Source organism: Ranitomeya variabilis, chromosome 2, assembly GCF_051348905.1.
Source record: "Ranitomeya variabilis isolate aRanVar5 chromosome 2, aRanVar5.hap1, whole genome shotgun sequence".
NCBI lineage: Eukaryota > Metazoa > Chordata > Amphibia > Anura > Dendrobatidae > Ranitomeya > Ranitomeya variabilis.
The window spans coordinates 532,057,943-532,202,121 of NC_135233.1; the positions used below are offsets into that span (position 1 = coordinate 532,057,943).

Here is a 144,179-nt window from a genome sequence, read left to right on the forward strand (position 1 = left end):
TGGACTAGAAACAGTTAATAGTTTTTTTTCTCCAAGCAATTTTCACAGCGAACAGCCCAAAATAACTCCACGTTCCCATCATCTCCTTTGTTTTTAGTAATCATAGTTACGGGCACGAACTTCACGACTTCGGTACACATGGTGCCAGCGCTCAGACAGGATGCCGGATCACACAGCACTGACTGTGACCGGGAGCCCAGGAATCCGCGCACGTGCTCTGGGCATACAGTATTGACATGGTGATGTCACCGGCCCCGCCCCCAGGTGGTAGAAGAGCCGCGGACGCTCCGCCTCTCCTCTAGTCTGGCTGCTCTACTGGGTCGGGATGGCCACGGTCCGGGAGAAAGCGCTGTCTCTGAACCTGTGTACGTCCTACAGCCCGGCACAGAGACCGCCAGGTACGGCTGTGTGAGGAGCAGCTGTGTGAGGAGCAGCTGTGTGAGGAGCAGCTGTGTGAGGAGCAGCTGTGTGAGGAGCAGCTGTGTGAGGAGCAGCTGTGTGAGGAGCAGCTGTGTGAGGAGCAGCTGTGTGAGGAGCAGCTGTGTGTGCGGCGCCTATGTACTGTGTGAGGAGCTGCTGTGTGTGCGGAGCCTATGTACTGTGTGAGGAGCAGCTGTGTGTGCGGCGCCTATATACTGTGTGAGGAGCGAGCAGCTGTGCGTGTGGTGCATATATACTGTGTGAGGAGCCTATATACTGTGAGGAGCTGCTGTGTGTGCGGTGCCTATATACTGTGTGAGGAGCTGCTGTGTGTGCGGCGCCTATGTACTGTGTGAGGAGCAGCTGTGCGTGTGGTGCCTATATACTGTGTGAGGAGCCTATATACTGTGTGAGGAGCTGCTGTGTGTGCGGTGCATATATACTGTGTGAGGAGCAGCTGTGTGTGGGCGGCGCCTATATACTGTGTGAGGAGCTGGTGTGTGTGTGTGTGTGTGTGTGTGTGGCACCTATATACTGTGTGTGTGGCACCTATATACTGTGTGAGGAGCTGCTGTGTGTCGCCTATATACTGTGTGAGGAGCTGCTGTGTGTCTGGCACCTATATACGGTGTGAGGAGCTGCTGTGTGAGGAGCTGCTGTGTGAGGAGCTGCTGTGTGAGGAGCTGCTGTGTGAGGAGCTGCTGTGTGAGGAGCTGCTGTGTGTGTGTGTGGAGCCTATATACTGTGTGAGGAGCAGCTGTGTGCATCGCCTACATACTGTATGAGGAGCCTATATACTGTGTGGCGCCTATATACTGTGTGAGGAGCTGCTGTTTGAGGAGCCTATATACTGTGTGAGGAGCTGCTGTGTGTGTGTGGAGCCTATATACTGTGTGAGGAGCAGCTGTGCGTGCGGTGCCTATATACTGTGAGGAGCAGCTGTGCGTGCGGTGCCTATATACTGTGAGGAGCAGCTGTGTGTGCGGTGCCTATATACTGTGTGAGGAGCTGCTGTTTGAGGAGCCTACATACTGTGTGAGGAGCTGCTGTGTGTGTGTGTGTGTGTGTGTGTGTGTGTGTGTGTGTGTGTCTAGCCTATATACTGTGTGAGGAGCTGCTGTGTGTGTGTGTGTGTGTAGCCTATATACTGTGTGAGGAGCTGCTGTGTCTGGTACCTATATACGGTGTGAGGAGCCTACATACTGTGTGAGGAGCAGCTGTGTGTGTGTGTGTGTGTGAGGAGCCTATACACTGTGTGAGGAGCTGGTGTGTGTGTGGAGCCTATATACTGTGTGAGGAGCTGCTGTGTGTGAGGCGCCTATATACTGTGTGAGGAGCAGCTGTGCGTGTGGAGCCTATATACTGTGTGAGGAGCTGCTGTGTGTGCGGCGCCTATGTACTGTGTGAGGAGCAGCTGTGCGGGCGGCGCCTATATACTGTGTGAGGAGCAGCTGTGCGTGCGGTGCCTATATACTGTGTGAGGAGCAGCTGTGTGTGTCTGGCACCTATGTACTGTATGTATAAAGGAGGACAACGGGAGTATATATAGCAAAGTAACAAACTTTATTAGAAACACAATTAAAAACACACATTTAAAAGACACCAAATGAAAATACCAGGAATCCATGTTATATCACAAATTAGCAGCCAACCATTGGCATATGGTAATATACAAAGAGAAGGTGTGCAATAACTCCATGTCATCCTACTAAGTGGACCCAGTTACCATGAACCACCCCATAACCGCCTTAATATATCTTAGCCAGTGCTACTCTGATGTTTAGAAAAGGTGCCGGTCAGAGAACCTGATCCACAGTGAGGACTAGCATGGAGAGTGCCCGGAGGAGCAATATGAGTACCAAGCCATCCAGCGTCAAAGGATCCCCCTCCCAGAGCACAAGCACAATTATACCCACATGGAGATCCCAGGATTGAGCGTCACCCCCGACGCGCGTTTTCGCTGCTATCCTCGCTGCTTTATCAAGGGGAAGTGTCGTTTCCTAAATCACATGTGACGTGGGACTTACAGGATATAAGGTGTGGTGATTTAGGAAACGACACTTCCCCTTGATAAAGCAGCGAAACGCGCGTCGGGGTGAGGCTCAATCCTTTGGGGGCTGTCCTGCGTAGGTGCCTATATATTGGGGGCTGTACTGCTGTCTAGGCGCCTATATATTGGGGGGCTGTACTGCTGTCTAGGCGCCTATATATTGGGGGCTGTCCTGCGTAGGTGCCTATATATTGGGGGCTCTCCTGCTGTCTAGGCGCCTATATATTGGGGGGCTGTCCTGCGTAGGCGCCTATATATTGGGGGGCTGTCCTGCTGTCTAGGCGCCTATATATTGGGGGGCTGTCCTGCTGTCTAGGCGCCTATATATTGGGGGCTGTCCTGCGTAGGTGCCTATATATTGGGGGCTGTCCTGCTGTCTAGGTGCCTATATATTGGGGGGCTGTACTGCTGTCTAGGTGCCTATATATTGGGGGCTGTCCTGCGTAGGTGCCTATATATTGGGGGCTGTACTGCTGTCTAGGTGCCTATATATTGGGGGCTGTCCTGCGTAGGTGCCTATATATTGGGGGGCTGTACTGCTGTCTAGGTGCCTATATATTGGGGGCGGTCCTGCGTAGGTGCCTATATATTGGGGGCTCTCCTGCTGTCTAGGCGCCTATATATTGGGGGCTGTCCTGCTGTATAGGCGCCTATATATTGGGGGCTGTATAGGCGCCTATATATTGGGGGGCTGTACTGCTGTCTAGGTGCCTATATATTGGGGGCTGTCCTGCGTAGGTGCCTATATATTGGGGGCTGTACTGCTGTCTAGGCGCCTATATATTGGGGGCTGTCCTGCGTAGGTGCCTATATATTGGGGGCTCTCCTGCTGTCTAGGCGCCTATATATTGGGGGCTGTCCTGCTGTATAGGCGCCTATATATTGGGGGCTGTATAGGCGCCTATATATTTGGGGGCTGTACTGCTGTCTAGGTGCCTATATATTGGGGGCTGTCCTGCATAGGTGCCTATATATTGGGGCTGTCCTGCTGTCTAGGTGCCTATATATTGGGGGGCTGTACTGCTGTCTAGGTGCCTATATATTGGGGGCTGTCCTGCGTAGGTGCCTATATATTGGGGGCTGTCCTGCTGTCTAGGCGCCTATATATTGGGGGCTGTACTGCTGTCTAGGCGCCTATATATTGGGGGCTGTCCTGCGTAGGTGCCTATATATTGGGGGCTGTCCTGTCTAGGTGCCTATATATTGGGGGCTGTACTGCTGTCTAGGCGCCTATATATTGGGGGCTGTCCTGCGTAGGTGCCTATATATTGGGGGCTGTACTGCTGTCTAGGCGCCTATATATTGGGGGGCTGTACTGCTGTCTAGGCGCCTATATATTGGGGGCTGTCCTGCGTAGGTGCCTATATATTGGGGGCTCTCCTGCTGTCTAGGCGCCTATATATTGGGGGGCTGTCCTGCTGTCTAGGCACCTATATATTGGGGGCTGTCCTGCTGTCTAGGCACCTATATATTGGGGGCTGTATAGGTGGCTATATATTGCGGGGGGGGGGGCTGTACTGCTGTCTAGGCGCCTATATATTGGGGAGCTGTCCCGCTTCCTCTATGGACAGGATTGTATCCAGTGTGATTTGCTGAGAGCCACCTGGTAACTGTAATCTTCCGCTCCACTAACCCCGTGGGCAGCGTCCTTCCCGGCAGCCGTACTGTGCGCCCCGCACCGTCTCTGCACTGTGTCCCGCCGCCGTTTGTGCTGTCGGAGGACAGTGTCCGGCCCCGTGCAGTGAGCTGTGCTGGCTCCAGGTATGTGATGCCTCAGCCCTGGAATGTGACTGGAGCCGGTTACAGTCGGCGCTCACTTCCTCTGTGCTGCTGTGCCGTTCTGTGCTCTTCTCCGGACAGGACGTTCTCTACACGGTGTCGCTGAGATTCTTTCCATATGGTGCAAATCGCTGCTCTACCAGCAGGACGGACCGGACTGATCGTCCATCAGCCCTTCTCTCTGGGATTCCCGGTCTGTTCCTATATTAGCAATTTGCGCAAAGAATTGGTGACTGATATTTATACACTAAATGCAGATAAATCCTCGCTATAATCAGAGGCTCACGGTGTCCCAGAGTGACCTCTAATATTGGGGAGCGTGGTGGAGGGTGGTTGGTCCTTCGGTAAACCTCTGTAATGCCATACAGGGTATGTTCATACTTGGTGGCCTCTGCAGTTATTTCTGCACTCCTGTTGTGGTAAGACTTATTCTGATATTCACCGAACACTTCCCATTATAATATGGCGCTGTTCACATGTCCATAGCTTTTTGCAGAAAATTTGTTAATGTAAAATGGATCTTTTGAAACCCTGCCTAGGTGCTGGTAATTGTAGTGTTCCTCTTAGTCCCGCTGTCTGGTCTGTAAAAAAACAAAACAAAACACTCAGTAGTGGGCTCTGCGACTCCCATATGTACTGAACAAAGGCTTTATGGATGAGACAATTATCTGCAAGATGTGAATCTGCACTGAATGGCTTGGAAATTGAGGTCTGCAGCCGGCTGACTTCTAACGGTTCTGGCACACAATGCACCGGATAGTCAGTGACATCTTTAAAACTTGTGCTCCTTTCAAGTGTTCTGTCCTACAAGAACATGGTGGCAAAAGCCCACAAGTGCCTTCTAGTCTGCCTCTCTCCCTCCTTTATGTTGGTGGAGAATACTTTAAAGCTATGTGCACACGTTGCGGATTTTGATGCGTTTCCGCAGTGTTTTAGGATGCCCGGAATTGCATCAAATCCGCAGTGTAGTGCACCACCAAAGTTAGTCAATGGGAAATTGAGAATTGTTGTCCACATGCTGTGGAAAAATGCACGCAGATTTGCAGAGTTTTATTTTCCACAGCAAGTCAATTCTTTTTGCGGATCTGCAGCGTTTCTGCACCCATTAACTATCATTAAACCTGCAGATTTGCCTGACTCAAAAATCTGCGGATTTGCTGTTGACTTGCCTGCAAGAAATGCTGCAGATAGGGAGGAGGAAGAGACTGTGGGCGGAGGTGTGCGGGTCTGTATGTAGGCAGACATTGCCCGATGGGACTACAAGTCCCATCCGGCTATGCTTGCTACAGTGACAACTAGCTGATGATGGGACAGTAGTAGTACCATCGTCTGGCTACTGTGTTCCTGTGTATAAAAACAAAAAACAAGAAAAACACACACATACAGTACATACTCATCATACAGCTAATCCCTGACTCCCTCAATCACCTGTAAAAATAATAAACAAACAGCATATTCCCTGTTCTGATGTAATCCATTTAATAACAAGTGTCCCATGTCAATCTCCTGTGTAGAGCTGTCACATCAGCAGATGTGACCGCTGTGCAGGGGCTCCGGTGATACAATGACTGCAGGTATCCTCCTGCAGTGGATCACTCCGCCGTCAGAGGTCATTGGAGTTCAAGCTGTCACTTGTGGCAGGACTGCGTGGGAAAATTCTCACTCAGCAGTGCCATAAAGTGAGAGCATGAACTCCAGTGAACCCTCAGTGAAAGCACTGCTGGAGCCATTGTCTCCTGTCAGTGTCACTGGAGGCCATGTAGGGCAATAGCATCTCCCGATGTGGCTGCTCTATAGGGGAGATCGTCGTGGGACCCTCATTATTAAATGGATTACGTTGGAACAGAGTATACTGTTGGCTTATCTTTTTTATTTATTTATTTATTTTTTTACAGGAGTTTGAGGGCGTCGCATGGATTGAGTAACCATAAAGAAGGGAAACTGTTTAGTGTTTTATTTCATTAAAATATTTTATTCTGGCTGTCTTTATATTCTGGCTGTCTTTATTTAACCCCTTAACAACTATAGGATTAGTAATGGATAGGTGTTTTGTTGGCACCTCTCCATTAAGCTGGGCTTAATACAAAGGTGACCTCAACCCCACAAATATTACCCCATATGCCACCACTACAAGGCAGTGGGAAGGGAGAGGCTAAGTGCCAGAATTGAAGCATCTTAGAGATGCATCATTTCCAGGGCAGCTGTGAGCTGTTTTGTAGCCTGGGGGGGGGTAGCAATATTCATGGCCCCTTCCTAGGCTATTATCAGCCTGCAGCTGTCTGCATAGCCTTTTCTGGCTATTAATTATAGGGGACCCCACGTTGTTGTTTTGGGGGGATCCCCCTATTTTAATAGCAAGTAAAGGCTAAATATACAGCTGTGGACTGATATTCATAGCCTGGGGGATCCATGGGTATTGACCCCTTCCTAGGCTGTAAACATCAGTCCCCAGTTGCTGGCTTTCCCTCTCTGGCGCAAAAAATTGTGCTGGAGCCCACGCCTTTTTTTTTTTTTTCAAACAGGTATTGCATTTAAGGCTACTTTCACACTTGGCCAACGTCGGTACGGGCCCGTCGCAATGCTTCGGGCCGACGTACCGACGGAACCTGTGAAATTTACTGCAAGACGTGGGCAGCGGATGCAGTTTTACAATGCATCCGCTGCCCATTCTGCAGTCTGGGGAGGAGGGGGCAGACTTTTGGCCACGCATACGCGGTAGAAAATGGTGGACACGACGCACAAAAAAGTTGCATGGAACTTTTTTGTGCCGACGGTCCGCCAAAACACGACGCATCTGTCGCACGACGGATGCGACGTGTGGCAATCAGTCGCAATGCGTCGCTAATGCAAGTGTATGGAGAAAAAACGCATCCTGCGGGCAACTTTGCAGGATGCATTTTTTTCCAAAACGACACATTGCAATGTGCGTCACACAACGCAAGTGTGAAAGTAGCCTTAAAGGAACCTGTAACCCCCCTCAGGCGGGTAACTAAAGAGCCACCTTGTGCAGCACTAATGCTGCATTATGACAAGGTGGCTTTTTAGTTACGAATGCCTGCACACACTGAAATAAACACTTATAAAATGTGCCCCCACATACCCTGAAATCGTCCCAGGGGCGGGACTTTCCTTCCGTCACTCTGGGCCTGTGCGCGCCGCCTCCTCTTGCTGCATTTTCGTCTCTAGCGCCTGCGCTGTAATTTTTTTTTTTTTTTTTTTTTCCCAGGCATGCGCAGTTGCGCTGCCCTTCGTACTTACAGCACAGGTGCCGGGACGACAATGCAGCAAGAGGTGGCGGTGCACAGCTCCGGAGTGACGGCTGTGCTGCGTCTAATTAGGAAGGAAAGTCCCACCCTGGGACTATTTCAGGGTATGTGGGGGCACATTTTATAAGTGTTTATTTCAGTGTGTGCAGGCGTTTGTAACTAAAAAGCCACCTTGTCAGAATGCAGCATTAGTGCTGCACAAGTTGGCTCTTTTAGTTACAAACGCCTGAGGGGGGAGACAGGTTCCCTTTAAGGCCGGGGTCACACTTGCAAAAAACTCGCACGAGTCTCTCGCATCCATACCTGGCACTCTAGACCAGAGTGTGCGGCTGCGTGTATTTCTGTGCGGCTGTGTATTGATCCTTGTGCCGGGTATTGAGGTGCGAGACTCGTGCGGGTTTCTCGCAAGTTTGACCCCGGCCTAACGCAGACTTTGTCTTTAACTCTTTATGTACCGTACCATTTTATGTTTATTACTAAACATCGGGCTTGGTATTTATCTAGATCAATCATCGTGTAAACATTATTCTTCAATGGAGTGTGTAATTGAAGAGTTTGGAAAAGAAATGACATCAATTTTTTTTTTTTTTTCTTTTTCTTCTGCTAAATAGATCTTTATTTAGCATACAAATCCGCATCAAATCCGTGCAGATTTTTACCTGCGTTTTCTGCCAAGAGATGCAGAAAATTCCACAGGCAAACCTGCAACGTGTGCACATACCCTAAGAGGGGCTTCTGCAGGCAACTAAAGAGACATCTGGAGGGGAGGGGGGCATATTTAGTTCTGTTCTTGGTGTTTAGAGCATTTTTTTTTTTATCCCACTTCTGCTGATACCAGAGCCCTTTTTTATTAATGTTGGCTATTTATCGATACTGTAGAGTAATAGAATGGGTGTTGTGTGCTAGGATTTCACAGCACAATCTGACAGGAAGCTGGGGCTGTTACATTGTGTCCCCTCCAATACAGTGTGGCTAATCAGAGACCCAGGAACTACCGGTATTTTAGTTTCTAAAGAAATGTGTAAGTTGTGCTTATTGTCACATGTAAAGTAAAGTAATGTAACCTGTTCCTTTATGCCTGAAGAATTCACTAATATAGTTTAATTGCGGAGGTGCATAGATAAAAGGATACTGCAAACGCAAGGTATTTATTGAATGATCTGAATGTGACCTTTCTGTGAAAGTCCAATGTCCTGTGTTTTGTGTTTTTTCATAATGTATCCACAGTTTACTGCAACAGCCAAGCACTCAGTCCTCTAATTTCTGACCTGCAGTGAGGAAACACAATGGGGCATTATTAAAGGGACACAAAGACTAAGTTCACACTGGGTGTTTTTGCTGCTTTTTTTTTTTTTTTTTCTGCAGCAAGCCCTGATTTCTTGGCAGGAAAGTAGCTGCAGCAAAAACGCATGTTTTGGTGCAGTTATTTCATGCGTTTTTTGGGCTAACTCTTGTATCTTTTGGCATGCTAATAAAGTTTAATGCCCCCAGAGGATTAAAAAACTACTTGCTGTAGAACCTTGCATGAAGATCATGATCTGACTGGAAAAAATCACATGAAAGATAGATGAACAGCCGGCAATTCGGCAGCCGTGTACAGTAAAATCACAGCAGGACAGGATAGAATAGGTGAATTACATACAGTATATACATAGAATAGATAAATGGCTGTCAGTGACATATACTATTAGTACAGTGTGTGTAGCTTGCTGTACATGTATTTAATTATTAAAATATTATTTTCTTCAAAAAATGACATGGGCTCCCATGTAAAACATTTTTTTTTCTTTTTTAACCAGTATCTGCTACTGCTGCTTGGTGTCTCACGTGTCTGAGGTCACATCCTGTTCAGGTTACATCGGGGGCTTATCTACAGCATTACAGAATGCTGTAGGTAAGCCCCTGATGGCGGTGGCCTTAGCTTATATGTGAAAAATGGGGTGACAGATTCCCTTTTAAAAGAGACCCACATTTTTCCCTTCCCCCATGACGGCACACTTGAGAGAGGGGATCTGCCCAGCCAGGACAGGAAACCCTACTGAAAATAAAAGGGCGGTACCTCTGTCGCTTCAGTTGGGTTTCCTGTCCTGACAGGGACCCTCGTGCTGAACACGGCGGTGATTCCACTCACCCAGGTCCCGTCCCGGCGTGGAAGAGCAGGCGGCGCCTGTGCGTCGGTGTTCGGGAGCCTGGAAGCGCCGTCCGCAGGTCCCCCGGGGTCTCTGCATCCGAGCGGGCGTTGGTGCAGCACGGTCGGACCCAGCTCCTTCCGTGGCTGCCACGCTGCCCTCCTCCCTCTGCCGACATCCAGGTGTGCTGGCCGCTTCCGGGTCGCCCGTTTGACGTCACGCGCAAGGCACGCTGGGAATGGGCGTGACGTCGGGGGTGGGCGCCGGATCCAAGATGGCGGCGCCCATGAAGAAACGCCGGCCGGTGGAAAATGACTCCGGCAGGAGGGGAGGGGCCACTATTGGACACCGGAGGAGGCGGGGAGTGCAGTGGTCCCCCATAAATGGGTGTCTGACCACAGAAGACGCGCTCATGTCCAAAAACTTCAGCATGGAAGTGGGACAACCAGAGCAGCAGCAGCCGCCGCCATCGCAGCAGCAGCGTCAGGAGCTCTCGCCAGATGCCTTGCCAAGCAACCAGCACAGGAGCAGTCGCTCAAGTGGTAGGAGCAGCAGCCATCCTGTCCGGCAAGACTCTTCAGCGTCCAGAAGGGACACTGCACATGCATCTGTCCAGCCTCCAAAACCGGTACCCTTGACTGACGCGGTGGTGAGTGATCTTCGTGAATGTCACCCTTATGGTAACAGGGTCCATTTTTTCTGTTTGATCACTAGGGGCCGAGGAAATCTAGCGGCAAAACAAAGAACCGCGAATGTGCCCTTTGTAAAGCCCCGCTTGCAGTTCAGTGGCAGAAGGACCTCTGCTCTGACTGCATTCAAAAAACCATACAAGATGAGACTCCTAATTTCGCCACTAGCCTCAAGGCCATAATTCAGGCAGAAATTAAAAACTCCCTAAAACTGGCCCTTAAAGGGCACCTGTCACCCCGTTTTTTCAGTATGAGATAAAAATACTGTTAAATAGGGCCTGAGCTGTGCATTACAACAGTGTATTTTGTGGACCCCGATTCCCCACCTATGCTGCCAAAATACGTTACCAAAGTAGCAGTTTTCGCCTGTCAATCAGGCTGGTCTGGTCAAAAGGAAGGGCGTGGTGTCTTCCCCCAGATCTTGCTTAGTTTTCCGTTGGTGGCGTAGTGGTTTGCGCATGCCCAAGGTCCCGAATCCACTGCACAGGGGAGTTAAAAGAGCGTGATGTGCACTATTTCATTGGTGATCGGTGGGGGTGGCCATCTTCCTTTGGCCGTGCGTGCGCAGAAGCGGCGCTCTGCTGGCCGCGGCTTCAGGAAAATGGCCGCGGGATGCCGCGCGTGCGCAGATGGAGATCGCGGCGGCCATTTTCCTGAAGCAGAGTTCGCATCTCGGCTTCAGGAAAATGGCCGCCGCGATCTCCATCTGCGCACGCGTGGCATCCCGTGGCCATTTTCCTGAAGCCGCGGCCAGCAGAGCGCCACTTCTGCGCACGCGCGGCCAAAGGAAGACGGCCGCCCCCACCGATCACCAATGAAATAGTGCACATCGCGCTCTTTTAACTCCCCTGTGCAGTGGATTCGGGACCTTGGGCATGCGCAAACCACTACGCCACCAACGGAAAACTAAGCAAGATCTGGGGGAAGACACCACGCCCTTTTGACCAGACCAGCCTGATTGACAGGTGAAAACTGCTACTTTGGTAACGTATTTTGGCAGCATAGGTGGGGAATCGGGGTCCACAAAATACACTGTTGTAATGCACAGCTCAGGCCCTATTTAACAGTATTTTTATCTCATACTGAAAAAATGGGGTGACAGGTGCCCTTTAAAAAATCAGGGAGGAAGAGCCGTAAAGTGTCTACGGATTCGGAGGCCTCTCAGAAACACAAGAGTCAAAAATCATCCCGTTCTCCCTCTACCTCCTCCGCCTCTATCCAGTCCTCAGATTCCTCCTCAGATAGTGATACAGGGGGTCGCCCGTGTTTCCCAACTGAGGATGTAGAAAAGTTAGTCAAAGCAGTCAGGACTGCAATGGGACTTAAAGAGGAAAAGACACGTAGGTCACTTGAGGATGTCATGTTTGGTGGTTTAGAGGAAAAAAGAAAACGGACATTTCCGGTCAATGCAAAAATTAAAGCATTGATCGTAAAAGAATGGAAAAAACCCGAAAAAATGGGTACTTTACCTTCATCAAAAAGGAGATATCCTTTTGAAGAAAAAGACTCCGAATCCTGGGAGAAAATCCCTAAGATTGATGGTGCGGTAGCCAAATCTCTGAAAAAATCATCCCTTCCTTTAGAAGACTCAGGGGTCCTAAAAGATCCACTGGACAAAAAAGCAGATGGGTTTTTGAGGCACATCTGGGAAGCAGCGGCAGGGGGCTTGAAGCCGGCTATAGCTGGGACATGTACAGCTCGCGCTCTTATGGTCTGGTTACAGCAGATAGAAGATCAGCTAAGGAATAAAGTCCCTAGGAATGACATTCTTGCAAATATATCCCTAGTTCAAGGGGCAGCAGCATTTCTGGCGGGTTCCTCTGTGGACTCCGCGAGATTAACAGCCAGAGCAGCGGGCCTGTCCAATGCGGCCAGAAGAGCCCTATGGCTTAAAGGTTGTCCGGGAGATTTGCCATCCAAACATAGGCTATGTTCCATCCCATGTGACGGTCAACTCCTGTTTGGGAAAAAGTTAGAGGCGATTTTGGAACAGGCAGGAGATAAAAAGAAAGCCTTTCCAACCTTCCCGAAAGATCCGAAAAAAACCTTTTTTCGGAGAAGATTTAACAGAGGCCGACCTCCAGGAGATAGGAGAAATTGGGACTTCAAAGATAAAAGGAAATCAGGCTATATGTTCAAAGGGCCCTCTACATCTGCCAAAAAGTCCCCCCCAATGACATTACATCAGAGGTTGGAGGAAGGCTCTCCCTCTTCTATCCAGCCTGGATAAACATCTCCCCGAGCATCTGGGTTTTAAATATCATAAAAGAAGGCCTAAAAAATAAAATTTATCTGTCCACCCAGGCACAATTTCGTAATAACTCCCCGGAGGAAAGCCTGGCAGGAACAATTAGTTCTAGAAACGGAAGTCCTCGGACTGATTCAAAAGAATGTCTTGCAAGAAGTCCCGGTTCAGGAGTTGGGATGGGGGTTTTACTCCCCCCTCTTTCTAATACAAAAACCCGATGGCTCTTGGAGGACCATAATCAACCTAAGAAAGCTCAACCTTTCAATAGACAATCACTCCTTCAAGATGGAGTCCATCAACACAACCATAAAACTTCTGTTTCCTCACTGCTTCATGGCAGTAATAGACTTAAAGGAGGCATATTACCATATTCCAATACATCGCAAATACTGGAGATACTTGAGTGGCACTCTACATACAGAACCAAGTGAAACATTACCAATACACAGCCCTTCCATTCGGCCTATCTACTGCTCCCAGGGTCTTTACCAAGGTGATGGCAGAGGTAATGTCATATCTCCGTTCCCGGAATATTGTAATTGTCCCATACTTGGACGATTTTCTTGTGATAGGGAAAACAGAGGCCGATTGCTCCCATCAGATAACGGTAGTGATATCAACTCTAATAGAGCTCGGTTGGTTGATAAATGTCCCCAAATCGAAGTTAGTTCCTGTAAAGGTACAGTCCTTCCTGGGTCTGATACTAGATTCAGAACGTCAACTCTGCCTCCTCCCGGAGAACAAAGTAACCAAAATCAATTTGACCACTGCAGCGATGCCTCAACCAGCGATGACCCTAAGGAAAGCGATGTCTCTACTAGGCTCGTTAACGTCCTGCATTCCGGCGGTAGGATGGGCACAATTCCACCTGAGACAACTGCAGTGGGAAGTTCTGTCAGCCCAAACACTGTTAAGAGGGCATTTGGAAGGAAGTCTTTGTCTTCCTCAGGATGTAAGAAATTCCTTAAAATGGTGGACCATAGAGGAACATCTCACTATGGGAGTCCAATGGCAGAAACCGGTCGAGGACATCATCACGACTGACGCAAGCAGCATAGGTTGGGGAGCTCACTTAAGATCCCATTCAATTCAAGGAACTTGGTCCCCCCCCAAAGAAAAGAACTATTGGCAGTAGTAAAGTCCTTGAAACCTTTTCTTTCCCGGCTCCAGGGCCACCATGCTCGAGTCATGACGGACAATCGAGCAGTAGTGGCCTATATCAATCACCAGGGGGGGACGAGGTCTTGGAACCTCATGGAGGTGTCAAATTTACTATTTCATTGGACAGAACAACACCTGTCTTCCCTAACCGCTCTACACATAAGGCCGGGGACACACTTAACGTATAAAAAAACGGTCCGTTTTTCACGGCCGAGAATCGCACAAATGTTTCAAAAACAGTGATCCGTGTGCAGTGCGAGGATGCGATTTCCTCGCATCAAATGATCCGTGTGACATCCGTATGGCATCCGTATGCCGAGATTCTCGCAAGCTTGCAAAACCGACATCTAATGGATTTGTACTCAAATGTTCGGGAAAACATATATACAGTGTGTATATATATGTGTGTGTGTGTGTATGTATGTGTATATATATATATATATATATATATATATATATATATATATATATATATATATATATATATATATATATATATATATATATATATATATATTCTGTATTTATATTTCATTCAGCGTGATCTGTGAAAAGCCGGTAATTCAATTGCCGGCTTTGCATTTCTCCTTCACAAACCCGACAGGATATGAGACATGGTTTTCATACAGTAAACCATCTCATATCCCCCTTTTTCTTTGCATATTCCACACTACTAATGTTAGTAGTGTGTGTGTGCAAAATTTGGCCGCTGTAGCTGCTAAAATAAAGGGTTAAATGGCGGAAAAAATTGGCGTGGGCTCCCGCGCAATTTTCTCCGCCAGAATGGTAAAGCCAGTGACTGAGGGCAGATATTAATAGCCAGGAGAGGGTCCATGGTTATGGGCCCCCCCCCCCCCCCCCCCCCCCCGTGGCTAAAAACATCTGCCCCCAGCCACCCCAGAAAAGGCACATCTGGAAGATGCGCCTATTCTGGCACTTGGCCACTCTCTTCCCACTCCCTGTAGCGGTGGGCTATGGGGTAATGAAGGGTTAATGCCACCTTGCTATTGTAAGGTGACATTAAGCCAGATTAATAATGGAGAGGCGTCAATTGTCACCTATCCATTATTAATCCAATTGTTTGAAAGGGTTAAACACACATATGATTTAAAAGTATTTTAATGAAATAAACACAGCGGTTGTTTTAATAATTTATTGCTCTCTCAATCCATTTTCAGACCCTCGCTTGGCAAAACAATAAACACACAATATACATACCCTCTCTGATGTCCTATCACGTCCCACGAGGTAATCCATCTGGAGGGGTTAACTAATATTACAGGCACGAGCTGCGATAAACCACTCGCTCGTGTCTGTAATCCCCCGGCGAATGAATGAAATGTAGGTCATTGACCTACATTTCCTTCAGTCGCGGTGATGCGCCCCCTGGTGGATGTCCTCATATGACCTGGAGCGTGGGAAAAAGTTCCCAGGCTGCAGTTCATGAGAACATCCAGCAGGGGCGCATCACCGCGACTGAATGTAAGTATAGATCACTGCTTTCCTTTCAGCACCCGGGGATTACCGGCACGAGCGAGTGGTTTATCACAGCTCGTGCCTGTAATATTAGTTAACCCCTTCAGATGGATTACCTCGTGGGACGTGACAGTTCATCAGAGAGGGTATGTATATTGTGTGTTTATTGTTTTGCCAAGCGAGGGTCTGAAAATGGATTGAGAGAGCAATAAATTATTAAAACAACCGCTGTTTATTTCATTAAAATACTTTTAAATCGTGTGTGTGTGTGTGTGTGTTTTTTAACCCTTTCAAACAATTGGATTAATAATGGATAGGTGACATAATTGACGCCTCTCCATTATTAATCTGGCTTAATGTCACCTTCCAATAGCAAGGTGGCATTAACCCTTCATTACCCCATAGCCCACCGCTACAGGGAGTGGGAAGAGTGGCCAAGTGCCAGAATAGGCGCATCTTCCAGATGTGCCTTTTCTGGGGTGGCTGGGGGCAGATGGTTTTTAGCCACGGGGGGGCCAATAACCATGGACCCTCTCCTGGCTATTAATATCTGCCCTCAGTCACTGGCTTTACCATTCTGGCGGAGAAAATTGCGCGGGAGCCCACGCCAATTTTTTCCGCCATTTAACCCTTTATTTTAGCAGCTACAGCGGCCAAATTTTGCACATACACACTACTAACATTAGTAGTGTGGAATATGCAAAAAAAAAAGGGGGATATGAGATGGTTTACTGTATGTAAACCATGTCTCATATCATGTCTCATATCATGTCGGGTTTGTGAAGGAGAAATGCAAAGCCGGCAATTGAATTACCGGCTTTTCTAGAGAACACCGCTGCGTATTTCTCGCAATGCACACGCATGGTCCGTGTGTAATCCGATTTTTTTCTCGCACCCATAGACTTGCATTGGCGAGTCTCGGCCGAGATACGCTGACAATCGCAGCATGCTGCGAGTTCCCTCGGATCCGAAATACGGTGGAGAAAATATCGGATGATGGGAGCTGAACCATAGATTAACATTGGGCCGAGTGCTATGCGATCTTTTTTTTATCGCATAGCACTCGTCCGTATTACGGTCTAGTGTGACCCCGGCCTAAGAGGGGTAGAAAACTCACAGGCAGACTTTCTAAGTCGCAGAGTTCTGAGACAAGGGGAATGGTCCCTGAATCCCGAGATAATACAGGCCTGGGGTACACCAGAGATTGACTTGTTTGCCACCTCACGCAACAAAAAAGTGAAGAAATTTTGCTCACTGAACCCAAACAAACATCCTTTCGCAGTAGATGCCCTACTAATACCGTGGAAATTCTCTCTGGTGTACGCATTTCCCCCGATAGTGATGATTCCAACAGTGTTCCGGAAAATCAGAGCAGACCGAGCGAAAATAATACTCATAGCTCCATTCTGGCCAAGAAGACCATGGTTCTCCCTTCTAAGGCAGATGTCGATAACAGACCCATGGATTCTGCCAGATGTGCCGGACTTGTTAACCCAGGGACCAGTGACCCACTCTCAGGTGAAGGGCTTCCATCTGGCAGCCTGGCTTTTGAGAGGGCGCTACTAAGTCGCCAAGGATTCTCACCAGGGTTAGTCTCCACCCTATTAAAGTAGAAAGCCTATAACGTCTAGAATCTACGGTAGGACCTGGAAGAAATTTTTAGGTTTCTTAGGTGAACCGTTAGGGGATGTAGCTCCAGTGGGTCCCATCCTAGAATTTCTACAAGCAGGCTTGCAACTAGGGTTAGCAACTAGCACCCTTAAGGTTCAAGTTTCAGCCTTAGGGGCCCTATATAATTGCAACCTAGCATCTAATAGATGGGTTTCACGGTTTATAAAATCCTGTGGCTGGTCTAGACCAGTTATTCCCAAAATCCCTCCTTGGGATCTAAATCTAGTCTTGGAGGCTTTAACCAAAGATCCTTTTGAGCCTTTGCAGGAATTATCACCTAAATTCCTCACCCTGAAAACGGTCCTACTAGTAGCCCTAACATCGGCCCGTAGAGTAGGTGATTTACAAGCTCTATCAATATGCCCTCCTTACACTCAGGTTTTTGATGACCGGATAATCTTAAGACCAGATCCAGCGTATCTCCCCAAAGTAGTCCAAAAACTTCATATGAGTCAGGAGATTACGTTGCCATCATTTTGTAATCCTAAAAATCCGGGGGAACAATCCATATGCTAGATGCAAGGAGATCCATGTTACAATATATAACCATGACTAGTCAGTGGAGGAAAGATCAAACCCTATTTGTAGCCTTTCAAGGTAGTAAAAAGGGATGTGGGGTAGCTAACAGTACCATTGCTAGATGGATCAGGGAGGCCATTAGTCTGTCCTATTCTGCAAGTGGCACTCCGGTTCCTGACGGCATCAAGGCTCACTCCACCAGAGCTGTGGCTACCTCCTGGGCAGAGAAAGCTGAGGTATCGATTGACCAAATTTGCAAGGCCGCTACCTGGTCCTCACCCTCAACTTTTTTCAAACACTACCGGCTAGACCTTTCCTCCTCTGCTGACCTAACCTTTGGTAGAAGGGTACTCCAAGCGGTGGTCCCTCCCTAAGGGTTTTTCTTTCTACAAAAGTCTCTCAGGTGTGCCGTCATGGGGGAAGGGAAAACACCAAGGTTACTTACTGGTAGCCGGTTTTTCCGGAACCCATGACGGCACCCGTATATTCCCCCCCTTTATCACCCTTTCAGTGTGCACTATTGTTTTGGGTGTTTTTAGTTAATATAATGTGGTGTTGGATTGCCATGTGTACTAACCAGGGGGGCCTCTCATGCTCTGAAAACCAACTGAAGCGACAGAGGTACCGCCCTTTTATTTTCAGTAGGGTTTCCTGTCCTGGCTGGGCGGATCCCCTCTCTCAGGTGTGCCGTCATGGGTTCCGGAAAAACCGGCTACCAGTAAGTAACCTTGGTGTTTCCAGGACGTCCCCCTGACAGCACCCTGGAGGACGACGTTCTCCTCCTTGCAGGGACAGGAAAAGAACACGAGAGGTTAAAAGGTCCTACTCCGCCCCCTTTCCCTCAGTGTTTTTTTTTTTTTTTTCCTGTCTCTGCATGGACAGACACACGAGAGAAGCGCTGCGCAACTTACCGGAGGGCTCAGGGGGATCGTGCGGCTGGTCCAATATCCTTCCCCCCCCCCCCCTGTCAAGTGGCCAAGGGCCGAAACTCCCCGGTGGGGTGCCCCAGAGACCAGTGAGCGGACGGGCTCCTGGGTAGAGCCCGCTCATCCTGCGGGAGGCTCTCTGCTCAGGTGCCAAGTCCTAGGATCGGAAGAGGTTCCCGGGAGCGTGCGTTCCACTTGGTGAAACGCGGAAGACCAGCAGACTGCACAGCAGGTCGGGCATCACTTCTGGTGACGTCAGCGCCCCAAATCAGCGTGCGTTCCACATTTTGGTGCGTGGAAGAGGCTGCAGGGGCGACCGTCACTTCGGGTGACGTCTGAGTCGGTGTGGAACGCGGAAGCAACGCCTCACTTGGGATAAAGGCAGTGTGTGTCCCAGTTCAGGGAGCGCAGACACTGTGCAGAAGCAAGCAGCTTGCAGGCTCCCTGATGCCCTAAAAGGAGTGTGGTGACATGGACAATAGGAGTGAGGACGCAGGGGTAAGTGCGCATAACGCAGAACCCGGGCACGCACTTAGACACACAGCTCCTAGTCCTGACTATCCCCATTCTTGGATCATCTAGGATAAGGATACCCCACAAGGGAATAAACACCGTGTGCACTGCTATAGTTTGGTGCAGAGACTAGGTACCCAAACCATATAGTAAAATGTGAAAGAGTCTCGCACTCAACTTAAGTATTTTTGATTGTAGATTTATTAGTACTAGAGGTGGACTCTGCGTCTGAGAGGACAACTCACATACCACAGCGGCTTCCCTCCAACCCCTGTTCCATATCTGGCCGTCTGAGGTGATCACCTCAAGCCCAATATACGCTATTCTGAGTCTGTGCATACTCCTCTCATCTACTATTCCACTCCTATATAAGGCGGTTACTACCTGCACCACGCATGATTTGCATCCTAATATAGGAATTATCGCCACACACTAGTTGGCACAGCACGTGACTGATGAAAGTCCGCTTGGGCTGAAACGTTTCCAGTGCTACCTCTAGTACTAAATCTACAATTAAAAATACTTAAGTTGAGTGCGAGACTCTTTCACATTTTAAGGATACCCCACAGGCACCCCTGCCCATGGCTAAAAAGTCAGGCAAGGCTTTGACAAAGTGTAATCGCTGCCCCATATGCCATGTAAAGCTGCCAGATACCTACAATAAAGCCCTCTGTGGCTCTTGCACTTCCAGAGTCATAAGGGAGGAACAGCCATCCTTCCTGTCTGAAATGAGGAGCTTGATCCGTGAAGAGGTGCAGGCTTCCCTGTCCAACATCGCACAGCAGTAGCCCTCCAGTCCAGGCCCGAGCCATAAGAGGCCTAGATGGGAGCTGAAGCAGAGAGAATTTGGGCTATCCTCGGATGAGGAATCAGACATGCAGGGCTCAGACCAGGAGGAGGGTGAGCTACCGCTAGAAGATCAGGAACAGGGCAGAAAGTACCTTTTCCCAGTTGAGGATACCAAGAACCTGGTACAGGCGGTGAGAAATACCATGCAAATTAAAGATGTCCCACGGCCGCAATCCAGGCAGAACCTAATGTTTGGAGGTCTCGCATCCCAGAGGTAGACTCTGTTCCCAGTAAGTGAACATATTCAAGTCATATTACCAGAATTGAAGGAGGCAGAATGTAGACTAGTGATGTCCCGAGACTTCAAAGGTCGCCTACCATTTGACCCAGACGACAACAGGACATGGGAAGAAATTCCTAAGGTCGATGTACCAGTGGCTAAAGTCACAAAGAAGACGTCTATTCTGTTTGAAGACTCATCAAGCCTGAGATCCCATGGACCGGAAGGCGGACATTCTCCTGCGACAGGCTTGGGAAGCATCAGCAGCCCTGATACAGACAAATATAGCAGCCACCTCTGTGGCTACGTCCATGTTCCTGTGGATGGGACAATTGGAGGAACATTTAGCTAACAAGTCCCCTCGGGCTGAGATAATAGCCTCTCTACCGATTTATAAAATCCACCACTGCCTTCCTGGCTGATACTTCAGCCAAATCAGTGAGGTTCGCTGCCAGAAACAGCTTTGTCCAATGCGACCCTTAGAGCCATCTGGCTAAAGTCCTGGTTGGGGGATAATGCCTCCAAAAATAAGTTATGTGCCATCCCTTTCTCTGGGTCCAGAGTATTTGGGCAGGCTCTAGACGACATCTTAGAGTTTGCGTCTGATGGCAAAAAAGGGTTCCCACAGGACAAACCCCAAAAATTTCAGCCCTTTTGGAAAAGGCCGGCCCTTCGCAAACAACCCCATTATAGAGATCCGGAGAGCTCTAACAGAGGAACCTATAGAAGTTCCTATAACCAGAGCCGAAGGGGCAAGAATTCCCCTCTTGGATCTAGCTATAGATTTTAGAAGGCAGACACCATCTTTATCTGGGGCAGGCTCAGTCTCTTTGCGGAAAACTTGGGGCAGATCACCAAAAACAAATGGATCTTAAGGACCATAACAGAAGGCTACAGAATAGAGCTTGCCTCTTCCCAGCCCCAGAGATATATTACACCTACTAGTGTAGCAGCAGACTCTGCAATGCTTGCGGACCTTCGGGAGTTGGTCAACTCGGAAGTCATAGCTCCGGTCCCCCCCCCATCAGAAATGGGCAGAGGCCACTACTCCTCCCTATTTTCAATTTTAAAGCCTTCAGGAGAAGCATGCACAATCATAAACCTGAAACCGTTAAATATTTTTGGGTCAGATGCAAGAGGTTCATGATGGAGTCGATAAGGTTAACCGTCCACCTCATAGACAAGGACTCTGTGATATGCACTCTCGACCTGAAGAGTGCTTATTACCAGGTCCCGATCCATCCGGCCTCACAGGAACTTCTGAGATTCGCTGTAAGTCTACCAGACCGTACCTGCCACCTACAGTTTCAATGCCTCCTGTTCAGCTTGGCCTCGACTCCCAGAATATTTACGAAGTTGGTCTCAGAAGTAGTTGCCTACCTAAGAAGCCAGGGAATTACAATTGTACCTTACTTGGATGACTCTCTCTCCTGGTGGCATGGTCTGCAGAGATCTTAGCCCTACAGAGATCGGACTATTTTGGTGATGGAGTACCTCGGCTGGGTGGTAAACTGAAAGTTACATCTAACACCCGAGTCCCGGAAGGTATTTCTAGGAGTGCTTCTGGATTCTACTTGCAGCGCATCCTTCCTGCCAAGGGAGAAGCAGGAGTCGATAAGAAGCAAGGTCACAGAGTTTCTAAATCATTGAGTTACCATAAGGTCAGCCATGAAGATCCTAGGGGTAATGACAGCATGCACCCCTTGCATCAGGTGGGCTCAGGTCCACTCAAGACCATTGCAGAGGCAAGTACTCTAAGCATGGGATCGCCGCCTGGCATCTCTAGACAAGACTATACACCTGTCAGCAGGAGTGAGAAAGATCATTATGGTGGTGGACTCAGCACAGAAACCTAAGGACAGGTGTTTCGTGGATCCCCTCTTTGCGTGGTAACCATGGACGCCAGCCGGTGGGGATGGGGAACTCTCCTAGAAAGATTCCTTCAGGGCAGATGGCCCAAAGACATCAGCTGCAAGTCATCAAACTTCAGGGAGCTCTATACAGTATGGGAGGCCTTAAGAAGGAATTAAGATTTTTCACATGCTGGTTCCATAAATGTGAACAGACAACGTGACAGCAGGGTCATTCCTTAGGCACCAGGGAGGTCCCAGACACAGAGCGCTACAGGATCTAGCATGGAAAATATTCTCCTGGGCATAGAACACTGTCCTTTTCAATAACCGCAGTACACCTGGAAGGGTCACAAAATGTTGAGGCAGACTACCTGAGCAGGCAAAGAATCTGTCCAACAGAATGGGAATTGAGCTAGGAGGTATTTCAGCTGCTGTGCCACCGCTGGGGAGCTCCTAGAATAGATTTGTTTGCCACAAGAAAAAATTCAAAGGTGCCCAGACTCTATTCCCTGAACCCTTCAGACATGCCGGAAGCGATCAACACTCTAAGTCATGCATGGGATGAACCATTCTCCTACGCCACCCCACCGTTGGCACTCATTCCTGTGGTGCTGAGGAAGATCAGGCAAGGGTTCTGCTGATCGTCCTGTTCTAGCCGAAGAGGAGCTGGTTCCTGCCGCTGGGGTCCATGTCTATAGAGAACCCAATCGAGCTTCCTCTGTGGAGAGACATCCATCAGGGTCCAGTCTTACACCAGAACCCAAGAAGGCTTCACCTTTCAGCATGGGTCCTGAACAGGACATTCTGAAAGCCTGGGGCTTATCGGATCAAGTCATATCCACTATATAAGCTAGTAGTTTTCTACTAACTAGTTTTCTACCAGTAACCTCGGCTATCTACTACAAGGTCTGGAGAAGATTCAGTCTGGAAGGTGGCAGGTACGTCGTCGTAGCAGGGGTCCCTGATGTCCCTCTGGTCCTGGATTTTCTCCAGACAGGGTTTAACATGGGCCTTAGACCTAGCACCCTTAAGGTCCAGATTTTGGCACTCAGTACTCGCATGGACTACCCCCTGGCCTCTCATCTATGGGTAGTTGGATTTGCAAGAGCTACCCAGAGACTGCCCGACTATCAGGCAGGTAACCCCCCCCCCCCCCACCTAAACCTGGTCCTCGGGGCTCTTTGTAAAGAACCTTATATCCTGGATGGAAATATGCCTATTTCAGCACACACCTGGAAGACAGCTTTCCTGGTGGCTATTACTACAGCTATGAGTGGGGGAGATTCAGGCCCTGTCCACTAGAGACGCGTATCTACAGATTCAGGAGGACCACTTAGTTTTAAAGCTGGAGCTTTCATACCCAAAGTAGCTTTTGGCCAGAATCAAAATCAAGAAATATTTTTACCCTCTTTTTGTGAGAAACCCCCTCAAACGCAAGGGAGCAGGCTTTACACTATCTGGACGTTAGATGGGCGGTAATCTACTAACTGGAGGCCACTAGTACCTGGAGAAGGGACCCTAACCTGTTTATTCTATTTGGGGGTAAAAACGGGTAACACAAAAGCATGCATTGCAAGGTGGATTACAACAGTAATCTCTAAAGCCTATACATCAGAAGGGGTAGACTGCCCAGTAGGGATAAAAGCCCATTCTACAGGGCCATTTCAGCATCATGGGCTGAACAAGCAGGAGCATCTCTAGAAGCAGATGTGCAGGGCCACGAATTGGGCCAGGGTAAACCCCTTCTGTAAGCACTATAGCTTGGTGTTATCAGGCCAGCAGATGACATTTGGGAGAAAAGTTCTCCAGGCAGTAATCCCACCCTAGCGGAGTTTTTTTTTGGTATTCTCCAGGGTTCTGTCAGAAGGACGTCATGGAAAATGGGTATTGTACCTACCGGTAATTCGGTTTCCAGTAGTCCATCCTGACTGCACCGTTGGTCCCCCCCCCATGTATTCTATTTCATATGCTGTAATGACTTGGTTAATAGATTGTCAATTGCATCTATCCATGGTGCGGTACTTGTCAAAACACTGAGGGAAAGGGACCGAGTGGGACCTGTTAACCTCTCATGTGCTTTTCCTGTCCATGCAAGGAGGAGGATGTCCTCCAGGGTGCTGTCAGAATGGATTCTTGGAAACCGAGTTACCGGTAGGTCTAATACCCTTTTTTGTTTCACCACCCATTCTAGTCAGTTGGTGAAAAATGCTGAAAGTGACCTGCTCTATCCAAAAAAAACACATCAAAGCGCAAAATGCTGATGAGAAAAACCAACTGTGTGCATGACTTCTGAAATCTCATACATGGCTGGTACTGTCAAATGTAGCTGAAAATTATTATAAAAAAAAAAAAAACCCACAGCATTAACACCCAGTGCAAACTTTGCCTAAATGAAGACACTTTGCATCACTCCATCAGAAGGAAAGTCCTCCTAGTTAGAGATAGAAGGGGGAGGTCAATCTGAGCAATGAACCCATGCAGACATGACCGGTTTATGATCTAGTAAGCTGCATCTTGGCCTTTAACATTGTAACCCAAGATCATGCTTGTTTTTAATCCTAAACTGTGCATACAAGTGATTTCTACAAAAGCCTTTTTTTTTTTTTTTTTTTTTTTTACGATTTTTAAATCAAGCGATGTGGCGATTGTCAAATGGTTACGGAGTGGTCTTTCTCCTGCCTCTCCCCCCACAAACTTTGAAGAAAAGTGTCACTTGAGACAAGTACTCAACTTCATGTCACTTCTGTTTCATAGTCTTTAATGTTTATGGTATGTTATAGGTAGAACTTGAACTTCTTCTAACATTTCTGGTGCATGGTGGCTAGAAGCACCAAATTTTATTACTGGACTCATGCCTCTATGGTTATGTTCACCTTGTAGTTCTTGGCAGAGACCACTTTATCAGGGGAACCGTTAGGGTTGCCATCAAAATAGTCTTTCAAGGATTCTGACATGCCCCAATTGAGCAATTCATGTTAATGAAGTTGGATACACTGGACAGGGTCTGGCCTCCATTCTTTTTTTTTTTTTTTTTATTTTTTTTTTATTATTATTATTTCTATTCCAAACTGGTGCAAAAATAGTTTGTGCTTGTTTGGAAAATAAATATTTCCAGGGAGACCTCTGTCCACAATAGCTGTTGGTGTTTTGGTTAGGCTAGTTTGCAGATTCCTAGAAACCCTGACAACGTGCCCAGCATGGTGCAGTAGGTCAGTGTGAATCTGAACTTTTAATACTAACAAAAAAAAACTAAACACTGATATATATATATATATTTTTTTTTTTTTTCCCCCCCCTGAACTTGTTTGTTGCTGTGTAGCCCAAAACTGCCCCCCCAGGGCCTATTAAAGTAAAAGAGCAACCGTCAGCTGCACGAAGGCAGCATTCTGTGAAGGTGGCTCTTGTGTTTACTATCTGTAGGAACTCTAAAATAACGTTTTATAAATTTCCCGCCATACCTCCTATTGCTGACTCAACTGCCTCGCAGCCATCCATCATCCTCCTCCGGGTGCCACCACCTTTCTTGTGACGTCACTGGCGCCTGCGCGGAAAGTTACATCAGGTGATGTAAGGATATCGCGCCTGCGTGTGTAGCGGAGGCCCTAGATCATATCCCACCCCACAGCGTGGATGTATTCACACTGCTGGGAATCTGGGGCCTCCGCTACACGCAGGCGTGATATCCTTACATCACCTGATGTAAGTTCCCGGGCAGTGCGCATGCCCGAGAACTGATTGCAGAGAGCCAGTAGCGTCACGAGAAAGGAGGCAGTGGCCAGAGGGGGATGATGGACGGCTGCGAGGTGGTTGAGTCAGGGGGAGAAAACATACCTTCCTGACTCAATAGAGGTATGGCGGGAAATTTATAAAACTCATATTTATTGTCCATAAGAATGCTGAAATAAGGCTACGTTCACATTTGCGTTGTGCGATGTTGCGTTCACGCACAACGCAAACAAACGCAACAACGCACGCAAAAACGCTGCGTTTTGCGACGCATGCGTCCTTTTTTGCCGAAATTTGGACGCAAAAAAAATGCAACATGCTGCGTTTTCTGCGCCCAACGCTTGCGGCCAAAAAAACGCATGCGTCGCAAAACGCAGCACAACGCATGTCCATGCGCCCCCATGTTAAATATAGGGGTGCATGACGCATGCGGCGACGCAGCGGCCCCCGACGCTGCGTCGCACAACGCTAATGTGAACGTAGCCTAAGAGCCACCTTCACAGAATGCAGCCTTAGTGCTGTTGAAGGCGGCTCTTTTACTTTAAGAGGCCCTGGGGGGGGGTGAGACAGGTTCCCTTTAATCGTTGTCATGAAAAGATGCAAGTGATCAACAGAAAATTGTCCAAGGTATTTCATAACTGGGAGCAAGCCCTTCTAGGGACACTTGTTCCCCAATAATTGTGCGGTGTAAACAGGCTGCCGCTCATTAGCGAAATCCTCATATGACAGGTGGAATGAGCTCTACAGTCATTGTTCTTGGCAGCTCGTCGCCTGGAGTAAGCTGGGCCTGTGCTACCTAGAACAATGACACCATAGACCAGAGGCAAACTATCACAAACATAAAGCCCACTGCCACCTTAATCATTAACCACATGGATGGAAAGTTTCTCTCGCCTCAACGGCATAATTATTCATACCTCCACAGATGGGTCAATAATATACAGCAGCATAATACAGGGCAGCAAAAAACAAACTTGTAACGTTAACATTACCTCTGGTCCGATGGTGCCACGACCCCAACGCGCGTTTCGACTGTGTGTGCCTTCTTGTACGACATATGCTGATAAAAAAACATTCATTTCTATTCATTTGTATGTGCATGGTAATGGGGGAGCCAGGTCTGACAAGTATTTCTCACTCCTAATACACAGGTGATGTGCACTGTTGTATTGTCTGTCCTTGCAGATCCCTAGTGATGTGTAGTGGCTACCGTATTTAATTTACATAGAATGAAAAGACTGAACATAAGATCTGAGAAGGTGCCTGTGAGAATAGAAATGTAAACCCTTCATTCACCACATGAATAGCCTTGAAGTTCTCACCTCCCCTGACATGACTTATTTAATAATGGCTGTGTATTTAAAGGGAACCTGTCACCCCCAAAATCGATGGTGACGATGGTGAGGTAAGCTCACTGTCATCAGGGGCTTATCTACAGCATTCTGTAATGCTGTAGATAAGCCCCCGATGTTACCTGAAAGAGGAGAGAAAAAAGAGGTTAGATTATACTCACCCTGGGGCGGTCCCGCTGCGGTCCGGTCAAATGGGTGTCTCAGGTCCGCTCCCATGCCTCCCATCTTCATTCCATGACGTCTTCTTCTGGTCTTCACGCCGCCGCTCCGGCGCAGGCATGCTTTGTCTGCCCTGTTGAGGGCCGAGCAAAGTACTGCAGTGCGCAGGCGCCGGGCCCATCTGACCTTTCGGGAGCCTGCGCACTGCAGTACTTTGCTCTGCCCTCAACAGGAGACCAGAAAGAGGATGTCATGGAATGAAGATGGGAGGCGCTGTACCGGACCTGAGATGCCCATCGGAGCGGGAACGCCCCTGGGTGAGTATAATCTAACATCTTTTTCTCTTCTTTCAGGTAACATTGGCGGCTTATCTACAGCATTACAGAATGCTGTAGGTAAGCCCCTGATGACGGTGAGCTTACCTCACCATCGGTTTTGGGGGTGACGGGTTCCCTTTAAATACTTATGACTTTTTAACATTGTTGATAATCCTTTATCTGCTCTTGACTTCATTCCTGTTTTCTCCAGTCACCTTCCACGACAGCGGTACTGGAGGATGTCTCCCCGCCCTAATGGGGGACAGGAAACACAAAAGAGGTTAAATACCCTCCCCTTCCTGCCACCTCCAGTGTTTTTCCTGTCCCCTATGGGGCATGAAGAGGTCCTGTAGTGCTGCCGTGGCCGGCGATCGGAGCACGCAGTTTTTACTTACAAGCCGGGCAGCCTGGGTCGGTTTTCCTCCCTGCGGTGCTGCTCCCGTCTCCTCACAGTGTGGACTCGGGACCCCTTTCCCCGTTCCTCCCGCGCTCCTTCTGGAGTAAAGCGGAACGGTGGTGTGCGGCCGGGGTCCCCGCGCGGCTCCCCGGCATTCTTCCTCTCATCTGGCCGGAAACGGTGGACGCGCGAACCGGAAGTACCCCGAACTTCCGGTTCACGGCATGTGCGTTCCAGCGGTGGAACGCACGCGCGTCTTACAGAGATGGTGGCATAGCGGTTCTTCCCCTACGCCTGGGACCGGGAGAGGAGGAGGAGCACATAATCAGGACGCAGCAACCTCGGTATTTAACCCTGGTTAGTCACCTCCAGGTAAGGCCCTCTGTCTATCTGTCTGGACTACAGTGCTGACTGACTGACCATGGAAGGTGACAGACCTGCCTCTGCATCTGCCGAGCCCTGCGTCTTCCCTCCTACTGTGAGTAGTGGGACAGGTCCCTCTTTTCCCTGTTTCCTTAGGGTGCTATATATTTAGTCCCCTTCTCTCTCCTTTTTTAGGGAGACAAGGCCTCTGCCCCTAGGAAGGACAAATCTTCCAAGAAATCGGAAGATCGGAAATGTGGTGTATGTGCGTCAAAGCTTCCTTCCTCATACAAGAAGAAACTTTGCCAGCCCTGCACTGAGGAAATATTACGCTCTGAACAGCCATCCTTGTTCGAGAGCATCAAAACCCTCATTAAGCAAGAGGTTCAGTCCTCTGTATCGGCCCTCTCCCAGTCTCTGTTACCTCAGCCACCTCCGCCTAAAAAAAGGAAGATGGCATCGGTTATTTCTGATTCAGATTCTGGTGAATGTCATTCTTCTGTCTCAGAGGATTTGTGGGAGAATGAGGGCTCCACTTCCACCCCTAAAGAGGAAAATAAGAAATACTATTTTTCCTCTGACATACGCGAGTTAATCAGTATGGTCAGGGGGACAATGGGCGTTGAGGAGGACAAACCGTCAGTGCAGGATGAGATGTTCGGCGGGTTAAAACCGAAAAAATTGAAGGGGTTTCCAATACACGAGAATGTGCAGAGTCTCATTCTTCATGAATGGGAATCTCCTGAGAAGGGGCTTACGGTTCCATCTGAGCTAAAGAATCGTTTCCCTATGGATGGAGACGTTTCTTTATGGGAAACTCCTAAAGTAGACGTACAAGTCTCTAGAGTATCAAAAAAGACAACCCTCCCGTTTGAGGATTCTTCCCAACTCAGAGACCCTATGGACCGCAAAATGGAGAGTCTCCTGAGAAGATCTTGGGATACTTCCACGAATCTCCTTAGGACAAATATTGCGTCTACGTGTGTGGCTAGGTCCCTCTTCCGTTGGCTCCGCACTCTTGAAGACCACCTTACCCAGGGAACATCTAGGGAGGTAATCCTGGATTCCCTCCCTCTTCTCCAGAGAGCTACGGGTTTTCTCGCCGATGCTTCGGCAGAATCCGTCAGAGTGGCTTCTAAATCAGCAGTTCTTTCTAACTCAGCCAGGAGAGCTTTATGGCTGAAGTCCTGGAGCGGTGACATCACGTCCAAAACGAAACTCTGTGCCATTCCCTTTAAAGGCCGCTATCTCTTCGGGCAGGCTCTGGATGATATATTAGAGAAGGCAACAGACAAGAAAAAAGCGCTTCCTGAACAGAGGAATCCGAAAAAACGTTTTTCGTCCCTCAAAGGAACAACCCTTCCAAAGAGAGTTCAAAGGAAAGGGCAAGACAGGACGCTGGAGCTATCCTAAAGGGGGGAAGGGTAGGAATATCCTGGTTCCCCAGTCCCAGCAAACCCCTGACAAGCAGTGACTACGCCCAGGGCGTCGGGGGTCGACTCTCGGGCTTCATCAACCAGTGGGGTTCCATTTCGTCAAACCAGTGGGTACTCGACACTATTCGGAATGGGCTAAAACTGGAATTCGAGAGCCCTCCCCCTCATCAGATAAGGATAACCTCATTGCAGAGTCTCAGCCCTCAGAGTGCATTCCTCTCCGGACTTTGAGAGTTACTCCAGGCAGGAGTAATTTCCCCAGTACCTCAGCAAGAAATAGGCAGAGGACATTACTCTCGCCTATTTTTAATCAAGAAACCTTCGGGGAAGTACCGGATAATAATCAATTTAAAACCCCTGAATCGAGTAATAACTTACAGAAGATTCAAGATGGAGTCGGTCAAAACAGCGATCCCTCTGATAGGCCAAGACTGGGTGATGGCTACGGTGGATCTGAGGGATGCGTATTATCACGTCCCAATCCATCCAGAATTCCGGAAATACCTAAGATTTGCAATATCTCGGGATCAGCAGATAGTACACTATCAGTTCAACTCCCTTCCCTTTGGGATCGCCTCAGCTCCCCGGGTCTTCACAAAGATCATGGCAGAGGCAATAATATTCATACGTCTTCAAGGGATTTGCGTAGTACCCTATCTAGACGATCTGCTCATTATCGCTCCTTCTATCTCTCGCCTCAAATCAGATGTAACAAAGTCTCTAGAGATCCTGAGATCTTTGGGCTGGATCCCGAATCTGGAGAAATCGGACCTACTTCCTTCCAAGAAGAAAAAGTTCCTAGGAGTCCTGCTGGACTCAGAGTTGAGAAGATCCTTTCTGCCCAGAGAACGCCAACTCGATCTGGTTCAGAGGGTAACAGCATTCAGAACATTGAAAGCTCCTACTCTGCGACATTCCATGTCCATTCTGGGATCTCTAACATCCTGTATCCAGATGGTACCTTGGGCCCAAGCCCACACGAGAGTTCTCCAGACCCATGTTCTAGCATCCTGGGACAGACAACAAAGCTCTCTATCCAAAAGAATCTGCCTCCCCAATCATGTCAGGACATCCCTGACTTGGTGGCTGCATCGCCGAAATCTCCTACGGGGGGTCAGCTGGGACCAGGTCCCACTAAAGACGCTCACATCGGACGCCAATCAAAGGGGTTGGGGAGCCATAGTCGACGGAACTCATTTCCAGGGCAGATGGCCCCCAGACATCAGAGCAAGCTCCTCGAACTTCAGAGAACTGAAGGCGGTGGAAGAAGCGTTAAAAGCCGCATCCGTGCTTGTTCAGGGGCATCATGTCAGGATATATTCCGACAACGTGACCACGGTAGCATACCTCCGTCATCAGGGAGGTACAAGATACAAAAAATTTAAAGACCCTGGCTTCAAACATTTTTTCTTGGGCAGAGAGGCACCTCCTCTCTATTTCGGCAGTCCACCTGAAGGGATCAGCAAATACCCAAGCAGATTTTCTGAGCAGAAACGATGTCCATCCAGGGGAATGGTGTCTAAATCAGGAAGTTTTCCTCTCCCTAATATCCAATTGGGGGATTCCAGAAGTGGATCTCTTTGCCAACAGTCAAAATGCCAAGGTGCAGGCATATTTCTCCCTGAATATGACAGACAGAGCACTGGGCATGGATGCATTCTCTCACCCCTGGGAGTTCAACCTCGTCTATGCTTTTCCTCCGATCCCATTGTTATCAAAAACTCTACAGAAGATCCGATCAGAGCGAGTTACGGCAATCCTGATTGCACCAATGTGGCCAGGGAGGAGTTGGTACAGCGCCCTGTTAGACATGGCTCAGGAAGATCCAATATGTTTACCTCAGAAGAGCAACCTACTTCATCAGGGACCGTTACTACATCCAAACCTTCACAGGTTAAATCTTTCAGCATGGCTTCTGAAGCCGAAATACTAAAGGCAAGGGGTCTCTCAGATGAAGTAATTCACACACTTCAAAACAGTAGGAAACCCATAACTAATTCCATTTATGCCAAAGTCTGGGAAAAAATTTTCATCTTGGTGCCTTCCTAATATTCCAGACCCCTTTCACCCAAATATTGCCCAGATCCTAGACTTCTTGCAGAAGGGTCTAGATTTGGGTCTTAGTCCTAATACCTTAAAGGTACAAATTTCAGCTCTCAGCTCATATTTTGATCAAGAACTAGCCAAACATCGGTGGATCAAACGTTTCATAATGTCAGCATGTAGAATCCACCCCAGAGTACGCAACCATACTCCCCCCTGGGATCTAAATCTGGTCCTTAATAGTCTAACTCGGGATCCATTTGAACCTTTATCAGAGTCGTCTTTAAGGGTTCTTACCCTTAAAACTGTTTTCTTAGTGGCTATTACTTCTGCCAGACGAATAGGGGAATTACATGCACTATCCATACAAGAACCTTATTTGAGGGTGACATCTGATAGTATTATCCTCCGTCTAGACCCTACCTTCTTACCTAAGGTGACATCAGACTTTCACAGAGGTCAGGACATAGTGTTGCCCTCATTCTGCCCGGATCCTTCTAACGAGAGGGAAGAGTCCTTCCACACTCTGGATGTCCGCAGAGTGGTCCTATATTATCTTTCACAAACAGAGTTGGAGGATTGATCAAAATCTCTTCATTCAACACTCTGGAAAGAACAAAGGTAGAAAGGCGACAAAAAATACAATCGCCAACTTGATTAAACAGACCATATCTCTGGCATATTCATCACAGAATCTCTCACCTCCTCCATCACTGAAAGCCCACTCTACACGATCGGTGTCAACATCATGGGCAGAGAGAGGTGACGCTTCTACGGAGCAGATTTGCAGAGCTGCCACCTGGTCATCAGTTCATACGTTTACCAGACATTACAGACTTGATTTCAACCGGGATTTAACTTTCGGCAGAACAGTTCTGCAGGCTGTTATCCCCCCCTAAGAAATTTTTTGTTGGTACTACTCCAGTACCGCTGTCGTGGAAGGTGACTGGAGAAAATAGAATTATTCTTACCGTTAATTCGGTTTCTAGGAACCTTCCACGACAGCATTAATTTCCCTCCCTATTTCTATGATTATATCGTTGAGTTCCTGCACCTGAGGGTAATTATACATGCTACCGTGTCCAGAAAAAACACTGGAGGTGGCAGGAAGGGGAGGGTATTTAACCTCTTTTGTGTTTCCTGTCCCCCATTAGGGCGGGGAGACATCCTCCAGTACCGCTGTCGTGGAAGGTTCCTAGAAACCGAATTAACGGTAAGAATAATTCTATTTTTCTTACCACCCAATTGCCAAAAAAATAAAACGTCTGTGTATTCTAACAGACATGGGAGTATCTACCTTTTGGCTCAATCTGCATATACCATATATTGTTTTTCAATACTGGCTACATAGATGACCCGAAAGCTTAAATTTTATTTATTTTTTTTACCCTTGACAGGTTGTAACTAGTGATGAGCGAATATACTCGTTACTTGAGATTTCCTGAGCACACTCGGGTGTCCTCCGAGTATTTGTAAGTGCTCGGAGATTTAGTTTTAATCACTGCAGCTGAATGATTTACATCTGTTAGCCAGCATAAGTACATGTGGGGGTGGCCTGGTTGCTAGGGAATCCCCACATGTACTTATGCTGGCTAAGGCCGGCCTCTCACTAGTGAGTTTTACGGACGTATGAGCGCATAAACTACGTCCGTAAAATACGCATTACACGCGGCCCAATGATTCTCTATGGCCCTGCTCCTATCTGCCGTATATTACGCATCCGTATTTGAGCACATAAATCCATTGGATGTTGGTTTTGCAAGCCTGCGAGAAAATATCGCAGTACGGATGCCATACGGATTACATACGGAGGATGCCATGCGCAAAATACGCTGACACACCCTGCCTACGGATGACATACGGATCACTATTTTGGGGACTTTTCTGCGTATTACAGCCGTAAAAAACGGATCGTATTTACATACGCTGAGTGTGAGGCCAGCCTAACAGATGTAAATCATTCACCTGTGGTGATGAAAACTAAATCTCCGAGCACTATAAAAAATACTTGGAGGACCCCCGATTGTGCTCGGAAAATCTCGAGTAATGAGTCTATTCGCTCATCACTAGTTGTAACCTAAACATAAGCTTTTATTTTAAGAATCGGAAGAACAAGTTGTATAATCCATGGGTGCAATATTCATTCATGTGTACTACCATGTCATTCACACAGGGCCCCCCCATTCCTTTGTTTGGTCCCAGTTGTTGTAATCTCAAAGGATGTAGATGTATTACCTACACTAACTTTTTTTTTTTTTTCCCCTTGGATATCCCATTAACTACAATAAAGTGGTATTCCCTTTCTGAAGTTAATGGGGTGGGCTGCAATACCAGAGTGGACATGAGTTCCGCTTTTATTTTTTTGGAAATAGAGGTTTATCTAATTTTAAGCCTCTTTAAAGGGACCCTGTCAGCAGGATTGTGCACAGTAACCTACAGTCAGGTCGGCGCTGTTAAACTGATTACAATGATACCTGGTGATGAAATCTGTTTTGTGGTTCTTTAATCTTTATTTTGAGTTAGATATGCCAGTGTTTGGGGTGGCCTGTGGGGGTCTTCATGTGGTGCTTTGATTAGGTATTTATACTGATGGCTTACGACAGATCATTGATCCCTCAGTGACCTCCCCCCCCCCCCCATATTTTACATAAAGCATACCATAGTGTGGGGTTTTAATTATTATTTTTTTTATCTTCATCAAAATGGCACTGTAGCATGTATCCCATTCCAAGAGATGCTACTGTGCATTTTGATGGCGCAGACACTTTTTTTTTTTTTTTTTCTCCTGCAAAATGGCACTGCCGGCGGTGCTTGCGCATTAGCATCTATTGGAACGTGATGGATGCTACTGTGCCATTTTAATGAAGATAATTCCTCCCCCCCCCATATTAATGAATATATGCATATTGGCCGTGTATCATGCTAGTGTCGGTGCTATTTTGATTACCGTATATACTCAAGTATAAGGCCAGGGTCACACTCAGCGTAGAGAAATGCGGTCTGTTTTTTACAGGCGTACTACACAGAAATGATCCCAAAACGGTGATCTGTACGTCATCCGTAGGCAGGGTGTGGCTGTGTATTTTACGCATGTCATCCTCCATATGGTATCTGTAAAGCGAGATTTTCTCGCAGGCTTGCAAAATGGACACCGAATGGATCCATGGGCTCAAATATTCCTGAAAACTATATATATATATATATATATATATATATATATATATATTATATATTTGTTCTAATCTAGCCTGTCAGTGTGATTTTTACTGTACACCGCACTGAATTGCCGGCTTTTCTCTAGAACCAGTGCATATTTCTCGCAAGTCACACTGATGGTCCGTGTGTAATCCGTATTCCCCCCCCCCCCCCTCATAGACTTTTATTGCCAGATTTATTTATTTTTGCGCAATACGCTGACTAAAGCAGCATGCTGCAATTTTCTACGCCCGTAAAATACAGCTGCGAAATATAAGGCAGATAGGAGCTGCCCCACAGATAATCATTGGTCCGTGTGCAATGCGTAGTTTTTGTGCCTCTCATACTTCCGTAAAACTCTCTAGTGTGACGCTGGCCTAAGCCGACCCGAGTATAAGCAGAGACCTCTAATTTTGCCACTAAAATCTGGGAAAACTTAATGACTCGAGTATAAGCCTAAGGTGGAAAATGCAGCAGCTACCGGTAAATGTCAAAAATAAAAGTAGGTACCAATAAAAGTAAAAACCTACTGATGTCACAATTAATAAGGGTTGTTGAATATCCATATTGAATCAGGAGCCCCATATAACGCTCCATACAGTTCATGATGGGCCCCATATAATGCTCCATACAAAATATGCCCCATATAATCCTCCATACAGTTTGATGGGCCCCATAAGATGCTCCATATTAAAATATGCCCCATATAATGCTGCACAAATATTATGACCCCATAAGATGCTCCATAGACATTTGCTCCATACTTATATTTGCCCCATATAATGCTGCTCAAATGCTGATTATGGCCCCATAAGATGCTCCATAGAAATATTTGCCCCATATGCAAAAACAATCATACACTCCTCTCGTCGCTCCGGCCCTTGGCACTTGCTATATTCACCTGTCTGCGTTCCACCATTAGCGCAGCTGTGTCTTCTGCACTGACGTTCAGGCAGAGGGCAGCGCGCACACTAATTGCATCATCGCGCCCTCTGACCTGAGCATCACTGCAGAGGATGCGGAAGACGGAGCAGTGCCGACGGTGGAACGGGGGACAGGTAAATATGCCCCAGTTATACTCGCCTACTCCTGGCACGGTCCCTGCAGGTCCCTGGTTCTCCGGGCGCTGACAGCTTATTCATGTATTAAGCGGTCACATGGTACCGCTCATTACAGTAATTAATATGCGGCTCCACCCCTATGGGAGTGGAGTCGGGTCCATATTCATTACTGTAATGAGTGGTACCATGTGACCGCTCAACGCTGGAAGAAGCTGTCAGCACCTGGAGAACCAGGGACCGCGCCAGGAGCAGGTGAGTATTAGGGCTCGTTTCCACTGGCGAGAGACAAATCGGTCCGATTAACGGACCGAAAAAACGGAGGAAAATCATGCGAGTGTCATGCGATTTTTTTTTTTTTTTTTTTTTTTATCGCAACATCCGTATGACATCCGTATTGCTGTCCGATTTTTACGCACCGGTGTCCTTTGAAAAGCCGGCAAATCAGCGCTGTGTACAGTAAAATCACACTGACAGGTTAGAATAGAGAAGATATATACACATAGAATAGGTATATATACATATATATGTCAGTGAGACGCCTATATATGTATATTTATTTTTAATGCAGCGCTAGATAGCATAAAAGCCACTAATTCAATTGCCGGCTTTTTCCTTCTCCTTCACAAACCCGACAGGATATGAGACATGGTTTACACACAGTAAACCATCTCATATCCCGTCTTTTATTACATATTCCTCTTCACTAATGTAACAAGTGTCTGTGTGTCAAATTTGGGGTCTCTAGCTATGAAATTAAAGGGTTAAATTGCGGAAAAAATTGGCGTGGGCTCCCGCGCAATTTTCTCCGCCAGAGTGGTAAAGCCAGTGACTGAGGGCAGATATTAATAGCCAGGAGAGGGTCCATGGTTATTGCCCCCCCCCCCCCCCCCCCCCCCGTGGCTAAAAACATCTGCCCCCAGCCACCCCAGAAAAGGCACATCTGGAAGATGCGCCTATTCTGGCACTTGGCCACTCTCTTCCCACTCCCTGTAGCGGTGGGATATGGGGTAATGAAGGGTTAATGCCACCTTGCTATTGGAAGGTGACATTAAGCCAGATTAATAATGGAGAGGCGTCAATTATGTCACCTATCCATTATTAATCCAATTGTTTGAAAGGGTTAAACACACATGATTAAAAAGTATTTTAATGAAATAAACACAGCGGTTGTTTTAATATTTTATTGCTCTCTCAATCCATTTTCAGACCCTCGCTTGGCAAAACAATAAACACACAATATACATACCCTCTCTGATGAACTGTCACGTCCCATGAGGTAATCCATCTGAAGGGGTTAACTAATATTACAGGCATGAGCTGCAATAAACCACTCGCTCGTGCCTGTAATCCCCAGGTGCTGAAAGGAAAGCAGTGATCTAGACTTACATTCAGTCGCGGTGATGCGCCCCTGCTGGATGTTCTCATGAACTGCAGCCTGGGAACTTTTTCCCACGCTCCAGGTCATATGAGGACATCCACCAGGGGGCGCATCACCACGACTGAAGGAAATGTAGGTCAATGACCTACATTTCCTTCATTCGCCGGGGAATTACAAGCACGAGCACAGCTGCTTTTGCAGGGCTCCTGCTTGTAAATTATTTTAACCCCTACAGATGGATTACCTCGTGGGACGTGACGGGTCAGCAGAAGGTATGTATATTGTGTGTTTATTGTTTTGCCAAGCGAGGGTCTGAAAATGGATTGAGAGCAATAAAATATTAAAACAACCGCTGTTTATTTCATTAAAATACTTTTAAAGTGTGTGTGTGTGTGTGTTTTTTAACACTTTCAAACAATTGGATTAATAATGGATAGGTGACATAATTGACGCCTCTCCATTATTAATTTGGCTTAATGTCACCTTCCCATAGCAAGGTGGCATTAACCCTTCATTACCCCATATCCCACCGCTACAGGGAGTGGGAAGAGTGGCCAAGTGCCAGAATAGGCGCATCTTCCAGATGTGCCTTTTCTGGGGTGGCTGGGGGCAGATGTTTTTAGCCACGGGGGGGCCAATAACCATGGACCCTCTCCTGGCTATTAATATCTGCCCTCAGTCACTGGCTTTACCATTCTGGCGGAGAAAATTGCGCGGGAGCCCATGCCAATTTTTTCCGCCATTTAACCCTTTATTTGAGCAGCTACAGCGGCCAAATTTTGCACATACTCACTACTAACATTAGTAGTGTGGAATATGCAAAAAAAAGGGGGATATGAGATGGTTTACTGTATGAAAACCATGTCTCATATCATGTCGGGTTTGGGAAGGAGAAATGTAAAGCCGGCAATTGAATTAGCGGCTTTAATGCTATCTTGCGCTGCATTAAATATAAATATACATATATAGGTGTCTCACTGACATATATATGTATATATACCTATTCTATGTGTATATATCTACTCTATTCTAACCTGTCAGTGTGATTTTACTGTACACCGCGCTGAATTACCTGCTTTTCAAAGGACACCGGTGCGTAAAAATCGGACAGAACTCGCATGGTGCGAGTGCTGTGCGTTTTTTTTTTTTGTTTTTTTTTTAAATCGGATTGCACTCGTCCGTTTTCCTCGCCAGTGGAAATGAGCCCTTAGACAGCTGCTGCTCTCCCTTCCCTGCTGACCCCTGGGAATGACTCAAGTATAAGCCGAGGGGCAATTTCAGCCTAAAAAAATGGGCTGAAATTCTCGGCTTATACTCGAGTATATACGGTAATTGACTTTTTTTAAACCACACAATATATGCAGTATGTAAAATGAGGGATAAGTGACCAGTCATAGTCCATCAGTATGAATACCTAATCCGAGCACCAAATAAAGCCCCCCACACAGGTCCTCACACATACAGATTAAATAACAACCACAAGACGGATTTCATCACCAGGTATCAGTGTAATCATCAGTATAATGGCACCGACCTGACACTGTAGGTTACTGTACACAATCCTGCTGACAGGGTCCCTTAAATCTGTTCCCTGCAGGGTCACCAGTGTCTCCCATTTTTTTAGTCTCCTTTTTCTATTGCTAATACAGCTGTAATCCCTAATCGCTGATTTATTGAAGTCTGTGAAATACATACTGTTCTCTGCAGAAAAGGGAACTTGACTGTTTCTCCCTAGTAAAAATGTCATTGGGTAAAATTATAGATTGGCCTTTATTGAAGTACAGAAGTAAAGCTGATAACATTCCATGTCTTTAGGGACCAATACAGTGTTATGGCAAACAGGATGACCTTGACCTGGGGATTCCAGGCTTCTATGTCTTCATTGATCCAAACTGAGTAGCATGTGTTTTTGCCACTTACTGCAGGGTATTTGCCCACTTTGTTTTTACCTTAGGTTTTGTCTATAGTCACCTCTGCCCACTACCAGCAAAAAAAAAATTCAGATTGAAAGGGCAACACAACCTGTTCTAGCAATAGTTTGGATCCCCGTTATTACAACTTCTAATGTGCAGTATCAGAAGTTGGCTAGAACTTTTTTTGCACTTGGAGTCTCTGGAAATGGGTTCTTTATAAACCTTATACCTGAACCTGCCAATAAATTCTTTCCTGGAGTGCCCAAACGAAGGTAAAAATGGAATGTAGGTTGGTGATGTTTCTCACTCTGACCAGTTTGCAGCACCTAGAAGTCTTGTATGTTTCCTGCACCTAACTGCAGGGATCCATTGCGGTTTAATTGATTGACAAGTGGGTACTAGAAAAATGTCCTACTTGTCATCTGTATGGTTCCAATAATCCAGTCTCCATGAATATTTTTTTTTTTTTTTTTGTTCCTGCAGGTCCAAACTTGAGTAACAAGCCTTTCAGAGCCACATACATTTGGAGTAACATCATCCACGCTCTTCACACACAGGTAGAAGTGAAGAAGAGGCGGCACCACTTGAAGTCTCACCCAGACTGCTTCATCGGCTCAGATGCTGTGGACGTTATATTCTCCCATCTAGTGCAGCATAGGTATTTTGGGGATGCAGAGATCTCCCGCTCCAAAGTGGTTCGCGTGTGCCAGGCTCTCATGGACTGTAAAGTATTTGAGTCGGTGCTGACAACTTGTATGTTTGGGAAGGAGAAGAAGCGTTTGGTGTTTGAGGACAGCAGTTGCAGCCTGTACAGGTTTCTCAATGTGCCGAGTCATCCCACAGGAATGATTGAGAATGGCAATGGGCACTGTACTCCACAGAGATACATGGGAAGGTAAGGAATGTTCTATTCTTTCTATACATCGGAGTTGGTCTAAATTCTACCACACAAACATACACACACACACACACACACACACACACACACACACACACACACACACACACACACACACACACACACACACACACACACACACACACATACACATACACACACTCTTCCTTTCTGATCCCCCCACCTTGTGCCATGAAGGGACGATATGTTTCTGCGACTGGGTGGGGGTCTTTTTAGGAGCATTGAGAATGCCAGGAGTAGATGCAGATTGTCCATATTCACAATCTTCCATACAGTCAATTGTGGTTTTATCTACTTGCGTTTTAGCACTTAAATTACCATATTTAAGAATACATTGTTAGAAATAAGAATGTATCTAGTCAATTGGTGGGCTGAGTGCCCATTACCTTGTGACAATGTCATACCATGAACCAATGCCAATGTACACATTGCCTAATTAAAAGGAAGGGTTACTTTCACAGAAATCCATAGCATTGAAGTGGCTGCAATTTGTCTGTAGTTCAGTGTTGACTGCAGTAATGTTCAACCTCTGGCAGCTGCTCCAAAGCCGGTCTGTATAGTGGAGAGATGCCTGCCATAAAACTAATCAACTTAATTTGTTTATTCTTTGTTTATCTAGGGGCTTTCACCAAATCAATATTGAGTGCCAGAAAAGAGTACTAGATCACTGATTAACGTACAGTGCTTTGCAAAAATATTCGGCCCCCTGGAACCTTTCAACCTTTAACCACATATTGTGCTTCAAACATAAAGATACCAAATGTAAATTTTTGGTGAAGAATCAACAAGTTGAACAAAATTTATTGGTGACTTTAAATTTTTGTGGAAATTCAAAAACTGATAAGTGGGGCGTGCAATATTTGGCCCCTTTAACTTAATACTTTGTTGCGCCACCTTTTGCTGCGATTACAGCTGAAAGTCACTTGGGGTATATCTCTATTAGTTTTGTTCATCGAGAGACTGATTCTTTCCCATTCTTCCTTGGCAAACCGCTCGAGCTCGGTGAGGTTTGATGGAGTTTGTTTGTGAACAGCAGTTTTCAGCTCTTTCCACAGATTCTCGATTGGATTGAGGTCTGGACTTTGACTTGGCCATTCTAACACCTGGATTTGTTTATTTGTGAACCATTCCATTATAGATTTTGCTTTGTTTGGGATCATTGTCTTGTTCGAAGACAAATCTCCATCCCAGTCTCAGGTCTTTTGCAGCCTCCCAACAGGTTTTCTTCAAGATTGGTCCTGTATTTGGCCCCATCCATCTTCCCATCAATTTTAACCATCTTCCCTGTTCCTGCTGAAGCAACGCAGGCCCCAACCATGATGCTGCCACCACCATGTTTGACAGTGGGGATGATGTGTTCACGGTCATGAGCTGTTGCCTTTACGCCAAACATATCGTTTGGCATTGTTGCCAAAAAGATCAATTTTGGTTTCATCTGACCAGAGAACCTTCTTCCACATGTTTGGTGTGTCTCCCAGGTGGCTTCCATAAAGGCCAGATTTTTGCAGTGTACGACTGATTGTTGTCCTATGGACAGACTATCCCACTTCAGCTGTAGATCATGTGAGTGATCATGGGCCTCTTGGCTGCATATCTGATCAGTCTTCTCCTTGTTTGAGATGAAAGTTTAGAGGGACGGCCTGGTCTTGGTAGATTTGCAGTGGTATGATACTGCTTCCATTTCAAGATGATCGCTTGCACAGTGCTCCTTGGGATGTTTAAAGTTTTGGAAATCATTTTGTATCCAAATGCGGCTTTAAACTTCTCCAACAGTATCACGGACCTGCCTGTTGTGTTCCTTGGTCTTCGGCTACTTTCACACTAGTGTCAGGCTCGGCCCGTCGCGGTGCGTCGGGCCGAGGTTCCTGACGCTAGCGTTGTCTCCGCCGCACAACGGGGGGCAGTGGATGCATTTTTCCAGTGCATCCGCTGCCCCATTGTGAAGTGCGGGGAGGTGGGGGTGGAGTTCTGGCCGCGCATGCGCGGTCGGAAAACGGACCGTCGTGAGCAAAAAACGTTACATGTAGCGTTTTTTGGTCCTGACGGTCCGCCACAACACGGCGCAACCGTCGCACGACGGTTGCGACGTGTCAATCCGTCGCAATACGTTGCTTAATGTAAGTCTGGGGAAAAAACGCATCCTGCAAGCACTTTTGCAGGATGCGTTTTTTCGGCAAAACGACGCATTGTGGCGGATTGCAGTTAACGCTAGTGTGAAAGTAGCCTTCATGATGCTCTGTGCTTCAAACAGAACCCCGAGATTATCACAGAGCAGGTGCATATATACGGAGACTTGACAGGTGGATTACATTTATCATCATTAGGCATTTAGGACAACATTGGATCATTCAGAGATCCACAATGAACTTCTGGAGTGAGTTTGCTGCACTGAAAAAGGGAGGGGCCGAATAATATTGCACGCCCCACTTCTCAGTTTTTGAATTTCCTCAAAAATTTAAAATAACCAATAAATTTCGTTCAACTTCACAATTGTGTTCCACTTGTTGTTGTTTCTTCACCAAAAATTTACATTTGGTATCTGTTTGAAGCATGATATTTGGGAAAAAATTGAAAGGTTCCAGGGGGCCGATATTTTCACAAGGCACTGTATGTGTATGGTCCAGATAGACATTTGACATAAGAGGCCAACAAATTACTACTTGTCTGTTATTTGGAACAGAGTGAAAAATAACCCTGTTATGACTGTCTCCCTACTGCAGAGGATGACACCCTAAAACCTGCGTTGATGGCGCCCCCACTCAGTCTACTCTCCTTGTTAAGCCCGATTAGGTCCTAAAGTGAAAAGGGTAGGACAGTGTAAAGGCAAGACACGAGAATGAAGTACAGTATTAGGGTTTGGAATATCTCAAATATTGGAAATAGGGCTGTCAGAGTACAGTTTGATCCAATCACGTTTATAATTAATACTTCAAAAGGCCCCAGTAGGAGACACGAAGGGTAAATTCTTGCCCCCAATCAATGGGTGCGACAATTTGTCCAAACTGGTATAAAGATCAGGTTCTCCTCTACGAATATTGAGTAACCTCCCTATTATCTCAGGAGTTATGAAGCACTTTAATGTCCAGACTCCAAAAGTTACACTCCGCTGGGGTGTTATCCCCAGTACAGAAAACAGTGCGGAGCCGGACAATATTCCTGTGTTTAAAAAAAAAAAAAAAAAAATTGGAACACACAGGATAATAAGCTTGTAACTTCTGAATATGTACAGGAGGTTCAAGAGGGCACCATTCCATTGACCGGACAAGGCTTCGTAATGGCGACCATAGACCTCCGGGATGCATCCCATTTACTCAACACATCGAAGATATCTGAGGTTTGCAGTAGTTGAGACTTCAAATACGTCACTATCAATTCAATGTCCTCCTGTTCACCATTTCTTCGGCACCACAGGTCTTCACCAAAATAATGGTGGAGGTGATGGCGTCCATCCAGAACAAAAATATCAATATCTGTATCGTGCCTTACCTAGACGACCTGATGCTGCTCTTAGGCCAATCAGAAACTGTCCTCAAAGGCCACATACTGTACGAGAAGTTCTGGGTCTTCTTACATCTTTGGAATGGTCAAAAATCCAATCTGGTTCCATTCACTAGGAGACTGTTCTTGGGAATAATGTTAGACGAACAAGACCAGATGTCTCAGCTGCCGAAGGAGAAACCAATCCTGATAGTGCAAGATAACAGCCTTATAGGATCAAAGAATAATATCCCTCAGGTCAGCAATGTCAGCACTAGGGTCCATGATTTCCTGCATCCCAGCGGTAGCTTGGGCTCAGGCCCACACAAGTTGTTTGCAATCCCACATTCTATCTTGCTGGGATGGTGCCCCAGGGTCCCTGGGCAAAACCATTTACTTACCAGGCTGAGTAAGAGCCTCCCTTGGCTGGTGGCTCAACACAAAGAACTTGAGCAGGGGAGTAGCCTGGAATCAGAATCTCCTATCAACCGTCACAACAGATGCCAGTGGAAGAGGATGGGGAGCCACGTTCTCCCATTCCACATTCCAGGGGATATGGTCCCGAGATCAGTCTTTGCTCTTCCAACTTCAGGGAGTTGAAGGCGGTAGAGGAGGGAGGCACTAAAAGCTGCAGTGGACTTGGTAAAAGGGACCCATATAAAAGTATATTCGGGCAAGATCAGGACAGTGGTTCATCTGTGGCACCAAGGGAGCGTGAAACCCAAGACTGAAGGCAATTTTCAAGAAGGGTTTTTGTTTGGGGAAGAACCACACCTGTTCTCCCTGTCTGCATTCCATCTAAAAAGGTCTACCAATGTTCAAGCAGACTTCCTTAGCAGGAAAGCTACACACATGAGAACTGAGCCTAGATGACAGTGTTTCAGGTGTTAATAGAAAAATGGGCTGCTACTTGTTTAGATACGATAGAGGACAAATGCTTTTCTCTAGACCTGAATGACACATGAATAGCAGTGGATGCTTTCTCCCACCACTGGACCTTCAAGTTGACATATTCCCTCTCCAATTCCTCTCCAAGGAAAAACTTTGCAGAAAATCGGGAGAGACAAAACAAAGACTATACTAGTGGCGCTTCATTGGCCAAGAAAAAGCTGGTTTGGTGCGCTGATCAATTTAATTTGTAGATGGCCTGTTGGGTTGACTTGTCACCCAGATCCTCAAGCCTTACAGCTTGCAGCCTGGCTTCTGAATCCATCATCCTAAAGGATAGAGGTTTCTCTGATAAGGTGGTAAAAACACTTCAAGGAAGCAGGAAACCAGTAACCAAATTCAATCTATAACAAGATATGGAAAACCTTCATAACCTGGTGCGGTTCATACCCACACAATTATTTTACGTCCAAATGTGGCGCAAATCCTTTTTTCCAGGACGTCTTCCTGACAGCACCCTGGAGGATGTCCTCCTCCCCTTGCTGGGACAGGAAACACACGAGTTTAAAAGGTCATGTCCCACCCCTAATCCTCAGTGTTTTTCCTGTCCCTGCAAGGAAAGGACGCACGAGTGAAAAGCTGCACAGGACGCGTCACTTCCGGTTTTCGGCATCCGTTACCGTCACTTCCGATAACGCTGCAAGTAAAGGGGGAAAGCGTGCGTTCCAGTGTGGACCGCATATCGGCTGAAGCGCTCCTGTTCCGACGCTTCACTCATCATGGAAGCAAGTATGCCGGTCGAGGAGGTGGTAAGTGCGCATAGCGCAGACCCCTATCCGCATGTAGAAACAGGCTTACCCCAGCGCTTATCCCTATCTTATGTCCTTTAAGGATAAGGGAACCCCTGCTGGCCCCTCTGGTTCCTCTGGTCAGGCTAGGAGATCCGGCAAGGCCTCGGGAAAATCTGCTAGATGCCCTATCTGTAATGCGAAACTCCCGGATTCCCATGGAAAGACCTTGTGTGCAGATTGTCTGTCTGAGATGAGATCCCTTATACGTGAGGAGGTGCAGGCTTCTTTATCCAGTATGGTGCAGAGGTCCAGTCCTATTCCCAGCCACAAGAGGGCCAGACGGGAACGAGAACCAGAGTTTACTTCTGAGGACAAGGCTAACTCAGAGGACTTCGTCTCAGAGGAGGAGGGCGAGCTTCCGTCAGGAAGCCAGGACCACCAAAGAAAATATCTCTTCCAGGCAGAAGAGACAAATGATCTGGTGCAGGCAGTACGGTGCACCATGCAGATAGAAGAGACACCTAAACCACAATCCAGGCAGGACCTGATGTTTGGGGGACTTATGTCACGTCAGCAGACTGTATTCCCCGTTAGCGAGCACATTAAAGCCATGATAATGGAGGAGTGGAAGGAAGCTGAACGCCGGCTGGTGTTATCCAAAGAGTTCAAAGCTCGTCTACCATTTGAACCTGAGGACGTAAAACTGTGGGAAGAAATCCCTAAGGTTGACGTTCCGGTGGCGAAGGTAGCTAAAAAGACTGCCATACCATTCGAGGACTCTTCAAGCCTGCGCGATCCCATGGATAGAAAGACTGACATCCTTTTGAAAAGAGCCTGGGAATCTTCCGCGGCTCTGATTAAAACCAACATAGAGCGAGCTACCGAGGTAGCCGCTATGTACCTTTTGGATGGGTCAATTGGAAGAGCACCTGTCCAATAAGACCCCGAGATCTGAGATCCTAAAATCCATCCCTATTATGAGGTCCGCCACGGCCTTTCTGTCCGATATGACTGCTGAATCGGTCAGATTCTCGGCTAGAAATGGTTCTCTATCCAACGCGGCTAGGAGGGCGGTCTGGCTAAGATCCTGGTCCGGGGATAGTGCTTCCAAATCTAAGCTCTGTTCAATCCCCTTCTCCAGAGCACGGGTATTCGGGCCCCCTCTTGATACTATCCTAGAGTCAGCTTCGGATAAAAAGGTTTCCGGAGGACAAAACTAGGAAACCTCAGTCCTTTCGGAGGGGATTCCCCTTCCGAAGACAGTCTGATGCTAGAGGAGGTAGATCCCATAGTGGATCTTATAGGGGCTCCCGTAACCAGGGCAATAGAAACAGACTTTGAGGAGGGACTGAAAAAGAAACTTCTAAGCCGCAGTGACGCCACACTTATAGGGGGAAGGCTCCGTCACTTCGCGCACAAATGGGCCCGAATCACTCAAAACAATTGGGTTCTTCGGACTGTCAGAAGGCTACCGTATCGAGCTTTACTCTCCTCTGCCAGACAGATTTATTGCACCTACGGTTATAATGCGAGACTCCCCAATGATAGACCTAAAGGACATCAACTCCTCAGAGGTCATAGTGCCAGTACCACCTCTGGAAGTAAGCCAGGGTCATTACTCCTCCCTTTTCTCCATTGCAAAACCATCCGGCGAATCTCGCACTATAATAAATCTGAAGCCTCTGAATGCCTGGGTAAGGTACAAGAGGTTCCGTATGGAGTCTATTCGTTCGGCAATCCTTCTCATAGATCAGAATGCCGTGATGTGCACTCTCGACCTGAAGAGTGCCTACTATCAGGTCCCAGTCCACCCCTTGTCTCAGAAGCTTCTGAGGTTTGCGGTAGTTCTGCCATCCGGGACCTGTCACTACCAGTTCCAGTGCCTTCCGTTCGGGCTTGCCTCAGCACCCCGTATCTTTACAAAGCTGGTGTCCGAGATCGTCGCTTTCCTAAGAAGTCAGGGGATCATAATAGTCCAATATCTCGACGACTTCCTCCTGGTAGCAAGAACGCCAGAGATTCTATCAGACCACAGGAACCGAACCATTTCGGTGATGGAATAGTTAGGATGGGTCATAAATTGGAGGAAATCCGACCTAACCCCAGAACACAGGAAAACCTTTCTGGGAGTGTATCTGGACTCGACGAACAGAATATCCCTCCTCCCCGAGTCCAAGCTGGAAGCAATACAGTCCCAAATCTGGCTCCTTTTAAGACACGGGGGGTCAATAAGAGTGGCCATGAGAGTCCTCGGCCTAATGACGGCCTGCATTCCGTGTGTAAGATGGGCTCAGTTCCATTCAAGACCACTGCAGAAACTAATCCTTTCCAAATGGGACAGACGCCTAGCTTCTCTGGACAGTACTTTGAGGCTATCTCCTCTGGTAAGAGGGTCTCTCCTTTGGTGGACAGAACCAGAAAACCTAAGGAAAGGAGTGTTATGGTCTGCCGAGCCCCACATAGTAGTCACTACAGATGCCTGGGGCTGGGGAGCTCACTTAGAAGACAGGTTCCTTCAGGGGAGATGGCCGGAGGAAGTCACCCACAGCTCCTCCAACTTCAAAGAGCTATACGCTGTTTGGGAAGCTTTGAAAAGGAACCGACACATCCTGAAGAATCGCCATGTCAGGATAATGTCCGACAATGTGACAAGTCTCTTTCCTGAAGCATCAGGGAGGCGCAAGACACCATCTGCTTCAGAAATTGGCGGATCGGATATTTCGGTGGGCAGAGATCGGTCCTATCCATTTCAGCGATTCACCTGGAAGGCTCCCAGAACATCATAGCAGACTATCTCAGCAGGAGAAGGGTGTTCCCAACAGAATGGGAACTCAACCAGGACATCTTCCAGGAGTTATATCTACGCTGGGGAACTCCTTGTATAGACCTATTCGCAGGAGAAATTCGAAGGTCTCAAGATTCTTCTCACTGAACCCTCGGGATCTTCCGGAAGGGATAGACGCTCTGAGCCAAGTCTGGACGGAACCTCTCTCATATGCATTCCCTCCTCTGGCGTTAATCCCGGCTGTTCTCAGGAAGATCAAACAGGATCAAGCCCGGGTCATATTGATCGTCCCATACTGGCCAAGAAGGAGCTGGTTCTCCCTTCTACTACAGCTGGCAATTGCAAATCCAGTAGAACTTCCTCTCAGACCGGATGTTATCCACCAGGGCCCGGTTCTTCACCCAAACCCAGAGAAACTCCGTCTCTCAGCATGGATCCTGAAGGGCTCATCTTGAAGGCAAAGGGCCTGTCAAGTCGAGTGATAACAACTATCAAGTCCAGTAGAAAGCCTGTTACATCAGCAATTTACCTGAAGATCTGGAGGCGATTCTGTCTGGAAGGTGGCAGGTCTGAGGATACGGCAGGCACTCCTGACTTACCCAGAATCCTGGATTTCCTTCAGGCTGGGTTTGACAAAGGTCTCAAACCTAGCACCTTGAAGGTGCAGATCTCGGCACTTAGCTCCTTCCTTGACTATCCCCTAGCTTCTCACCCGTGGATAGTTAGATTTATCAGAGCCACACAGAGGTTGCGCCCTACTATTAGACATTTATCGCCTTCTTGGGACCTTAATCTGGTCCTCAGATTCCTCTGTAAGGACCTTTATTATTATAATTATTATTTATTGTTATAGCGCCATTTATTCCATGGCGCTTTACAAGTGAGGAGGGGTATACATAATAAAAACAAGTACAATAATCTTGAACAATACAAGTCATAACTGGTACAGGAGGAGTGAGGACCCTGCCCGCGAGGGCTCACAATCTACAAGGGATGGGTGAGAATACAGTAGGTGAGGATAGAGCTGATCGTGCAGCGGTTGGTTGATCGGTGGTTACTGCAGGTTGTAGGCTTGTCGGAAGAGGTGGGCCTTCAGATTCTTTTTGAAGGTTTCGATGGTGGGCGAGAGTCTGATGTGTTGTGGTAGAGGGTTCCAGAGTAGGGGTGATACGCGAGAGAAATCTTGTATACGATTGTGGGAAGAGGAGATAAGAGGGGAGTAGAGAAGAAGATCTTGTGAGGATCGGAGGTTGCGTGTAGGAAAGTACCGGGAGATGAGGTCACAGATGTAAGGAGGAGACGGGTTGTGGATGGCTTTGTACGTCATGGTTAGGGTTTTGTACTGGAGTCTCTGGGCAATGGGGAGCCAGTGAAGGGATTGACAGAGGGGAGAGGCCAGAGAATAGCGGGGGGACAGGTGGATTAGTCGGGCAGCAGAGTTTAGAATAGATTGGAGGGGTGCGAGAGTGTTTGAGGGGAGGCCACAGAGCAGGAGGTTGCAGTAGTCAAGACGCGAGATGATGAGGGCATGGACTAGGGTTTTTGCAGATTCTTGGTTGAGGAATGAACGGATTCGTGCAATATTTTTGAGTTGAAGTCGGCAGGAAGTGGAAAGGGCTTGGATATGTGGTTTGAAGGAGAGATCAGCGTCAAGGATAACCCCGAGGCAGCGAGCTTGTGGGACTGGGGAGAGTGGGCAGCCATTTACTGTAATGGATAGGTTCGTTGGGGGGGGTCACGTGAGATGGGGGAAAGATGATGAATTCTGTTTTGTCCATGTTAAGTTTCAGAAATTTAGCGGAGAAGAAGGATGAAATAGTGGACAGACATTGAGGGATTCTGGTTAGTAGGGAGGTGATATCTGGTCCAGAGATGTAGATCTGTGTGTCATCAGCAAAGAGGTGATACTGAAAGCCATGAGATTCTATGAGCTGTCCCAGGCCAAAGGTGTAAATGGAGAAGAGCAGGGGCCCAAGGACTGAACCTTGTGGGACTCCGACAGAGAGGGGGCGAGGTGAGGAGGTGGTGTGTGAGTGGGAGACGCTGAATGTCCGGTCTGTTAGGTATGATGAGATCCAGGATAGGGCCAACTCTGTGATGCCAAGGGATGAGAGGGTCTGTAATAATAGGGAATGGTCCACTGTGTCAAAGGCAGCCGACAGGTCGAGGAGGAGGAGAACAGAGTAGTGTCGCTTGCTCTTGGCGGTTAAAAGGTCAGTGGTGACCTTAGTTAGGGCAGTTTCAGTGGAATGGTGTGGCCGGAAGCCAGATTGTAAGCGGTCAAAGAGGGAGCAAGAAGAGAGATGGGAGGACCGTTCAAGGTAGACGTGTTCCAGTAGATTTGAGGCATAGGGGAGAAGTGATATAGGGCGATAGCTAGATACAGAGGATGGGTCAAGAGGGCTTTTTGAGGATAGGTGTGATGGAGGCATGTTTAAAGCTTGAGGGGAAAACACCATTTGTTAGTGATAGGTTGAAGAGATGGGTTAGGGTTGGGATGAAGATTGTGGTGAGGTGTGGTGCTTCTTCCGATAATATGCCCATTTCGGTCCTCACTCGCAAGACGGCATTTCTAGTGGCAATCACCACGGCTAAAAGGGTGGGGGAAATCCAGGCCCTGTGTACTAGGGACCCGTACCTCCAGGTTAGACGATTGCCTAATTCTTAAACTGGACCCCTCCTTTATCCCAAAAGTAGGAACAATTAAAAATAGAAATCAAGAAATCGTCTTGCCATCCTTCTGCGATAACCCCACTAATGCTAAAGAAAGGGACTTACATTCTCTGGATGTCAGGCAGGCGGTCCTAGACTACCTGGCAGCCACCAGCTCTTGGCGTACTGATCCGAATTTATTCATTCTGTATGGGGGAAAAAATAAGGGTAAGAAGGCCTCTATCGCACGGTGGATCACGTCTGTGATCTCAGAGGCCTACCAGTCACAGGGGGTCCCTCCTCCAGAGGGTCTCCATGTACATTCTACTAGGATAGCTACTTCTTGGTCAGAGAGGGCAGGTGCCTCTTTAGAACAAATTTGTAAGGCCGCAACATGGGCTAGTGCCAACACCTTTTGTAAACATTATAAACTTGATGTTTTGTCTGGTCAACATACTGCTTTTGGGAGGAAGGCTCTCCAAGCGGTAATCCCACCCTGAGGAGGTGCTCTGGTACTCTCCAGGGTGCTGTCAGGATGACGTCCTGGAAAATGGGTATTAAGCTTACCGTTAATGATGTTTCCAGGAGTCCATCCTGACAGCACTAGAAGTTCCCTTCCTCTGATATTTATATCATGTTTGTTTAAACCTGGCATGTATGTAACATGTTTCTAACATGATGTAATATGTCTGGATTCAATGTATTATGTTTGATATCCTCATTAAACTTCTTTTCTGCATATCCTTGTAGCGGTTCTTGTTACAACACTGAGGATTAGGGGTTGGACATGACCTTTTAAACTCGTGTGTTTCCTGTCCCAGCAAGGGGAGGAGGACGTCCTCCAGGGTGCTGTCAGGATGGACTCCTGGAAACATCATTAACGGTAAGCTTAATACCTATTTTCCGGTCCATCCCTCCAGGCAGCACCATGGAGGTAGTCCTTCCTTGACCTATAGTGGGACAGGATCACAGAGGTTAAAAGGCCCCCTCCAGTGTTTTTCCTCTCCCTACAGGGAATGTTTGTATGAGGTTGCTCCTAGAGTGAAGAGAGCCTATGGGATGTTTTACAGACTCTGGGGGATCGAGGAGTCTTGGCCTTCCCCCTGTCAAGCATTCGGTGGCTGATTATCTCTCAATAGAGGCCCCTCAGCCATCAGTTGCTGTACCAGATTGACTCGGTGGAGGTGTGTGTGTGGGGATCGGGGGGGGGGTCTCTGCCATCCCTTCCCCCTGTCAAGTGGTCCGTGGCCAGAACTTCTCAGAGGTCCCTTAGCCAGCCTGCGCATCAGTTGCAGTGATGCAACATTCCTGATGTGACTCCACTTCCCTCTATGGTGGGCTCTCAGCATTACCGGCTCTCGCTGTTCTTTTGCGGGTGTGGAGCCAGCACAGATAAGTGCACGGTGGAATGTTGTGTTGATTGCCTAGGCCTCTGGGCTGACGCTAGCCTCATGCCTTAGTGCTGAAGCTGGGCCTAGAGCCTCATGTGCTGTGAGGTTTGATTTCACAAGTATGCAGCTAGGCTTTGTATCTCATAGGCTATAGTAAGGCTGTTTGTCCGGGCTACAGCTCATGATTTACTTCAGTTAGGCTACGTTCACATTTGCGTTGCGTCGGGCGCAGGTCCGGCGACTCATGCGTCATGCGCCCCTATATTTAACATGGGGGCGCATGGACATGCGTTGTCTTGCGTTTTGTGACGCATGTCAGTTTTGGCGCAAGCGTCAGGGCGCAGAGGACGCTGCATGATGCAGTTTTTTTTTTGCGCCAAAAATCATGCCAAAAATGGACGCATGCGTCACAAAACAATGCGTTTTGCATGCGTGTTGCGTCGCCGACGCAATGCCCAAGTTGATTGTCATGTCTTCACAGGGCCTTATGATTGGGCTTCAGAGTGACTTTTTGCGATGCATGTTTCCCTTTTTTGGTTTAATAATCAAGTGCTTCACTGTTGTCTTCAACTTAAGGTACCGTCACACTCAGCGACGCTGCAGCGATATAGACAACGAGCCGATCGCTGCAGCGTCGCTGTTTAGGTCGCTGGGGAGCTGTCACACAGACGGCTCTCTCCAGCGACCAACGATCAGGGGAACGACTTCGGCATCGTTGAAGACAGTTTCAACGATGCTGAGGTCTCCCTGCAGCACCCGGGTAACCAGGGTAAATATCGGGTTACTAAGTGCAGGGCCACGCTTAGTAACCCGATATTTTACCCTGGTTACCATTGTAAAAGTAAAAAAAAAAAAAAAAAAAAAAAAACCACACTACATACTCACCTTCTGATGTGTCACGTCCCCCGGCGTCCACAGGATTACGCGCTGCTGCTCAGAGCTTCCTGCACTGAATGACGTCACCGCTGTGCTCTGCTTTACTGCCGGCGCTCACACATTCAGTGCAGGAAGCTCTGAGCAGCAGCTGGATGCCGGGGGACGTGACAGACATCAGAAGGTGAGTATGTAGTGTTTTTTTTTTTGTATGTTTTTTTTTTTTACTTTTACAATGGTAACCAGGGTGAATATCTGGTTACTAAGCACGGCCCTGCACTTAGTAACCCGATGTTTACCCTGGTTACAAGTGAACACATCGCTGTATCGGCGTCACACAGCAATGACAGCGGGTGATCAAGGGACGAAATAAAGTTCTGGACTTCTAGTTCTGACCAGCGATATCACAGCGGGATCCAGATCGCTGCTGCGTGTCAAACACAACGAGATCGCTATCCAGATCGCTGCAACGTCACGGATCGTCGTTCTCGCTGCAAAGTCGCTTAGTGTGAAGGTACCTTTAACTACTCCATCCATAGGAGGACACATGGTGTTAATGTGGCACATTGTCTCCCTGAAGACTGCCCCCAGCTCCTGCTCATTAATTAGCTCCTTCAGGTGGGGTCAGTCTGACAATTGAGATGTACTATTCAGAGTGGAGGTTTATCCTGAATTCTGATTGCTCTCTTGAATGTAACTGTGGGCCTGGTCTCTTGTTTGGCACATTCAAGCATGGTCTTAGTCTCTGTGCCTCATGGTACCTCGGTACATCATGATGCCTCATTGCTCATCATGTTGTTTCTTTGTGCCTTTTGCCTCATTACTCTGACAGCCAACCTGGCCGCACCTTGTATCGTTGGCCTACCCCTTCACATTTTGTCTCGTGCCTCAACTCTGGTTATAGTCCTTGTGTTTCTGGATCCAGATCCAGGTTCTGTTGCTTCATTCTTTGCAATTGGACTTGGCCAAAAGAACAGCTATGCTTGGATTGGCCTAGTGTTTTTTTTTTTTTTTTTTGGTTTTTTTTTTTTTTAATTTTCTTCTGTCAGGAACAGAAGTCTTGTGAGCTACTGCCCTTGAGTGCTCAAGTCAAATCTTTTTCATAGTTAGGTTTGAAGGGAATCATACGTCTTCAAGTTAATCCTATAACAGGACACACTACTGTTCTGGGAGTAGGAAATCCCATGAGGTAGATGCTAATCATGCTGGGGGGAAAAATCTTTCCCGACTCCACATACGGCAATCAGACTAGTTTTCTTGATCAACATCCGGTACAGATTCTCGTCCCATAAGTCTGTTATGTTTACCAGGGACTGTATCACGGCCCTTTTTGTACTTCATTGTGAATCAGCAGCACCGCTCCATGTGGCATAGGATCCCATAGTTACTACCCTTACAGCAGACAGGGCTCCTAAGATAAAGAATCTGTATCCAGGACTCATACAGTTGAGACCCCATAGTCCCCATGCCTCACAGTAATCCCTCTCAGTGATGGGAAGAAACCTACCTTTCTCTAACTATAGAGGAGGGTTCCTGGCACCATTGCAGTCTGGGTATATGAATATCAATAGTGTGGTGATCAGTGACGCTGCTACCATGAGGCGACTTGAGCTCTTTGGCTCAGGCGGCAGAAGAGAGGGGGCGGCAGATTCTGTAACTAAATTTGCGCTGCTAGGTTTTTTTTTTGTTTTTTTTTTAAACTCCAGGGTCAAGTGCTGGTGATTTACATACATGCGGTCACATGCTGACTAGACATGTGTGACCTCACTCTATGAAAATGAACTGAGTGAGGGCGGGCACGTCTAGTTGGAATGTGGTCAGAAGTATACAAATCACATGCTTGTGCTGACATGACCGTCCACCGGCCAGGGAGAATCCTAAATGTGTGCAGTGCATGCGTTGTGAGAATTCAGAAGCTGCGATGTCAGGATTCAGCTCTGCAGGTTCCAGTCGTCACATGGACACGTCACTCATATGCGATTTTCATACTCATGGTCCTGTGACAACGAGCCTTCTCTTCCTGCTTCTCTGTTTTTCACTGAACATTGAGAGCATTAGAAAGAGGAGCTTGTGGGTACATGACTGAGTGTGAAAATCGCATATGTCCTTGGTGGAGGGGGGGGGGGGGCACCAAAATGAATTCTTGCCCCTGGTGCCAGAAACCCTAGATACACCTCTGCTGGTATGCTACTGTGAGCGGCGATTACCGGGTTCGGTGGAGGGATGTGTGCACAGGCAGTGAGGCAGGGACTGTGTGTGGGTGGGGGGGGGGGGCGCCATTTTTCCTTTCGCCTCAGGCAGCAGAGAGGCTAGGTTCACCCCTGGTGGTGACTCAGCATTACTTTACTACTGGGTATGCAAATATCAGAGAAGACTGCCTTTTAGGCCTTTATTTTTTTCCCTGCTGAGCCCAAGCTGGATAGCCTGTTCTGGCTGTAAAATTTTGTGTAGTGTAAAAAAAATAAATAAATAAACCTGTGGACGGAACAGAAGCACATGCAAGCCAGTTGGTGTGTGTTTAGTCCTCACTGTGTTGTGGCAGTAGCCATCACCATATTTTTGCTGGGCAAGTGGGGGTGTTTTTTTTTTGTTTGTTTTTTTTTTTTTAAGGGCTATTCTGTGGCTGCCATGTTTAGAAGTATCTATCACAATAACAATCACTGCAGTTCGTTATTGGTGTTGGGGTTTAACGGTATGTTTCACTCTGTTTCTGCTGTATAACTTGCCACATTCATATTAAATTTTGCCATTATAGACACATCACTCATTTTGGTGACTTAGCTTTGCAGATTTCTAGAGTTGTCTATATTTCTCCTGCTTTCCGATCATTTCTATATCTAGCCTGGTTCTTGACTTTGATCCTTGGGCTTCTGTTCCTACCCTGGGGCCTTTATCCTTGGTATTCTCCATGGTGCTGTCCAGATGGATGTACTGGAAAAGGGTAATCAGACCTACCAGTAATTTGTTTCCAGAAGTCCTTCAGGACAGCACCCTTTTATCCCTCACTTAGGCTGTGTCCAAGGGGTGTATTGGCAGCGCTTTGGATGCAGCGGATACCCCGCTCTGCCCAAAGCCCTGCCCCCTTTTTGTACACGCAGTGATTCCACATGTGTTCGTTGAACACATGTGAAATCACCGCATCCTATACATAGACTGTTATTTATCTTGTTGAGATGGAGCGTCTCCACAAGATAAATAGACATGCTGCGGTCTATAAAGATAGGCCGCATGTCCGGTTATGCAGGTCTGCCCCCTGCGTGTTTGTACGCATAGTGGAGATGGGATTTCATAAAATCCCCTCCACTATGCTGTAACATGTGGATGCTGTGGATTGAATGCTGAGGGAGGGGCCTCTTTACCTCTCTGGTCCTGTCCCACTATAGGTTAAGGAAGGACTACTTTCAAGCTGCTGTCCTGAGGTACATCTGGAAACTGTTTAGGTCTCATAAAATATTATATATGTATGTGTTGCAGCCCTCACCTTGTGCTTTGATCAGAGTCCAACTGACCATCACTTAGGCTAGCTTCACAATAGTGTTCGGCAGGGCTGCGGATGGAAGCCTTCTTCCTCTGTGAAGCCCCGCCCACAGCCACACCTCTTCAGCTCTAAATACATCTACATGCAACCTGCGTACCCTATCTTTAACCCCTTAACGACCGCCGATACGCCTTTTAACGTCGGCCGCTAAGGGTACTTAAACCACAGCACAACTGTGGAAAAAGTGAATAGCGCCCCCCAGAGTCGGATTTTCTCTGGGGTCTCGGTTGCCGGGGGTAGCTGAGACCCCAGAGAACATGATTCGGGGTTTTTTTACCGACCCCCGAGTTGCGATCGCCGGTAATTAACCGTTTACCGGCGGTCGCAAAAAAAAAACAAAAAATGCGATTTGTCATTTAATTTCTCTGTCCTCCGATGTGATCGCACATCGGAGGACAGAGAAATGTGGTCCCCGATAGCCCCAGATAGCCCCCCCCAATACTCACCTACCTCACCCGGAGCTCCTCGTGGCTCCCGATGGGCGCCGCCATCTTTTTCTGGGGAAATAATGGCGGGCGCATGCGCAGTGCGCCCGGCACCCGGATGTTCTTTGGAGTCTCGGCTGCTGGGGGGTTTTGCGGTCGCCGGTAATTAACTGTTTACCGGCGACCGCCAAAAAAAAAAAAAAAAAGCGATGTAATTTCTCTGTCCTCTGATGTGATCGCACATCAGAGGACAGAGAAATAGGGGGATTCGGGGACCCTGTTATACTTACCGGTGTCCCTGGGTCCTCCTGCTTCGTCTGCTGGCCGCCGGCTTCTTGCTTCGGTAAGAAAATGGCGGGCGCATGCGTAGTGCGCCCACCATGATCTGCCGGCTGGCCGAAGAAAATTCTTCCCCTTTTTTTATTTTGGTCACTGTGAGATCCTATCAGTGATCGAAATAAAAAAAAATAGTAAATAACCCCCCCCCCCTTTATCACCCCCTTAGTAAGAAAAAAGTAATAAAATAAAAAAAAATGTATGAATTTCTATTTTCCAAATAGGGGTAGGGTTAGGATATGTGCACACAGAGTGGTTCTCTGCGGATTTTTCCGCAGCGGATTTGATAAATCCGCAGGACCAAAACGCTGCGTTTTTCCTGCGGATTTATCGCGGATGTACCGTGGTTTTTGTGCGGATTCCACTGCGGTTTTACACCTGCGGTTTTCTATTATGGAGCAGGTGTAAAACCGCTGCGGAATCAGCAGAAAGAATTGACATGCTGCGGAATGAAAACCACTGCGTTTCCGTGTGTTTTTTTTCCGCAGCATGGGCACAGCGGTTTGTTTCCCATAGGTTTACATTGTACTGTAAACTCATGGGAAACTGCTGCGGATCCGCAGCAAAATCCGCAACATGTGCACATAGCCTTAGGGTTAGGGTTAGGGCTTGGGTTAGGGTTAGAGCTAGGATTAGGGTTAGAGCTAGGGTTAGGGCTAGGGTTGGGGCTAAAGTTAGGGTTAGGGTTGGGGCTAGGTTTAGGGCTAAAGTTAGGGTTAGAGTTGGGATTAGGATTTGGATTAGGGTTGGCATTAGGGTTACAGTTGGGATTAGGGTTAGGTTTGGGATTAGGGTTAAGGCTAGGGTTGGGATTAAGGATAGGGGTGTATTGGGATTAGGGTTAAGTTTTGAGGTTAGGGTTGAGATTAGGATTAGGGGGGTGTTGGGTTTAGGGTTTTGATTAGGGTTATGGTTAGCTTTGGGATTAGGGTTAGGGGTGTTTTGGGGTTAGGGTTGTGATTAGGATTATGGATCGGGTTGGGATTAGGGTTAGGGGTGTGTTGGGGTTAGGGTTGGAGTTAGAATTGGGGGGGTTTCCACTGTTTAGGTACATCAGGGGGTCTCTAAACGCCACAGCCAATTTTGTGCTCAAAAAGTAAAATGGTGCTCCCTACCTTCTGAGCTCTGCCGTGCGCCCAAACAGTGGTTTATCCCCAACATATGGGGTATCATCCTACTCAGCATAAATTGCACAATAAATTTTGGGGTCCAATTTCTCCTGTTACCCTTGTGAAAGTAAAAATTTGGGTGTGAGAAGATCATTTTTGTGGAAAAAATGATTTTTTTTATTTTCATGGCTCTACATTATAAACTTCTGTGAAGCAGTTGGGGGTTCCTAGTGCTCACCACACATCTAGATAAGCTCTTTGGGGGGTCTAGTTTCCAAAATGGAGTCACTTGTGGGGGGTTTCTACTGTTTAGGTACATCAGGATCTCTGCAAATGCAACATGACACCTGCAGACCATCCCATCAACGTCTACATTCCAAGCGGCGCTCCTTCCCTTCCGAGCCCTGATGGGTGCCTAAACAGTGCCCTCCCCCCACATATGGGGTATCGGCGTACTCAGGACAAACTGGTCAACAGATTTTGTGGTCCAATGTCTCCTGTTACCCTTGATAAAATAAAAAATTGCAGGCTAAAAAATCATTTTTGAGTGAAAAAAAAAAAAGGATTTTTTATTTTCACGGCTCTACGTTATAAACTTCCGTGAAGCACCTGGGGGTTTAAAGTGCTCACCACACATCTAGATAAGTTCCTTAAGGGGTCTAGTTTCCAAAATGGTGTCATTTGTGGGGGGTTTCTACTGTTTAGGCACATCAGGGGCTCTCCAAACGCGACATGGCATCCGATCTCAATTCCAGCCAATTCTACATTGAAAAAGTAAAACGGCACTCATTCTCTTCCAAGCTCTGCGGTGCACCCAAACAGTGGTTTACCCCCACATATGGGGTATCAGCGTATTCAGGAGAAATTGCACAACAAAATGTATGGTTAAATTTCTGTTTTTACACTTGTGAAAATAAAAAAATATGGTTCTGAATTAAAGTGTTTGCAAAAAAAAGTTAAATGTTCATTTTTTCCTTCCACATTGTTTGAGTTCCTGTGAAGCACGTAAAGGGTTAATAAACTTCTTGAATGTGGTTTTAAGTACCTTGAGGGGTGCAGTTTTTAGAATGGTGTCACACTTGGTTATTTTCTATCATATAGACCCCTCAAAATGACTTCATATGTGATGTGGTCCCTTAAAAAAAAAAAAAAAAAAAAAAAAAAAAAAGTGAATGAGAAATTGCTGGTCAAATTTTAACCCTTATAACTCCCTAACAAAGAAAAATTTTGTTTCCAAAATTGTGCTGATGTAAAGTAGACATGTCGGAAATGTTATTTATTAACTATTTTGTGTGACATATCTCTCTGATTTAAGGGCATAAAAATTCAACATTTGAAAATTGCAAAATTTTAAAAATTTTCACCATAGTTCCATTTTTTTTCATAAATAATCGCAAGTAATATCGAAGAAATTTTACCACTAACATGAAGTACAACATGTCACGAAAAAACAATCTCAGAATCAGCAGGAACCGTTAAAGCGTTCCAGAGTTATAACCTCATAGTGACAGTGGTCAGAATTGTAAAAATTGGCTCTGTCACTAAGGGGTTAACATTGGGTACGCAGGCCATGCGGATGCCTCCGCATGCTTCATTTTGAAGCTGTGCCAACCGCAACAAAATGCAGCATGTTGGATAAATTTGTCTTGAAAAGCGGCTTTCCTAGTGGCTATCACGGCAGCAAGAAGAGTGGGTGAACTACAGGCTCTCAGAGAACCCTACTTAAGAACCTTAAAGGACAGCATTATTTCTGTCCCCCATGACGGCACCATGGAGAGAGGGGATCTGCCCACCAAGGACAGGAAACCTACAGATAAAAAGGCGGTACCTCTCTCCCGCATCAGTTTGGTTTCCTGTCCTTGATGGGGAACCTGCAGCAAGTGTCACCTCAGATCGTCGTTGGAAACCGGGGCCAGTCAGACCGGTTCAGGCAGCGGGGGTTCCCTGCCTCGGCTGGCTGGGCCACCCGAAGCGCCACTGCTGGGATCAGCTGATCTTTAGGGTGTGCGGGGAGCAGTGGCAGGCGCTGCTGCTCCTGGAAAGAATCCTCAGTTGCACGTGGGGGCTTCCAGGATGGCATACAGACTCCCCCCAATCCCCCCCAGAAACGCCACGGAGGAGACCCTCCAGGCGTGAGACGCGGCGTGGCAACGCGCGCCTTGACAGCCGTATTGTCAAGGAAGATGATGGCATCCTGGCGAGGTGACGCGGCTGGCACGTTGCATTCTGGGGCGGTCACATGCACGTGCGCACAGTATTCTCGGCTTCCCTACAGGGATGGTGCACACGTGCAAAGGCAATTTACGGCGGGGCGATCACGTGCGCAGTCTTTTCGTCTTCCCTGCGGTGATGGTGCGCCGGAGCAATCATGAACTGGCGGGCAGCACGGCGTATGGAAGCATATTCTATTTAATGGGGATCGTCACACTGGTTGCTCTGGAGTCCAGCCAGTGCTCCCCAGTAATCATGAGCGACCCTGAACCGCAGGGATCGCCGGCACAGCAACTGCAGAAGCACCGGTCCGCAGGATAAAGGAGCCCCTCATCGCCAGCAGCGTGGAACTGGGGCACAGTCAGGATCTCTGCACAGTAAGGAATCTAGTGCTGCGTCTGGACCGAAGGAGCATCCTATAGTGGAGGATCGTCCACAGCCGGTACTGTCGGGTACACCAGGTGGTGAGTGATCTCCGTGAATTCTCCGGCTAATAGAGCCTACTTTTTTTTTTTTTTTTTTTGCTTGTCTTTTGGGAAAAAAGCTCAGGGAAATCCAAACACCGAATGTGCGCTTCGTAAAGATCTACCTACCACATGGGGAAAAAAGATTGTGTAAATAATGTATAGAACAAACACTCTGCGAAGGGCTTCAAGGGTTCGCCACAGAACTCAAATCATTAAAGGGAACCTGTCAGCTTCCCCCCCAGTCGTTTCAAACTAAGAGCCACCTTGTGCAGCAGTAATGCTGCATTCTGACAAGGTGGCTTTTAGTTCTGTGTGCTGTAACTAGAGAAATAATTTGTTTTATAATTTGTAAGACATACCTGGTGTTCAGTCAAGGAGGCCGGCGTTTCCCCCCCTGCTTTAGACGCCACACAGCTGTCACTCACATCTTCTTGGCGCCGCCTCCTCACCGCTGTTTTCAAAATAGCCAGCGCCTGCGCTCTTTTCCCCTGCCTGGTGCAGGCGCAGTGAGCACTGCCCGTCTGTCCTCATGTGCAGCCCAGCTGACTGCGCCTGCGTGGCTGCCCTGCCTGTGAATCCCAGCCCCGCAATGTGAATAAATCATAAGTCACTGCAGGGCTGGGAATCACAAGCAGGGCGGCCGCGCAGGCGCAGTCAGCTGGACTGCATATGTGGAAAGATGGGCAGAGCTCCCAAACTGGATGTAGCCATTGCTAAGGCATCAAAGAAGTTTGCCCTACAATTTGAGGGTATGGGGGTTTTAAAGGACCCAATGGACAAAACAGATGCTTTTGTAAAAAATTCCTGGGAAGCGGCAAGAGGGGGTCTGAAACCAGCAGTGGCCGCTGCTTGTACTTTCTGCTCTTTGATGGTGTGGCTGGATCAGCGAGCATCTCAACTTAGAGGGAAAACATCCAGAGACTGCATATTAAATACCTTGCCAGTAATGAAGGGGGCAGCTGCTTTCCTGGCCGATGCATCAGCAGATTCCATCAGACTGGCGGCCAGATCAGCAGTTTTCTCCAATGCAGCCAGAAGATCCCTCTGGCTCAAATGTTGGCCTGGAGCCCTCCAAACGAAGTCAAAGCTTTGTAATATTCCCTGTGAAGGAGAATTCCTATTTGGTTCCACTCTGGATGATATTCTGGAGAAGGCGGGGTATAAGAAAATCCTTCCCCATCCTTGCGTAGCCATCTTACAAACGGCCCTTTCGGAACAAGAGATTTAACCGTAGAAAAACCCCTAGAACGCAAGACAGATGGGAAGACTAACAAAAATAAGGGGTTTATATTCAACAAGAGCCCCACCGATACCAAAAACCCTCACAATGAACTTTTGCCCCGGGTGGGAGGAAGATTGTCCCTCTTTCTCTCAGCCTGGGAAAAGATAACCAGCAGCAAATGGATCCTAGACTTGATAAGATCGGGACTAAAGTTCAAGTTCCTCACTTTTCCTCAGCCATCCTTCCTGATAACATCTCAGATCTTCACTGCAGGAGTGGATAGCTCTGGAACAGGAAGTCGCGGTACTGCTAAACAAGGAGTTCTCCTGGAAGTCCCTTCCCAAGAAAAAGGGAAAGGGTTCTACTCTCTGGTTTTTCTCAGGAAGAAACCAGATGGGTCTTTCAGGACAATTATCAGTTTAAAAAACCTAAACAAACACCTGATGGTGGAACCATTCAAAATGGAAACAATATAAACATTGGTGAAAAATGTTTCCGCGTTGTTTCATGGCAGTACTAGATTTAAAGGACGCATACTACCACGTCCCCATTAAGACTTCCAAAAATTTCTCAAGGTGGCGATCGAGATCGAGGGGGTCGTAAGACATTTCCAGTTTGCAGCTCTCCCTTTCGGTATCGCAATAGCCCCTCGGGTGTTCACCAAACTGATCGCAGAAGTCATGGCACATCTGAGAGAACAAAACGCCCTAATTGTGCCATAATTAGACGATTTCCTGGTGATCGGCAACTCTCTCCAGCATTGCAAAATCCAGCTGGAGATGGTCATGGACTCTTTAAAAAGCTTGGGGTGGCTTCTAAATTTAGAAAAGTCGAGATTAATACCAAGTCAGATCCAGGAATATTTGGGCATCACGCTAGATTCCATTTCCCAAGAGTGCCGCCTACCCCAAGGGAAAATTCAAGATGGTGGGGTTAGTGTCCCAGGAGAGAACGCCCCTCCATATCGCTGCGAGAAGCAATGTCCCTACTGGGGTCCATGACAGCCTGCATCTCCGCGGTCCAATGGGTTCGGTTACATACGAGGGAACTTCAATGGCAGATATTGTCAGAGGAAATTTAGAAAGTCAGTTCACCTTCTCCTTAAACACAACCCTCACTAGATTGGTGGACAAAGGAGAGCAATCTGAGCCAGGGTATTCCATGGGTAGCCTCAATATCAAGTGGTAACGACAGACGCAAGTCCCACAGGTTGGGGGGCTCACTTAAACGACTTAGTGGCTCAAGGGACCTGGTCAGACTATTTGAAACTAGTATCTACCAACATGAAGTTCGCACTTTTAGAATTCCTGAACTCCCTTCACTCACATCATGTAAGGATATTTTCAGACAACAGAGTGGTAGTGGCATACCTGAATCAGGGAGGCACCCACTCTCCCACTGATGGAAGTGACACATTCAATCTTACAGATAGCCGAGAATAATCTAGAATCCTTGACAGCCCTTCACATAAAAGGAGTGGACAATTTCAGGGCAGTCAACCTGAATCAGGTTCGTCTAAGACAAGGGGAATGGGAGTTGAACCAATTCATATTCAAATCATGGAGAAATGGGGAACTCCTGTTATAGATCTTTGCGAACAATCTAAATCGGAAAGTGGCCACCTTTTTGTTCCATAAACCCAGCAGGGTACCCTGTGACGTTGGACGCCTTTCTGATCCCTTAGAATCACAAGCTAGCATGTGTTTCCCCCAATCGCATTAATACTGGCAGTTCTGAGGAAGATAAGGGAGGACTGAGCCCGAGTAATAATAGCCCCCTTTTGGCCGAAAAGGATCTGGTTTTCTTGGGCAAGGAGAATGTCCGTATCCGATCCTTTGGTTCTCCCAGATCTGCCCAATCTCCTATTCCAGGGAGCAGCAACACATCCACAGGTAGCAAGACTACATATGACAGCTTGGAATTTGAAAGGGGGTTGCTGTTAGAAAGGGTTTTCTCAAGGCTTAGTATCAACCCTCCTGAAAAGTAGGAAGTTGACAACCACCAAACAATATGGTAAAATTTGGAAGAAGTTCCTTTCTTCCTCAGGCTCTAAAGTGTCTGAAGGAATTCCTCTTAAAGCTGTAATAGTTTTTACAAAATGGGTTAGAGGTCTAGCCACAAGCACCCTTAAAGGGACTGTCACCTGAATTTGGAGGGAACAATTTTCTGTCATATGGGCGGGGTTTTCAGGTGTTTGATTCACCCTTTCCTTACCTGCTGGCTGCAATATTGGATTGAAGTTCATTCTCTGTCCTCCATAGTACACGCCTGCGTAAGACAAGATTGCCTTGTGCAGGCATGTACTACGGAGGACAGAGAATGAACTTCAATCTAATATTGCAGCCAGCAGGTAAGGAAAGGGTGAATCAAACACCCGAAAACCCCACCCATATGACAGAAAATTGTTCCCTCCAAATTCAGGTGACAGTCCCATTTAAGGTTCATATTGCAGCACTGGGGGCACTATTTAACTACAACCTAGCAAGAAACCATTGGGTTTCTAGATTTGGTAAGGCGGCAGAAAGATCCAGACCTCTACCTTTACGGAAGGCCCCACAGTGGGATTTAAATTTGGTCCTCACAGCGCTAACTAAATCCCCCTTTGAACCCCTAGAGGAGGCTCCATTAAGGATCTTGTCCTTCAAAACCTCCCTTTTGGTAGCTCTTACCTCAGCCCGAAGGGTTAGTGACATACAAGCCTTGTCAGCTGGCCCACCCTTTACGCAAATCCTAGATGAGTGGTCCTAAAGACAGACCTGGCTTATCTACCAAAAGGAGCTTCCCGGTTTCATAGATCCCAAGAGATCTCCTTCCCTCCTTTTGCCCAAACCATAAAAATGAGGGAGAAAAGATATTACACACATTAGATGTGTCTTATTCATTACCTGGAAGCTACTAGGGAGTGTAGGGAGGAAGGATCTTTTTGTGTTTTCAGGGCCACCGATGAGGCAAAAAGGCCTCCAAGGGTACACTGGCAATTTGGATCAAAGATGCAATCAACCTCTCGTATACCTCCAGCGGGATGCCAGTTCCAGGAGAGGTTAAAGCTCATTCAACGAGAGCAATGGCGGCCTCCTGGGCAGAAAGACTGTGTGCTTCAATTGACCAGATATGTAGAGCGGCTACTTGGTCTTCACCCTCAACCTTCTTTAAGCACTATCGGTTGTACTTAACTTCTTCAGACCTTACCTTTGGTAAACAGGTTCTGGAAGCGGTTGTCCCTCCCTAATGTACAGTCTCTGCAATTCTCTCCGTGGTGCCGTCATGGGGGACAGAGAAAAGTGTAGTTACTCACCGATAACTGTGTTTCTCTGAGCCCATGACGGCACCCATACATTTCCTCCCTTCACGTGTGGGTGTACACACTAGAAGTGTTTAGTTAAGTAACTAAGTAATAACCACGCGGTATCTCTAATGAGGCTTAGTAATGTTGAAATATTTTTTTAATTATTAACCTGATATTCCCTTCATGCTCTGTAAACAAACTGATGTGGGAGAGAGGTACCGCCTTTTTAGCTGTAGGTTTCCTGTCCTTGGTGGGCGGATCCCCTCTGTGGTGCCGTCATGGGCTCAGAGAAACAGTTATCGGTGAGTAACTACACTTTTTCCACCTAGATCCATCCTTTACCAAGCCCAAGATATCATACTGCCTTCATTTTGTCAAAGCCCATCCAGTAGTAAAAAGGAATTTCATACTCTGGACGTACGAAGAACGGTCCTTCACTATCTTCATAGGTCTAGACCCCAGAGGAAGGATATCAGAAGATCTTCATACAACACTTTTGGGGGGAAAAAGATGGGAAAGAAAGCTTTGACGGGCACAATTGCAAAATTAAGAAGGCAATATGTGGAACTTAACAAAACTAAAAGTTTGTGCCTCCAGAGAAGTTTACATCACACTTCACCAGAGCTGTGTCAGTCTCATGGACTGATAGAGCAAGTGCCTCTATCGAGCAGAGCTGCCACCTGGTCCTCAATCCATACCGTTTCAAAAGATTACAGACTGGTATTCTCAGGCTGGTAAGGGGCCATGGATATTGGCTTACTTTGCCTGGCTCTTCCCACTTGCCCTGTAGAACAACGGACAGGTATGGTGTATGTGTATTTTTTTAATATTTTTTTTTGTTTTACAGGAGATCGAGGGCTTTGATGGAATTAGTTGAGGTCGGAAGTATAGTTTAATTAAGATTATTAAAGTGTGTTTCAATTGAAGGACTTTATTCTGGCTGTCTTTATTTACCATATAACTATAGGATTAGTAATGGGCTTGATATCACCTGACAATACAATACAAAGGTGACATCAACCCCACAAATATGGACCCCACTTGCCACTGCTACAGGGCAAGTGGGAAAAGCCGGGCAAAGTGCCAGAATTGGCGCATCTAACAGATGTGCCTTTTCTGGGCAGCCACGGGCTGCTATTTTTAGGCTGGGGGGGCCAATATCCATGGCCCCTTACCAGCCTGAGAATACCAACCCCCAGCTGTCTGCTTTAGCAAGGTTGGTTGTCAAAAATGGGGGGGACCGCACTTTTTTTAATTAAAAAAAAAAAAAAAAAAAAAAAAATACGGCGTGGGGACTCCTCGCTTCTTGATAACTAGCCTTGCTGAAGCTGACAGTTGAGGGTTGCAGTCCCATCTGTGAGTTTTGCCTGACTGGTTAACAAAAATACAGGGGGCCCACGCTGGTTTTTTTTTTTTTTTTTATTTACAGAGCGGAAGATGAATACTCCTATCCGCCGCTCCTGCTCTTGCTGTTAGCAGCAGCAGGCGTCTGATGGGAGCAGTTGTCCCATCAGCTTACACAAGTGACCGGAGGTTAACTTTTATACCTCCAATCACAGCTGAGCGCTTCTGCTGTCTTTTGAGTGTGGGAACTGTTTCTCTCTGACTGGCGGGGATGACTTTGCTGCCAATCATAAGCGGTGTTTGCCATGCTGTCATGCACATGACAGCGCAACAAACACCCTGTGTTTGGGCATCCTAACCCAAACATTAACACGGACTTCCTGGTGAGTTCTGCGTTCAGTGTCCATGCCCAAACACTAGGTGCTTAGTACGGACTCTGACCTTTAGTGTTTGGGTTCGCCCATCTCTAGTGCTTGCATCAGATAAGCATAAGAAACATCATCCTATTGTGCACATTGGATGAGATAGATACATACATATCCCAATGTGTGAATTATATTTGATATATGTACAGAAGACCTTCCCACCTTCTCTCCATCTCAACAGCCCAAAACTGAATTGCTTTGGCTATTGTGTGTTTTTTTTTTTTTTTTTTTTTTTTTGTAATTTCAACAGGTTTATTAATCAAAATCAGTTAAGTGCGTGTACTCAAGAACCGAACACATGATTGTGCCCCTAGTCTGGCTGAAGACAGCACTAGTATCTGCTGCTGACATTTTTGTCATCCGGTCTGGGCAGTTTTACTGGTATTTTTCTACAGCCCTGAAGTTTGTTGTTCAGCTATAAACTAGATAATTCCAGGTAGTCTCTATTGTACCCAGCGACCTCTTCCGATCCTGGACTATTGTCAACAGCTTCTATGGTTTGTAAGACAGTGTTTGTCATAATGAAGCCTTGTCTGACTAGTGCTTAATTAACATGGACGACGTCATTGTGTAAATGTTCATCTAAATACCAAGCAATTTGGCATTCTTGTGAAGAAAAACTTGCTGCCCAATCGCCCTCTGGGCTTAACTGAGAAGTTTCTGTCCTGCTCTTGGAATGGTTCTAATAGAGTGAAATGAAGTGACTACTACCACAGATGGCTAAGCATAATTCTCACTCCAGAGACCCTACGTTCACTGCTCCAGTAGATGTGAATACTCTACCAGGTGGTAGATGTTGCAGAACAGTTTACTAGTGAAATCCCATCTGTGAAAGTCTTGTAACCTTTGCCTTATTGGAAAAATTAAAATGAAGTATTGCAATGATGGACAAACCATAGGACGGTTAGGTCGTGTTACTGTGGTGCCTCTGGAAAGAGCAACTCATTTGGTCCCATCTTGGCTACTGGGAGGCAAGAACTGGCCCAAGGGTTATTTAAAAGGACATGTAAGTGAAAGCTGCCACCCAAGACAGAAGGATCTGGTGTTAAAGGCTATGACTAATGACAACTTATCCTTCTCAGCTCCCTATCTACATGTCCCACTGCATATAGGAAATTGTCCTTCCTTACATCCCTCTTGTGTAGAGCTTAAGATTATCATCTTTGGGGGGCAATTACCTGCCTTACTCTAGATTAGCAATTATTGACAGTGCAAATGTCTGGTCTTGTTTCATTCATCCCACCCCCAAAAAGTTCTTGTGCCACTACTTTTAAGAATCTCAAACCAACAAGGGGTAAGTAAAGACACTTTTGGGTTGCCTTTCATTGCAATGCTGGGAAAATAGAGTTTATGCTGAGAATCCAGATAATATAGAAAAGTAGGAGACAAAAAAAGCGCAAATAGGGTCTTATCCTCAGGATTGCTTCTAATCAATTATGAGAGAACTGCTCACCTGGTGGTTCACAGTAAAGGCGTGTAGTTTGTCAGCTGCTGCAGATCCACAGGTCGGCGCTGTGACCTCTTAGAGACGTTATAATAGATGAATGTGGATAAAATCCGCGCTGCTGCGACAAATAATGGATCCAGATATAGTTATAAGGTGTTCGGGTGGTTTATTCAACGCGTTTCGAAGCTCATGGCTTCTTCTTTAGGAAGTTTCCACACAGAGATCTCTGTGTGGAAACTTCCTGAAGAAGAAGCCATGAGCTTCGAAACGCGTTGAATAAACCACCCGAACACCTTATAACTATATCTGGATCCATTATTTGTCGCAGCAGCGCGGATTTTATCCACATTCATCTATTATAGAGAATCCAGATAAGTCATATGGCCCTTTACAGTAGACGCCTCCATCCTTTACTTATAGACATAATGTGATCTTGCTGCATTTTGTATAGTAACTGGCAATGTATCCCTTGCAGGCATGTACAGGCCAACTTCCAGGCCTCTCCCCTCCAGTCACAGAACCTAGATGATCTTTGGGATAATCTCAGTTTGACTCCTGCTGACCCGGAACAGATGAATCTCCCAATAGACCTACCTTCCAAAGGTGAGTTTCAAAGTTACATGATGTACCACTGCAGTCTGCCAAGTCTCTCTGTGATACAGTATGGGAGTCATAAGTTTGTGCACCCCTTACCCACCTTCCAAATTGCTTACCAAAGTTAAAATTCCCCTATAGTGAGGCATTACTCAATCATTTTTTTCAAAAGCCATGGTCTGGGCATGTAATGTACGTACATGTCTAGTATTCCTTTTGGTTCTTCTTGCTAAAAAAAAGTAAACCAATGGTGAGAAGGTTCCCTTTATGGCAAATTGTTTGTTTTTTGTTTAATCCTCATACTCCTTTTGACTACCTAACCTTTTGTCTTTCATATGAATTATTGCCATATCAGATCATAGTAATCGGTTCATCTGCACATTGGGTACTTGAGAAATGCATCAGATTGTCAGCCTGTGCCATGGAGTAACATACCAAACTCCTCTGGCTGAACCATTCAGTAACCCATCATTACAATTTCAATCCCTTTTCGTATCAAAGTACTTCTCAACAGTTAATTTTGTGTCCATTTTTAACGAATTTAAAGATCCTTGAATGTTTGCCTCGAAGGGAAATCTATTGCCAGCCTGGTAACAAACAAGTCTATTGAAGGACACAGTTCAGGGCATTGTTCGCATCTCGTTGTCACATTCATTATAAAGTATGATGACAACCTCAGAAGCCAGTGAATGGGTTTCTTATATTGTAATCTCAATTTTCATTTACTGAATAATGGCTTTAGGCTTAAAATTGTAAAAGGCAATCTTTGTAACAATGGTGTTAATTGTCTTATAAGGAACTGTAAATGGACACTGGATCCTCACTATCTGTTAACGCTATTCTAAATCTATAAATATTCTAGATTCTGTTCTTTCAAGTGGTTTGTCCTTTCCAAAGCTGCCATGGAATAGGAGTTTAGGAAGTTCTAGAATTAAAGGTCCTTTTACATGGACCATCCAGCGATACAATATGGTTGCCAATTGGTAAACTTTTTATTGATTTGGCAGTCATTTAAATGCCTGGCTGGTGAGTCCAAAGCCAACGATATTCACTATACTAGATCTGTTACGATGCCGAGAGCAATGTCAGCCTAAATCCTGGTTACCACTGAGAACGACCTTTTATGCTACATATAAGATCATCTTGCGAGTTCGACATTTTTTAGAAATACTCGCTCACTTATCTTGCCGTGTAAATGCCCCTTAAAGGCCCCGTCTCACATAGCGAGATCGCTGCTGAGTCACAAGTTTTGTGACGCAACAGCGACCTCAGTAGCGATCTTGCTATATGTGACACGTACCAGCGATCAGGCCCCTGCTGCGAGATCGCTGGTCGTGTCGGAATGGCCTGGACCTTTTTTTTGGTCGTTGAGGTCCCGCTGACATCGCTGAATCGGTGTGTGTGACACCGATCCAGCGATGTCTTCACTGGTAACCAGGGTAAACATCGGGTTACTAAGCGCAGGGCCGCGCTTAGTAACCCGATGTTTACCCTGGTTGCCAAAAAAAACAAACAGTACATACTCACCATCTGTTGCCCGTCAGGTCCCTTGGCGTCTGCTTCCTGCTCTGACTGCCGCCGTAAAGTGAGAGCACAGCAGTGACGTCACCGCTGCGCTCTGCTCTCACTGTACGGCGGCACACAGTCAGAGCGGGAAGCAGACGCCAAGGGACCTGACTGGCAACAGATGGTGAGTATGTAGTGTTTGTTTTTTTTGGTAACCAGGGTAAACATCGGGTTACTAAGCGCGGCCCTGCACTTAGTAACCCGATGTTTACCCTGGTTACCCGGGTGCTGCAGGGGGACTTCGGCATCGTTGAAGACAGTTTCAACGATGCCGAAGTCGTTCCCCTGATCGTTGGTCGCTGGAGAGAGCTGTCTGTGTGACAGCTCCCCAGCGACCACACAGCGACAAAACAGCGACGCTGCAGCGATCAGCATCGTTGTCTGTATCGCTGCAGCGTTGCTGTGTGAGACGGGGCCTTAAGGGTTGGAACTTTTTGAGATCTTGTCTAGTGATGAGTGAGTGTAGTCGTTGCTCGGGTTTTCCGGAGCACGCTGCTCGGGTGGTCTCTCGAGAATTTGACTGCTTGGAGATTTAGTTTTCATCGCGGCAGCTGAATGATTTATAGCTACTAGCCAGGCTGACTACATGTGGGGGTTGCCTGGTTGCTAGGGTATCCCCACATGTAATCAAGCAGGCTAGTAGCTGTAAATCATTCAGCTGCCGCGATGAAAACTAAATCTCCAAGCAGTCATAAATACTCGGAGACCATCTGACTGTGCTCGGGGAAAACCCGAGCAACGAGTACTCGCTCATCAGTAATCTTGTCTAGTACCTTGCTTGTTGACCTAACCTAGCTAAGTTGATATTTCCTTACATCCTGCAACACCTCTAAATGTAGATATCAACATCTAGATTATTTAGTACAGATTTTTATCATGTAGTCATGTAAATATACAAAAACCTCTTTAGAGAGGCTGAGGACTGATTCTAGTGCCACCTGTGGAAGTAGCAATCTTAAGTCAAGATCTACCCTTTAAAGGGCCTTAAAATTAGACCAAATCAAACTCCACTTGCAGACATGTTTCGGGGTGTTAGCCCATCAGTGCAAAGTAGTTCTTGGTTTGGCTCAGTGAGGTCTTTGAAAAGAGGCCCAAGACAGTGTTTCTTATGGCGAGTGCCAAGACAGAATAGAGAACCTTTGAAGTAATGAGTGCTATTCTGTGAAATGTGATGGATCTAGTCCTCGTCCTCTTTATAAAACGATATTTCAATTCCCAGAAAACCATTGTATGGGCTACAAGTTTCATGCCAACTTGGTGTTCTCCAAAAGTGGAATTGTTGCTCCTTTTAGACTGGCTATCAAGTAAGGGCACAGATTGAGGTCTCCTTTTTGAAAGGGTAGGGGGGGGAACCTCCCACACTCATTACTTGGTTCATGAATAAAGCCAGATGGTACAGCGCATATTCTGTTGCATCCTGTTTGAAGGTGCACTGACTCCTTGAGGTTATGGTGACCTGCTTTTCTAATTCTACCTTCTCCTTTCTTATTTAAATTTTTTTTTTTAATAAAGTTCTCTGTGAAGTCTGGCAGGAACAGACAATTCGGCGGCTGCTTCAGCTGGTCGATCTACCAGTGCTGGATTCACTTTTGGAAAGTGCCCCTGCAGCAGAGAAGCCAGAGTCATCGACGAGTGAGCATCTGATCATAACCAGTCAGTATCTGGACCGGGAGATTCTCAAGGCATTCAGTAACTCTCAGTAAGTGACTGTGAATATCTGTAAGGGTACCGTCACACAGTCACACTTTGATCGCTACGACGGTACGATTCGTGACGTTCCAGCGATATCCATACGATATCGCTGTGTCTGACACGCAGCAGCGATCAGGGATCCTGCTGAGAATCGTACGTCGTAGCAGATCGTTTGGAACTTTCTTTCGTCGCTTGATCACCCGCTGACATCGCTGGATCGTTGTGTGTGACAGCGATCCAGCGATGTGTTCGCTTGTAACCAGGGTAAACATCGGGTAACTAAGCACAGGGCCGCGCTTAGTAACCAGATGTTTACCGTGGTTACCAGCGTAAAAGTAAAAAAAACAAACAGTACATACTTACATTCCGGTGTCTGTCCTCCGGCGTCTCAGCTTCTCTGCACTGTGAGCGCCTGCCGGCCGGAAAGCGAGCACAGCGGTGACGTCTGACGTCACCGCTGTGCTTTCCGGCTCTGCTGCTTACACAGTGGAGAGAAGCAGAACGCCGGGGCACAGACACCGGAATGTAAGTATGTACGGTTTGTTTTTTTTACGTTTACGCTGGTAACCAGGGTAAACATCGGGTTACTAAGCGCAGCCCTGCGCTTAGTAACCCGATGTTTACCCTGGTTACCCGGGGACTTCGGCATCGCTCCAGCGCCGTGATTGCAACGTGTGACCGCAGTCTACGACGCTGGAGCGATACTCATACGACGCTGCGACGTCACGGATCATGCCGTCGTAGCGTCCAAAGTGTTACTGTGTGACAGTGCCCTAAGCCTTCTATAGGAGAATACTACAATAAAGATAAGATCTTATGCAAGCTACTCTTGTTGTAGGGCAGATGAATGGGTTTCTGCTGCTGTGGATTGCTTGGAGTTCTTCCCTGATCAAATAGTGGTGGAACTGAGCAGAAATCTTCCGGAACATCAAGGCAAGGATGGATCGTGGAAACTACTGCTCTTTGAGACCTTAAGCAAGTACTACAGCCAGAACCGGGTACCCTTGGTTACTAACCCATTCTTCGACATTCACACAGGCATTGCTGAGCTCTTGGGTGAGGTTTTATTCTTTACTTGTGTAACACCATGCAAACTGTTCTGGTTGGACAGTAAGGGATCTCCTTTGCTGACAACTTCTGGCATAGCTGTTGAAGTCTTGATAGGGTGACAGCCTCTACCATACACTATACATATGCTCTTAACAAGGAGGGGACAATGAGCAACAACTGTCTGACAATGGACTCATTGTAGATTCAAAGTGGTTCAGGCTGTGACTCTCAATATGCCGAATCTGGGTTCCAAAGCAAAATCTGGAACCGAGCCTCATACAACCATGTCTTGTGTAACAGGGGCTCTGCCCACCATGGACTGTGTGTATGCTACTTCTGCATTCCTTTAGCCACACCTAGTGTACCAGTGGGTCTACATTCCTTCCTTTAATCTTGAGACCAGTGCATCCTGCACTGTCAGAACAGTGTCTGATATAATACAAAATATAGTGCCCATGGCCTGGTTGGGGTACCTCTAAGCACTGTTGGGGAATTCGCGGTTTAGTCTTCAGTCACTTTAATGAAGTTACCTTTTACATATTTCTATGACACAGCTAAAGATCTGTAATTGTCATTTAAGGTATGTAGGGAGCTGATGTAAGTAATGACTTCAGGTGAATCACTAGTAATCATGCAATTTGTCAACAAGTATTTTTGGTGTTGAAACAACTCTTAATGCTTGTTATACCATTCACATGATGGAAAACGCCAGTCTAAATGTGCTAGGGAGGAAGAGACTAAAATCACAGCAACAAGGAATGTGGTACTGACTAGTTGCCCATAGAGCCTGTTTAGACCACTGGTGTATAAAAGTTCACCTTGAGCTATTAAGCATAGTCCTGCATTAGTAACTCAGGAAGTCAGTGGACGTCATTGCACGGCACGGTCGTTAGTTCTTGCTGAACGTGACAAATCTGCGACTTGTTCTTGCGGTCTCCTTTAATGGTCATAATTGTCAATAGAAGTGATGAGCTTCCAGGTTCACCAGCATTGCTGCCACACCATGTGGACTTTTATATTGTATATGGTAACAATCTATGAGCAGCATATTCGGCGGTGCTGCAAAATGCTTTGTCTAAAATAATATAAATCCAAACCAAATAGAACACTTTTGATATTGGAACGCCCAATACATACAGGGGTTGGACAAAATAATGTAAACACCTAATTTTTTGGCATCATAATCTTCGAACATGTGATAAACATGCAAACCGTGACATGGTAATATTTTGTAGCTGATTATTTGTGATGTGTATGTAAATTAGTTTGTTTAGCATAATTGTAAGAACATTGATGAGATCCTGATACCAATGGCAGAGCGCTCGGATTTTCAAAGAGGCCAAATTGTTGGTGCTCGTATGGCAGGTGCTAGTGTAACAGAGTGCCCGAATGCTTGGCGTGTCAAGAGGTACTGTCTCCAAAGTAATGACTGCGTTTGAAAGAGAAAGGGAAAAACGTCCGCAGCAAAGCACAGGTCCGGCCGAATGTTAAAGTTGACTGAGAGAGACTGTCGGACTCTAAAGGGGATTGTGAGAGGATCACAAGACCACGGCTCCAAAAATCACTGCTGAGCTCAATGAACACCTACAGAACCCAGTTTCCATGAAAACTGTTCGTCAGGAGCTGCACAAATCTGGATTCCACGGAAGAGCTGCATTTAGAAAACCACTGCTCTCAATGACAAATGTTTCCAAGCATTTAGAGTGGTGTAGAAACCTCCAGAATTGGTCCCTCGAGCAGTGGAAACATGTGATATTCTCAGACGAATCATCGTTTACCCTATTTCCGAAATCCGGCCGAGTGTATGTTTGGAGACAGCCGAAAGAAGCATTCCATCCAGACTGCCCTCTCCCAACCGTAAAACATGGTGGAGGTTCTGTGATGATCTGTGGTGCTATTTCGTGCAGATCCGCCTGGCCAATGATATCCCTTCATGGAAGAATTAACAGCCGAGATTATTTAGGCATTTTGGGCGACCAAGTGCATCCAATGGTTCAAGCACTGTTCCTGGAGGGGAACGCCATGTTTCAGGATGATAATGCACCAATTCATACAGCTAGAATCATTAAAGCATGGTGCGAGGAACATTCTAATGTAGTACAGCATCTCATCTGGCCCCCACAATCCTCAGACCTCAACATTATTGAGCATTTATGGTAGATTTTAGAGATTCAAGTTAGACGTCGACTTCTGCCGCCATCGTTGCTCAAAGAACTGGAGGGTGTTTTAACTGCAGAATGGGCTAAAATTCCTTTGGAAACAATTCACACCTTGTATGAATCCATACCTCGGAGAATTGAGGCTGTAATTGCTGCGAAAGGTGGACCTACACCATATTCAACTAACTTTTGTTGATTTTTCCAGGTGTTTTCCATTATTTTGTCCAACGCCTGTACATCACAATAATTCGATGTCTTAAGCAGTCTCTTTCGAGAGGACACTCTTGAATGCAATAATACCCAAAAAGGAAAGAAAGGAGTATTCAGTCCACAAATCCGTAAAAAATGTTTATAAATTTACTAGATAATCAATTAATAACATACCAAGTTAATATAACAAACATGTACATAAGGAGGGATCAGATCAGACACAGGAATACCAGCAGGATGTCATGAAAGTGAAAAAGTGCCTAGTGCTCATAATTCTTATGGGAAGCATTCACAATATACCCCTATTATAGGATGCATTTAGCCGAATACGTATTCGTTGCTCGATGGCAACATTGTAATATATAGCAGTGCTTATTTAAGAATGCTTACCCATATAGTAGTAAGGTGCCGGACCCGTGTCTCGCCGCTTCCGACCCGCGTTTCGCTGCTCTTTTTCAAGGTGCGGTGATGTAATGTGTGTGTGTGGGCTGGTGTTTAAATGTTATCGCACCGGAACCTGTAACGCCGGCGCATGTCTCTGGAACTGCATGCTGGTACTAACATCACTTCCGGCAGGGCGGAGTAACACTGCGTGTCAGCGGGCACGTCTAAATGACGTCACTGGAACGCAAGTGTCATCCATGGTCGCCATCAGTGATGCTCCGGTCAGTGCCACAGAAGACATGCGCACAACAGGACACGGTGCGGTATAGGGAGACGTTGGAAGTTGCAGCATACTGCATATTAGGAAATTGGAGGATAATTGGGTGCTACCATCAAATGTTAATACTACCAATATTATTAATGAATATAAATAGATGTGTACTAATAATGAAACAAGAATAGGAAATATAATTAAATACCATATATAAATATGCATAATAACAATATAATTTGTAAGTGATACAGTGACATACAAATATATACTCACCGGCCACTTTATTAGGTACACCATGCTAGTAACGGGTTGGACCCCCTTTTGCCTTCAGAACTGCCTCAATTCTTCGTGGCATAGATTCAACAAGGTGCTGGAAGCATTCCTCAGAGATTTTGGTCCATATTGACATGATGGCATCACACAGTTGCCGCAGATTTGTCGGCTGCACATCCCAAAGATGCTCCATACAAGGCAGGATGGATCCATGCTTTCATGTTGTTTACGCCAAATTCTGACCCTACCATCCGAATGTCGCAGCAGAAATCGAGACTCATCAGACCAAGCAACGTTTTTCCAATCTTCTACTGTCCAATTTCGATGAGCTTGTACAAACTGTAGCCTCAGTTTCCTGTTCTTAGCTGAAAGGAGTGGTACCCGGTGTGGTCTTCTGCTGCTGTAGCCCATCTGCCTCAAAGTTCGACGCACTGTGCGTTCAGAGATGCTCTTAGGCCTACCTTGGTTGTAACGGGTGGCGATTTGAGTCACTGTTGCCTTTCTATCAGCTCGAACCAGTCTGCCCATTCTCCTCTGACCTCTGGCATCAACAAGGCATTTCCGCCCACAGAACTGCCGCTCACTGGATTTTTTTTCTTTTTCGGACCATTCTCTGTAAACCCTAGAGATGGTTGTGCGTGAAAATCCCAGTAGATCAGCAGTTTCTGAAATACTCAGACCAGCCCTCCTGGCACCAACAACCATGCCACGTTCAAAGGCACTCAAATCACCTTTCTTCCCCATACTGATGCTCGGTTTGAACTGCAGGAGATTGTCTTGACCATGTCTACATGCCTAAATGCACTGAGTTGCCGCCATGTGATTGGCTGATTAGAAATTAAGTGTTAACAAGAAGTTGGACAGGTGTACCTAATAAAGTGGCCGGTGAGTGTGTGTGTGTGTGTGTGTGTGTGTGTGTGTATGTGTGTGTGTGTATATATATATATATATATATATAAATATATATATATATATATATATATATATATATATATATATATATGTATGTATATGTGTGTGTGTCACTCTATTGCCAATAAATAAATGGTGCATGAAAAATAATATAATGTTGTGATCCAATTCATCCTTCAAATTTCTAGTCCATGGAGGAAAGCTGCAAGAATGACACTTCCAAAGTAATTCTCCGGCCCCAGTTATGCCAATTCACACTTCAGAGGGGTAATATTAATCAACAGAACAATACTAAAAAATAAAACCTTAAAATTAATGTCCGTAAAACATAACCAACATCAAAACACAAAAGAAATTTAAAACCAAGACTGAGAAATTGTATCTCTAACCTACAAAAATGAACTAAAGCTCAACTGTTCATTGAGGCCTGTCAGTTCCACGGTATTTAATACCGTGATCCACCAACATTCCCTTTGAGCCAAAATACGCTTGGGGTCTACGCTTGGCAGAAAACGCAAGTCAGAATCTGCGCCTCTTTGGTATGTGCACACGTTGCAGATTTTTGTGCAGAATTCTTCCTTCCCTCCCCCTGCAGATTTCTATTATGGAATGGGTTCAGAAACGCTGCAGATCTGCAAAAAGAATTGACATGGTCCTTTTTTTAATCTGCTGCGTTTTCGGTGCAGATTTTTCCACACTATTAGCACAGCATTCTTTTTTTTTTTTTGTACTGTAAATCACTTGCAGATCTGCAGCGTTTCTGTGCGGGGAAAAAAAGCTGCAGATCTGCAGGAAATCTGCAACGTGTTCACATACTTTAAATGTTTTAAATGTGTTTTTTTTTTTTTTTTTTTTTTTTTTTCCTGCAGGCTCATCCCCTCACTCTTTTCCCACACTGCCCTTATAACACTGTCTTTTTATTACTGATTTCCACTGTAATTGGGTCAGGAGGAGGAAGCACTGATTTCTCTGCTTCACTGTTGTGTAGCATGATAGAGAAGGCAAACATAACACACTGTTCATCTCCTCTGTGGGGGAGTCTGGCTGTGTCTGATAGCTGTACAATCACCTGCAAACTGCTTACTCTGCATTGACCTTTTAAAATGTCTGTGCAGAGTAGTGTGGACTGCAGGAAGTTTGTGGAAGGTCTGGAAGTGCTTAAAAACCTAAACCGGACATCTACATTTTCCAGAATAACTAGTATCGGCTTATGACAGTTGCAATACATGATCAGGCTATTTGGCGTTATTTGGTTTTCAGTAACTATACAATATTTTAGACTAATCACTGCTGATAGACTTTTTGTATAATATTAATAAAATACATTAATATGTATTTGTTTATAGTGAATGGTAAGACTGAACCAGCATTGGAAGCCACACAGCTGTGCTTGAAGCTCTTAGATTCCCAAAGTCGTGAAGAATTCCGCCGCCTCCTATATTTCATGGCAGTTGCTGCAGAACCTTCAGAGTTCAGACTCCATGAAGAGGTAAAACTGAGTGTGAGGAATGGAATGCAAAGGATTACAAATGGATACATCTCTTATAAATTTTCAGTGATCTGATTTCTAAGGTGCCCTTGCCTCTAGCAGTAGATCTACCACTGTCTGAATCGCAATGCCTTACCATCTTAGGCTATGTGCAGACTTTGCGGGTTTAGTGCAGATCCGCAGCGTTTTTTTCCGTGCAGAAATGCTGCAGATCTGCAAGTGATTTACAGTACAATGTATATCAATGGAAAAAAAATTGCTGTGCTAATGGTGGGGAAAATTTCACACGGAAAACGCTGCGGATCAAAAGGAGCCTGGCATTTATTTTTGCGGATCTGCAGCGTTTTTGTACCCATTCCATTATAGAAATCCGCAGGGGTAAAAACACATCAAATCCGCACCTGCGTTTTCTGCCAAGAGATGCAGAATCTGCACAATTTTCCAGAGGAAAATCTGCAGCGTGTGCACATAGCTAGTGGTGCTAGAGATGAATATACTCGTTACTTGAGATTTCTCGAGCATTCTCGGGGGTCCTCCGAGTATTTTTTTTTTTTTTTTTGTGCTCAGAGATTTTCTTGCTTCAGCTGAATGACTTGCATCTGATAGCCAGCATAAGTACATGTGGGGGTTGCCTGGTTGCTAGGGAATCCCCACATGTACTTATGCTGGCTAACAGATGTAAATCATTCAGCTGCGGCAAGAAAAACTAAATCTCCGAGCACTAAAAACTCTTGAGGACCCCCGAGCACGCTCTAGGAATCTCAAGTAACGAGTATATTCGCTCACTACACATAGCCTTAGTCTTTTACGTCCTATCAATGAAACCAACAGCTATTGGGTGTGGCATTTGTGAATATGGTTGAAACATGTGATTGGAATGCCCCCACGTTGTGTATGTTTAGCAAGTGAATCAATACCTACCAAGAGATACGGCCTTCCCAAAACCCTGTCTGATGACAAATGCACACTTAGCAGGATGCAGCAGGCCTCCACTGATAAACGCAAGGGGCAGCACAGGTGCAAACTACTTAATAAAAACAGCCACCCCCGCAACAGCCAGACATTGCCGGGGTTGGCTGCCTAGTAGAAAAAAATGCACATTGATATAACTCACATAGGACGCCAGTCACACAGGTAAGTGTGATGCAGTGTCTGGCATGCAGCCTATGCAGAAAAACCTAACCAACAAAAAGGGGCCTGGCCGCATCCTGCAAAAAAAAAAAAAAAAAATTACATAGTGCAAAAAATTAATGCATATGATAAACACATACATTATGAGGTCTTGGGGGGGGGGGGGGGTTGTCTAGTAATGCACAGCCCCTTCAATACTACAGTTGGCTCTTCAGCTTGTACTATTGGCAGTTGCATGCATCTAAAATGGCATGGGAGGGAAAACTAAAACCAGCACTAAATACTATAATAAAGTACTTACCGTATATACTCGAGTATAAGCTGACCCCCCCCCCCCCCCCCCTAATTTTGCCACAAAAAAACTGGGAAAACTTAATGGCTCGAGTATAAGCCTAGGGTGGGAAATGCAGCAGCTAGCGGTAAATGTCAAAAGTAAAAATGGCAATAAATGTAAAATTGAGACATCAGTAGGTTAAGTGTTTTTGAATATTGATATTAAATCAAGAGCCCCATGCAATGCTCCATAAAGTTTATGATGGGCCCCATAAGATGCTCCATATTAAAATATGCCCCATATAATCCTGCATAAAGGTTAATGATGGCCCCATAAAATGCTCCATACACATTTGCCCCATATAGTGCTGCACAAACGTTGAATATGGGCCCCATAAGATGCTCCATACAGACACTTGCCCCATACAATGCTCCACAAACGTTAATTATGGCCCCATAAGATGCTCCATAAAGATATTTGCCCCATATAATGCTGCGCAAACGTTAATTATGGCCCCGTAAGATACTCCACATAGACACTTGCCCCATACAGTGCTGCACAAATGTTAATTATGGCCCCATAAGATGCTCCATACAGACACTTGCCCCATTTGCTGTTGCTGCGATGAAAAAAAAAAAATCACATGCTCTCCTCTCGTCGCTCAGGCCCCCGGCACTTGCTATAGTCACCTTTCCTCGTTCCGGTACCGCTCCGTCTTCCGCGTCTTCTGCACTGATGTTAAGGCATAGGGCACGCACTAAGCACGTCACCGCGCCCTCTGACCTGAGCGTCACTGCAGAAGACTGAGCGGCACCGGAACGAGGAAAGGCAACTATCGCGCAGCACTCCCCCACCCCATTATACTCACCTGCTCCTGGCGCTGTCCCTGCAGGTCCCTGGTTCCCCGGCTCCGCAGCTTCTTCCTGTATTGAGCGGTCACCGTTACTTGCTCCCTATGGGAGGTGGAGCCACATTCATTACTGTAATGAGCAGTACCATGTGACTGCTCAGTACAGGAAGAAGCTGCGGCAGCGGGGAGCCAGGGACCTGCAGGGATCGTGCCAGGAGCAGGTGAGTATAATTAGACAGCCCCATCTCCCCCTCCCCTGCCGACCCCTGTGTATGACTCAAGTTTAAGCAGAGGGACTTTCAGCCCCAAAAAATGGGCTGAAAATCTTGGCTAATACTCGAGTATATACGGTAAATATTTTACATGGGTAGTAATGTAAAAGCCCTGGTAATAGTTGTGTGATCCCAGCATCACAATTCATCTTTTGAGGTCCTTGACCCCTTGGAGAATTGGTGTCAGGCAGCCAAATACTTTGTCCCATCTGTTTTCTGTAATCACCTGTTAGCGGGTTGTGATGACTAATAGACTGCTCTTGACATCACTATTTCTGGAATGTGGACAAGCTCTGCAGTGACAGGTTGTGTAGCACGTTGCATAGCACGTTTGCTTGGTCACTGAAATATGCAAGTAATGCATTTTCCAAATGTTGTCCTTGGGGGTGCGGTTATAGTAACATATTGTGTGCTTTTATTTGAATTCTAGAGCGATAACAGAATGACTGTGAAAAGGAAGTTTTCTAAAGCTGTCGTAAATAACAAAAATCTATCCAAAGGGAAGTGTGATCTTCTGGTGCTCTTTCTCTTGGATCATCATAAAGATGTATTTAAGGTATGTAGAGATGTTTTGAGTTGGATGAATAAAAATGTTACTTTTCCTTGTCTTATTTTTTTCGTGACAGACTACCTGGTCAGTAAGGAACACTTGTCAAATTGTAGGGTGTATGATCTATCCTTTTTTTTCCCCACTTATAACCTCATGGTGTAGTCATCCCCATCAATCTGTAAGATTAGTGATGAGCGAGTACTCGTTGCTCGGTTTTTCCAGAGCACGCTCGGGTGACCTCTGAGTATTTGTTAGTGTTCGGAGATTACGTTTTCATCCCCTCAGCTGATTGATTTACAGGTATTAGTCAGGCTGAGTACATGTGGGGGTTGCCTGGTTGCTAGGGAATCCCCACATGTAATCGAGATGGCTAATAGCTGTAAATCATTCAGCTGCGGTGATGAAAACTTAATCTCCGAACACTGACAAATACTCGGAGGTCACCCAAGCAATGAGAACTCGCTCATCACTAATCTTAATACATCAGTGACCTTTTCAAAAACAAAATACTGCTGACAGGTTCACTTTAACATGGGAAATTTTTTAAGTAAACTACAGGCATTGTCATGTTTGAGCCGTTATATTGATTAAAATATCTGGGTTTAAGAAATCTGTCTCTTGGTGGTTCAATCTTTGCAGTTTTCAGCTAGAGATGCTCGTGCTTCGGGGGGTAATGTGGGCGGGGGCTTTCTTTGGCCACCTCTTCATCATTGTTACTTAAATGACAGGTCAATGAACCTTGAGATCTGCCTCCTATTTTAAATATTGCAGTTAATATTGTGGTTTAAAAAAAATAAAAAAATAAAAAAAATTGCCTCCAGCAAAATGGTACTGGCGCATGTGCATTAGCCTCTCTAGCTTTCAGTTGGATGCTACGAAAAAGTTGGCACCAGTGGCAGATGCACAGTAGCATCTATCGACAAACTATGCTCTCAATCTGCACAAGCACCACAACATGAACATTGACTTGCAAGTTTTATTGGCTGGAGATCTAGAACTTTTTCAGAGATCATATGCCCATAGGAGTTGCCCTGAAGTCAATAGAAAGAGCTGCTAAGGTTTTGTGCATTGTATTTCTCTGCTACATGATTTCATATGGAAGCATTTCAATGTCTCTATTATGGAGCTCCTCAGTGTGATTGCTGCAGCATTCTCTCCTTTCCCCTAGATTCCTGGGTCTTTGCACAAGATGGTTAGTGATAAACTTGCAGCAATACAACAAGGAAGAGACCCTGACAAAGACACTGGTAAATTTTATTAAATATACCCAAGCATCAGTTTAAATGGAAGCGTTTGAAAAAAAAAAAAAAAAAAAATGCTTGTCAGATCTGATTTGTAAAATATTTTGTTTTTTTATTTTGTTAATGTTATGAGTTTTAAGTGTGCTTTTTATTAATGTTTTTAACCCTTTAACAACCTCCGATAAGCCTTTTAACTGCAGCAGGTAAGAGTACTTACTTTTCAGCGCTGTTAAAAAGCGGCGCTGAGGAATAAGGGTATAGTGCCTCCAGTGTTGGCAAATCTCCAGGCTCTCGGCTACCGGGGGTAGCTGAGAACATGATCAGGACCGGTTTTTATGGTCTGCTGTCACATGATCACTGTTATTCACCGAATAACGGAGATGACAAAGTCCAACTTACAAATCATTTCCCTCTCCTCTGATAGGGACCCCATTTCTCCAATATGCTGGATCATGATACCGCTGCCCTCCATGTCGTCTTCCTGAAAAAATGGCGGGTGCATGCAAAGTGCACCCACTGAGATCTGTGGACTGGTATCCTCAACAATAGGGAATTTTTCCTCTTTGTTACTATTGGTCACTAGGATACACACAATCTGTGATCAAAATAAAAAATAGTAAATCGAATCCCTCTGTCAGCCCCTTAGTTAGATAATTCTAAAATTACATTTTTCTCTTCGCCACGACAGCACCCACTTGAGAGGGGATCCGCCCCTAGGAACAGGAAACCCTATGGAGAGATAAAAGGGGCGGTCCCCCTCGCTCCCACAGTTGGTTTCCTGTTCCTACGGGAGACGCTTGGAGAGAAGAGGATACCCAGCCTGGATGCCGCTTGCGCAGTTTACCTTTATGGGACGGCAAGGGCTCCAAAAGCTGGATGCAGCGTCGGGGGTCCTATGGCAGCTTCCCCCCTCTGCTGGCAGGTACCGTGAGGCCGGGTCCGGGGAGTCGCCTGGCTCACGAAGATCCACCCAGCGGACCTGCAGGGACCGACTCGCTGGGGTAAGGTGATCCTGCGGCGCCATCTCGCATGGTGCGCAGGCAGCGTGGGTCCGGTGTATTGTCCCCCGGAAGCAGTATCGCAAACTTCCGGGGTGATTCAGGGACGGTGCCTGCGCTGACGCTGGTGGGTGCGCAGGCGCATACAGCATGGCCGCGACCCGGATGTAGCGGTCACTTCCGGGTGCAGCAGGAAGCAAGATGGCGGCCCCCATTAGAAAAGGACGCCGGCACTGATCCTCCGGCGTCCATCATGGCATCTCCGCAGGACCCAGCGATGGCTTCATCCGAAGTCACCGCTATTACGCCTGGCAGCCGCACAAGCAGCAGCCACAGATCGTCTTCTAAAAACGCCAGAGACAAAAAGTCAGGCCGGTCGGTTCCATCTGTGCCTCCGTCTCCTCCTTGTCAGCCGGTATTGTAACAACAACCTCACTGGGTGAGTGTCTGTACCCTTTTTAGGCTGATTATACTTCCCCTCTTTGTCTATATTCCTTAGGCAAAAAGAACGGGCAAAACCAAACACATACAATGTGCTTTATGCTCTCAGCCGCTCCCCGATAATTATTTAAAGAAGCTGTGCCAGCCTTGCATCGAATCCACCTTACGTGAAGAATCTTCAGTAAGGTCGGAAGATATAAGGAGTATGATTAGAGAAGAATTGCGGGCCTTCCGAAGCTCAGAAAAAATTCCCGAGAGTAGGAAAAAATATAAATTCCCCTAGGTCTGAGCAGTCCTCTGATATCGAAGATAAAGATTCGGATGGTTCCCAAAAGATCATTTCCTCAGATGATGAGCGAGATACATGCTTTCCCACAGACTGTATCGATAATTTAGTAAGATCAGTTTGTAACACCATGGGTATTGAGGACACGAAAACCCCTAAAACCCCACAGGACGTGATGTTTGCAGGCCTGTCAGAAGAAAAAACCTTCTTTTCCTGTAATTCCAGCAATAAAAAATGTAGTAAAAAAGGAGTGGGAAAGCCAGGGACAAAGAGGATTACCGTCTTCGTCAAAAAGACGCTATCCCTTTAATGATGAAGATTTCTCCATATGGTTAAAAGCCCCGAAGGTGGATGCAGCAGTGGCCTCCACTTCTAGGAAATCTTTGCTACCCGTGGAAGATTCCGGCTCCTTGCAAGACCCGCTGGACCGGAAGGCGGATACCCTCCTAAAAAGAGCATGGGAATCCTGTACGGGAGCCTTCAGGCCGGCTATATCAGCCACATGCACTGCCAGGTCCATGTTGGCCTGGTTGAATGATTTAGAAGAAGGATTAAAAAGCGGCCTTTCCCGAGATAGATTAATCTCTTCCATGCTGTAAATTAGGGGAGCTACAGCCTTTTTAGCAGATTCCTCAGCTGATTCCATACGACTAGCGGCCAAATCTGCAGGTCTGACTAACGCGGCTCGTCGGGCCTTATGGCTAAAGGGGTGGAAAGGAGATCCCCAAACAAAGTCTAAATTATGTGGTCTTCCATGCCAGGGTGAGTACCTATTTGGTACTAAGTTAGATGAAATACTAACTAAAGCGGGTGAGAGGAAGAAGGGGTTCCCCAATAACACTTATCTTCCATCCTACAGGAGAGCGTTCCGAAAGCCCATGTTTAATAGGAGAAAGGACTATAAAAACCAAGACCGCTGGGCTAATAAAGATTTTAAACAAAAAGGAGCGTTTTTTGGGAAACGTCCATTCAAACCTGAGGATAAACCCCGTTAGGACAGATCTACCCGTTGGTGGTAGGTTGTCTGTCTTCTCCTCTCAATGGCTGACAATAACTTCCAATCCGTGGGCAACTAGCCTTATATCTACGGGTCTAAAATTAAAGTTTGCCAGAGTCCCTCCGGACTCATTCTTATTGACTTCCTTAAGGTCTCAATCAAACCAGACGGATCGTTTAGAACAATAATTAACCTGAAGAGACTAAACGTCTTCTTAGAAAACCAAACCTTTAAAATGGAATCTATACGATCAACCATTGACCTTAAAGATGCATATTATCATCTACCAATCTTCATCGAACATCAGCAATATCTTCGGGTGGCAGTTATGATGGGAGGTCAAGTAAGGCATTATCAATATACAGCAATGCCCTTTGGACTGTCGATAGCCCCGAGAGTCTTCACAAAATTAATGTCGGAAGTAATGTCATATTTGAGATTAAAAGACACACTTGTAATACCATATTTAGATGACCTTTTGATAGTGGGTAACTCCTTTTCCCAATGCCATCGAGTACTTGATACAATTTCGTCCCTGCAGGAATTGGGGTGGTTAGTAAACTGGGAAAAATCCAGATTATCCCCCACAACTCGTCAAACATTCCTGGGGCTTATTCTAGATTCTACAAGTCAGAGGTGCTTTCTTCCCGACTCTAAACAAATAATTATAAACAAAGTACATTCGGTGATTAATAACCCCCTAATCTCCCTAAGAGAAGGGATGTCCCTTCTTGGTTCCTTTACATCATGTATCCCGGCTGTCCCTTGGGCTCAATACCATAGTAGAAAATTACAGTATAAAATTCTACAAGAAGAAGAGGGGTTACAGGGCCAATTAGATAGTCGGTTATCTTTACCAACAGACGTGTTAAATTCTCTTACCTGGTGGTTAGATCAGAGTCATTTTACCAGTGGGGTTCCCTGGGTGGTTAAACCTTCAAGAACAATCTTTACCGATGCCAGTCCTAGTGGTTGGGGAGCACACTTAGGAGATCAAATAGTTCAAGGTCTGTGGTCTCTTGAAGAATCGAACGATTCTTCTAATAAAAAATAACTGAAGGCTATCTATCATGCCATATGTAAATTTCTTCCACAGCTACACGGAAAGCATACAAGAATCCTTTCAGACAACATGACAGCAGTGGCATACTTAAATCACCAAGGGGGAACAAGATCAGAAGCTCTCATGTCTATAGCCGGCGACATTCTATCCATAGCAGAGGAGCACCTCCTATCCTTGTCGGCACTGCACGTGAGAGGAGTCGACAATCCAAAAGCGGATTTTCTCAGCCGCCACTCTCCGCCAAGGAGAGTGGGTTCTCAGCCGACGTATCTTTTTAATGATAGTCAAAAAATGGGGCACTCCCGAGATAGACCTTTTTGCGACCAGACGCAACAGACAAGTCAAAAGGTTCGCTTCATTGTTCCGATCCGACAATCCAGATATCTTCGATGCTCTGCAAGTCCCATGGACATTCCAGAAAGCATATGCCTTTCCCCCACTAATACTTCTTCCAACGGTGATCAGGAAGATAAGGGAAGACAGAGCTCATGTGATCTTAATAGCTCCATTTTGGCCCAAGAGGCCATGGTTTTCCTGGCTGAGAGCCATGTCAATCTCAGACCCGTGGATTCTTCCGGAGGATCAGGATCTTCTCTATCAAGGCCCCTTCAACCACCCTCAGGTGAAGGGTCTACGGTTGACAGCCTGGCATTTGAGAGGCAGCTGCTAAAAATGAGAGGGTTTTCTAACAAAGTAATTGACACTCTGCTACTAAGTAGGAAAAAATCCACCACATCCATTTATGTGAGTGCTGTTGGGTAGAGGTTTAAAAATTTTTTCCACACTATCAAACAAAATTCATATCCCTATGGTCCTAGAATTTCTTCAAAAAGGGCGCGATTTAGGTCTGGCAGTCAGTACCTTAAAAGTACATATTTCTGCGCTTGGTGCTTTATATGGTCACGATATTGCAGGTGACAGGTGGGTAGCTAGGTTTATCGCAGCTTGCCAAAGGTCAGAGACAGTCCAAATTCCCCATGTACCACCTTGGGATGTTAATTTGGTCCTCGAAGCTCTAACAGACCACCCCTTTGAACCACTACATTCAGCTCACATAAAACATGTCTCCATCAAGACAGCTCTTCTTGTTGCTTTGGTATCAGCTAGAAGAGTAAGTGACATACAGGCATTATCGATAGATCCACCATTTATGTCTATATTTCCAGATAGAATTGTCCTAAAAACAGACCCTTCCTACTTGCCCAAAGTATGTACTAAATTCCATAGGTCACAAGAATTATTTTCTTCCCTCCTTCTATGATAACCCTACGAATCAGGAAGAACAAATACCACACTTTAGATGTGAGGAGAGCCATATTAGCCTATTTAGACAGAGCTAGCGCCTGGAGGAAGAGCAGGGCTCTTTATTTCCTTCCAGGGCCATAGGAAAGGAGATGGAATCACAAAGGGTACCTTATCTTGGTGGATTCGGGATGCAATATGTCTGGCCTATTCATCCAAAGGGGAGAACCCGCCTGAGACTGTAAAAGCACATTCCACTCGGGCGATAGCATCATCCTGGGCTGAGCGAGCGGAAGTTCCAATAGAACTGATATGTAAGGCCGCAACCTGGGCTTCTCCTACTACATTCTATAATCACTATAGATTGGATTTGTCTTCATCTGACCTGTCCTTTGGTAGATCAGTTCTTAACACTGTGATCCCTCCCAAATGACTATCTCTGAAAGTCTCTCAAGTGGGTGCTGTCGTGGCGAAGAGAAAACACCGGATTACGTACCGGTAATGCTCTTTTATAGAGCCACGACAGCACCCCTTTACTTCCCATCCTATTAAGTTATTTTTATAAAAGCACGATTAAGGGTGTTTTTTGGTTCTTGTAGTTAGCCATACTAAGTTAACTAATGATAAATTATGAAATCAAATTGCCTACTAAATCTGGTGGGCGGTTCCTCGCAATCTCTGTAACCCAACTGTGGGAGCGAGGGGGACCGCCCCTTTTATCTCTCCATAGGGTTTCCTGTTCCTAGGGGCGGATCCCCTCTCTCAAGTGGGTGCTGTCGTGGCTCTATAAAAGAGCATTACCGGTACGTAATCCGGTGTTTCATTCTTTGGAAAAAACAAAACAAAACAAATGATGGCTATTGCTAAGCACACGTGTTTGCCACTAGAGTTTGCTTCATGTGCTAGGGTGTGCAGAGTATCACGGATTGTCTCATGATTTATTGTAGGTGTGTAACACTTGCAAAACTTGTGGGGCAGGGTCTCAAGCATGTCACTCGAGTACTTGGGATACTCTGTGCATTCCCGAGCACCCAAGCAAACTTGAGTAGCATGCACTAATGTTGTCATATTCTGTTGAATCTGTGGGTTCAAAATTCTCACTTGACCCCATTTTGGAAACCACACCCCCTCAATGATTTTATCCAGGGGTAACTTGTGGGGGGTTGCCACTGTTAAGGCATATCGGGGGCTCTTCAAGCAGGGCGTCATCTCTAGATTCCAGCCAATTTTGCATTCAAAAAGTGAAACTGCTCCCTCCCATCTGAGCCTGCCATGCACCCAAACAATAGATTTCTCCCACATACGGGGTATCTGCATACTCAAATGAAGAGAGAAAAATGCACACCAGATTTTAGGGTCCTTTTTTTTTTTTTTTTTTTTTTTTTTCCTTGTTATGCTTGTGAAAATAAAAAAACAATTGGGTCAAAAAATTTTTTTGTAAATAAGTTAAATGTTCATGGTTTCCTTTCAGTTGCTTCACGAGAACTGAAGCAATGTGGTGGTTAAACTTCTTGAATGTGGTTTTGAGCACTGGGGGTTACAGATTTTAAACTGGTGTCGCTTGTGGGTATCTTCTATCATATAGGGCCTTCAGTCACTTCAAGTGTGATGTGGTGCCTTAACCCCTTAGTGACAGCCAATTTGGTACTTGATGACAAAACAACTTAAAATTCTGACCACTGTCACTTTATGAAGCTATAGCTCTAGAACGCTTCAACGTATCGATACCCACTGATTCTGAGACTCCTTTTTTCGTGACATATTGTACTTCATGTTAATGGTAACATTTCTTCGATATAAGTTTCCTTTATTTATAAAAAAGTGGCAAAAATTTAGCAATTTTCAAAGTTTTAATTTTGTACCCTTAAATCAGTGGTGTCACACAATAGTAAATAAATAACATTTCCCACATGTCAACTGTACATCAGCACAATTTTGGAAATATAATTTTTTATTTTTTTAAGACGTTATAAGGATTAAAAGTTGACCAGCGATTTTTTTTTTTTTTTTTTTTTTTTTTTTTTTTTTTTTCCCCTTTTTTGCGGTTGCAGTTATTCCATGAATAACTGACCAACACTGGCATCAGTGAAAACCTACCTGTATCATGTTTTCTCTAGGGTCTTGGCTACCCCGGTAGCTGGGGGTGCTATACACTTATTTCTCAGCGCCATTAAAAAGTGAAGCTGAGGAAGAAGTATCCTTAATTGCCTCTGTATCTGCAGTTGTTAAGGGGTTAAAAAAATGGATTTTGATGGAAAAATCAGAAATCACTGGTCAACTTTTAAACCTTCTAACTTCCTAATAAGTTATTTTTAAAACTGTGCTGCTGTAAAGGGTTCATGTGGGAAATGTTTATGAACTATTTTGTGACTCTTATTTAAGAGCAACAAAAAAAATAAGTATGGAAATTGACGATTTTTTAAATTTTATAAATGCAAGTCATATCAAAGAAATTTTATCATGATCATGTAGTACAATGTCACCAAGAAAGTCTTCAAAACAGTGGGATACGTTGAAGGGTTCCATAAGTTTTTACCACATAAAGGAACAGTGGTCAGAATTGTAAAATTTGGCTTGGTCATTAAGGGGTTAAAGTGGATTTGCACTAAAATTCTCAAATTAATGTTCCTAGTAATGCTTGTATCTCATAATCGTGCAGAATAAACAGGCTGCCAATGAACGAGAAACATGGTTGTCAACCTGTGGTTTTTTTTTTGTTTTTTTTTTACTGCAAAAGTGCCTTATTTTTAGATTTGGACTGTCCTGGAATTTCTTGGCGGTTGGCAGCCCTGATGAGAAACTGTCATCAGTGAAAATGGTTTTTATAAACTTGCTTAAATCATTGTTCTTGGCATCATAGGTCCTGTGTAATTGGGACTCTTGCTGCCAAGAATGCCAGCCTATACGCACTGTGAAGGAACAGATGATTGCAATCAGTTGCATCAGTTTTTCACTATTTGCAACGGATCGGTTTCTCCACAAATTCACCGGATCCTGCCTGATGGAAACAAACTGACGTGTGAAAGTAGCCTAACTATCTATATATTTATCTACATCTATCCATCAGGCGGGATCCGGCGAATTTTTTAAAAAATTGATCTGTTGCAAATAGTGAAAAACTGATGCAACTGATCCCTTTTTTTTTTTTTTTTTTCTTTTTGAGAGAATGAAAGATGTACATGATTTCAATGGAAAAAAATGCATGAAAATCTGGAAAGGCCGGATTCTTCATTTCACATCAGTTTCATACATTTTTCGCCGGACAGGACTGTTCTGCACTTTTTCTCCATCTGGCGGATACAGCTTTTCTGAAGGATGCAATCCGGCGCTGATACAACTTTGAGGGAAAAAAAGGATCCGGCGGAAAAAAGATCCGTTTTTTTTCAACTCGCCGGATTGTGCCTGACGGCAAAAACCTGATGTGTGAAAGCAGCCAGATATATGGATAGATACATCTATGTATCTATAAATATATCCATCTATAAATATATCTATAGATTGATATAGCCATAGATATGATGGCAAGGCCGATGTTTCTTAATGAGCGTTTAATTAAAAAAGAAAAAAAAAAAATGGCGAGGGCTCCCTGCGCAATTTTCTGCGCCAGAGGGGGAAAGCCTGGGGGCAATATTTGTAGCCCTCCCAGGCTATGAATATCAGCCCGCGTCTATCTGCGTAGCCTTTTTGTTAATTCATAGTTTTGATGCCTTCAGTGTGAATTTACAATTTTCATAGTCATGAAAATACAGAAAAATTATTAAATGAGAAGGTGTCCAAACTTTTGCTCTGTGTATGTAGTATGTACGTTGTATGTAGTATGTATGGTGTGTGTGTGTGTGTGTAGTATGGTGTGTGTGTGTGTGTGTGTAGTATGGTGTGTGTGTGTGTGTGTGTAGTATGGTGTGTGTGTGTGTAGTATGGTGTGTGTGTGTGTGTGTGTGTGTGTGTGTGTGTGTGTGTGTGTAGTATGGTGTGTGTGTGTGTGTGTGTGTGTGTGTGTGTGTGTGTAGTATGGTGGGTGTGTGTGTAGTATGGTGTGTGTGTGTGTGTAGTATGGTGTGTGTGTGTGTAGTATGGTGTGTGTGTAGTATGGTGTGTGTGTGGTGTATGGTGTGTGTGTAGTATGGTGTTTTTTTTTTTTTTTCTTTTTTTACATTAGCCAGATGATGGGACTACTACTGGCCCATCATTGGCTAATGTGTCAACCACTGTCATTGTAGCAGGCAGTGTGTGCTACAGACCCCGCCCGCACCCCATGCGTTTTTTTTTCCGCAGCATGTGCACAGCGGATTTGGTTTTCCATAGGTTTACATGGTAATTTAGACTGCATGGAAAACTGCTGCAGATCCGCAGCGTCAAAACGCTGCGGATCCGTGGTAAAAACCTAAACGTGTGCACATGGCCTTACCGATTTTGGTGGCCATTTGGTGCCTTTGGTCAGTTTGTGTAAACTGCCCCATGCTTCCTGTCCTTTCAGGAGCAGCGGGCTCCTTATCATTGGCACAATTGCCATAACTGACACTGGATGCATGAATCACAATTGGCCATTCATAAATAATTCACACCTGCAAGTCTTTTATATTTTAATATGGATTGCATACAACTATACAGTGTTTGCAATGGGGGTGGGGTGGTTACATGAAATTGTACATGCCTATGCAGTTTCCAGCAACCCCATTAGAATACGTTGCAGAAAATCCATGTTGTCTTTATCAGAACCATGATCCAAGCATTATTGCAATTCAAATGTGGTAGAGTTTTTTTTTCCACCTTCCATTAGTTTTTTATAAATCTGATTTTAAAGGTTAAGTGTGTTAAGTTGTTAAGCAGCCTTCAGAGTCCCCAGTACTCTGAATCTATCAAACACTCGGTAAGAGGTTTCCAACAGAAGCCATCTAGATTACACCATTCCATTTGATTGTGATGTGCAGATGTGTCGGGTACTGCGAAGCAAAACTTAGTATAGGCCACTGTGAAAACAGGCTCCTGAGGACCCCTACTCAGATTTTACTGAAAAATAATTTGATAAACCAGACCACCCCTTAGTGTAGTTGTACTTTTAAATCAAATCATGCACAGTTAATACATAGGATAGCTGATTTTCTATTACTGTAAAGTGCCTCCTTTAACTTCCAGGTTACAGTTTTTGCCAGAGAGTGGATAAAGGTGAGTTTGACAGAAACACACAGAAAACGACGCAGACTGAGCTTTGGACTTTACTTAAAACTATCTATGAGGACACAAAACTTTCCACCAAAGAGAAGAAACGGCTGTTGGGTCAGTTCTATAAAAGTCATCCGGGGATTTTCATCCAGTTCTTTGGTGATAAAGTGAGCACTGTGTATATGTAAAAAATAAATAAATAATGTAAATGTAAAGTGTTAATATTATATATGTTTCTAACAGTCTTTTGTGTTTAATAAAAAGGTTTACTTTTCTATTCTGTTGGTGTGCGGTGACTTGTCATTTATTACAAATGATCAATGTGGAATTGTTGGGAGTCATCCCCTTTATTAACACCACCTCAATAGTTGAAAATACCTGAAGTATATGTACACAATAATGGGGAAGTGTTCACACAGTATGACTAGCAGGGGTACATCACGGTGATCTTGCAGGCACAGGAACTGCGCAGGTTCTACCACTGCCATGAACTCTGCTTTCAGGGAACCTGTCACCAGGTATAGGTGCCCTATACAAGGCACAAACAACTGCTTTTATTTTACTCAGACAGCAGTCTGGGCATCTGTTCTAGATCTGGTGCCTCATTTCTTACAATCTCCATCCTCCTTTTCTGCTTCATGTGGATGATGCGTCAATCATCCAGTGTCCCCATTGTGCTTCTGTGCAGGCGCACTTATCTCTACCTTGCCAATGGCAAAGTACTGCAGTGCTCGCGCTCCAGCTTTCTTTATACGGTAGGTCATTGTTGCCCTTTGGCCTTTCAAAGTGCATGTGTACTACAGTACGAGAACTCCTGCACAGAAGCATGGGGGTGGGGGGACACTGGATGACTTGTCATCCACATGATGCAGGGAAGGAGGATGACGGCAATCGTAAGAGATGAGGTGTTGGATCAAGACCAGGGCTGCACTGTCCGTGTTTTTTTTTTTTTGTTTTTTTTATCACCCATGAAGGCACCACCTGAGAGCGATCTGCCCTCCAATGACAAACATACAGAATAAAAAAGGTGGCGCATTTCCACTAGATCAGTTAGTTTTCTGTCCTTGGAGAGGGAAACCTACATTCTGATTGTCCAGAGGAATGATCATTGTGGGACATGAAGACTTTACCTGGCCCAATTTACTGGGTAGTAGTATGGCACTGCTGTGGCCAGAGCAGCTGGGTCCTGAAGGCACCACAGTGGTTCCCAGGGGACATTGTCTAGTGCGTGGATGGTGGCAACATAGTAAACTGTTTGCTGGCCGCATAGTAAACTGTCTGCTGGCCGCTGCACATATCTGTGAAAGCTAGCCCTAATGAGCATGCTGGTGATATCAGGAGCAATGAAAGTGATGGATCCACTTCCAGGGTATGCTAGGGGAGGTGCCAAATTCAAATTGCAGCACTGTTGGTGGGGCATGGACTACTGGATAAAGGCTGCAGTCAGCCCAGCGGAGGAGCGGCTAAGTGACATCCTGTGAAGACCCTCAGCAGCATTGTCAGGGAGTTGGATTGAGCCAGCAGGCTGGATTAGTCCACAGCCTCCAAAGGAGGTCATTTGAAAGATGATTTCTCATAATCTGGTATCTAAAAAGCTCCTGAGTGGTAATTTACCTCTGTGAATGTTCACCTTGTAATTGGGATTTCTTGTCATTTTCCTTGTTAATGAAAACATAGAAAATGTGACCAGGCAAGCTCAGGGAAGGTTCACTGCAAGGTTACAAAATGAGGGGGTCAACAGCCATGGGATTGTAGACCACATTTTACTTAACTGTAATCAGCCGAAATAAAGACTAGAAAATGCTTTGGCATAAGATGGCTGTAAGGCTTTATTGAGGGTAACCTATATATCATTAAAATACTCTAAATTAAAACACCTTAAACAACTCGATCAGTTTAGTTGCAGACTTGACTAAACAAAATACTTCCCAAAAACATGGGTTAAATGATCCCAAATGGGCTCTCACAAGAGAAGCCTCCCCAAGGCCACACAGCAGCACCTAACCTAACATTGAAAATATCCAACCCAACCGGTGATCAATGGATGCCATCTTCTCTTTACAAACCCAACAAGAAGCCCTCTAAATCCCTATGGCGCACCGTGAAACCCCCTAGGACTGGAAGAAAATGCTCCATGGTTCTATTGAGGGAGTTGTGTATAGTCTCCAAGAAGCACATTGATTGTGTTCCAAGCCAACCGGGGAGCGACCTCTGAGAAAATCAAGGTTCACCTTGGAAACAGACCTGAGCACTTTAAGATCATGCTTCATTTGCCAAATAAGGTCCACTGAATGGATTCTCCTGAGGTCATTGCCAGCCAAATGGAACACAAGTAAATCCGGAGGGGGAAAAACTGTAAAACATAATGATTCCCCGAACCACCATATCCTAACTATCAGGATGTAAAAAATTCTGTGTAAACTCTGGCAGCTGCCCTCATCTGCACCCAGTGGACAAATGAATGTCCAATGATCCAAACAGACAGAGGAACTGGGAAATGAGCAGAAACAGATTAAAGACAAAAATCAGGGTTATTTTGTATGTACATCCAATGCGAGCTCCAACTCCCAATTTTCTTGAGTGTACCCCTACTGGAGGCCCCATGGCCGCCCCTATTCTAAAGGAATGAAATGAAAAACGGAAGCTAGAAAGGCCCAATTTACACAAGAATTGACTTAGGCTAGGTTCACACTGCGTCAGCAGCAGCCCGTTCAGCACATACGCTAACGGGCTGCTGTTAACGCAAGTGCCGACGTTACATCGCGCTAGCGCAGATAGAGCATCTGCTAGCTCTATCTGTGCTAGCAGTGACTGACCAGGAAACGCTGCAGCCCGCGCCTCAGGGTCCGTCACTCAATGACGGCACATGGCTAGCGCACGCCCATTGCATTCAATGGCGGCGTTAACGGACTACGTTACACTGCATTATGCCGCGGTGTAACGTAGTCCGTCTAACTGACGCCAAGAACGCAATGTGAACCTTGCCTAAGACAGCATTAAATTGATAAATGGTCATTGCCGAAAATTTTCATGTACGAAATACAAACAAATACCCAGGGTGTGGAGTTGAACATCCTGAGTGGAAATACCCGAACGCCAATGGGTGCTCTGGCTAACTAACTTGCTCACTCTAAATGCCCCAAAGAAAAACACGATTTAAAGAGGAAGCACTCAAATTTATTAGAACATTCAACAAGTCCAATAACCATGAGGTGAAATGGGCCTCCTTCCGTCGGGACGGAAGTGCGTTTTTTTTTGTTGTTGTTGTTTTTTAAACCTTTCATAAATTTGCTTAACTGGAAATGGCGAGAGCAACAAAACTCTCCCATGTAATTTTAGGAAAAGGGATATACCAGATAAAGGTTTTTGAATACGAGAGTGGCTGTATTTCTTCGCCACAAGACCTTGCAGATACCATAAGGTCAAAGCCAAATCGACCATGACAGGCTCCACATTATGTGAGCCAGAAAAAACACCATTCATGCCACTCAGCAATGTATGCTGCCCAAGTCAAAGGTAAAACAGACTAACGAATATAATCCACCATCACGTCGGTAGTAGCTCCAACAATTCCTGCAGACACTGAACCCCTTCCTGATCGATTTCTGGCCTCTCCTTTAAAAGTGATGACCAATTTTAAACAAACAAGCATCCATCTAGTCCATTGCACATAGCATCCACCAAACTAGCTTCCAACCACAAATTCTATTGCAAACAAACCAAAATCAATTTCCTAAGGAGTCTAGAAACAGGAGCACAAAGCGAGGCCAGCATATTGACAGCCAGCACAACGCGTCTGCAGTCAGAATGAAGCCGACTCAATAACCATGGACCCCACACGAAAACTGCAACCAAAATGGCAATTTTCAAATATGTCCGGTTCCTCGCAAAGGAAATGTCTGACGTCCACCGTTCTCGAACCCATTGGCGGTTCTATGAAATCCGAAACACAAACAGAGTCTGTAGTTAAACCCTTAGCTAGCGCTTCAATAAACTGCAACTGAACGTAATGCTGTCCATTGAAAGACTCCAAAAATTGCAATCATACTTCTAGATCAGATCAAAGTGCTTTCAAAATCCGAATATGGGCAAAGGGTGAAGATGACCCTTTAGTACAATCGACGACAAAAGACTCTTGCCATGGGCATGATCTTCAGTGCAAAGTTCAACTTCCCCAACAAGGATTGCAGCTGTTTCAGCGTAATCTTCTCCATTCGGAGAACCTCCAAAATCGTAGCATGGAGGGTAACAACTTTATCCTGTGGCAATCTAAGCTCCAGGTGAGCAGAGTCGATAACAATGCCCAGAAACTCCAAACATTCCACCGGCGCCACCATTTTGTCCTCTGCCAGTGGAACACCAAAAGACAGCTGAGAAAAAGTAGCCAATAAGGCACCACAGTCGCTCGAGCTTGGGGGCCAAAAAACAAAAAAAAATCCAAATAATGGACAAACCCCCCCCCGACTTCGCAATATGGTCGCCCATTGTAAAAATGAAGAAAACTTTTCGAAATAGAAGCATAACAAGCTGAAGCCCATCGGTAGGCATTTATTAAAGAAGAACTCGTCCCGAAAACAAAAACCCATAGCGTTGAAACCATTGTGGCAAACGGCCAAAAGCCAAAATGCAGATTTGATATCTGCCTTAGCCAACAGACAACCAACTCCAAACCTCTGGAGAAGGGAAATGGCAGCATTAAAAGTGTAAGGTACCATCGCCAAAAAATCGGCGACCTCTTCGTTCAAGGAGCCGCCTGGAGGATACGATAGGTGATGTATAACCCAAAACGCTTCAGTGTCCTTCTTGGGCATCACCCCAAGCGAAGATACCCTAAAATCCTGAAATGGAGGTTCCAAAAATGGGCCAGATATACGGCCTAGTGATAATTCCTTAAAAATATACTCCTCAACCAAGGCCTCATGCAAAAAAAAATAATTAAGGTTATCATAGCGCCTGCAACCATTTCCTAAAAACTCAAACGAAAAAAATGGTTGAAAACTCAATGATTAACTGAGATTTTGCCCGGTCTGGAAATATGTCTAGCAATGGTCGCATTGCGGTTACTCACTGGAGTTCAATTCTTTGCTGTTAGTATCCCTGGGTGACACGGATTGCTGGCTAACACCCAATTTCTTGAAGCACTTGGAGGTGGAATGGGAGCCCCCACAAAAAGATCACTCCTGTCTGACTCGACATGTGTTCGACCATTTGCAGCCTGCATCATTAAAGGAGAAACAAACTCCTTTTCTCGCAGGCTGTGTGTTGCTCGACCTCTGAAAGGGCTGATGCTGTGGGAGCATGAGACTAATCCAGAGGCCCACATCCTTGACTCCCCAAACTACATTGTGTTGTACAGCCAACTTCTGACGGAAGCACTCGTCATAAGTTAGCTAAGCGGAGCTGCCAAAGTGTAAACTTCTAGGATTATGTTTACATGCTGAAACAGCCCTGTACTCAAACCTGGTTCCTTCTCCCCAAGAACCGCTGAACTGATTGAAAACGCTTGTAATCATGACAGAAATGACCTATTACGGTATTTATCCATATCCAGATCTGCTTATTTGGTCTCCCATGACAACACCATGAGAGAGGGGATCCGCCCCTTCAGGGACAGGAAACCTACAGACATAAAAGGGCGGCACCTCTCCGCATCAGTTGGTTTCCTGTCCCTGACAGGCGAACCTCTTCAGACCTACCTCTGTGGAAGACTGAAGATGTGCCCAGGCCCGGCAGGTCAACTCAGGCAGCGGGGGTCCCCTGCCTCGGCCAGTCCAGTGTGCTGGAAGCTTCACAGTGCAGGGGAACTGCACATGTAGGTGACTGCAGAAGAAGCAGCCTCCGGAGAGGAGAGCGAGCTTGGTGGTGGTCCATCGTCGCAGATGCGGGTGAGTATGCACTGTGGGGGTGTCTGTCTCCTGGGGCTGTGCCCAGCTTGTGGCGGTGTTTCCCTGGCGGGCCGGTGGATCCGGCAGGGAACATACATGTGTTGCGTGTCCGATTACCCGGGGCACGCGTGGCGCCATCCGGGATGCCCGGATGAAAGCGGCCGGGTCACGTCCTCAGAGACATGGCCGCAGTGGGTGTCGGGGATGGGCCTTGATGACGTGGCTGAGGTCGCCGGTAAATCTGGCTGCCACAGCGGTGAGTTGGGGGGCTCGGTGTGTCGGGGCTGGAAGCCACCATGGGAGCAAGGGCTGGCCGGATGTGAGATCACCGTGTGCGGGTCGGGGGCGCGGTTATAGGGGTGGCACGCCCAGCGGCCTGCATGGTAGCACTGGGCAGTCGACACAGATCCTGCTGGCCCAGACCGGGGGTGGTACCAAAGGGGGAGTGGCTAGAACTACTTAAGGAAGCCAGGCTGGGTGCCCGGTGATTCTAAGTCCATATTACAAGTGGAGAAGCCCCACATGAGTCACCCAGCAACGATCGTGTAGTGTCACAACAGGTGATTGTGTTGGTGACATGAGATCCAGTCGAAAGAGTAGACTGGACGAGTATCCAGCCCATAAGGAAGACCCTTTGCCTGAGAGGCCCCCCGCAAACTATAGTACCATTCAGTTGCACATCACTGGTAAAAGTCCTCTGTAGACTGTGAGCCCTCGCAGGCAGGGTCCTCTCCTTCTGTACCTGTGTGCCTTATTTTTGCTCATGTTTATTGTACTTGTCTATATTTGCCCCTTTTCACATGTAAAACACCATGGAAAAATGTCATATAAAAATGAATAATAATAGTTCACTTGGTGATGTAGTTTTTCCCCTTATCTCTCCATATTTTGTTAGGGGAAAAAATGTACCTCTAAGGTCAAACACCAAGGATTGTGCAGTTTGCGGAGTTCTGCTACCAGACCACTATGGGAAAAAGCTATGCCAGCCTTGCATTCAGCAGATGGTGGGGGAGGAGACTCCAGACTTTGCTTTCAGTTTAAGGGAGATGGTTAGAGCAGAGGTCAGGGGTTCAGTAAGATCCCTTTCCCAAGAGATGGTCCTTTAAGAAAGAAGACCCATGTCTCCGGTGTCAGTGTCTGAAAGTGAGCCTGGGGAGATTGTTTCAGATTCATTGTCTTCATCTTTGTCATCTTCAGAGGCCCGGTCAGGCTGTTCCTGCTTCCCCCTTGATCAAGTAGACCGACTAGTGAAGGCAGCCAATAATACAATGGGGATTGTAGAGCCCCGGCCGGAGAGGTCCATGCAGGATGTGATGTTTAGATCGGAAAGTTCCAAGATCCTTTCCGCTAAATGATAAGATCAGTTCACTAATTGTGCGTGAATGGAAGAAGCCTGAGAGGAAAGGGTCTTTTCTTCCAGCCTTCAAGAGAAGATACCAGTTTGAGGAGTCGTCCTCCTGGGATAAAGCCCTGAAGCTACAACCCCTGGCAAAAATTATGGATTCCCCGGCCTTGGAGGATGTTCATTCAGTTGATTAGTTTTGTGCCATGTCTGTGATCTGCTTTTTTTTCTACAAAATTAAATTAATTTCAAATGGCAACTTTCTGGCTTTAAGAAACACTAAAAAATCAAGAACAAAAAATGTGGTAGTCCGTAATGGTTACTTTTTTTTAGCCAAGCATAGGGGGAAAATTATGGAGTCACTCAATTCTGAGGGAAAAAAAATTATGGAATCCTGAAAAAAACAAAAAACACTCCAAAACATCACTAGTATTTTGTTGCACCACCTCTGGCTTTTATAACAGCTTGCAGTCTCAGGCATGGACTTAATGAGTGTCAAACAGTACTCTTCATCAATCTGGCTCCAACTTTCTCTGATTGCTGTTGCCAGATCAGCTTTTAAGGTTGCAGCTTTGTCATGGACCATTTTCTTCAACTTCCACCAAAGATTTTCAATTGGATTGAGATCTGGACTATTTGCAGGCCATGACATTGACCTTATGTGTCTTTTTTCAAGGAATGTTTTCAGTTTTTGCTCTATGGCAGGATGCATTATCATCTTGAAAAATGATTTCATCATCCCTAAACATCCTTTCGATTGTGGGATAAGAAAAGTGGCCAAAATATCAACATAAACGTGTGCATTTATTGAAGATGTAATGACCGCCATCTCCCCAGTGCCTTTACCTGACATGTAGCCACATATCATGAATGACTGTGGAAATTTGCATGTTCTCTTCAGGCAGTCATCTTTATAAATCTCATTGGAACGGCACCAAACAAAAGTTCCAGCATCATCACCTTGCCCAATGCAGATTTGTGATTCATCACTGAATATGACTTTCATCCAGTCATCCACAGTCCACGATTGCTTTTACTTAGCCCATTGTAACCTTGTTTTTCTATTCCCCACGACAGCACCCTCTGAGAGATGGGATCCACCCCTAGGAACAGGAAACCTACAGAGAGATAAAAGGGGCGGCCCCCCCTCGCTCCTCAGTTGGTTTCCTGTTCCTAGAAGGGAACCTATGGAGAAGATTCCTGAAGATGAAGAGGAAAACTCACCTGGATTGCGTCCTGTGCAGTTCTGGCTGAGTGGCAGGGGCTCCAGTGTGGGTAAAAGGGTTGGGGGAATGTTCCTGCGGGCTCCCCCCTCCTCTGTGACACATGAGGAACAAGGCTTCCCATGTGCTTTTAATAGTCTCCCTGCTGGGACTCTGTTTGATGGACCGTCTCACTATTGCAATCGCAGCGCTGGCATATGACAAGCCTGTTTGGCAGAGGCCTGGCGGTGAGAGAGCACCGCAAGTTTGCAGCTGGAAGCCCCACCGCCTTTCTCCCGGAGCAGCGCGAGAAGTACCTGGGTAGTGGTCCGGTAAGAGGCGCTGCTGTATAGCTCCGACATCCTGCATGGACGCGCGCGCATGCGCCGTATGGAGTGCGCCCCGGAAGTAGATAGGTATACTTCCGGGAGCGCTGTAATGGAGGAATGGCATGCTGCTGCTTAACCTATTCTGGGGCACATAGAGCGGTGGTACTAAGACTGTCCCATCCGGAGCGGGATCCACAGCTGGGGTAATGAAAACAAAAAAAATGGGTGTATGAGTTCACTTGCACTATATAAGGCACTCAGTTACGTTAGTATGTGCGCCAATATGTCAACCCCAAGTGATAATACTGCGCGCCCACTGGAGGAGCTAATGTCACCGACACGTGATACTAGCAAAAAGAGTAGTGGACGCTCCAAAATAAGTGATTCCACTGAAAAATCGGGAAAGGACAGAGGATCAACCTGGTCCACACCCCAGGATAAGCAAACATCCCTACAGCCGGTATTTTATATGGTCATACAGCTGGGTGAGTTTTGATTTAAACTTCTCTGGACTCATGGTCGCCTATTTGTTTCTATTGCTTTCATAGGCCAAAAAGATGGGAAAGACCAAGCATAAGCAGTGTGCATTATGTTCTGAACCTCTGCCTGATACATATCCTAAAAGATTATGCCAGTTTTGCATAAGTAGTACCTTACAGGAGGAGGGGTCGGTCAAAATGGAGGACATTCGTTTAATGATCCGACAGGAACTACAGTCCTTTAGTGGCCCCTCCATGAATGTAGAAAGGAAATCAGCAAAATATTACCCTCACCCAGAGCTGACACTTCTTCAGAGAGTGGGGAGATAGACTCAGATATTTCACAAGCTTCTGGTTCTTCAGACGACGAAGATTATGTATGTTTTCCAACAGAGGGTGTTAATAATCTAATTAAATCGGTAAGAGACACAATGGGTCTGTCAGAATCCAAAGAACCCCAGACTCCGCAAGAAGTTGTTTGCGGGTCTCTCCCAGCGGAAAGGTTGTGTGTTCCCAGTAATTCAGACTTTTAAAGATCTGGTTAAGAGAGTGGAACAAACGGGCAAAAAGGGTTAGTGCCTATAGGTTGTAAAAGACGCTACCTGTTTGACGAGGACCTAGCGACTTGGGCTAAAATACCTAAGGTGGATGCTGCGGTAGCCTCTACTTCTCGCCAATCCTCCTTGCCTGTAGAGGATGCAGGGACCCTGTCTGACCCAATGGATCGGAAATCGGATGCTCTTCTAAAAAAATCCTGGGAAGCATGCATTACTGCATTTAAGCCAGCAATTTCAGCCACATGTACGGGCAGATCTATGCTAGTTTGGCTGGATCAGCTGGACCAGAATATAAAGAATGGAATGTCAAGAGAGAAATTACGCTCTACTATTCCCTTGATTAAAGGTGCTGCGGCTTTTTTGTCAGATGCCTCTATAGACTCTCTCCATTTGGCAGCCAGGACAGCTAATCTAACTCATACAGCTCGTAGAGTGTTATGGTTAAAGAACTGGAAAGGTGATACCCAATCCAGGTCTAAGCTTTGTGCGATACCCTGTCAGGGTGAGTACCTTTTTGTGCTTGATGATATCCTGACTAAAGCAGGTGAGCGGGGAAAAAAGGGTTTCCTAATCCTTTCATTCCCTCCTACAGAAGGGCATTCAGGAAGCCGGCATTTGGCAGGACAAAGGACTTTAAAGATTGCTGGAATAACAGAGAAGGGGAACCTATTTATCAGACGCCCCTTCAAACATGCTGATAGATCCCGCTAGTTCTTTCCTGCTAATAGGGGGTAGATTACTACATTTTAGTCATCAATGGAGGAAGATAACTGCTAATTCCTGGGCCATTAATATCGTGTCATCCGGCCTTACCTTAGACCTTATCCGGAAACCTCCGGATTCTTTCCTTTTGACTTCCTTAAATTCCCAGCCACAGCAGGAGTCATTAGAGTTAGAAATTAAGTCTCTCCTGGCTAAACGAGTATTAATAGAAGTGACAAGGGCTCAAAGAGGGAAGGGATTTTACTCTCCCTGATTCCCAAAGCTGATGGTTTATTCAGGACTATAATAAATTTCAGAAAATTACCAAATTATTATTAGAAGTAATGTCCTTTTTAAGACTCAAAGACACCCTAGTTATTCCGTATCTGGATGACCTTTTAATAGAAAGGAAATCCCCCTTTCAATGTGAAAAGAGGTTGGGGGAGGTGGTTGTTTCTTTGCAAACACTTGGCTGGATTATCAACTGGGAAAAATCCAGACTCCAGCCTGTGACGTGTCAAAGATTCCTTGGACTTCTTCTAGACTCGGTAAGCCAGAAATGTCTGCTTCCTGAGGAAAAGAAGACATCCACAGTAAATAAAGTGAGCCTATCGGTTGAAGAACGTTGTATGTCATTAAGAAAAGCTATGTCTTTGCAAGGTTCATTAACATTAAGTATCCCTGCGGTAAGGTGGGCACAACTACATAGTAGAAAACTACAAAGGTTGGTCCTAGAGGAAGATATCAGAATGCAGGGACATTTAGAATGCACAATATTCCTCTCATCAGATGTAGTTCGCCCCCTTACATGGTGGTTAGACTTAAAAAATCTCTCGGGTGGAGTTCCTTGGGTAATAGTCCCTTCTAACATAATTACCACAGACGCTAGTCTTTGGGGCTGGGGTGCACATTTCAAAGAGGAGGTAGTTCAGGGTCAATGGTCTAGGGCAGAAACTAGTGACTCTTCTAATGTTAAGGAATTGAGGGCAGTATATTATGCCATACTCCACTTTCTTCCGAGGCTCCCATACAAGAATTTTTTCCGACAACACTACCTCAGTAGCTTACCTAAACCATCAAGGAGGTACGCGGTCAAACAGTCTCATGAGTGTTACAACAAGCATCATGAATTTAGCCGAGAGGCATCTTTTGTTCCTGTCAGCTGTACATATCAGGGGTATAGACAATTTTTACGCAGACTTTCTCAGCCGCCCTTTATCAAGGAGAATGGATGCTCAACAGACGGACCTTCAAAATAACTACCCGATGGGGTGTTCCGCAGATAGACTTGTTTGCAACAAGATCCAACAGACAGGTCAAAATATTCACCTCATTGTGCAGACAGGACAATCCGGACGTATTCAACGCCCTGCAGGTTCCATGGACATTCAGTCTGGGCTATGCCTTTCCCCCATGGAATCTTCTTCCTATAGTTATCAGGAAGATAAGGGAGAAAGGGGCAAGAGTAATGTTGATAGCTCCATTTTGGCCCAAAAGGCCATGGTTTTCATGGCTAAGGGCAATGTCTATTTCCGACCTTTGGATTCTTTCACAAACCAGAGACCTACTGTCACAGGGGCCCTTCTTTCACCCTCAGGTCAAGGTTATGAACTTGACAGCTTGGAATTTGAGAGGCAATTATTGAAACTTAGAGGATTCTCTGAAGGTTTAATAAATACCCTTATGAAAAGTAGAAAACCATACACTACAAAAATTTACGCTAAGGTCTGGAGGAAATTTCTTGTGTTTCACACAGGTTTCTACAGACGTACCTATATTTCCCATATTGGAGTTTCTGCAGAGAGGGCTTGAATTGGGTCTCTCTCTAAACACTCTGAAAGTTCAGATTTCAGCTCTAGGAACTCTCTTTAATTATGACATTGCAGGTAATAGATGGGTTTCTCGTTTTCTATCTGCTTGTCAACAATCAAAGCCAATCCATACACCACAGGTCCCACCATGGGATCTAAACTTAGTTCTGGACGCGTTAACAGAAAGCCCTTTTGAGCCAATTCATATAGCCTCATTGAAATATCTCGTTAAAGACAATATTATAAGGGTACCGTCTCACAGTGGCACTTTTGTCGCTACGACGGTACGATCCGTGACGTTCCAGCGATATCCATACGATATCGCTGTGTCTGACACGCAGCAGCGATCAGGGACCCTGCTGAGAATCGTACGTCGTAGCAGATCGTTTGGAACTTTATTTCGTCACTGGATCTCCCGCTGTCATCGCTGGATCGGTGTGTGTGTGACACCGATCAAGCGATGCGTTCGCTTGTAACCAGGGTAAACATCGGGTTACTAAGCGCAGGGCCGCGCTTAGTAACCCGATGTTTACCCTGGTTACCATCGTAAATGTAAAAAAAAACAAACCATACATACTCACATTCCGGTGTCCGTTAGGTCCCTAGCCGTCTGCTTCCCGCACTGACTGCCGGCCGGAAAGTAAAAGCACAGTGGTGACGTCACCGCTGTGCTCTGCTTTCACTTTACGGCCGGCACTCAGTCAGTGCGGGAAGCAGACGGCGAGGGACCTGACGGACACCGGAATGTGAGTATGTACTGTTTGTTTTTTTTTACATTTACGATGGTAACCAGGGTAAACATCGGGTTACTAAGCGCGGCCCTGCGCTTAGTAACCTGATGTTTACCCTGGTTACCCGGGGACCTCGGCATCGTTGGTCGCTGGAGAGCTGTCTGTGTGACAGCTCCCCAGCGACCACACAACGACTTACCAACGATCACGGCCAGGTCGTATCACTGGTCGTGATCGTTGGTAAATCGTTTTGTGTAACGGTACCCTTAGTAGCCTTGGTATCTGCTTGGAGAGTGAGCAATCTCCAAGCTTTGTCAATAGATCCTCCATTTTTATCAATAAGATCTGATAGGACGGGTCCGTCTTTAAAATTATTCTATCTTCCCAAAGTCGCTACTAAATTTCATAGGTTTATAAGCACAGTCCAATATAGTAGAGGAATATAACCTCAAATATAACATCTACACCTCCCTAAAACAAATTGTTTAGGGCAAAAGAAGATCCATTCCATATAGATTTTTTTTTTTTAAATAAATTTTATTTCCAATAATATTTAAAAATTCAAGCAGGATTAACAAAGTGACAAGTTCAAGTCAATATATCAGATGTCATTGCTCCAAGTGGATTTTAAGCTCATAAACATAGTAAAAACTATATCATTTTGTAGTCCATTTCAAAATATATAGGTCCAACAGTAATCCCTGTAAAGTGCATGTGCCAAACATTAACGAGAGTTATAGTGCTGGAACCATATGTTAAAGTAAAGAGAATGTATTCTCTGCTAAGACAGAAGTAAAAATAGAGTACTTGTATATACTTACATAAAGTGCCTATGAGCTTGATGTGCAAAAGACTTGATTAAATGTCACCACCCCGACGACGCAGTTTCGCCATATGCTTCTTCAAAAAGGGGGCGATACTAACTAGCAGGTCTGCCTTCATTTTATAGAGCGATGATAGATCTCATTGGTGGTCAGTGTTTATTTGGCACATGTCCGTTGGACCCTGCATCCCTTATTAAAAAGACTTCCGAGTCAAGCCGCGCTGGAGTTCAGTGTGGAACACAAGCGGACCATAGTGCGCAGGACCGGAAGTCTTCGGAACAGCTGAACTAACATGCGCACCATCTGACCCACAATGAATATACATATACCGTGGCAATGCTTGCAGGGGGTATGGCCAAAGATTATGGACTCACTGGGAACTATATGGCTAAACTGTTGTACGCATCCTCTGACCCACAATAAATGTATATATATATACCATAGCGATGTATGCAAGGGGCGTGGCCAAAAAATGCGATCTCACTACATAGTTATTAAGGTTGAAGGAAGACTGTAAGTCCATCTAGTTCAACCCATAGCCTAACCTAACATGCCCTAACATGTTGATCCAGAGGAAGGCAAAAAAAACCCATGTGGCAAAGAGTAACTCCACCATGGGGAAAAAAATTCCTTCCCGACTCCACATACGGCAATCAGACTAGTTCCCTGGATCAACGCCTTATCAAGGAATCTAGTGTATATACCCTGTAACATTATACTTTTCCAGAAAGGTATCCAGACCCCTCTTAAATTTAATTAATGAATCACTTATTACAACATCATACGGCAGAGAGTTCCATAGTCTCACTGCTCCTACAGTAAAGAATCCGCGTCTGTTATTATGCTTAAACCTTCTTTCCTCCAGACGTAGAGGATGCCCCCTTGTCCCTGTCTCAGGTCTATGATTAAAAAGATCATCAGAAAGGTCTTTGTACTGTCCCCTCATATATTTATGCATTAAAATAAGATCACCCCTTAGAATTCGTTTTTCCAAACTAAATAGCCCCTAGTGTAATTACCTATCTTGGTATTGCAGACCCCCCAGTCCTCTAATAACCTTGGTCGCTCTTCTCTGCACCCGCTCCAGTTCAGCGATGTCTTTCTTATACACCGGAGACCAGAACTGTGCACAGTATTCTAAGTGTGGTCGAACTAGTGACTTGTATAGAGGTAAAATTATGTTCACCTCATGAGCATCTATGCCTCTTTTAATACATCCCATTATTTTATTTGCCTTTGTAGCAGCTGCCTGACACTGGCCACTGAATATGAGTTTGTCATCCACCCATACACCCAGGTCTTTTTCATTGACGGTTTTGCCCAGAGTTTTAGAATTAAGCACATAGTTATACATCTTATTACTTCTACCCAAGTGCATGACTTTACATTTATCCCCATTAAAGCTCATTTGCCATTTATCAGCCCAAGCTTCTAGTTTACATAAATCATCCTGTAATATAAAATTGTCCTCCCCTGTATTGATTACCCTGCAGAGTTTAGTGTCATCTGCAAATATTGAAATTCTACTCTGAATGCCCCCTACAAGGTCATTAATAAATATGTTAAAAAGAAGAGGGCCCAATACTGACCCCTGTGGTACCCCACTGCTAACCGCAACCCAGACCGAGTGTGCTCCATTAATAACCACCCTTTGTTTCCTATCCCTGAGCCAGCTCTCAACCCACTTACACATATTTTCCCCTATCCCCATTACTCTCATTTTATGTAACAACCTTTTGTGTGGCACCGTATCAAAAGCTTTGGAAAAGTCCATATACACTACGTCCACTGGGTTCCCTTGGTCCAGTCCGGAACTTACCTCTTCATAGAAGCTGATCAAATTAGTCTGACATGAACGGTCCCTAGTAAACCCGTGCTGATACTGGGTCATAAGGTTATTCCTCTTCAGATACTCCAGTATAGTATCCCTTAGAATGCCCTCCAGGATTTTACCCACAGTAGAGGTTAAGCTTACTGGCCTATAATTACCGAGTTCAGTTTTTGCCCCTTTTTTGAATATTGGCACCACATTTGCTATACGCCAGTCCTGTGGTACAGACCCTGTTATTATGGAGTCTTTAAAGATTAAAAATAATGGTCTATCAATGATTGTACTTAGTTCCTGCAGTACTCGGGGGTGTATCCCATCCGGGCCCGGAGATTTGTCAATTTTAGTTATTTTTAGACGCCGCTGTACTTCCTGCTGGGATAAGCAGGTGACATTTAATGGGGAATTTTTATCACTAGTCATTTTGTCTGCCATGGGGTTTTCTTTTGTAAATACTGATGAAAAAAAGTCATTTAGCATATTGGCTTTTTCCTCATCCTCATCCACCATTTCCCCCAGATTATTTTTAAGGGGGCCAACACTGTCATTTTTTAGTTTCTTACTATTTATATAGTTAAAGAATATTTTGGGATTATTTTTACTCTCTCTGGCAATGAGTCTCTCTGTCTCAATCTTTGCTGCCTTGATTTGCTTTTTACAGAATTTATTTAATTTTCTGTATTTATTTAATGCCTCCTCACTACCTACTTCCTTTAATTCTCTAAATGCTTTCTTTTTGTCCCTTATTGCGCCCCTTACAGCTCTATTTAGCCATATTGGTTTCCTCCTATTTCTAGTATGTTTATTCCCATACGGTATATACTGTGCACAGGTCCTATCCAGGATGCTAATAAACGTCTCCCATTTTCTATGTGTATTTTTGTGTCTCAGGATATCGTCCCAGTTAATTGCACCAAGATCCTCTCTCATCCGTTGGAAATTTGCCCTCCTGAAGTTTAGTGTCCTTGTCACCCCCCTACTACCCATCTTATTAAAGGTTACATGAAAACTTATTATTTTGTGATCACTATTCCCCAAGTGACCCCCAACCCTTATATTTGATATGCGGTCTGGCCTGTTGGTTAATATTAGGTCTAGCAGTGCCCCCCTTCTTGTTGGGTCCTGAACCAGTTGTGAAAGGTAATTGTCTCTCCTAGTTGTCAAAAACCGATTACCTTTGCTGGAACTGCAGGTCTCTGTTCCCCAATCTATTTCAGGGTAGTTGAAGTCCCCCATAATAATGACTTCTCCTTGAGTCGCAGCTTCATCTATTTGCTTTACGAGGATATTCTCCATTGCTTCCATTATTTTTGGAGATTTATAACAAATCCCTATCAGTAATTTATTATTTTTTCCCCCTCCCCTATTATTACAGACCCTCTCATCCCTTGGCATCACAGACTTGGCCCTATCCTGGATCTCATCATACCTAACAGACCGGACATTCAGCGTCTCCCACTCACACACCACCTCCTCACCTCGCCCCCTATCTGTCGGAGTCCCACAAGGTTCAGTCCTTGGGCCCCTGCTCTTCTCCATTTACACCTTTGGCCTGGGACAGCTCATAGAATCTCATGGCTTTCAGTATCACCTCTATGCTGATGACACACAGATCTACATCTCTGGACCAGATATCACCTCCCTACTAACCAGAATCCCTCAATGTCTGTCCACTATTTCATCCTTCTTCTCCGCTAAATTTCTGAAACTTAACATGGACAAAACAGAATTCATTATCTTTCCCCCATCTCACGTGACCCCCCCAACGAACCTAATCCATTACAGTAAATGGCTGCCCACTCTCCCCAGTCCCACAAGCTCGCTGCCTCGGGGTTATCCTTGATGCTGATCTCTCCTTCAAACCACATATCCAAGCCCTTTCCACTTCCTGCCGACTTCAACTCAAAAATATTGCACGAATCTGTTCATTCCTCAACCAAGAATCTGCAAAAACCCTAGTCCATGCCCTCATCATCTCTCGCCTTGACTACTGCAACCTCCTGCTCTGTGGCCTCCCCTCAAACACTCTCGCACCCCTCCAATCTATTCTAAACTCTGCTGCCCGACTAATCCACCTGTCCCCCCGCTATTCTCCGGCCTCTCCCCTCTGTCAATCCCTTCACTGGCTCCCCATTGCCCAGAGACTCCAGTACAAAACCCTAACCATGACGTACAAAGCCATCCACAACCTGTCTCCTCCTTACATCTGTGACCTCATCTCCCGGTACTTTCCTACACGCAACCTCCGATCCTCACAAGATCTCCTTCTCTACTCCCCTCTTATCTCCTCTTCCCACAATCGTATACAAGATTTCTCTCGCGTATCACCCCTACTCTGGAACCCTCTACCACAACACATCAGACTCTCGCCCACCATCGAAACCTTCAAAAAGAATCTGAAGACTCACCTCTTCCGACAAGCCTACAACCTGCAGTAACCACCGATCGACCAAACCGCTGCATGACCAGCTCTACCCTCACCTACTGTATTCTCACCCATCCCTTGTAGATTGTGAGCCTTCGCGGGCAGGGTCCTCTCTCCTACTGTACCAGTTATGACTTGTATTGTTCAAGATTATTGTACTTGTTTTTATTATGTATACCCCTCCTCACTTGTAAAGCGCCATGGAATAAATGACGCTATAACAATAAATAAATAATAATAATTTTCATTAAATTCACCTATATTATCACGCAGGATGGGTTTTAAGGAAGATTTTACATATAGACACACCCCTCCCCCTCGCTTATCTGTACGGTCATTTCTGAACAGGCTATAGCCCTGCAAGTTAACAGCCCAGTCATGGCTCTCATCCAGCCACGTCTCAGATATCCCCACCATGTCATAATTATGCTCCAACAACATTAGTTCTAATTCATCCATTTTGTTGGCGAGGCTTCTGGCATTAGTATACATGCACTTGATGTTACTCTCTGTACCTCTATTCTTTCTTAAATTACTAACTGTTCTAACCCCACCCCCCATGCCACTGCCACCCCCAACTTCCTTATTTGTGCCCAGGTCTCTATCTGCACTATCTTCCCCTCCTATAAAATGAATACCCTCCCCCCCAATCCCTAGTTTAAACACTCCTCCAACCTTCTAACCATTTTCTCCCCCAGCACAGCTGCCCCTTCCCCATTGAGGTGCAGCCCGTCCCTAGCGTAGAGCCTGTAGCCAACTGAGAAGTCGGCCTAGTTCTGCAGGAACCCAAACCCCTCCTTCCTACACCAATTCTTGAGCCACTTATTAACCTCCCTAATCTCCCGTTGCCTCTCTGGCGTGGCACGTGGTACAGGCAGTATTTCGGAAAATACCACGTTGGAGGTCCTTGCTTTCAGCTTGCAGCCTAATTCCCTGAAATCATCTTTAAGGACCTTCCACCTACCTCTAACTTTGTCATTTGTGCCAATGTGCACCATGACCGCTGGGTCCTCACCAGCCCCTCCCAGTAATCTGTCCACCCGATCAGCGATGTGTCGGACTCGAGCGCCAGGTAGGCAGCACACCGTCCGACGATCCCTGTCTTTGTGACAGATTGCCCTATCTGTTCCCCTAATAACTGAGTCCCCCACTACCAGCACCTGTCTGGCCTGCACTGCTCTCCTATTTCCCTCCTTACTGGAGCAGTCACTCCTCCGGCTTTCAGAGGACATGCCTGGCTGCAGCAGTGCTACCCCTGTACTGGCACCCCCCTCATCTGCCAACTTAGCAAACTTATTGGGGTGTGCCAGATCAGGACTAGCCTCCCTGGCACTCTTCCCTCTACCCCGCCTTCTATCTGTCATCCAGCTAACTGCCACACTGTCCTGCAGCTCCATCCTACCATCCCCCTCCTCATCTATCCCATTGAGCGTCTGCTCTGTGAGCAGAAGACTCCTCTCCATATTGTCTATGGATCTCAGTGTTGCCAGCTGCACATTTAGATCCAGTATCTGGGTTTCCAAATGCACAATGTGCTCACATCTCGCACAGCAGTATGCACCCTCGACCGGCTGGTCAAGGACTGCATACATGTGGCAAGATGTGCACTGGATGGCATTAACAATTGTGGAGCACATTTCCTAATGGGGATTGCACCACACAGAAACGTTAATTAAAAATAAATACAAAGTATTAATTAAAAAAAAAAAAAAACACAGAAGCAATTCCTCCCTTGGAAACTCCCTGATTCCAAAGTCACTGAATCACAAGTCACACTTACCGCCGTTCACACTTACGCTCAGGTCACACTCAGCTCGCTCACACTCGCTGTGCTGAAGATTTATAGATTTTTTTTTTTCTCTCTATCTCCCCTCAACAGCAATCCACCTTGCTGTTCAGATGCACTTCCAAAAAGGAGATATGTATTAGCGGAATAGGTGAAAGAGGGAGGGCACTATGAAAAGATATGTGCAAATATATCTATGGCATAGTGTAATGCCTATATATTATGGGAAACATAACCCGCAATAAATATATATAATAATGTGTACAGGGGGTGTGGCCAAACTCCGGTCTCATTAAAGAATATGCACAGGTAAAAAGAACAGAGAAAGAAAAAAATATGTGCAAGTGTTAAGATGTGTCTGACATAGTGCCTCTACCATACGTAGAACCTAAGTATAGAACAGAAATATATTGCAGTGAAAGAAATACTAATGACTAACATATACACAAACATAGTATATGAATCCAACTACTAATCCCTGTAAAGAAGTAGGGCATATAAGTGCGATTAAATACATAAAGAAAAGTGACGTATATATATATACCACTATCAATTATGATGTGAACATCATTAAATGGTGATGCTAAAGTCTTTTTAGAGTCTCCAATCCCAAATAGTCATGCTCTCCTTGCTTTTTCAATGTTCTTGTATAGGACACTCCATTCGAACCCATCGGACCAACATAAAAGAAAGAAATCCAATGATAGCCGAACCCCATAAGGCAGCACCAACCAGATGGACAACTAAAAAAACTGCAAATAAAATAAATTAAGAACAATACACAATAAAATGCATAAAATCACAATCACTAAAACATGATTGGAAAGGAAATTAAAGAAAATTAGAGAAAAGCACTGAAACCCGGATTTTCATTCAAGCCTTGAGGTGCTAGGGTGCTCAGTCTATAAATCCATTTACTCTCAGTTTTAGCAAGAATTTTCCCCAAATCCCCACCCCGCACTCCCAAGTCAATCTGGTCAATAGCCTTAATTTTAAGGCCTGATGGATTACTCCCGTGATAAAACTTAAAGTGCTTGGGCAAAGTCTTTAAACTACTCACGTCGGTGATGGAAAGAGATCTTTCAATGTCTCTTATGTGTTCACATGTTCGAATTTTGAGTTCTCTTGTTGTTAGTCCTATGTAGACCTTTCCACAAGGGCATTCAGCATGGTAAATAACCCCTTTTGAGGAGCAGTTCAAAGTTTTACGGATATCAAAAATTCTTGTCCCATCATAATTTTTAAAGGTTTTACTCTTCACCAAATTGCGGCATGCTTTACACATTCCACATGGAAAAAAGCCATATTCGGAATTTCTTAGATAGGGACGAGAACGGGATGGGTCATAGTGACTATGTACCAGGGAATCTCTCAAATTAGTTGCTCGTCTTGCGACAATAGAAGGTGTCACAGGTAAAATTTTCTTTAAGATAGGGTCCATCAACTGTATATTCCAATGCTTATTGATTATTTGAGTAAGATCATTCCATTGTTTGTTATAGTCCGTTATAAACCGCACTTGTCTAGGTTCTTCTTGATCTGCTTGCGTCTTTCTTACCATATAATTGCTCCCTAGGAGTGTTAAATGCCTTCCTAAAGCCTTTTTTAATCTGCCTCCTACTGTATTCACGATCAAGGAAGCGTCTGGACATATCTTTGGCCTGTTCTATGAAGGCATCATCTCCTGAGCTTATTTTTCTAATTCTCATAAACTGACCTACCGGAATCCCATCTATCGTGGGTTTATGGTGAGCAGAAGTTGCATGTAATAAAGTATTAGTGGTGGTAGGTTTTCGATATACATTAGTTGTTATATTACCATCCGGAAGAGTTGAGAGATGTAAATCTAGAAATTCCAAGCTCCGCCCATATTTGAAAGTCAATTTTATGTTCAAGTCATTCTGATTGAGATAGTCCATAAAGGTATTGAGTTCTTCTATAGATCCCTCCCACAAAAACCACACATCGTCTATATATCTCATCCATTCCTGGACCAATTGAAGGAGAAACTTCATGGCCTGGATGTAAAGAGAGCTGTTTTGGCCTACATAGACAGAACCAAGGCAGAGGAGGGCTCTCTTTGTATCTTTCCAGGGTAAGAAGGGTTCCAGGGTCACAAAAAATACGTTATCCCGCTGGATTAGAGATGCCATAATACTAGCATATAAAGCTAAAGGAAAAGATCCACCAGAAAATGTGGTAGCACACTCTACAAGGGCTATGTCGACTTCCTGGGCGGAAAAAGTGGAAGTGCCAATAGACCTTATATGTAAGGCCGCAACCTGGTCTTCGCCTTCTACCTTTTATAGGCACTATAGGCTAGACCTATCTTCTTCCTCTGACTTAACCTTTGGAGTATCGGTACTTGACACGGTGATCCCACCCAGGTGATTGTCTCTGTAAATCTCTCAGTGGGTGCTGCCATGGCGAATAGAGAAAACTGATTACTTACCGGTAAATCTTTTATAGAGCCCATGACAGCACCCACTCACATCCCTCCCTTATTATAGTGGCACATGGTACTTCCGGGGTAAATGGTACACTGTAAATATTAAGAAATTGTCAATATGTGTATATATATAATTGTTATGGAGTTTATTGACTAAAACCTGGTGGCGTTTCCTCCTATTCTCTGTAATACAACTGAGGGGGGAGGGGGCCGCCCCTTTTATCTCTCTGTAGGTTTCCTGTTCCTAGGGGCGGATCCCCTCTCTGTAGGTGCTGTCGTAGGCTCTATAAAAGAGCATTACCGGTAAGTAATCCGTTTTTTCTCTGACGCCCATAACTGCACCACAGAGAGAGGGGATCTGCCCACCAAGGACAGGAAACCTACAGATAAAAAAGGTGGTACCTCTCTCCCGCATCAGTTAGTTTCCTGTCCTTGATGGGAGACCTACAGAAGCCTTACAGAGAAGAACATCGACGTGGGAATCCGGGGCCAATCAGTCCGATTCAGGCAGCGGGGGTCCTCCTGCCTCAGCTGGTGTGGTGACCCGAGGCGCCACTGCTGGGGCTAGTGGGCCTCTAGGGTGCACGAGGAGAGGTGGCAAGGAGATCGTGGCCACCTTTCCAGGTAAGAAGCAGCAGCGGCATCCAAGGGAGGCCCCTCTGTGGATGGGGGGTTAGCACACTGCTTCCCCCAAGCGTCAGTCTGTCGGCTGAAGCCCGGGGGTTCCGGGATCCAGCGTACACGCGCGATGATGTGCGGCGTCATCTTGTGGGCAGTGTTGTCTGCGCATGTGCATGGTCAGAAACGCGATTTCACGCTGTGCAGGATGGAAGTACGGCCACTGTGCATGCGCGGGATTGGATGCGCGGTGCAGGCGGCATTTACTGCGCATGCGCGAGTATAAATAGTGCGGGTGGGAATCACCGCTACTTAAGGGAAGCATACTTTAGGTCATCGCTTCTCATGGAGCTTGACCAGCGTTCCCCTGACATGAGCGACCTGGAACAGGCATCACCCCTATCCAGATCATCACCACCGCCCCAGCAGCAGAAGCGACGGCCACAGAAGGGACACCAGGATGTTGCCAGTAAAGGACGCTTGAGGTCTCTGCATAGCAAGGAGTCCAGTACAGCGTCCGGCACAAGGGATAAGCTGATGACAGATGGAGATCATCCCCAACTGTTATTTATGGGTCCATAAGGTGGTAAGTGATCTCCGTGAAAGCCAGTGATAGTAAGGAGATATATATATAATTTGTCTCTTCTTACTATAGGGGAAAAAAGCTTAGGCAAGACTAAGCACAAAGTATGTGCCCTCTGTAGAGAGGATCTTCCTTCTACTTGGGAGAAGAGGCTTTGTAGCGCATGCATACAACAGACAGTGTCCGAAGGGCTTCCCGGGTTCGCAGCAGACCTCAAAACCCTGATAAAAAAATCAGATGGAAGATACTTTTAAATCCCTAAAGGGGGGTAAAAAGCGAAGAAAGTCTAGGCACAGATCCCCAACTTCTGAGTCCAGTGATACAGATAGCGAAGAGGTGGATTCAGATACATCTAATTTTTCCTCTTCATCATCTTCATCTTCCTCTGGGGGGCGTAGCTGTTTTCCCCTAGAAGAGACGGACAGCCTTGTTAAAGCAGTTAGGAGCACTATGGGGCTATCGGACCCTCACCTCAAAAAATTGGTACAGGACATTATGTTTGGGGATCTCGAGCAAAAAAAGAGGAAGGCTTTTTACTCTTAATTAGAGAATTCTAGCATTGATTAAAAAAGAGTGGAAAAAGGCTATAAGAAAGGCGTTACTTACGCCAAACAGAAAATACCCATTTGATGACTAATCTTGCTCCTTCTGGGAAAAAGACCCTAAACTAGATGTTGCCATCGCTAAGGCATCTAAAAAATATGCCCTTCCATTCGAGGACATGGGGGTCCTGAAAGATCCCATGGACAAAAAGGCTGATGCTTTCCTCAGAAGTTCATGGGAGGCAGCTGGGGGAGTATTAAAACCGGCGGTTGCTGCCGCATGCACATCCCGTTCCCTAATAGTCTGGTTAGACCAATTAGAAGTCCAGCTTAAAAACAAGTCATCGCGGGACTCAATATTAAACACCTTACCGGTTATGCGAGGAGCTGCCGCTTCCTTAGCAGATGCCTCCGCTGATTCTATCAGACTGTCTGCTAGGTCAGCAGCTTTTTCAAACGCGGCCAGGCGAGCCCTTTGGCTTAAATGTTGGCCAGGGGATCTCCAAACAAAATCTAAGTTATGTACAATCCCCTGTGAAGGACAATTCTTATTCTGACCCACTTTAGACGACATCTTAGAGAAGGCAAGGGATAAAAAGAAATAATTCCCCTCCTGCGCCTTCCCTTCCTACAGAAGGCCTTTTCGGAGCAAGAGGTTCTTCCGAAGGAAGCCTGGGAAAAATTAAGATAAGTGGAAAGATAAGAAAAACAAGAACAAGGGATTTATGTTCAATAAGAGCCCCACTGACAACAAAAAACCCACCCAATGAATGTTTGCCCCAGGTGGGGGGAAGAAAAAAATTACCAATAGTCCATGGATTTTGGACAAAATAAAGTCGGGACTAAACTAAGGATTTCACAAACTTCCTCGCCCCTCCTTCATGATAACATCCCCGAGATCATCAGGAGAACAACAACTAGCATTAGAACAAGAAATTATGGGGCTAGTAGGCAAAGGGGTTCTCCTGGAAGTCCCCCCCCCCCCAAGAAAGATTGAAAGGATATTACTCCCCTCTGTTCCTGAGGAAAAAACCAGATGGGTCCTACAGGACAATTATAACCTTGAAAAGCCTAAACAAATATCTGAATGTTCAGCGGTTCAAAATTGGAGACAATAAGAACATCAATAATAATGCTGTTTCCACTTTGTTTTATGGCAGTCCTGGACCTGAAAGACGCTTGCTATCACGTCCCTATCCACAAAGACCACCAAAAATTCCTCAGGATAGCAGTCCTCATCAGAGGGGTGACATGTCATTTCGAATTTTCAGCTCTTCCCTTCGGACTAGCCATAGCTCAGCGAGTCTTTACCAAACTAGTTGCAGGGGTAATGGCCCACCTGAGGGAACAAGACACCCTGATAGTGCCGTACCTCGACGACTTCCTGGTAATCGGCAACTCTCCCCAACATTGCGAGAGTCAGCTAGAAAGAATCATGCGCTCATTAAAATGTCTGGGCTAGTTAGTGAACTTAACAAAATCCAGATTGTTACCGTGCCAAATACAGGAATATCTGGGTCTTACTTTGGACTCTGTAAAGCAGGAATGCCGCCTTCCATCAGAAAAAGTGCAAAAGATGGTAGGCCTAGTGTCCAGAATGAGGGATTTTCCCTCCATAACTCTCCGTCAAGCTATGTCCCTCTTGGAATCCATGACGGCTTGCATCCCTGCAGTCCAATGGGCTCAGCTTCATTTGAGGGACCCTTCAATGGCAAATTGTCAGAAGTCTCTCTAGAAGGGAATTTAGAAGGTCGGTTTAATTTGTCTCCAAACACAATTCTCTCACTAGATTGTTTTGCGACATCCACCAATCTTTCTCAAGGAGTCCCCTGGTTAACCCCGGTCTCAAAAGTAGTAACTACAGACGCGAGCCCCAGTGGGTGGGGGCACATCTGATCAACCTATTAGCTCAAGGGTCTTGGCCACCGAGCCTGGAGAAGGTATCTTCCAACATGAATGAACTCCTGGCAGTCAAGTTTGCACTCTTAGGCTACTTTCACACTAGTCTGTCGGTACGGGCCGTCGCAAACCGTTGGCCTGACGTACCGACGGACAGTGTGTTAAAGTAGCACAATGTGGGCAGCGGATGCAGTTTTACAACGCATCCGCTGTCCATTGTGAGTTCCGGGGATGAGGGGGCGGAGTTTGGGCCGCGCATGCGCGGTCGAAAATGGCGGACTCGACGCACAAAAAAAGTTACATGAAACGTTTTTTGTGCCAACGGTCCACCAAAACACGACGCATCCATCGCACTCTGGCAAGATGGATCGCGGATGCCATCAGCCTGTCATACTCATCTAGTGGGGTACCCGTCCCGGGAAATATCAAAGCGCTCAACAAGAGCAGTAGCAACCTATTGGGCGGAGAAGGCCGGAGCTTTAATCAATCAGATATGTAGAGCTGCTACCTGGTCTTCACCATCTATATTCTATAGATTGGACCTGATCTCCTCTTCGGACCTTACCTTCACCTTCGATAAAAGGGTTCTGGAAGCGGTGGTCCCTCCCTAAATGTACAATCTCTGCAATTCTCTCCGTGGTGTCGTCATGGGTGTCAGAGAAAAATATAGTTCTTACCGATAACGATATTTCTCTGAGCCCATGACGGCACCCGTACATTCCCTCCCTTCACATATGGGTGTGCACATTAATATAATACCTATGCTAAATACCTAAATAAATATCTTGAATAAGACTTCAAGTAATGATAAACTTAAGATTCTATTCTTTAAGCTCCCATCTTGCTCTAGTAAACCACTGATGCGGGAGAGAGGTACCGCCTTTTTTATCTGTAGGTTTCCTGTCCTTGGTGGGCGGATCCCCTCTCTCCGTGGTGCCGTCATGGACTCGGAGAAATACCGTTATCGGTAAGAACTATATATTTTTTCTGTTTAGGTGTTAATGATGGCTTTCGTTTAGCTTTTCTGTATGTAAATCCCATTTCTTTTAGGCGGTTTCTTACAGTTGGGTCACAGACGTTGACTCCAGTTTCCACCCATTCGTTCCACATTTGTTTTGTTGTGCATTTCCTGTTTTGAAGACATATTGCTTTAAGTTTCCGGTCTTCACGCTTTGATGTCTTCCTTGGTCTACCAGAAAGTTTGCCTTTAACAACTTTCCCATGTTTGTATTTGGTCCAGATTTTAGACACAGCTGAACAACCAACATCTTTTGCAACATTCCATGATGATTTACCTTCTTTTAAGAGTTTGATAATCCTCTCTTTTGTTTCAATTGACATCTCTCGTGTTGGAGCCATGATTCATGTCAGTCCAGTTGGTGCAACAGCTCTCCAAGGTGTGATCACTCATTTTTAGAAGCAGACTAATGAGCAGATCTAATTTGATGCAGGTGTTATTTTTGGGTATGAAAATTTACAGGGTGATTCCATAATTTTTTCCTCAGAATTGAGTGATTCCATAATTTTTCCCCTATGCTTGGTTAAAAAAAGTAACCATTCCTGACTACCACATTTTTTGTTCTTGACTTCTTTTAGTGTTTCTTAAAGCCAGAAAGTTGCCATTTGAAATGACTTTAGTTTTGTGCCATGTCTGTGATTTGCTTTTTTCCTACAAAATTAAACAACTGAATGAACATCTTCAAGTCCTGTGATTCCATAGTTTTTGCCAGGGATTGTAGATGCAGCAGTTGCTAAAGCGTCTAGGAATGCCTCACTGCCATTTGAAGATATGGGGAATTTAAATAACCCGTTGGACAGGAAAGCAGAAGTCTTTCTAAAGGGCACCAGGGAAACGTCAGCAGGGTCCCTTAGACCTGCTGTGGGGCCACCTGCACAGCCGTTGTTAATGGTCTGGTTAGACTGGAGGAACAGCTTAAGGAAAAGGCTTCTAGAGACAGTATCCTATCTCCCTTCCCATGATCCAGGGGGCTGCGGCTTTTTTATCGTAAGCATCAGCAGACTCCAGGCTAGCAGCGAGAACTGCGGCCCTTTCTAATGTTGCTGCAGGGCCCTATGGCTGAAGTGTTGGCCAGGGGATATCCAGGCCAGGTCTAAATTGTGCGGTATCTCTTGTGAAGGAGTTCATCTGTTTGGCCCAGTATTGGATGAGCTCTTGGAGAAGGCAGGGGGACAGCAAGAAGTTCCCTAGCCTAGCGGGTCCTTCATATAGGTATGACTTCAGTATGAAGTGGTCCAGCCATAGGAGGATGTTTAGGGATAAAAGTAGATGGGACAGCAGCAAAAAGAAAAGTAGAGGATATATGTTCAGTTCCTACCGGGATCGCAGGAAGCCGCCCCGATGACTGCTGGCCCAGGAGTCTTTCGGGCCTTCTACCCAGCCTGGTCAGAAATTTCAGACAGTGCGTGGATACATGTCATCAGCACAGGTCTTAACCCCTTCACCCCCAAGGGTGGTTTGCACGTTAATGACCGGGCCAATTTTTACAATTCTGACCACTGTCCCTTTATGAGGTTATAACTCTGGAACGCTTCAACGGATCTTGGCGATTCTGACATTGTTTTCTCGTGACATATTGTACTTCATGATAGTGGTAAAATTTATTTGATATAACTTGCGTTTATTTGTAAAAAAAACCGAATATTTGGCGAAAATTTTGCAATTTTCCAAATTTGAATTTTTATGCCCTTAAATCACAGACATATGTGATGCAAAATACTTAATAAGTAACATTTCCCACATGTCTACTTTACATCAGCACAATTTTGGAACCAAAATTTTTTTTTGTGACGGAGTTATAAGGGTTAAAAGTTGACCAGCAAGTTCTCATTTTTACAACACCATTTTTTTTTAGGGACCACATCTCATTTGAAGTCATTTTGAGGGGTCTAAATGATAGAAAATACCCAAGTGTGACACCATTCTAAAAACTGCACCCCTCAAGGTACTCAAAACCACTTTCAAGAAGTTTATTAACCCTTCAGGTGTTTCACATGAATTTTTGGAATGTTTAAATAAAAATAAACATTTAACTTTTTTTCACACAAAATTTATTTCAGCTCCAATTTGTTTTATTTTACCAAGGGTAACAGGAGAAAATAGACCCCAAAATTTGTTGTACAATTTGTCCTGAGTACGCTGATACCCCATATGTGGGGGTAAACCACTGTTTGGGCGCATGGCAGAGCTCGGAAGGAAAGGAGCGCCATTTGACTTTTCAATGCAAAATTGACTGGAATTGAGATGGGACGCCATGTTGCATTTGGAGAGCCCCTGATGTGCCTAAACATTGAAACCCCCCACAAGTGACACCATTTTGGAAAGTAGACCCCCTAAGGATCTTATCTAGATGTGTGGTGAGCACTTTGACCCAACAAGTGCTTCACAGAAGTTTATAATGCAGAGCCGTAAAAATAAAAAAATCATATTTTTTCACAAAAATGATCTTTTTGCCCCCAATTTTTTATTTTCCCAAGGGTAAGAGAAGAAATTGGACCCCAAAAATTGTTGTGCAATTTGTCCTGAGTACGCTGATACCCCATATGTGGGTGTAAACCATTGTTTGGGCGCAGGGCAGAGCTCGGAAGGGAAGGAGCGCCATTTGACTTTTCAATGCAAAATTGACTGGAATTGAGATGGGACGCCATGTTGCGTTTGGAGAGCCAGAGCCCCTGATGTGCCTAAACATTGAAACCCCCCACAAGTGACACCATTTTGGAAAGTAGACCCCTTATGGAACTTATCTAGATGTGTGTTGAGCACTTTGACCCAACAAGTGCTTCACAGAAGTTTATAATGCAGAGCCGTAAAAATACAAAATCATATTTTTTCACAAAAATGATCTTTTCGCCCCCATTTTTTTATTTCCCCAAGGGTAAGAGAAGAAATTAGACCACAAAAGTTGTTGTGCAATTTGTCCTGAGTACGACGATACCCCATATGTGGGGGTAAAGCACTGTTTGGGCGCATAGCAGAGCTCGGAAGGGAAGGAGCGCTATTTTACTTTTCAATGCAAAATTGACTGGAATTAAGATGGGATGCCATGTTGCGTTTGGAGAGCCCCTGATGTGCCTAAACATTAAAAAACCCCACAAGTGACACCATTTTGGAAAGTAGACCCCCTAAGGAACTTATCTAGATGTGTTTTGAGAGCTTTGAACCCCCAAGTGTTTCACTACAGTTTATAACGCAGAGCCGTGAAAATAAAAATTCTTTTTTTTTTTCACAAAAATGATTTTTTAGCCCCTAGTTTTGTATTTTCACAAGGGTATCAGGATAAATTGGACCCCAAAAGTTGTTGTCCAATTTGTCCTGACTGAGTACACTGATACCCCATATGTGGGGGGGAACCACTGTTTGGGCGCATGACAGAGCTTGGAATGGAAGGAGCGCCATTTGGAATGCAGACTTAAATGGATTGGTCTGCAGGTGTCACGTTGCATTTGCAGAGCCCCTGATGTACCCAAACAGTACAAACCCCCCACAAATGACCCCATATCGGAAACTAGACCCCCCAAGGAACTTATCTAGATGTGTTGTGAGAACTTTGAACCCCCAAGTGTTTCACTACAGTTTACAACGCAGAGCCGTGAAAATAAAAAATCCTTTTTTTCCCACAAAACTTATTTTTTGGCCCCCAGTTTTGTATTTTCCCAAGGGAAGCAGGAGAAATTGGACCCCAAAAGATGATGTCCAATTTGTCCTGAGTATGCTGATACCCCATATGTTGGGGTAAACCCCTGTTTGGGCACACGGGAGAGCTCTGAAGGGAAGGAGCACTGTTTTCCTTTTTCAACGCAGAATTGGCTGGAATTCAGATCGGATGCCATGTCCCGTTTGGAGAGCCCCTGATGTGCCTAAACAGTGGAAACCCCCCAATTATAACTGAAACCCTAATCCAAACACACCCCTTACCCTAATCCCAACAGTAACCCTAACCACTCCTCTAACCTAGACACACCCAACCCTATTCCCAACCGTAAATGTAATCCAAACCCTAACCCTATCTTTAGCCCCAACCCTAACTGTAGCCCCAACCCTAGCCCCAACCCTAGCCCTAACCCTAGCCCTAACCCTAGCAATAACCCTAGCCCTATCACTAGCCCTAACACTAGCCGTAACACTAACCCTAGCCCTAACCCCAACCCTAGCCCTAACCCTAGCCCTAACCCTAGCAATAACCCTAGCCCTATCACTAGCCCTAACACTAGCCGTAACACTAACCCTAACCCTAGCCCCAACCCTAGCCCCAACCCTAGCCCCAACCCTAGCCCTAACCCTAGCCCCAACCCTAGCCCTAACCCTAGCCCCAACCCTAGCCCTAACCCTAGCCCCAACCCTAACCCTTGCCCTAACCCTAGCCCTAACTCTAGTCCTAACTCTAGCCCTAACCCTAATGGGAAAATGGAAATAAATACATTTTTTAATTTTTTTATTTTTCCCTAACTAAGGGGGTGATGAAGGGGGGTTTGATTTACTTTTATAGCGGGTTTTTTAGCGGGTTTTTATGATTGGCAGCCGTCACACACTGAAAGACGCTTTTCATTGCAAAAATATTTTTTGCGTTACCACATTTTGAGAGCTGTAATTTTTCCATTTTTGAGTCCACAGAGTCATGTCAGATCTTGTTTTTTGCGGGACGAGTTGACGTTTTTATTGGTAACATTTTCGGACACATGACATTTTTTGGTCGCTTTTTATTCCAATTTTTGTGAGGCAGAGTGATCAAAAACCAGCTATTCATGAATTTCTTTTGGGGGAGGCGTTTATACCATTCCGCGTTTGGTAAAATTGATAAAGCAGTTTTATTCATCGGGTCAGTACGATTACAGCGATATCTCATTTATATCTTTTTTTTATGTTTTGGCGCTTTTATACGATAAAAACTATTTTATAGAAAAAATAATTATTTTGGTATCGCTTTATTCTCAGGACTATAACTTTTTTATTTTTTTGCTGACGATGCTGTGTGGCGGCTCATTTTTTGCGGGACAAGATGACGTTTTCAGCGGTACCATGGTTATTTATATCAGTCTTTTTGATCGCGTGTTATTCCACTTTTTGTTCGGCGGTATGATAATAAAGCGTTGTTTTTTGCCTCGTTTTTTTTTTTTTTTCTTACGGTGTTTACTGAAGGGGTTAACTAGTGGGGCAGTTTTATAGGTTGGGTCGTTACGGACGCGGCGATACTAAATATGTGTACTTTTATTGTTTTTTTATTTTATTTAGCTAAAGAAATGTATTTATGGGAATAATATTTTTTTTTTTTCTTTATTTAGGATATTTTTTTTATTTTTTTTTTACACACGTGGGGAATTTTTTTTTTACTTTTTTACTTTGTCCCAGGGGGGGACATTACAGATCATTGATCTGACAGTGTGCACAGCACTCTGTCAGATCGACGATCTGCTGTGCAGGGCTGCAGGCTTACCAAGCGTCTGCTCTGAGCAGACACTCGGTAAGCCACCTCCCTCCCTGCAGGACCCGGATGCCGCGGCCATCTTGGATCCGGGACCTGCGGCGAGGAGGGAGGTAGGAGACCCTCGGAGCAACGCGATCACATCGCGTTGCTCCGGGGGTCTCAGGGAAGCCCGCAGGGAGCTCCATCCCTGCGCGATGCTTCCCTATACCGCCGGTACACCGCGATCATGTTTGATCGCGGTGTGCCGGGGGTTAATGTGCCGGGGGCGGTCCGTGACCGCTCCTGGCACATAGTGCCGGATGTCAGCTGCGACATGCAGCTGACACCCGGCCGCGATCGGCCGCGCTCCCCCCGTGAGCGCGGCCGATCGGCTATGACGTACTATCCCGTCGAGGGTCAGATAGGCCCAGGTCACCTCGACGGGATAGTACGTCTAAGGTCACAGAGGGGTTAAATTTGAGTTCCACAAAATACCTCACGTCAGGTTTATCTTAAAACCCACATGTTTTTCACCAGCAGAACAGGCGTTGGAGTCGGAGAACCAGGAACTAGGACAGAAAGCATGTTTGTGTCAGAGAGAGAGGTAAGGGGTTCTATTCCCCCCTCCCCCCTTGTTCCTGATTAAGAAACCAGACAGTTCCTTTCGGACCATTATTAATCTGATGGGTCTGAACAGATTCTTGTTGGTCCATTCCTTTAATATGGAGTCTGTGAGGTCAGCAATAAAACTACTCTTTAAAGATTGCTTCATGGTAGTATTAGGCCGGCGGCACACTAGCGAGTTTTACGGACGTATGAGAGGTGCAGAAAATACGGATTGCATACGGTACAATGATTCTCTATGGCCCAGCTCCTATCTGCTGTATTTTACTGATCCATATTATACGGTCTTGTACGGCCGTAGAAAATCGCAGCATGCTGCGTTTGTCACCGTATTGCGCAAAAAAAATCGCCATTGAAAGTCTATGGGGGCGAGAAAAATATGGATTACACACGGACCATGCGTGTGACTTGCGAGAAATACTCACCGGTGTTCTCTAGAAAAGCCGGCAATTCAGTGCGGTGTACAGTAAAATCACACTGACAGAATAGAATAGGTAGAATAAATGTCTACACATAGAATAGGTATGGGTATGTATGTGTGTGTGTGTATATATATATATATATATATATATATATATATATATATATATATATATATATATATAATATAAAATGTCAGTGAGATATATATATATATATTTTTCTTTCTCTTTCACAAACCCGACAGGTTATGAGACATGGTTTACATACAGTAAACTATCTCATATTCCTTTTTTTTTTTTGCACATTCCACACTAGTAATGTTAGTAGTGTGTATGTGCAAAATTTGGGCGCTGTAGCTGCTAAAATAAAGGGTTAAATCGCGGAAAAAAAATGGCGTGAGCTCCCACGCCATTTTCTCCGCCAGAGTGGTAAAGCCAGTGACTGAGGGCAGATATTAATAGCCTAGAAGAGGGTCCATGGTTATTGGCCCCCCTGGCTAAATACATCTGCCCCCAGCCACCCCAGAAAAGGCACATCTGGAAGATGCGCCTATTCTGGCACTTGGCCTCTCTTCCCACTCCCGTGTAGCGGTGGGATATGGGGTAATGAAGGGTTAATGTCACCTTGCTATTGTAAGGTGACATTAAGCCAGATTAATAATGGAGAGGCGTCAATTATGACACCTATCCATTATGAACTCGAGCCTGGGAAAAGTTCATATGAGGACATCCAGCAGGGGGCGCATCACCGCAACTCAAGGTAACTACAGGACATTCCCCTTCATTACATTCATTCACAACATTTTACAGACAGGAGCGACTGCATTAGCACAGCTCCTGGCTGTAAAATGATTTAACCCCTTCAGATGGATTTACATCGTGGGACTGACGGAACGACGGAAGGTATGGGATATTGTTGATTTTTTATTTTACCTTTTTTACAGGACGAGGGTCTTCAGGTGGATTACGAGTATAATGAAATATTAAAACACCCTGTGTCTTTATTTCATTAAAATACTTTTAAATAATGTGTGTGTGTTTTATTAACCATTTCGTACTATTGGATTAATAATGGATAGGTGTCATAATTGACGCCTCTCCATTATTAATCTGGCTTAATGTCCCCTTACAATAGCAAGGTGACATTAACCCTTCATTACCCCATATCCCACCGCTACACGGGGGGTGGGAAGAGAGTGGCCAAGTGCCAGAATAGGCGCATCTTCCAGATGTGCCTTTTCTGGGGTGGCTGGGGGCAGATGTTTTTAGCCACGGGGGGGGGGGGGGGGCAATAACCATGGACCCTCTCCTGGCTATTAATATCTGCCCTCAGTCACTGGCTTTACCATTCTGGCGGAGAAATTTGCGCGGGAGCCCACGCCAATTTTTTCCGCCATTTAACCCTTTATTTTAGCAGCTACAGGGCCCAAATTTTGCACATACATACTACTAACATTACTAGTGTGGAATATGAAAAAAAAAAAAGGGATATGAGAAAGTTTACTGTATGTAAACCATGTCTCATATCCTGTCGGGTTTGTGAAGGAGAAAGAAAAAGCCGGCAATTGAATCACTGGCTTTTCAGCTATCTCGCGCTGAATTAAATATAAATACAGTGTGTATGATATATATATATATATATATATATATATATATATATATATATATATATATATATATATATATATATATATATATATATTTGTGTCTCAATGACATATATACTGTATATATGTTTTAACGAACATTTGAGCCCATGAATCCATTAGATGTCGGTTTTGCAAGCCTGCGAGAAAATATCGCAGTGCGAATGCCATACGGATTACATACGGAGGATGCCATGCGCATAATACGCTGCCACACCCTGCCAACGGATGACATACCGATCACTATTTTGGGAACATTTCTTCGTATTACGGCCGTAAAAAACGGACCGTATTTTCATACGCTGAGTGTGACGGCGGCCTTAGATCTCAAGGATGCCTGCTACCACATACATCCATACATTCAGATTTTCAGCAGTATCTAAGGGTACCGTCACACACTGCCATTTTGATCGCTACGACGGTACGATTCGTGACGTTCTAGCGATATCGTTACGATATCGCAGTGTCTGACACGCAGCAGCGATCAGGGACCCTGCTGAGAATCGTACGTCGTAGCAGATCGTATGGAACTTTCTTTCGTCGCTTGATCACCCACTGACATCGCTGGATCGTTGTGTGTGACAGCGATCCAGCGATGTGTTCGCTTGTAACCAGGGTAAACATCGGGTAACTAAGCGCAGGGCCGCGCTTAGTAACCCGATGTTTACCGTGGTTACCAGCGTAAACGTAAAAAAAACAGTACATACTCACATTCCGGTGTCTGTCCTCCGGCGTCTCAGCTTCTCTGCACTGTGAGCGCCGGCCAGCCAGAAAGCGAGCACAGCGGTGACGTCTGACGTCACCGCTCTGCTTTCCGGCCGCTGTGCTTACACAGTGGAGAGAAGCAGAAAGCCGGGGGACAGACACCGGAATGTAAGTATGTACTGTTTGTTTTTTTTACGTTTACGCTGGTAACCAGGGTAAACATCGGGTTACTAAGCGCGGCCCTGCGCTTAGTAACCCGATGTTTACCCTGGTTACCCGGGGACTTCGGCATCGCTCCAGCGCCGTGATTGCAACGTGTGACCGCAGTCTACGACGCTGGAGCGATAATCATACGATCGCTGCGACGTCACGGATCGTGCCGTCGTAGCGATCAAAATGGCACTGTGTGACGGTACCCTTAGAGTGGCAGTTTCACTTGGGGGTGTGATAAATCATTTCCTGTTTAGAGCCCTTCTGTTTGGCCTCTCCATTGCTCCCTGAGTATGTTCTAAAGTAATCGCAGAGAGAGGTTTATTTCACATCTTCATGAGCAGAACATCCTGGTGGTCCCCTATCTGGATCTGGATTCCAAAGACCTACTGATAGGGAATTTAGATTGTGAGCCCCATTGGGGACAGTGATGATAATGTGTGCAAAACTGTAACGTGCTGCGGAATATGTTAGCGCTGTATAAAAATAAAGATTATTATGACTTTTTGATTATAGGCCATTCACTCCAGCACTGCACTACTCAGTTTGAGGAAGTAATGTCTGTTCTAGAAAAATTGGGGTGGCTTATTAATATCAAGAAGTCACGGTTGCGTCTACTGAAGGTGCAGGAGTTCCTAGGTCTCGTCCTGGACTCTGGGGTTCAGGAATGTCGACTACCAAAGTCAAATGTAGACGGTATTTGGCGTCAGGTGCTGAGGGCTGTAAATAATCCATCTATGTCCCTTAGGGGGGGGCAATGTTACTTCTAGGCTTACTCACGTCTTGCATTCCGGACATTCGCTGGGCCCAATTCCATACTGGGGCCCTGCAGTGGGATGTGTTACATAATGATCGTCAGCTGGCAGGATGCCTAGAAAGGAAACGTTCTTTGTCTCCCTCTACCATACAGTCCCTGCGTTGGTGGTTACTCTTGTCAAACCTTTGTAAAGGGTTTCCCTGGGTAAACCATATCTCCTGAGTGGTTACTATGGACGCTAGCCCCAAGGCTCATATGGGTGAGGTGTGGGTCCAGAGGATGTGGACACATTCTGAGCAGGATGCGTCATCTAACCTGAAGGAGCTGTTATCTGTGGAATGAGCATTAAGAAAGCTCTTTATGTCCCTGCAAGGCCGGCATGTCAGTGTTCTCAGACAATCAGGTAACTGTGGCCTACATTAACCACCATGGGGGAACTCAGTCCTGGTCTTTGATAGAGGTGACGGATCATATTTTTCAGATGGCCCAGACTCATCTGCTGTCATTAACATCCCTACATATAAAAGGAAAAGAGAACGTCTGAGCCGTTATTTTTTGTTTGTTTTTTATTTTTACGCCGCAACGAGCTCAGGCAGGGGGAATGGGTGTTGAATCAGACTGTCTTCAACCAGATTGTGCAGATGTGGGGGTTCCCGGACATAGATCTTTTAGCCAACAAGGGTAACAAGAAAGTGCGGTGGTTTTGCTTTTTAAACCCCAGAGAGGATCTCATGCGTTCTCCCGAAGCTCCCAGATCTCTCACATGGTCTGATCTTCCATCCACGAGTGTCCAACCTACATCTGACGGCGTGGAGTTGAGAGGGCACTGCTGCGGAAGAAAGGGTTTTCTTGGAGGCTAGTAGAAACTTTGCTAAAAAGTAGGAAGGCATCCACGACTAGAATATACGCTAGAACATGGAGAAAGATTGGGGGGAAAGATAAGATCAACCAGGTGTTGGAGTTCCTACAGAGGGGCTTGGAGCTGGGTCTGGCCACGAGCACCCTTATTAAAGTTCACTTGTCGGCATTAGAAGCCTTGAATAATTGTGATCTAGTGGGTAATTACTGGGTATTCAGGCTTATTAAATAAGCGGCTAGATCTAGGCCCACCCTTAAGCAGAAATTGGTACCGTGGAATTTGAACCTAGTGCTGACAGCATTGACGGAAGATCCATTCGAAGCTATTGAAGTAGCCCCGATAAGAACTCTTATCTCTCAAAACGGCCCTTTAAGTTGCACTCACCGGCTCGGAGGATTAGTGATATGCAGGCCCCATGTAGACAACCTACATATACCCAGTTTAGGGACAATAGGCTTGTTTTGAAGCCGGATCACCTGTATCTGCGAAAAGTGGCTTCCAAATTCCACAGACTGCAAGAAATGGTCCTTCCTTCCTTTTGCTCTAACCCGGCCTATCAAAAAGAAAGAAAACTCCATTCATTAGATGTTAGAAGGTGTCTCCTTACTTATATTTCAGTAACTGACCCTTGGAAGAAAGAAAACTCCTTATTTGTGTCCTTTCAGGGAGTTAGGAAGGGGCTTAGAGTTTCCAAAAGTACCTTAGCCAGGTGGATTAGGGAGGCAATTTCTTTGGCATACACAGCAAGTGGCACTGCAGTTCCAGAGGGCCTAAAGGTCCACTCCACCTGAGCTGTGGTGACATCCTGGGCGGAGAGGTCAGAGGTGTCGATTGAGGACATATGTAAGGAGGCTATGTGGTCTTCTCCATCCACGTTCTTCAATCATAGTAAAAGAGAAAAATGTTCCAGCTTCTTTGATAAAATGTAAAGCTTTAATCCATCATATAAAATAGTAGAGGACACACTCCTGGGACAATGCCATATCACAAGTGAAGAAAGCTACGCGTTTTGACCATACGGTCTTTGTCACAGCTGATCTGCTCAGCAGTCCATCCAGTATAAGAAGGACTGACCTACCAATGGAAAGGTAAAGCAAAAAAAAAAAAGGAGCTCACCTGACCAACAGTACTTTGAATCACAAACACATATAGATCATTGCCAGATATTCTAAAAAATATAAACAATATATATATACATATACAATGGTAAGATACAATAAATCCCATATATACAAAAAAGAAAAAAAAAAAAAAGGACAGAAAAAACATAAAAAAGGGCTAAAAAACATGCAATATATAAATACATGAATCTATGCCTGCACTGCAATTTACCGTCTCTAATAGTGAAACATAAGTTCACTTTTTTTATTTAAACCATGCGGAAATCTAGTACCCAAATTAAACATCCAAAAGGCTTCAGTACTGCGTGAATGCATTTCAATGAAATGTCTCGCTGCTGAGGAAACGGTACGATTGCTGTTAGTTGTACATTTGATATCGTACAAATGTTCAGAGATGCGGTTTTTTAGTTTTCTGATTGTGCAACCAATGTATGATTTATCGCAGGAAATGCAATCTATTTTGTATACTACAAATCGTGTGTTACAATTAATAAAAGTTTTAATTTTATATTTATTTTCCATACCCATAGTACCAAACAATTTTGTAACTATTAAATGCTTACAGGTAGTACAATTAGTGATATTGCATTTATAGCAACCCGTACAACTAAGCCAGGTGCTATTAGGTTGTTTGGACATAAAGCAATTAGGGGATAATATGTTACCTAGCGTAGGTGCCCTTCTTGCTACAACGTTGCAACCATTATTTAACAATACAGCAAGAGTGGGATCTTCAAAAAGAATTGGAATAACCCGATTAATAATTGTTTTGATCTCATTAAATTGCGGGCTAAATTGTAGACAGACATATGGCTTAGTTGCCACATTTTTATGGATGTCATTTTTGTTTTTATTTTTCTTATGGCTAGATTCCACATCTAAAAGATCTGACTGATTCTTCTGTTTGGCAACATTTAATGCTCTATTGAGCATCCAGTTAGGGTACCCCCGCTTTCTAAATTTATTCCCTGCTTGAAATAAATCATTATTAAAATTACTATTGTTGTTGCAATTCCGCTTCAATCTGGTAAATTCCCCCACGGGGATGGCTTTGATTGTATGCCTAGGATGGCTGCTTTTCGCATGGAGCACCGTATTCCCTGCCATTGGCTTTGTAAACGTACGTGTAGATACCAACTCATCAGGAATCCCTGTCAATTCCAAATCAAGAAATGAAATTTTGGAAACTGCATGCACAAACGTAAATTTTATGTTGAAATCGTTATTATTAATGTAATCCACAAATTTTTGTATGGCAGATACATCGCCCTTCCAGATAATCAACGTATCGTCGATGTATCTGCCATACCAGTGGATAAAAGAAGAAAAAGGATTTACTACTGAAAATAAATCTAAAGATTCCCAATGGGCCATCACCAGATTTGCCAGAGATGGAGAAAATTTAGCGCCCATAGAAACGCCTGTGCACTGCAAATAATACTCCTCATCAAAAGAAAAAAAATTGTGTGTTAATAAAAAGAAAGTGACCTGTAAAATAAAATTAACCAAGTCCTCCGAATAAACACTATATTTGTTGAGATGGAATTGAAGGGCTGACATCGCTATATCATGCGGAATACAGGTATATAATGATACCACATCGCAGCTTAGCCATGTAAAATCTGAATTCCACTGTTTTTGTGTTATAATACCCAAAACATCTTTGGTGTCCCTAATATGTCCAGGAGTTCTAGAGACCAACGGCTGCAAAACCGAATCCAACCACTGACCTAAAAATTCATTCAGTGAAGCAATGCTAGAGACTATAGGTCTCATTGGAGGAAATGCTGCTTGCTTATGCATTTTAGGAAGCCCATATAATATGGGCATTACAGGATGAGAGACGTGTAAATAATCAGCTTGTTTAGATGTTAAAACTCCCAAAGCTACACCTTCCTCTATTATTACATCAATCTGTTGTTTAAAAAGGATAGTGGGATCAGAACTTAATTTTTTAGAGACATTACTGTCAGAGATTAATTTTGAGATCTCATTTTTATAATCAATGAAGTTCATTATAACAATAATTCCCCCCTTGTCACTTGTTTTTATCACTATGTCATTCATAGCTTTAATTTCTTGAATGGCTATTTTCTCCTTTCTGGATAAATTATTTTTACTCGATAATTTATTTTCATATAGAGATTTAAGATCTCGTTCTACTATTTCCTGGAATTTGTTCATGCACTCTACTCGAGAGTTTATAGGATAAAAATAGGGTTTTTTTGTACTAAAATTATTTGCTTGGTTAATAACTTTATTTTCTGTACCACTATCCTGTAGATCCTGCAATATAACAAGTGACATTTGCTCGTGTGTCTAGTGTGTGAAAGTCATTTTTGACTTTTTTCTCCCTTTCAGCACAATTTTCTTGATCAGTGGAAAAAAAATGTTTTTTATGGTTAAGTTCCTGATGAATTTATTGACATCCAAAATGGTGGAAAACAAATCAAAATCTTGGTCCGGTGCAAAATTTAAGCCATAGGTCAAAACTTGCAATTGTTCTTCTGAAAAGGACTTGGAAGAGAGATTAACTATATTTCGGCTTATCTCATCATGCCCTTCTTGCGGCGGGTTAGCACACCAGATTGATTTTCTGTGCTTCCTCCCACCGCGCCTTTTACGATTTTTGATTTATTTAATTGTTTAGCTGAATTATAGTCTATGGGCTCATTAAGTGAGATATCAGATGTACTAAAGCCGTTATCGTCCGAATCGCCATCACGTGAACTAAAACTCACATAGCGTCTATTTGATTTCCTACGACGATTGGAGAAACGCAAAATAGATCTAGGAGTGTTGGAAGAATCATTATCTTCGTGCCAATTGTAAACTCTATTGTTGGCATAGTCTTCCAAATCGCGTTCAAATTTGCGCTTTTTTCTAGATATAATTTCATCTTCCAATGTTATAATTTCCTCCCGTATTTTCTTGTATGTGTCACTGTTTTCACACATGACATTCATACTTTGTAGATTTTCCTTGGAGGTTTCAATTTCCTTTTGCGCATCCTGAAGTTTTTTCTCTTCGTATTTAACAATGAGTCGCATGAGGTTCAGTGAACAGCTGGTTAAAATCTCATTCCATTCATTAGAAAATGTTGAACCAAAATCGGTGGTAGCTTTTTTCTTCAACCGTAAACCCCTTGGAATCATGTCTTTAGACACATAATTCTGGAGGGTGGTTAAATCCCACCAGATTTTCGTCTCCTGAATCAGTCTTTTTCAGAAGAGTCCATGTGTTGGAAATATCAGAGCCAAAATTGGTCTCATTAAGTCCACCAGAAAACACATTAGCCGCCTTTTGCATGCGGTTTTTGGTATAGTCCGACATGGTGCATAAGAAAAATAAAAACAAAAATGACATCCATAAAAATGTGGCAACTAAGCCATATGTCTGTCTACAATTTAGCCCGCAATTTAATGAGATCAAAACAATTATTAATCGGGCTATTCCAATTCTTTTTGAAGATCCCACTCTTGCTGTATTGTTAAATAATGGTTGCAACGTTGTAGCAAGAAGGGCACCTACGCTAGGTAACATATTATCCCCTAATTGCTTTATGTCCAAACAACCTAATAGCACCTGGCTTAGTTGTACGGGTTGCTATAAATGCAATATCACTAATTGTACTACCTGTAAGCATTTAATAGTTACAAAATTGTTTGGTACTAGGGGTATGGAAAATAAATATAAAATTAAAACTTTTATTAATTGTAACACACGATTTGCAGTATACAAAATAGATTGCATTTCCTGCGATAAATCATACATTGGTTGCACAATCAGAAAACTAAAAAACCGCATCTCTGAACATTTGTACGATATCAAATGTACAACTAACAGCAATCGTACCGTTTCCTCAGCAGCGAGACATTTCATTGAAATGCATTCACGCAGTACTGAAGCCTTTTGGATGTTTAATTTGGGTACTAGATTTCCGCATAGTTTAAATAAAAAAAGTGAACTTATGTTTCACTATTAGAGACGGTAAATTGCAGTGCAGGCATAGATTCATGTATTTATATATTGCATGTTTTTTAGCCTTTTTTTGTGTTTTTTCTGTCCTTTTTTTTTTTTTTCTTTTTTGTATATATGGGATTTATTGTATCTTACCATTGTATATGTATATATATATTGTTTATATTTTTTAGAATATCTGGCAATGATCTATATGTGTTTGTGATTCAAAGTACTGTTGGTCAGGTGAGCTCTTTTTTTTTTTTTTTTTTTGCTTTACCTTTCCATTGGTAGGTCAGTCCTTCTTACACCGGATGGACTGCTGAGCAGATCAGCTGTGACAAAGACCGTATGGTCGAAACGCGTAGCTTTCTTCACTTGTGATATGGCATTGTCCCAGGAGTGTGTCCTCTACTATTTTATATGATGGATTAAAGTTTTACATTTTATCAAAGAAGCTGGAACATTTTTCTCTTTTACTTGGATTTGCATCACGTCGAGTCAGGACGAAGTTCCGTGCTTCTTGCATATATCGGTGAGCTGGCTTTTTTTCTTTCTTTGTACTTATTCTTCAATCATAGACTGGATTTGGGTGGATCCTCCGATCTCACATTTGGGAGACGGGTGCTTGAGGTGGTAGTCCCTCCCTAGATTCTTTACATCTCTAATTCTCTCGTGGCGCGGTCATGGGAGACCGAATAAATGCTTAGTTACTTACCGGAAGCAGTGTTTTTCAGAGCCCATGAAAGCACCCTTATATTTCCTCCCTTTCATATGTGGGTGAGTACTCTTCTGGGCTTGAAGCTTAAGCTCGTGTGGAAATTGTATTTAGTTTAAGATGCTGTATATTTTGTTACTAACCAGGGAGGTCCTCACATGCTCTGTAATCCAACTGATGTGGGAGAGAGGTGCTGCCCTTTTATGTCTGTAGGTTTCCTGTCCCTGAAGGGCGGATCCCCTCTCTCGTGGTGCTGTCATGGGCTCCAAAAAACACCGCTACCAGTAAGTAGCTAAGCATTTTATCCTCAGATAAAGCAGCATTTTGGAGTTTTAGAAGAGGGCAGATGAGAGAAGATCTCCACATATTCCTGGCTCCAAATCCTCTCCTTAATCCCCTCAGTTAAGTGAATACCGAGGGGGGAGACGTGGCATGTCATGGCCTCTATTAATAGCAAAGCAGCAAAATTAGGAGACCTATGGGACCCCCCCACAAGGCTATTCAACCCACTATCTAGCTGCTTGCCACCCAGGGCTTTATGAACAGCTCTCTAAATCAATGAGTAGAGGCCCTCTTCCACCTCCCCATCATCCATAGTTACCCTTGTAGGGATTGACTCTCAAAGGCATTAGGTAGCATTGCATTCACACCGCCAATGCGAGTTTGGTCCAAATAAGAGCAGTTCTGTTGCATTCCACAGGTTGTACAGTATGGGGGGTGGGTGGAAGGAAGAATCCTAAACAGAAATCCCTAGCTCTGTCCAGTCTCTAACCAAACAGCTATTGTCCATAGCACTCGCTGATACTTGCAGTTCTCTGCACATAGTGCTGTGCAGACTCTGCTCAGGGAGTCTCTGGACTGCCTCTTCAGCTCCAAGACACATTCAGTATGCTCTGCTTAGCCGCAGTCTTGACTAAAGTTAGCACTTAGCATGTGCAGAACTCCCCAGGTGCCTCTAATCAAAACCTGTGCAGCTAGGATTTAACCCAGTACCATCAGACTTTGCTACAACCTGACAAATTTGAGCAGATTCCTTAATTGAGCAGATCACTTAAATGGGGTCTAAAAGATTGGTGATAAAACATTTGGTTCCATATTTCATGTCATGATTTCAATGTAAAGCCCACAAAAAAGGGATTCAGACTAAACCCCTGATGGAACTGTAGAATTGCAGGAAACGCAGGATGCAATGACGAGCAGGAGGCAGAGCAAGAGTTAAAAGGGTTTATTACAGGAGATATTCCACGCAGGGAGATAAAGGGTTATGAGGGAAGTATAACTGAATATGGTATCAGGATAAGAACAAATGTTTATGAAACAGGTAAACTTATCAGTCTGATGGTTTCCGGGCTGTGGAAGCTTGAAATGCCACGGTAGGGTCGCAAGTGACGCATGAAGTCTCTGGCCTGATCCTGAAGGAAGTTGATGCACTGTCTCCTGACGGGCATGGCGTATACTGGCTCTCCTAGGCGAGGTCCTGCATCAACGGGGTAATGTACGTGCTGAAAAGTAGTCCGAGGTTCCGCCGGCATGTGTCTCAGTTCAGTGGCGGAGGCGGGGTTGAAACGTCTAGTCTCTGTGTGATTCACCTGGTCAGACTTAGGCCGCGTGCTTGTGGCAGTCAGCGGAATGGATTCTCAGTCACAGGAGTCAGCGGGCACACAGATATACGTTCCTCACAGTCAGTGTGCGCACGGGATGGGAAGCTGCAGTGCCGGCCTGTACTTTCGCTTCACTCCCCGGAGAGTGAATCCACCTTCTCCTGCTGCGCACTCAGTCTTCCAGCCTAGTGTCTCACATTCCCACACACCATCCCTTTTATCCCTGACACGCCCCCTATAGTCGAGTACAAAAGTATGTCCGGGTCAGAAAGCTTTCCCCCCAGCAACAATGGTGACAGCCCCGATAGTTCTGACACAAGCGAGGTATTACTGGCCTGGTCCATCTTCCTACACTCCCCCTCTCCTTTTGCTCGCCATTCAACGGGCAAGTGTTCTTGTTAAATGCGTTGGCAATCTTCTTTTTCCTGGACATTTTGCTGCCAAAAAATTGGTCCTGATTGCATCGATTGGGGGGTATTCCGGATGTTGTTCGTTCGGAGCGCCGTAAGTCTGAAGGAGTAGTTGAGTCGTCTTGGTGGTCGAGTCAGGCTGCATAGGTGAGGGTGGTAGCGTGTCCGTTTCCACTGGGGCAGACTCCGGGAAATTCAGGTACTTGTTCCTCCCATAGATCTTCGGGTGACCGTTCAGGACTTTCTTCCTCTTCACAATCTACTACAACTGGTGAAGGTACTTCTGGAGCATCTTCTTCCTCTTCCCCTTGATCAGGATCCTTTGACAGACAGGGCCGAAGCATATTCCGGTGAACTCTAAATATATAAATTGAGGGGGCACCACGGTCTAATAAATAATGGGATCCTAACCCTGACCTATGAAAACACATACTACACTTAGAAAAAAGAGACAGAATAGGCCATACAAATGGGAATCACCAAACGCAGGGATTTGACCAAAAGTGAACACCGCTTTATTTTAATTAAACTTTCAAGACACTGACATTTAAAAACATTTAAAAAAGGGACACACTGGTACCCTGTAAACAGTACATAAACAAAGCCCAAAATAAGGCTACAACCTGAGCATGACTCATAGGAATTGCAAAATACATGTCCTTAGACAACTATATAGACAGCATATCCGTGGTGTAACCAAAATACCGTGTTCTGTATGTGTAACCCCTACAAATAAGACCAAAGGTGTATGTTGATACTCTCTAGGATAGATACAGATATAAACATGTTATACCCTGAATGCTCAATAGTTCCTTAACTGTATTAACAAATGACCCGGCAGCTCTTAATATAATGAGATAACCTCTAGCAGCATAACAAAAACATGCAGTATAAGGAAAGAATAACCAGATAAATAGGGCAGTTGTATCATTAACCTTGTGGTCACAATGTCAAAATACAAAAAGGGGGTATTAATGATGCACAAAGGTTTGTTGACCACATGGTATACAAAGAACTCTACACCAAATTATCAGTCCACATTGTATTCAAACCCCAATAGGCATGTGGATCACAGAGATAATACCACAATATTAACACGTCAGTTGTTTAGACTGAACATGTGCACAATACAAATGCCAATCTATATGACCAGCCATATACAATACCCAAGGACGGCCAGGTGCAATAACCTAATCCTAACCGAGTCAGGCATAAGAGGAGCGGATGCCCAAGGCGTGTCGCCACTTGGCAGTGGCTTTGTCAAGTGGCACTGAGGAGCGGGAAAGGCCTGTTCTGGATCCGAGGGGCCAACAGATAGGGAGTATATAACTATTTTTTATTATTTTTAACATTAGATCTTTTTACTATTGATGCTGCATTGGCAGCATCAGTAGTAAAAAGTTGGTCACACGGTTAATAGCAGCGATAACGGAGTGCGTTACACCGCGGCATAACGCAGTCCGTTACCGCTGCCATTAACCCTGTGTGAGCGGTGACTGGAGGGGAGTATGGAGCGGGCGCCGGGCACTGACTGCAGGGAGTAAGGAGCGGCCATTTTGCCGCCGGACTGTGCCCGTCGCTGATTGGTCGTGGCTGTTTTGCAGCGACCAATCAGCGACTTGGGATTTCTGTTACAGACAGACAGAAAGACGGAAGTGACCCTTAGACAATTATATAGTAGATATTAAGAGCTGCCGAGTCATTTGTTAATACAGTTAAGGAACTATTGAGCATTCAGGGTATAACATATTTATATCTGTATCTATCATAGAGAGTGTATCAACATACACCTTTGGTCTTATTTGTAGGGGTTACACATACAGAGCGCGGTATTTTGGTTACACCACGGATGTGTTGTCTATATAGTTGTCTAAGGACATGTATTTTGCAATTCCTATGAGTCATGCTCAGGTTGTAGCCTTATTTTGAGCTTTGTTTATGTACTGTTTACAGGGTACCAGTGTGTCCCTATTTTAAATGTCAGTGTCTTGTGAGTTTAATTAAAATAAAGCTGTGTTCACTTTTGGTCAAATCCCTGCGTTTTGTGATCCCTATTTGTATGGCCTATTCTGTCTCTTTTTTCTAAGTATATTCCAGTGAACTATACAAGTTCTCTTCCCCTTCAGGATGAATTTTGTAAAAGAGTCCTTCAGAGCTGATTCGTGGTTTCACCTGATACGGGTTTCTCTCCCACCGGTTCTCTAGTTTGTCCCAGGTACGTTTTCTTGTACTAGTACACGGTCCCCAGCTTGGAGATCTGTCCACCACAGCGGAGTTTTTTCTGCATGCTCTAATTCCTGGAATCTGGTCCGCACTAGACGATGCAAAGTCTGTAAACTATGGCGATGTTCTCAAACCCAGATGGACACCCCCATCCGTGGGTATTCCTCCTTTGGATCCAGCTCAGTGATCTCTTTCCCTGAATTACCAAATTACAAGGTAGACTGAGTTGTTGTATACCCATACGAACTTGGGCCATCGGGCCTTCCGGTCTTCCAGTGTTCTCAGCATTTGAATTAGGGTGCAGTTGAACCGTTCACAGGCTCCATTTCCCTACGGATGATACGGCGTGGTGCGAGACATCTCGACCTGGTACAGATAGTGTAACTCTTCCATCACTTACCTCAGAAAACAGGCCCCCTGGTCAGAATGAATTCGCTTTGGGCAGCTGTGTACTTTAGTGAAATTCTTACAGATGGCATGCGAAGCGGATTCAGAAGTCTGATCACGTGTTGGGGGTCACGACAGCGAACTTCGTGAAGTGGTCTGTCTTTACCAAACAATGCTCGTATCCTTGATGAGCTGGCCCAATACTCAGGTAGTCGATCATTAGCACCTCCAGAGGGGCCGAAGTCACGATGGTTTGTGTAGGAGTTCTCTGCTCGTGTGGTTTCGCCAACTCACAACTCCTGCATAGCCTACAGGTCTCTTCCACTACGGCCTTCAATCGGGGATGATATATTAATCACTGTAACCACTGAAAGGTTTTCTCTTGGCCAAAGTGTGCTCTCCTTTCTTGTGCTTCTGTGGCCACCTTAGATAACAGCGTCTCCGGAATTGCCACCTGCAAGGTGACACCTAGTTCCTGTGATCACCTTCTCTCTCTCATCCTGCATCTGTGACAATACAGCCCCAAGTCCATGCAAGCTTCCGTCAGTGTGGAGAATGAACGGTTGAGAAAAGTCCACATAAGCCAACACAGGTGCCTCTGTCAATGCCTTCTTCAGATCTTGAAACTCCTTTTCCTGCCTTTCTCCCCATCGAACAGTCTGCTTCTTGGTGTCTGAGGGTACTCCCTTTAACAGTTCTAGCAGGGGATTCACTATGCGGGTAAAATTCTTCACGAAGTGCAGATAATACCCGGTCAGCCCCAAGAATGCTCAGACGTCTTTTACCGTCGTCGGGGTAGGCCAATCCTGTACTACAGCAATATTCTCCCGGGATGGTTTCACCCCTTCAGCAGAAACTACGTGACCCAGGTATTCTATTTCAGTATGAAACAGATGACATTTCTGGGGCTTTACTTTTAGACCATGCCTTGGCAGGGGACCCAACACCTGTACGAGTCTTTGTAGATGGTCCTCAAATGAATAGACTATGATGTTGTCTAAATAGATAAGCGTGGCTTCAAAGTTTAAATCACCTAAACACCTCTCCATCAACCGCTGAAATGTTCCAGGGGCCATTAGGTGCCATTATGGATAGGCACACACACTCCCCTTGAGAAAGCACATCCACGAAACGCGCATTGGGGCGTTTTGTGGCATCACAGACAGAGGCTTACAGCAACATGGGTAAGATCGATTTATGAATTATTGCTCCAGTTGGTCTTTTTTTTTTTTTTCTCTCTGACCTGTTGGAGCTTTACTATGATCATTTAACTGTTGCAGCCTGAATTTTGGTCTGTTCACCATATGTATGGACTTGATTCTATATTTTTTTCTATTCCACCTACATGTCTCGTGGTACACACGGTTCATGCTATCTTTATATTTGTATGTTGATATCTCTAATAAAGATTGATGTTTTTTCATTATTTCTTTTAAGTGTTTTTTTTTTGATAATTTTTTTAATCCTTTTTTTATGTCAAATGTTCCAGGGGCGTTGGCCAAACCAAACGGCATCCGGTTGAATTCATACAGTCCCATAGGAAGTATAAAGGCTGTCTTTGGCTGGTCTTGCTCTGACATCGGTACTTGCCAGTAGCCGCTGGCTAGATCTAATAATGGAAAGAATTTGGCATTTCCTAGCGCAGACAAGGATTCTTCAATCCTGGGTAACTGATAGGAATCTGGCACAGTGCAGGCATTGAGTTTATGATAGTCTATACAGAAACGCAGAGTCCCATCCTTCTTTTGCACCAGCACAATGGGGGCGGCCGACGGACTTTGACTCTCCCTTATTACGCCCTTCTACAGCATCTGAGTTCGCATACCTTTCACCTCTTGATATAGTTGTGGCGGAATTTGTTGAAACCGCTCTCTTATGGGTGCGGCATTCCCAGTTGATATATCGTGTGTGATTGCCATAGTGCAGCTTAAATTGTCCTCATGGCGTGAAAACACGTCCTGATATCGCCCCAGTAAAGCTTCCACCTTCTGGATCTGTAGCGAAGTAAGGTCTGTCAGCTCAGCCTGCATCTGCTCCAAGATACAACGCTCTTCTCGGATATGCTGGGGTTCTGGTGTCAGATGTACCCACAGCCACGGTCCAAGAGTCTCCCTGCTTCACAGTCAACTGCACGGCCTGAGGTGGTATCACTTCTGGCATGCCCCTAATTCGAGTCACTTCACTTCTGAGAGATAGCTTGATGTTACTTTCTCCCAAGTTGACACAGCGTACTGATACCGTCCCATCATGTACAATGGCTAGCGTTCGCACCACAAGGAGTCCTGGGGGTAGTTGTTCCATAGTAGCTGGTTCGATCTG

The 144,179-nt window shown here is 45.4% G+C and overlaps 1 protein-coding gene across 1 annotated transcript; it reads left to right on the forward strand.

The window, feature by feature from the left end:
• Positions 1 to 261: 261 nt before the first annotated feature.
• Positions 262 to 94,086, forward strand: DEPDC7 (DEP domain containing 7). The gene is made up of 9 exons (XM_077288102.1): positions 262 to 398; positions 39,593 to 40,004; positions 69,171 to 69,298; positions 72,368 to 72,554; positions 73,386 to 73,603; positions 79,156 to 79,298; positions 82,256 to 82,381; positions 83,544 to 83,622; positions 93,780 to 94,086. Exons 1-9 carry the CDS (start codon positions 326 to 328, stop codon positions 93,992 to 93,994), a joined length of 1,581 nt encoding a protein of 526 aa, XP_077144217.1. The 5' UTR covers positions 262 to 325; the 3' UTR covers positions 93,995 to 94,086.
• Positions 94,087 to 144,179: the final 50,093 nt, after the last annotated feature.

What these genes read in the sequence shown, in the direction of transcription:
- DEPDC7 (XM_077288102.1), top strand. Translation starts at nt 326, where the DNA reads ATGGCCACGGTCCGGGAGAAAGCGCTGTCTCTGAACCTGTGTACGTCC. An exon ending in CCCGGCACAGAGACCGCCAG is followed by an intron (nt 399 to 39,592) that starts GTACGGCTGTGT and finishes TTGTTCCTGCAG; the next exon opens with GTCCAAACTTGAGTAACAAG. An exon ending in ATCATAAAGATGTATTTAAG is followed by an intron (nt 82,382 to 83,543) that starts GTATGTAGAGAT and finishes CCTTTCCCCTAG; the next exon opens with ATTCCTGGGTCTTTGCACAA.